The sequence below is a fragment of the Protopterus annectens genome, chromosome 1.part1 (genome assembly GCF_019279795.1).
Source record: "Protopterus annectens isolate FY-2018-M chromosome 1.part1, PAN1.0, whole genome shotgun sequence".
NCBI lineage: Eukaryota > Metazoa > Chordata > Ceratodontiformes > Protopteridae > Protopterus > Protopterus annectens.
In genome coordinates this window covers 984,523,013-984,667,191 of record NC_056726.1, presented here as the reverse complement: position 1 = coordinate 984,667,191, position 144,179 = coordinate 984,523,013, and positions in this window count along the sequence as shown.

Here is a 144,179-nt window from a genome sequence, read left to right as displayed (position 1 = left end):
GATATCAGATAGAGCCATAGGTAGAGTGAAGGTGGCAAATGATATCAGATAGAGCCATAGGTAGAGTGAAGGTGGCAATCACCCCAGTTGCAAGATGTTAAGATGCTTAATCAGTAGATGCTAACCAGTTGGTAGGATGGTGCCAGTACTTCGAAATAAAATGAATGGTGGCACTGCATTTGTTGTCAGGGCCGTAGTGCTTCATGTATGGTATTAAGCTATAGCAAACTGCTTGTTTCATTTTTAACATCCAATTTGCTACAATCTTCAAAAAACTAAGACTTTTTTTGGGACCTCAGGTATGAGAGGGCCTTTTTATTAGCTAGCAGTAGCTCCAGTATCAATGATGGATGAGCAATTCTGAAGTGTATTACAGAGATGTACTGAGGGCAGCCACGGTGGTGCAGCGGTTAGCGTTCCCACCTCACACCAAGAGGTTCTCTGGTTTGATCCTCGGCTGAGGTGGAGTCTGTGGTCATGTGGGTTTCCTCCCAAAGACATGCTGTAGGTGGATTGGACACTCTAAATTGGCCCTAGGTGTGAGTGCATGCATGTGTGAGCCTCCTGTGGAAGGTTGGGTGCTGGGCTGGCAACTCAGCACTGTGAAACTGCACTGCCAATCATGAGCAGACAGGTGATCCACTGTGGTGACCCCTAACCAGGAAAAGCTGAAAGAAGAAGATTATAGAGATGTATTGGGATGTGATGGGAACTTATTTTGAGCACTGATGTTTTTTTTTTTTGGTATAGAAAAACATTTATTTATTTATTATTTATTTATTTCAGTTTGATTACCGGGGAGGTCCACTGGGCTTGGGGGCCCATTTTCAGTGGCAGCCCAGGGAGAAAAGCTCCACAAAAACAACAGTATTAATTACAAAAAGAGTTCAGACAAAAAAATACATAAGAACTAACAGGTAGCTACAAATAGTCCACAATACCAATATCAGATGTCTAAAAGTAGCAAAAGTACTAACAGTTTCAGTTAAATTCAGCAGGAAAAAAAAAAAAAATATAGGATATTGTTAGGAAAGAAGACTTTACTGTTTAGTATCTCATGCAATTAGTATTTTAGAAAAGGTGAGGAGGAAAAGAGGTCAGCCTAGGGTGGCTTAGTAGCTTCTGCATATAGTGCAAAAAGTATTAGTATCTTATACAGCTAGTATTTTTGGAGAGGCTAGAAAAAGGTTAGTTAAGTATAGAGATTGGCCAGGAGAGAAGGAGGAGGAGGACAGTTTGAAAGGTGTAGGTTGAAGAGTGCAGTTACATATTTTGTTTAGATAAAGGTGGGAATGAAGTTGGGTTTTGAAGTATTCTAGGTTGTTGCAGGTTTTTAGAGAGGAGGGTAGGGCATTCCATTTTGTAGCTAGGGTAAAGGATAAGAGCAGTTGGCCAGCTGGGCACTTGGGTTTTTGTACTGTGATCAGGTTTTGGTGAGAAGATCTAAGGGATCTAAGGGGGGTATAGGGTAGAAGAATATTGGAAAGAGATGGACAGTTAGTTGGATGGAGCACTAATTTATGGGCTGTGGTAAGTTGGAGAAAGGTAAGATGATTGGGGAGTTCAAGCCAGTTTAGAGAGTGAAGGGAGGAGCAGTGATGAGTGGAGGATTTGGCATTAGTTGCAAATTTGGATATTTTGTTGTAGCATTGTTCCAATTTAGTGGTAATAACATGACTACACTAGGAGTAGCAGCAGCTAATGCAGAACCACGTGTGTTAATCACAGCTATCCAAAGTCTGCTATATTGCATGTTAAACCCATCAGCATCACTACAGAAGGTGATGTTAATACCAGACATATGAAATTCCACAGACCTACAGACACTGGGTCATTTCTGTGTGGTCAGGAAATCTGTAACTGACCTAAACAAATTGTGTCACCATTAAGCAGAATCAAGGGGAAGGGTATGTGTATTAGTCATCTTATTGGACACAAAGGTATGTATAACACTGTCCATCTTAACTGCAGGGAATGTCTAGTGAAATTTAGCGATATGTTATGGATATTGTGAGTTTCATCCTCATTATCCCATATCAGTTCCACAACATTATGTTGCAGCATGTCTAGCTCTCCAGGACCGTAGTGGCAAGGGCTATCATTTCTCAGCCATTTTACATTGAAGTTAATTTTCTTGATATCCTGGGTGCCACAGCTTGTCCATACATCTCCATGAAGTCCACATTTGGTACACAGAGATGGAGACATATCAACAAGAAGGAATTCTATTCCCTCTATTTCTAAGTGGTGTGTAATGCCTACACTGTAATATATAATGCAACCATGCATCATCCATAGAGTTCCCACATATGGCACACATCAGGAATATACCAACAGCCCATGTAGGAGGACATCTCAGACCCTCCACAGGGTCATATAGTTGGTGCTGCATATATCCTTTATGTTATACAAGATAGTATACACATGTACTAAGCAAACAAGGAGTAGGCCACATACAATGATGTAACTGTTGTGTGGTAGAGGTGATGTTGGATATACCGTGGAACTGTGCATGATAACCCCTATCTGCAACCCTTAGGCCATGGTGGAGATGGTGTACATCAGAGCTCATGCAGAAGAAGTAGTGTCTTGGAGCACATGTCTCAACAACTGAAGGAATGCTTCCATTTCTTGATATATTAGGAGAGGACTGCAATATGCACCAGACTCCTGCAGCAAAATAACCATAATGTGTGGATGTTGCAAAGTATGGCACTGCAGAAGTAGCTAGTGCTGCAAGGAAACATCCTAGCAGGGTTCCACATATGATTGGGACTAGCAGTGGAAGAACAGGGTGTAGAGTCTGGGTGCAAAAAGTCAACAGCAGACTCACATGCAAGGTGTAGTTGGGGAGCAATACATCATTGCATTGGCAAATAACCAGCAACTGGTCCATAACTGCGGGCCATGACAAAGGCAAAACAGACTAAAATAATGTGTGTATTATCAGACCCAGGCTATGCAAGGCAGTGCATGGACCGGCAATGATGTGCATCAGTCATAACCATGCCCACATTGCTTAGAGGATGGGAAGTGCTGGGAGTGACACAGTGATAGCTGACACCAACACAATAATACAGGGAGCTGAATTTTCTAACCATTTTTCCTGCTATCAGCATGGTGGAAGTCAAGGATGACACCAGCAAGGAGGAGGGGTTAAGCTGCCATGTCATAACTGCTTGTGATATCTACCATAGAGTCTTGCAGTCTTTAGCCTTCATTCAGACAATGGAAGAGAAGACAAAGAACTATCCACTGGGTATATGCATATTAATGGGCATCCCATGTCTGGTGCCTTGACAGCCTTCTTATCCATGAATAGGACACCTATCATGGCCATTAGTTGGTGACATTAGTAGGCAATGTAAGTCATATATATATCAATGGCTACTGGCTCCCTTCTACACTTCAGCAGCTGTTTGAAAGTCACCGTATAACCTCCCCAACAAACTGTAGCAGTGGGCATGGTTCGACTATATCTCTTCCTGATGCAGACTATTGGCCTGATGTACTGCTGTGTACACCCTGTTATACCATTCTTACCATGTCTACCTCTATATGGACGGAGGGTCATCATGACCCTTCCATCATGTCTTTCCCTAGGTCATCAATGTCTACAGTGCCGTCAGCCACCACAGTCATCACAGCTGACAATGGCAGTGCCATACAATATGCTGTTTTTCACCTCAAGCATAACCCATGATAGATCAGTCACTGTTATTTCTATCCACCACACAACTTTAATACAATGCTGAAGTCTGTGCTGAGAGTGAAACTGGTCAAAATTAATCAAAGTTCTAGCTGAGTAAATAAATTCAAACACATTACCAGCTATGTTTTCTATTTTCTGTATTTTTATAGCCAATTCCACATAGTAATTCTATGACTTCTTGTATGCCACAAACTTTGTTTCTCATTGCTCTCAAATGAAATGGTGTGCATGATTTGTACAGAGTCAATAATGGTCCCATATGAATTTGGTTGCTCTAATAAAGAAATTTAGAAAAACTATCTCTGACCTGCAGCCAGTGCACAAATACATTACCCACCCTAGCAAATGCTAGCCATGTTTAGCATTTTCCTTGGGAACCACATGGTTCAGACAGTTATGCACATGTCCTGTGAATGCTCCAAAGCACAGCTAAATGATTGTGTGTCAGACGTCCTGCAACACTCAGATGTGGCTGTTGAAGAAAGTAGGTCAATGACATTGAATAGATGAGATGGTGTGAAAGAAATCCTGCAACACTCAGGCATGACTGTCAAAGAAGGTAGACTCACAGGATCATAGCATCATAGAAGGTTACTAGGGTAATAGCCATGGGTCCTTACAGGCCTAGCCAAGAGTTTATCCCAAAAAAGAAACTTCAATCAGCACCTGTCACCCCTGTCAATGAGGGACACAGGTGGAACTCCTGAACAAATTTGTGGTTTCCCATCCACTCATCAAGGTTGCTCTTGAAGAGGGTCAGCGAGGTAATCTGTTTGACATGTATGCAAAGTCTATTCCAGAGTCGGGGAAGCCTCTGGGAGACAAACGTGTCTCTCCAGCAGGTTTTGTTGATGTTGCATATTAGATTTAGGCCTATCAAGCGGGTAATGTGCAAGGAGTTAGACCTACAGATGCCTTAGGACTTAGGACTTGAGAGAGTGACATTGAATTGATAGCGATGGGACAGTTGGCACAACACCCCAAAGCCATGTAGAATAATAGGAAAAAGGGGGTTGGTGATGATGATGATGATGATGAAAGTATGCATTCGTAGCTGGTACATAAAAGAATACATCTAAAACAATTACAGATAGTTCTATTTTAAATTCATTCAGACGTTAGCTCTGGAGTACTTGCAGGAAGAAATGCATTTTAACAGGAGTTTTATATTTCTTATATTTCTAGACATCCCATTCCATAGCATATGAAAAAAAAACTAAGGTATTAAACTGTCATGTACTGTTCTTCAGTGTATCCTTAGAATATCTATTAGTTGACATTAAGATAAGACTGTTAAATATTTTTCTGCAACTGTAATCCTTTTCACGTCAGACTTTACAGGTTAGAAAGTTAATGATTTTGAAAATATAGATTCTGAGTGCACATTTCAGTTTGAACATAAGCTCTCATTTTGTGAAAAATGATCTAGATAATTTACAGCAAGCGCTTTGTACACCACAATGCAGAAGTATAGACCAAATTGTGAAAGTCATTGGGGAAAGCACGTGTTTGTTTACAAAATAGTTGTTTTCAGTTATTGAAAAAATACTTAGTGGAATTGTATGCTTTTTATGCAGCCTTTCATTGTTTTCAGATTATGTTCAAGTTACAAATTTAGATCGCTACAATCAACCATTTTTTGTGCCACCTTGCTATCTCAAAAATCTGTGGAGCTGGGGAACACTTATCAAACAGCCATAATAAATGGTTGTGCTGTTACCACCTTTGAAGTCATCTATGTAAAAAAAAAAAAAAAAAAAAAGACCTTTCAACTGTGACACTTTTAGCCTAGTCTTCTTTTTAAAATGTATTTTTTTATCAAGGAAATTCATGGATATCCAAGAAGATATAAAAGTTTAAGAATCAAAATTTGCAACTTTGGGGGCTGCAACTCTGAAACTTAGTTTCCAGACCATTCCAATAAAGTTGTGCAAGGCACTTTGAAACATTTTAAACCATTGGTGTCATTTGCACAGTTTATTTCTGCAAAGGAATCTAGTACTAGTTTCTCCCCTCACAGGATGGCAGTAACCCCACATCTCCCTACAATAACATTGGAACTCTGGGCTCACTATTACCTCTGAGGCAGCAAGAAAGCAACTATGAGAATTTCATAACCATCGTATCAGTATAATGTCATTTGTGCTTCAACAGTTTAAACATGAACTGAGAGTACAAGATTCATAAAGTGACTTATTTAAATTTGCTCAGTATTCTAGAGGGTTCTAAAGGATTCAAAGAAAGACATGACACCTGTAATAAACGTATAACTTTAAGTTTTACATTGCTAAAAGTACAATTGTGTAAGTAAGCTTATCATAACAGTAGATGTTTGAATGATCACTGCTGCAGTAGCTGTAGCTGTATGGGTAATATCCTGCCAAGGATATAATTGTCAGCTAGTTTCCAATGCTTCAGGGCACCTTCCATGTGCCCAAACTGTCAGGTAGCTCGAGCTAAGATGAGAAAAAGTTAAGATTATCTGCCAGGCCCTTCACAGCTTTCCTATCAAAAAAGAGGGGGAGGCTGATCCCTGAAAGGATAATGTTTGGAAGAACAAAAAATAAATAACCGCGATTGGCATAAACAAAATACCAAGAAAAAAAGGGGGTGGAGGGAGCGGCTATTCCAGCAATGATCATTAAAACATCTACCGTTATGGTACGTTTACTTAAACAATTGTACTGTGTTCATCATATTGATCACTGCTGCAGTAGCCTTAGCTGTTGAGTAGCTTACCCTAGCTTACCACATTTGGGAGGTGGAAGGAGAAGAATCCAGGAGGGTCAGGAGGGTGTTCTAATGGTTAAGGTGTTTGCCTTACAAACACAAGGTGCAGGGTTTGAGTCTTGCAAGGGATAATTGGCTAGGCTTAAAATGGCTTGCAAGGGCAGTTAGCTTAGTACTAACCTATTACCCTGGAGCATGATCCTTTTCAAGCCTGAGCTAGACCTAGATAAGGAATCAAGCTACAGTGCTTTGTACAAGTATGTACAAAGGATGAAGTAGCAACTTCTAGAATCCAACCCTTTCCAAAAAGCCATAGATGAGGCCAAGGCTCTGGTAGAGTGAGCCTTGACCCTGCTGGGAATAGATTTGTCATGATGACTACAATAAAAGATAATAGTCTTAAATAACCATTTGGGAATTGTCTGTTTTCACACAGGTTTTCCCTTCTTACCTTCACAAGAAATGAACAACTGATCTAAAGATCTGAAAGATTTAATTCTGTCAAGACAAAACCTGAGTTGTCTGTGGACATTTGAGCTATGGAGTATCCTGTTTCTCTTATTTTAGGTTCAGAAAAGAAAATGGGAAGATGCATAGTCCGGTTTAAAGTACACTTGGATATGACTTTATGCACAAAAGAGGGACTGGTCCCAAAGAAACCATGTCCCTATTGAAATGTTGTGTAGTTGACTTAGCAACTCTGAAACCTTTCTTGAAATGGTCAGAGCAATCAGTAAAACTGCTTTTCTTATTAAGAACCTCAAATCATCTAGATTAGCTGGTTCAAGTGGACCAAGCGTTAGCTTCTTTCAACACAAAATTTTGATCCCAAGGAAGGGTCACGAGTTTACTTGGTGGTGTCTTATACAAAACCCCTTTTGCGAACATTTTAACATAAGTCTGCTTTGAAAGAGGAGGATACATGGGTAGACATGATGAAATGGCCAATGAATGAACCTTGATCGAGGAATAAGAAGGGCCATAGCTAGTCCTGAATGGATACTGGTTATGTTGTTGACACAAACTAGATAACCTTTTGCATTTGCTAATGTATGATTTTCTGGTAACAGACTTTCTTGCCACCATTAGTAGCTTCTGCATCTTGTCAGAAAACAGGTGCCTTAAAGGAATCAAGATCCTATCATCTAGGCACCCAAATGAAAATGATTGATGCCAGGATGCATCAAAAACCTATTTTCTTGTTTGACTAGATCCATTCTGTGAGAAAGCATGTGTTAATTGACCCTGGCCTTTTCCAAAAGAAGGAAGATCTTCTGTTGGCTGGGCCAGAAAATGATTTTGGGGAATTCAATTTGAATCATCAGAAGTATTCTGGATAGTAGTGTAAAGTGTAGAAAGTCAAGCAGGAACATTCCTGCCAAAGAAAAGAAGAGGCATCTGTCTTACAGGCCTTCTTGCATGGAAACCTGTAAAATAACTTTGCCAGTTGATTATTCAGAGGGGAGGCAAAGATGTCCATTTGAGAAACTTCCCACAGATGGATTAAATCTTGGAAGAACCCTTAATCTAGTTTCCATTTATGAGGGTCTGGCCTGGTCCTGCTCAACTTGTCTGCCACACAATTGTGCACTTATGGAATGTAGGATGCCTATAGATTGAGAACGTGCTTTGAAGCTATATCCCAAAAATAACACGGCTAGCCTGTAAAGAGGTACAACCCCATTGCCTGTTGATATATCACATGACTATGGCACTGTAAACACTTGAAGAGATCCTAGAGAATAAAAATTGTTCAAAAAGTTGAATGCCTTATCAGGACAAACATCTTGTTGATGTGTATGTGTTTGTATCTGTCCTTGGTGTCCCACAGCCCCTGCACTTTTATTTATCCTGAAACTGCTCACCAAAGCAAAACCAGAAAAGTTCAAAAACAAATGTATGGTTCTAGCACTTCAGGAAGGAGAGGAAATTCGTTGAGTCAAAGAATGGTGGTATGTCAATATGGTGTGTAGGAAGAAGATAGAACAGATCTGCAGTCTGAAACCAGGTGGTAAAATAAAGTGCATTATGAAAGTAGGCTGTGCAATACAGAAGTCCAGGACATTATCAAAATGCAGAAGTACTGCAGGAAGGTGAGAAAGACAGAAAAGCTAGACCAGGCTAAAAAGAAATAGCAGATGGCTAACAAACATCCTAAGAGAGTGGTTACAATGGCAAAGACCAAGACATTGGAGAACCTCTACCACCTGCTAGAAATGTCCACAAAGAAGCTTTATCAGGCTGAGAGTCAAAAAAAGAGAGAGAGATGATAGTCTGCTAATGCTATTCATAACAGATAACAGTAATAAACTGATCTTCAGTTTACAGGAAATCAAGAGAAAATGGAAGCAGTACTTCAAAAAGCTTTTAAATGAAAAGAGAACCTACAGAAACCATTCTGCCAGATGATCAGTCTATAATGAAAAAGGAAGGAGAATCCACCTGAGAAAAAGAACAAAGTGCACTAATGAAGATGAAGTCAGTGAAAATGTGAAGTTCAGATGAAATCACAACAGACATGATGAATATATTAAGTACATTAGGCAGGAAACAGCTCCAGTGAGCTCTTATTGCTGTAAGATGAGAGAGAGAGAGAGAGAGAGAGACAGAGACAGAGACAAACACAGAGACAGAAGTATCCCAATAACTAGAAAATAACAAAGTGTCAGTGTACAATAACAAAAAGTATTCGTTACTGTGAGTAATACAGAGATAACAAACTGCTGTCAAACCACATGAAAATGCTTGAGAGGGAAACCGATAAACAAATTTATCAAAAGGTGCTTCAACAAAGTATTAGTTTAAGGGTGTGCACACTTATGCAACCAGCTTATTGTGCATTTTTTATATTTTTTCCACTAACAGATTTATTTTTCAATTTAATTGTACAGGTTACACATTAAAGGTGGGAAAAGTTTTGAAATGATTTATTGTGGTCTGATTTTTTTATATCACAAAAACCTGGCATTTTAACAGGGGTATGTAAACTTTATATATATATATATATATATATATATATATATATATATATATATATATATATATACACACACACACACACACACACATATATAGATACACACACACACACATTTTATATATATATATATATATATATATATATATATATATATATATATCTATATATACCCTGTCCTATGGATGATATGTTAAACAGAGGACCCATCTGCTTGAGTTGGTGGTAGCTCCCATGGCACTTATCAAAAAGTGTATGGGGGTCCTTTATTTATATTTAAAAATAACTCTTTTTTACAAAATATTTGCCTGTTTACAAATATTTACATTTGTACAAATATATTAATATACAAATCTGCTTACACATATTCATAATTTCCTATGCAATCTTCCTGAATTTTCATCCTTATCTGACTCCCTTTCCTTTTTCCATAACCATCACCTGATTTTATTTAATATTAATGCTAAAATCCATTTACCATTAAACATAATTTAATTTATTCTTTCATTCCGTATAACCTATATAACATAAAATAACTTTTTATCTATTATTTAAACATATTCCTTACTACTATACTTATCCATCTTAAATCATATCCATGTTTATTTTATCGACTCCTTATATATCTTCAAAAAAAAAATCTCCTTTACTATTTTCCCCATAACATTTTTACTCTTTCACATTTGAAAAACACGTTTCATAGTTTCCTCTTCTTGACAATGTAAACATATTCTATCACTATTCTTTTTATATGGCATATTTCGTTTTACTGGCAATTTATCTATTACCAGTTTCCACAAAAATCTTGAGATTCTACTTTCTGCTTATGTCATTTACTAATTATTTTTATAGCTTTAATTTTTTTCCCATCTGTTAGCTTTTCCCTTGGTTCTGTATAGTGATATTTTATCATTACATTCTTATACCATACTTTTCTACCTTTTTCTATATCATCAATTTTTATTTTCCATAAAACTATTTTTCTTTGTAATATTTTATTTATTCTTTTTCTCTTTTACTTTTTTTGGGTCAATATCTGGCCACAGAATTGTAAAAAATGGGAATTGAAAAATAACAAACTGAAAACAGTAAACAGGATAATCTTTGAAATACGACAACTTCGTAAAAAAATACATTGAATGGCCATACTTGGCCAACATCCAGGAAGTAATGTGATACATAAGGTAAGTGAAGGGAAACCTTTTACATTTTCCCTTTCCCCACTGTAGTCTGATATAGGAGTCGGTATACATAGTTAAGGGGGTGGGGGGTGTTGTGGTGCAGCCCGCCACCTCAGTTGGTTGTGTGTGAGATGTTCACTGACTATGGCCATTCAATGTAGTTTTTTCAATGCTGTTGTTGTTCTATGATTGTCCCATTCACTGTTACTTTTGCTGTCTCAGTTCGCATTTTTTACAATTTAATAGCTGAACATAGACCCTACTTTTTACCATACCCCAAAATTTATCATATTTATGTTTATACAGTTTTACTACTAATCTTTCATCGGTTTCATTTATCCATTTTGAGAATTTATACAAATTTAATGAAACAGCATATATCACTAGGTTAATTAACCCTAAAACTCCTGCTTCACTATTTACATAAAAAACTCCTGTTTTAATGGGTTTAATCTAGAACCCCATATAAATTAAAAATTATCTGAGATAATTCCTTTTCAAATACTGTTGGCCACATAAATACACTTGCTATGTATGCTATTTTTTCATTATTACTGAGTTTATCAAATGTCTTTTTTCTGAATGATAATGTATATGTTTTCCAGAAAAGACTTGTTTGATTTATTTCTTCTATTGTTTTTCACTTTGAATTCTACTTACACCTTTATTCCCAAATGTTATACCTAACACAGTAAGTTCACTCACTGTAAGATATATACCACCAGTCTTTACTACATAACCTAAACCTTTACTTTTCTTTATAGTTAAAGGCATCCCTATCATCTCTAAACATTCATTTGTACAAAATATTACTTATTTTATTCAAAATTTTTTGTGTGTTATTTTGCAGTTATTATAATATCATTGCATATGTTAACAGGACTGGGATTCTTAACCCCTCAGGTGTTATATACCCTGCCTCCTTCATTTTGTAATTTATTTCACATACTATCACATTCATACCAAATGAATAGAGTATAGAGCTCATTGGACATCCATGTCTTACACCACTCTTCATATGTATCTCAGTCATTTATAAGTATTTTACTTTATTATTACTATATGCTGGCATATATTATTTCTTAACTTTCTCACTTATATTATATTCTTTCATTATTACCCATAAGATTTCCTATTAAGATTTCCTATCATGGTTTCATTTTTTCTTTTCTGTTCATATTATTATCCACAGTTTGTCTATCATTAATACTTACTGACAACTCTTTCCCTTTATACTGTATATGCTAATATCCATAATATTTCCCATTTTTGTTTTAAACTCTTTTGTATTGTTTTCATAAAGATCTTATAATCATTATTATTCAATATTGCTGGTCTCCAGTTTTTAATGTTCTTTTGTCTTCCTTCTTCCATATGAATTTGAATATTTCACTGCATAATTCTTTACACATAAAACCTTCATTTAATCATTCATTCAAAATCTTTAAAAAATATATTTTTTTGTATTTCACATGCTATTCCATTTGGACCTGCAGCTGAATCTATCTTTACTCGTCCTAATACTTTATCTGTCTCATTTAAAAAAAATCTACTTTTCTAACTCTTTATTCTCTTTTTCTGTAAGCTTTTTTTTTTACTTTCCACTTTTTCACTACCTTCTTTTTTCTTTAAACATTTCTTCTACATATTGTTCTTCATTAGTCATCATCTTTTCCAAATTTTATTTTGTTTTTCTCATTTTATTTATTTATTTATTTATTTATTGTTTCTCTCAATACACTACCATCTTCCTTTACTAATCTGTTTAAGTAAATCAATACATCTTATTTTTTCCTGGTAAAAATAGCTTTGTTTATATAAAAATTATTGTATTTCTTGATTAATTGCATATAATTATTTTTCTTTGTCAAAGTACTTTCTATCCTTAAGTTCTAAATCTTCCAATATATCGTTATATGTTCTTTTTTCTTTCTCTGCTTTTCTCACATCATATTGCCACTGTAAAAAGATTATTTTACATTTTTCCTTATATATCACCCAACATTCAGACCATTTTTTTATAAAATGTTCTGATAGTAATATGATATTTCTATAATTATTGCTAATCTCTTTCCTTCTTCATTCCATGTTTTTCATTTCTCCATTTTATCCCATTGTCTTTTTATATATTGTTATATTCTTTTATCTCTAGCATTATTGCAAGATGATCAGAAAATCTTGTTTTTACTACCCCATTCCTATAAACTAAACATTCTGATATTATAAAATAATCAATTTCAGTTCTAAACATACCCCTTTGGTCAGTCCATGAATTTCTGTTCCAAAGTTTTAACTTATACCATCTTATAACTTCTACATCTTTCTTATATCATTTACTTTTTTTTTACATTTTCATCTTAAATCACAATTAGTCTCCTTTATTAGAATATTCATATGTATCACTACATAGTCTAAAATCTAATGAAATAACCTTCCCCTTTCTTTTACAGTTAGTGCACGCATACAATGTTATAATTCTATAGACTTGTTCTTTCTATTTTACATCTACAATGGCTAATCTTCCCATTTTTGATAACATTACATCTATCTTTACTGTATTTCTACAGAATACAGCTATTCCAGAACATTTCGCATTTTCCAAATTCCAGATTATTTTTCCTCCCCATAGTTTATCTGTTTGTAATCTTTCTTCATTTGTTAAAAATCTTGTGTCTTCTAATATAATTACATCTATATCACATGCATTACATTTTGCCAAAGTTCCTATTCTTCTTACTATATTCTTAACTCTATTCACATTTAGAGAAATCTCTCTAAAACTTTCATTCTTCCTTTTACTTAGATACATGGTTTCATAAAGTCATAGATAATTACTGGACTAGCTTTCTTAATAGGCCATTCTAAGCCTAACCAATTTCCTTCCCAAAGGAGAGAATCCAACAATGCACCTCATGTTTCTGATTCAAACACCTTAGCCATTAAAACAAGTCCCAGTCTTTATCCATTTTCATTCTTGTCTTCTTTTATACTTATCCCTTTAAAGCAGTGGCTTGAAATCAAGCAACAACTCCTTCTTCCTCAGCTCCACCTCACTTACTCTATCCTATATAAACCCTCCTTCTGTCCTGCCTGATCTACCCTCATCTCTCCCTGCTTTCCAAAATGTTCTCTCTGAAGTGCAGATCAACACCTTTTAGAAATTCACAAACCTAATAAAAGCATAGGAAAACTTCTCTACAGTCACTCAGTTGCTAATGCGTGGAGTAAACTTCTCCTATGCTTAAAAACTATCTCTAACACTTACAGCTTCAAAAAACTTCTAAAAGACTACCTGCTTAAATCTTGGTCTTGCTGTTGTCCCATTCCAACTTAAACAACTTTCTCTGTTCCCCTACCTTCATCCTGAGATCACTCATAACTAAGAGTTACTACTACATACATCTGCTCTTTGTATATTATGTTCTTTCTCAACACTGAATGTAATCAGTGTTCATTTCTAGTATGCTATCCGATCATAATTAATTTTTAATCTTTGACTGTTTGTTATTCTAAAGTTTATCATATTTTATCTTGTATTTTGAATATGCAGGAACTTTTCTCATCGGGCCTCCATTGAAAAATGGCTACTTGCCCAGTCAGAATAACCCAGTTACCAAACATCAAATAAATAAAAAATAAAAATAAATGGTCTTTTTCTGTCTTTTACCATTTTATCAACAGGATTCTTCTTTTTTCCCTTGTACTACCTCCTGGTTTATGTCTTCTTCATCACTTATTTCAGAATCTTTTTCTAAGTCCTCTTTATTATTTTTTTCTCATCCATTTTTTTCTTCTTATTCTAGTTCTAAAAGTTCTTGTCGTTGTTCGTTTCCTGTTCTTTTGCTTTTTCCTTACTGCTATTTTCATTTTTGCAACCTATCCATAAATGTTCCATTTTGCTACATTTATTATATTTTAGTTCTCACTTTTGGCATCATGTCCCATTTCCCCACAAATATAACATTTTCTTTTGTCATTGTTCCTTAACAAATGCCCTTCTCTTCCACAAAATGATGTTTTGAGTTGTCCCCAGTATTTTAAAACAGCCCTAGTCCCCTCCACTTTTATCATGTTTTGTAAATGTATAATTTTTTTCTTTCTGTTTTTAGCACAATATTGCAATCCCAGCCACCAGTCCATAAACCCCCTTTGACATAAACTTTTGCAATGTCCAGTAATTCTTTACATAATGCTTTCAAATACCCTTTCAAAGTCTCTCTTTCTACATCTATTCAAAATTGTACAGGAATCTCTGTTTTTGGTTCCCTATTAAATGCTTTTATCACATAAAGATTCTGTTTGTAACATTCTTTCTTTCTTGCATATTCTCCAAGAAAAATTTTCATTTAAAAAATGGTTTTAAATATAACTTCACAAAACATCTCTTTGTTAATAAGAATAAATGCTCTAACCTCATTGACACTAAGCCTATTAAATTATCCCACACTTCATACTTGTCCATTTCTTTGTCTTCTTTACTTTGAGTCCTTACCACGTACTTCTGTTTTTCATTTACTTCTGCCTTATTTTCTGCTACTCCACTTGTGTCTTTATTACTTTCTCTGCATATGTTTTATTTTCCATCTCACCACTATTATTCAGGGTTGTCTCTGTATCCTCATTTTGTATTTTCTGCACAATGTCCCCCCAGGAAGCATTGCCTTCATTTTCTGGCTCACTCTGCACCACCATTTCTTTAAGTAAATTATTCCAAAAACCTCCCAGCTGGAGGCTTATAATTATACATCCATCATTTGCTGAGTCATCCCCAGGTTTCTTTGAGACATTTCCTAAGAATCCTGCACACATTCACCAGTCTCGGTATCTGTTTTCTCATTCATTTCATTCACTACTCCATCGTTTCATTCTCTCTCCATCTGCCTCCCCATTTCTACGGGCTACCTCTGGACCTGGAAAAGAAACAAGAAGTGCTCCTCCAAAATGCAGTGATGAATAGGGGAAGTTCCCTGATGTCCTGGTCAAATTTCACCTAGTACTATAAATACCACCTCAGGTCTCACCTGAAAATATGCTATTAGCACAGTGGGACTAACCTTGTCACTAAAGGATAAATAAATAACAATGTAAAAACAATCTATATCTAGCTATTTATATATTTATATTTGTGCACATGTACAAGTGTGTGTGTGTGTGTGTGTGTGTGTGTGTGTGTGTGTGTGTGTGTATCTATATTTTTCTCAGAAACTTAAAGATCTTCTTTAACTAATCTGGAGGCACTTAAATTGCTCAGCACTCATCACACATGTACCTGTATACATGTGCACTTTTAAATAAAATTACACATTACACTGGCAGTGACTGATATTACAGTTCCAAAAACCTAACCAGCATTACCATTGCTTTATAAAATATATCAATATTAGGTATTAGAATTCAAGTAATACTTCACATAACAGTAGGATGAATATATAAGGTAAGTCATGTGTTAATTTGGATTCACTAGACAATCTTGACGTACTGAAATGTCGAATTTCAGTACATCGAGACCGAATAGTGGAAAGTGCAGTTAGCTGAAACTGCACTATGCCGAATGCAGAAGTGTCAAATCCGCAAATGTCGAATCTGCCGCTATCATGGTGTCACGTTCGTGAAGCGTGGTGCGGTTTGTGGATTTATCTGGAGTTTCAGGTAAGTGCTGTGAGGGAATTGCTTAGGGATTTTAGTGTGTGTGAGTGTGTGCTGTGGTGTTTTTTGTGTGTTTGTGTGTTTAGTGCGACCTCAGAGTTAGAATATATAAGTAGGGGGGTGCAGGGGGGCTCCCCTGCTTATAGGTAGGTTAAGTGTGTTTGTGTGTGTTGCTATGGTTGTTTTAGTGTAGTTAGGTAGGTGTATGTGTGTGTGATTATGTGCTAGTTTGTGTGTCCGTGTGTGTGTGTGTGTGTGTGTGTGTGTGTGTGTGTGTGTGTGTGTGTGTGTGTGTGTGTGTGCAAGGTTGCGGTTGTGGTATTCGTGATTTTGGGTTTTTGTGTATGTGGGTTTTTCACTATTCAGTCCTGAAATACTGAAATTCTACATTTCAGTATTTTGAGAAGGTATAGTGAATCCATTAATTTATATAGTTCACCCCTTGCATCTCTTTTAGACTTGAAAACATTTATCTAATTTTAGAAGCATAGGATCAATAAATCAGTTCCCACCACAGACAGTATAATGATTAAGTGTTAGTGACTTACCTTTTTTAATTAAATAAAAAGTTGTTAAGACCAAGGCAATGATAAGTAATACAGCAGCACATGCTCCTACTGCAATGTAAGTATTGCTTTTGTCATTTCCTGTAAAACAAGTAAATAAATACATTATTTTGTCAGGTACATTTTTAGATTAAAAGAAAACTTTCGCTTCTTATTTGACAGCATAAAATCTGAAGTAGTAATTTCAGCAATAAGCAACAATTTATCGTGTTTTGTTAGTATACTGGTCATAACCCAAATGCAAGAATAAGGGTTGTCATGGTCTAAAACAGCTGAAAACCATAGAAAATATGTTTTGTTCCATGTCTAATATGCTGGATAAACCTTGTATATATACATTAAACTGCAAAGGGAAAACTAACTGAGGAATGGAAGGACTTTTATGAAGCAGGCATGGACACTGAGTATTCAAACATACTGACTTGATATTTCAGCTTTATATTCATGAAAATAGTTGAGGAATCACATATTTTGATTGAGTAGAGTGGGTAGTTTATCTCAGTGTCTCTCTCATATATATATATATATATATATATATATATATATACACACACATGTATGTGTGTGTGTGTGTGTGTGTGTGTATGTGTGGAGATATATATATATATATATATATATATATATATATATATATATATATATATATATATATATATATTTGTTTTTGCTTAAGATAAGTGGATTTGTCCTTATGATCTATTTTCAGCAAAAGTCTGTTAAAGAAACAACAGATTATACTCACAAAAAAGTCTAGTGATCAGGTCATTAGTAGCTTTTCTGAAACTGTTTAGTACATCTGTATCTGTTACACTGAACTTCCTAAAAAAGTACCATATCCTTGTGGTTGAACTCATCCAAAACTATTTTCTGGGTCTGTATTAGAACATCGAAATATCATTATTTCAAATGTTCTAACATCGACCACTGTTCAGCGAATGCTGACAACATCGAACATTCAGAACAGCAAATTTTTTCCTAGGGAAAAAATTTGCTGTTCCAAAACACATACACACAACACAAGCACACCAAACAAACAGCAATCCACACACAAATACACCCAAAATCTTGCAGCTAACCCTACATTAAACTGTACAAACACCATTAACTATCCACTTACCTTAACCCAAACCCTAACCCTAAAGTCTGTCACTATCGCACACTCACCTCATCCGTGCCCTAACCCTAACTCACCTAACCCGCCCTAACCCTCATGTCCACACAATCGCACACATACCTCCCTCACGTCCTAACCCTAACTCACCTAACCCATTCCCAGTCACACACTTACCTGAACCCGAACCATAACTTTCCACCACAGCACTGAAAATAGCGAAACGACAGAAACAGACATCCAAATTCATTCTCTAGGAAAAAATTCAGTTATCTGTCATTTTGCTATTTTCAGCATTCGCTGAATAGGGGTCGATGTTAGAATGTTTCAAATAATGAAATTTCAGCTTTCTAATAGAGACCCCTATTTTCTATATGAAATCAGTCACACTATTGTTTTGGTTTGGCCCCTTGGAGTAAATCCACTTTTCTTTGAGAGATTTTCCCTTTTTTGTGTTTTTGTGATCATGAAGTAAGTATGTGCAAGTCTTGGGGTGTGAAAGGGGTCATATGCTTGAGTTTTTTCAAATGGTTGGATTCTGAACAGTTTAAGTCAGTGAGCTGAACCCTCCGCAAATTACACCTCATGGATTAGTAGGTGAAGCCTAACAACATCCCTTAAGTGGAAACTTGGATTACTGACAGTTGGACTAATCTACCATATAAAAGCAATAAAAGCTAACCAAGGAAACAGAAACAGATTGTTATAAAACAATAGTCCAATAAAAACTGAAAAAAAATGCCTCAAAATCTCATACTTTATTAAATAATTTGAAGAATGATTTACAGTAAGCACTTTGGTTGTTTTTAAAACAGAACTTCATCAGACTGTGATTTTCATTCTATTCATTCACTTAAATACATATGACTACATATGCAACCATATAGCCAAACTGGAGGCTAAGCTCTCTCAACTCAGTACTGGCGTAACCAGTCAGGAGGAGAAGGAAACCATACTCACTACAATTCCAGTCTCACATAGACCTACCACGACAACAAACCAAACACATAAACACACAAAAACATACTCGGAGGCTCTAAATAAAAATCTGCCTAAGCAGCAGAGACCTCCAAAGCAGACACCCAAGCAACCGCTTCCCCAAAACAAAACACGTGCAACACATAGCTCACAAAACCAGTGTGCCGAACAGTCACAGCCCTTAAGGCTAAACAACACACCTGATACACTTGTAATAGGTGACTCTATCGTCAGGCACACTGACATCCCGCTCACCAGGCTGAACAAGGAGAATGTCACGGTGAGCTACCTGTCGGGTGCTAGGATCCGCCACATAACACAAGCACTCAGGTCACTCCAAGGCAAGTACAAATATGACTCAGTCATTGTCCATGCTGGTGTGAATGACCTGAGATGTACCTCCCTGGACTACATGAAAAGAGACATAGAGGAGCTCTCTGAGCATGTAGCCCAGGCCGGTATGACCCTGACCTTGAGTAGCATCTTACCCTCACCAAGAATGATGCCACAATATGAAGACAAGATGATCAATTTCAACAATTGGCTTAAGTGTTGGTGTCATTCAAAGGGGATCCAATGCCTGTCAGCCTGGGATGACATGCTCGACAAGCCACGATGCTTCGCTAGGGACGGCTTGCACCTGTCACCCTGGGCTTTCTGATATTGGCAAAGGCTCTTGCTACCCTCATAGTGCCTTTTTAGGCAAGGCTCAAAAGACAAACCCACCTCCATAGGTATCACAAGGGATAAGAAACTAAGAGTAATGCTACTCAACGCCAGAAGGCTAAACCTCAAGATGCACGCACTCGAAACTCTCCTTAGCATGGAGAACATCGATATCTGTGCAGTAACAGAAACCTGGTTCAAGGCTCCCGAGAGCACCCAAGCACTACCAGGTTATACCTCATACCATGCTTTTCGGCCCCAAAACTTGGACCGAACCACAAAAGGAGGGGGAGTATCAATATTTGTCAAAGATACCCACACCTCCAGGTTGGTGGCACAGCACAAAGCATCAGAGACTATCCATGTGCAACTAACTGTGGGTAAAACTGCCTTCCAGTTTATAGCCTGCTACAGACCACCCTCCCAAACACAGGAACCCCACTTGGACTTCCTGAGAATACTGGAAAATATGAAGGTCTCTCCAAACACCATTATATTGGGCGACTTCAACTACCCAAACATAGACTGAGAGCATTACTCTAGCTCCAACACCCTAGCCCAAAGGTTCCTTGAATTTATAAACTCAAATGCTATGGAACAACTTGTTACCACTCCCACAAGAGGGGAAAACATACTGGACCTGATCATCACCAACATGGGGACACTATGCTCCAGACCAGAAGTGTATCCCTCACTGGTAAGATCAGACCATAAACTAATCTCACTGGATATTCACATCCCGTCCCCACCCCCTGCCCAGAAAACCACAGTGAAAAACTTCTCTAAAGCAAATTTCACACGCCTCAAAACCGAGGCGGAATACATCAAAGCCCCCAGGCCTGTGGAAAATACGGCCCAGACCGCAGAATCCTTTATAAACGCATTCTATGAACACCTTCAGGAATGCATGGATCATGCAATCCCAAATAAAACCAAGACCCAATCCTCCAAAGGCAGACGTCCTGTCTGGTGGACCCCAGCCATAAACAAACTATACAATAGAAGGAGGAAGCTACTACATGATAGAGCAAAATCCCAAAAAGGGAAGGCATCTCTGATCAGTATTAGCAAAAAACTACGGGCACTCATAAAATCGTCTAAGGCCAGCTTCGAGAGAAAAATTGCACAGGACACTAAGGATAATCACAAGGCTTTCTTTAGTTATGTTAGGAACCTGGGTGGGAATTCCCAGATATGCTCAGAATTAGTCCAAAATGACAAAAATACACCGAGCCCACAGACATTGCCAACATCCTAGCTGACAGGTTCAGTGCAAACTTCTCCCCTCTCCCCACCAAAAGGGCAAAATATCTATCCCAACAGAGTGCTGCCCCTGACATCTCAGATGCTCAGGTAAGAGCCGCCCTCTCCAAAGCAAAAACACAGCATCAATGGGACCAGATGGTGTCCCGGCTGCGCCCTACATGAACTCCAAGAAGAGCTAAACCCAAACATAAAACTACTGTTCAATCTTAGCCTTACTACAGGATATGTACCCAAAGAGTGGCATACAGCAACAGTGGTCCCTCTCCACAAAGGTGGTGCTCAACGGATCCTGGAAACTATCGCCCCATAAGCCTGACTAGCTTGGTCTGCAAAGCTATGGAAAGGATCATAATGGACCTCATAAATAAAGATATTGGAGACCTACAGACACTGGATCCTACCCAGCTTGGCTTTGTTAAGGGCAGATCCTGCCTCTTAAACCTGGTCGATTTCTTTGAAACAGTCACCAAGGCCATTGACGAGGGGAAGGTGGTCCACACAGCCTACCTGGACCTCGCAAAAGCCTTCGATACAATACCCCACTCGGGCATTATAGATAAGCTCACCAGCTTAAATATAAACCCCTATGTCACTAGATGGGTTGCAAACTGGCTGAAGGACAGAACCCACATGGTTAGAATTGCTGGAGCCATGTCAGACTCCAAACCAGTTACAAGAGGCATCCCACAAGGCTCAGTCCTGGGACCTCTCTTGTTCGGTATATATTTCTCGGCGGTACAGGCCAACACGGAAGGACTGTGGCTGACCAAGTTTGCAGATGACTGCAAACTGGGCGCCATAATCAACTCTCCAGCCGACACAAGCATCCTCCAAAAGGGCCTCATAGAAACAGACAACTGTTGCCAGAGCCATGGCCTCAAGCTAAACACCAAAAAGTGTATAGTCATCCCCCTTGGAAAAAACAAAGTGCCCACAAATTACCACATAGGTGGTAATCCATTAAGTACAGAAGAAGTCATTAGGGACCTGGGGACCCAAATTGATAGCAATCTCTCATTTGACAACCACGTGGCCAAAGTGGTTAGAAAAACATTTTATATAGCCCACCTAATCATGAAGGGATTCACATCTAGATCAGGGGAGGTCATCATACCTCTTTACTCATCCCTCATCAGGCCCATAATTGAGTACAATGCCCCTTTTGGGATGTACCTTACCAGACACCTGCAGCAACTGGAAAGACCCCAAAAGTACCTCACCAAGAGGATCAAAGGGCTCAAACAGATGCCATATGCTACCCGGTTAAAGAAACTCCAGCTCTACTCAGTGGCATACCGCCTGCTGAGAGGCGATCTGTGCCTGACGTATAAAGCCATGTCCAACCCAGAATTAATGGACATGCTGCACCTCAGAAAATCCAAATCCCATCGAGCTACATGCTCAAGAGACTTGAACCTCAGCACTGAAATAAATAGGACATGCTGGAGGGACAGATTCATAACCCAGAGGCTCCCTTCACTCTGGAATAAAATCCCAGTCCAAGTTAGGCAGAGTCCCACATTGACTCTCTTCAAGAGGAATCTTGATGAGTGGATGGGAGATCGTAGGTTTACCCCGGCTATCACTTCTGTGTCACTGTTAGACAGAGGCAAAGTATACTAACCTCAAAAAAAGGCATAGCAAAATTAATTTAAAATGTGTGGCGAAAGCCAAACACACTCTGGCTAGGCTTATAAATGCCCTAGGGCAGATAGCCTAGTATGAACCTATGAACCTATGAACCTATGAACATTCATGACATGACTAAAAATAAAAATAATTAATGCTTTAAAGGGTAAGCCTTAAAATACACTTTAGAATTCCCCTTCCTATTGATTCCAAACCACTACATGAATTTAAATCTAACATGCCACCAGCATTCTCTTTTATCTAACAATGCCTCTGTGGTATCCTTTCAAAAACAGGAAGTAACTTGCTATGTCACGAGAAACCTACGCAGCATGGGCAGCCCTCTAACACAAGCTTTCCCGAGGAATGTTTATTATTGCTGTATTCTGCAACATACATGTGTTCATAAATTCTTTCTTTGTTTGTAATTTTCTTGGTATTCTGTTTATATAAAATAAAGAATACTCCACAGCATAGCTTCACAGTTTGGATTGGGAACATTACAATAGCAGCAAGAAAGAAGCTACAGAGAATGGTACGAGTTGCCTAAAAAATCATGGGCACAAACTTACCATCAATCTGTGATCTCTTTACAGCAAGAAACATTAAATGTGCATCCAAAATAATTTGTGACTCCTCTCACCCTGCATGTGGCTGATTTATACAACTGTCTTTGGGCAACAGATAGCAGGGTATCTGCTGCAGGACCACCAGACACTTAAACAGCTTCTACCCAACAGCGTTGAGATGTATAGGTTCATAGATTAGTACTAATCTAGGCTAACTACTCTTGTAGGCCATTTCAAGCCTAGCCAATTACCCCATGTGAGAATCAAACCCTGCACCTTGTGTCTGTAAGGTAAAGACCTTAACCATTATGCCATCCCCCCCCTATAAACTCTGATACCAGCCACTGATTACTTAGTCAGTAATCATTCATAATACGTTGCTCAGCTGAAAAATGTGCAATATTTTTTTTATTCTTTGATCTTTGATGTAGCAATATATTTTCTTATTCATGTGAAATTGCCTGCTGTTCATCTGATGCAGATGAACAAAGAAGGACAATCTTAACATGTGCAGTCCTACACTGTCATGCTGCAATGTACAGTATTCTTCTTATGACTGTCTGGGGGTGTTGTAATGTTTTGCTATTGTTGTTGTTGTTGTTATAGGATCATAGGTTCATAGGTGTGTACTAGACTAATAGCCCTGGAGCCTTTGCAAGCCTACCCCATAGGATTGCACTGGCATAGTGCCACCCAACCTTATTTCCCAGTGCCTCTGTCGAGTAGAGTCACTGTAGTGATCCCCGGGGTGAATTTTCTATTTCCCATCCACTCATCAAGATTTCTCTTGAAGAGGACCAGTGAGGTGCTCTGCTTGACATGTATGGGAAGTCTATTCCATAGCATGGGCAGTCTCTGGGTTATGAACCTGTCCCTCCAGTATGTTCTGTTGATTGTGGTAATGAGGTTGAGGTCTCTGGAGCATGTGGTACAGAGGGATTGGGATTTCCTTAGCTGTAGCATTTCTAACAGATATGGGTCAGACATAGCTTTGTAAGTCAAGCAGATCTCACCTCTAAGTAGGTGATATAACATAGAGAATAGTTGTAGTTTTTTGAGTCTGTCCATATAGGACAATTGTCTAAAGCCTAAGATCATCTTTGTGAGATACTTTTGTGGCCTCTCCAGTTGTTTCAGATGTCTAGTGAGGTACATGCCAATGACATTGTACTCGATGATTGGCCTAATGAGGGAAGAATAGAGGGAGACAATGATCTCTTTCTTTCTGGATGCAAAACCCTTAGTAATGAGATGTGCCACATAGAAGGACTCTCTGACCACAGTGGCAATATGGTGGTCAAAGCAGAGGTTGCTGTCAACCTGTGTCCCAGATCTCTTATAATGACTTCTGTATTCAATGGACTACTGTTGATGTGGTAATTCATGGGAACTGGGGTTTTCCCAAAGGGGATGATGACACATTTTTTGGCATTGATCTTAAGGCCATGGTTCTGACGCCAGTCATTGGTGTCAGCGAGGCCTTTCTGTAGGATGTCAACATCACTTGGGGAGTTAATAATAGCTTCCAACATGTAATTATCTGTAAACTTTGTCAGCCAGAGTCCCATTGTGTTGGCCTGGACTTCAGAGAAGTAGATGCCAAACCGGAGAGGACTGAGGACCGAACTCTGTGGGACTCCACTTGTGACTTATCAGCAGACTGACTTGGAGTCAACTACTTTCACACTGTGGATTCTATCTGTGAGCCAGTTTGCAACTCACCTAGTGATATAGGGGTTGATGCCTACTTAGTGAGTTTTTCTATGATTCCTAAGTGGGGAATGGTATCAAAAGCCTTGGCCAGATCAAGGTAGGCTGTATGAACCACCTTGCCTTCATCAACAGCTCTGGTGACTGACTCAAAGAAGTCAACCAAGTTGAGCAGGCAGATCTACCCTTCACAAAACCAAACTGTGTGGGATCCAGAGTTTGGAGATTCCCTATATCCTTGTTTATTAGGTCCATGATGATGTGTTCCATAGCTTTGCAGACTCGTCAGACTAATGGGGCAATAGTTTCCATGGTCTGTAGTCGCTCCTCCTATGTGGAGAGGTAAGACTGTACCAGTGCACCATTCAGTAGGGTCAAAGCCTGAGGTGAGGCTGTGACTGAACAGGGCACATAGGTGAGGTGACAGTTCACACTGTAGTTCATGTAGAACACAGCCAGGGATATTGTCAGGTTCCATAGAAGCTGTATTCTTGGCCTTGGACAGTGCTGTTTTAACATGTGCAGCAGTAATACTGGGTGTCTGGCAATGTACTGGTATTGTGCTTTGTCCTTTTGGAGGGGTAAAGTTGGCACTGAATCTGTCGACCAGTATATTGGTAATATCTGTTGGCTCGGTGTAGGAGATACCACTGTGCAGTAGCTCGAAACAAATCTGGGTATTGCCATGGAGATTCTTTACATAACTATAGAAATCCTTGTGGTTGTCTTTATCTGCTGCAATTCTGTTTTCATAGCTAGCTTTAAAGAATTTGATAAGGGATCTCAACTTTTTGTTGAGGTTGATAAGGGAGTTTTTCTAGTCCTGGGACTTCACCTTATTCCACATCAGTTTCCTCCTTCTTTTGTAGAGTTTGTTTATGGCAGGGGACCACCAGATTGGCTTCCTTTTTTTGGAGGAGGGCGTCTTTATCCTATTGGATATGGTGAGATCCATGCATTTGTGTACGTGTTTGTACAGTGCATCAGTGTATGAATCAGAGGTCATGTAACTATTCTCCATTTGCATGGGTGCCGTGAAGTTAGCCACCTCTGTTTTTAGGAGCCCAAAGTTAGCTTTGGATAAGTTTTTCATGGTGGTTACCTTTGCGGGGGGAGGGGGTTGGAGCTGTGGATTTCCAAGGTGATTAGTTTGTGGTCAGATCTAACCAGGAAGGAGTTGACTATTGGTGTAGAGCAATGGTTGCCCATGTTAGTAATGACCAGGTCAAGTATGTCAGATGAGTTATGTTGGGCTACCAGTCTGGAGGTGTGCACATCCTTTATGAATATGGAAACACCACCACCTTTGGAACTTCGGTCCAAGTTCTGGGGCTGAAAGGTATGGAATGAGTTATAGCCTGGAGGTGCAGGGGTATTTTCTGCTGCCTTGACCCAGGTCTCTGTTACAGCACAAATGTCAATGTTCTCCATTTTAAGGAATGCTTTGAGTGAGTGTATTTTGAGATTTAGACATCTAGCATTGAGCAGCATGACTCTCAGATCGCATTTGTTTGTAGCTGTTACAGTGGTAATTTGGCCTTTGGAACACCACCTAGAAAAGGCACTATAGGGGTGGCAAGAGCCTCGGCCAGTATCCGGAAGCCCAGGGGTGACAGATGCAGGCCATCTCTGGCATAGCATCAAGGTCTGTCAGTCATGTCATCCCAGGCAGACAGATACTGGATACCATTAGAATGACAACAGGAACTTAGCCAGTTGTTGAAATCAATCATTTTATGCTTGTACTGTAGTATCATTCTGGGTGATGGTAGGATGCTGCTCAGGGCTATGGTCATACCCGCCTGGGCTACATTATCTGAAAGTTCCTCCATGTCTCTTTTCATATAGTCCAGGGAGGTATATCTCAGGTCATACACACCCACATGTACAGTGACAGAGTCATATTTGTACCTGTTGTTGAGTGACCTGAGTGCGTGTGTTATGTGGTGGATCCTGGCACCTGACAGGCATCTGACTGTTACTTTCTCCTTATTCAACCATTGAATGGGACATCAGTGTGCCTCACTATCGCGCCACCTATAACTAGTGTGTTGGGAATGCTGTTTTGCCTTAGGGGCTTTGGTTGAGTGGCACATTGTTTAGGAGAGTTATTTGTCTCGTGATTAGTGCTGTGTTGTGATGCTCGAGTGTGTTTCTGCCTTTGAGGTCTCTGCTGTTTGGGTAGATTTTTATTGAGAGCCACCGCGAAGGTGGGTGTGTGGTTTGTGTTTTTATGTGAAGGCAGTGCGTGTGCTCTGGAGGTCTATGTGTTCCAATTGGTGTTGTGCAAGTGTTGACCTTCTCCTCTTGACCATCTATTCAGGTCTTGACTGGAGAGTATGTGGCTTCCAATTTGGATATATAAGTGCATCTCTCACAAGTCGGAGTGTTGGGAGGTAAGAAGAGGGGGTTGTCAGTGTACATGAGGCAGTTACTACATTACCTCAGGATGCCCAAGTTCACCAGGTTAGTAGGAGAAAGCATGGGGAGCTGACCTTTAGACACACCTGGAGGGGTGGGCATTAATAATTAGTACTGGAGCTGTTTCCTTGTACAACGTTTAGTGCTGGTAGCCATTTTTTGTGCTACAATAATTTCTTCAAGAATTCTGGTAAGGTGCTAGACTAATAAGCTAGTAAAAGTGCAGGAGAGGAGAGAACTAGCAGATCTAAGGGAAACATTGAAGTGCAGACTTTGGCACCACTCAGAACCTTATAAACAGTCCTGAATACAGCAAATCCCTTTGGTGGGTCTTGTGCCAAATTCTCTTTTTTAAATTAAAATTCTGTACTTTTGTTCTTGTTATCCTTGTTTCCTGTGTATGCTCTGATGCGTTGCTTTTCAGAATTTCATTTATGGTGCACTTGTGTAATCCTAAAAGACAATTAAGTTTTCTTTGACTTTGACCTTTAATAGCTTTTAGATGCACAGCACAAAAATATGTTTTTGTCTTAAACATTTAATTTGTTTTATTTTACTGCAGTGGTGGTGCTGCGGTAGCATTGTCACCTCACAATAACACGCTGTTCGGTTCAGTTCTCAGCTAGAATGTCTTCTGTGTGTAGACATGCGTGAATGGGCGTACCTTTGTTGAAGGTTGTGCATCAGAGCTGGCAACACAGTACATAAAAATCTACTGCCAATCATTAGCAGACCTGAGTTCCGCTGTAGCAACCCCTAACCGGGAAAAGCCGAAAGCCACAATTTAATTTGTTTTATTTTATTTTGAGATTATAAGTTTTCTAGTCAAATTTTTCCATGTGAAAAGTCTCTAAAGTATGTTAGAAAAAATAAAGCCTACTGTTCTCAAAATTAAATCTTTGCATTCATCATTACTTATGTTGTCAAGATTACATTTAGAAAGAAAATCCCAGTATGTCTTAATGATTCTAAATTCATGTTACAATATTAGTTTGTTTACATTAGAAATAAGTGGTTTAATGTTCTGATTTCCATTGATGATTGAAGCAAATATTCTGAAGGTGGTATGGGCAGAAAGAGGTAACTGGGAACATATTTTCTGGGAGTGTAATGAGTTGGTAGACTTTAAAGATTGCCTGCAGACTCCTTTTTTGGAGATGGCGGGTTAGCAAATTGGGCTGACTAGGGAATTTTTTTTATTGCTATGATATAAACTCGGAATTGCCTAGACATAGTAAGGCCTTGCTCAGTCTAATTATGATGTCTTGTCAAAAAACCAATAACTAGGAAATGGAAATCAAAGTTTAAACCAACTTTACTAGAAGTGGTGAAGATAGTAACACAATTAAAACAACTGGAATTCAGACCATAGTTAAGGGTAGGAACAAATTACATAGGAAAAAAAATGGAACTGTGGGATCAATACATGCAGAGCAGGAATGAGGTTTAAAAGACAGCAGGATTTGAATTAGTTATGTAATGGCTGACTAACAATGACTGGATATGTTTAAAGTGATTTATAATGTTTGCAGCTATAGTTGTGTCACATGGTTTGGAATGTATAATGTTTGCAACTGAGATTGTATCGTTATGGTTTATTGTAATTAGTATAAATGTAACATGGCCTATGTCATTCATGATAATTTAATAAAGATACTTCTTGTTTAAAAATATAATGAGTATAACTATAAAAAAATAAAAAAAAAACAAATATTCTAAGACTGAAGGATAATTATCTTTCATTACCTCATTTATCATATATTTCTTCTTTTCATTTCTAGTTCTAACCTTGCATATTTTTGTCCTGTAAGAATAATTTAGTTTACAATTCTTTATAATTTATGATACTATGTTGTTTTCTAAAATTCAGATCAATGAACAAAGATATATTTAGAAATTAACACATCTTGTTGTAATTTACTTTTTATAAACCCTTATTAAAAGCCATTGGAAAAGTAGTGAAAAAATTCTTTCTCAAACTGACATGTTTATTAATAGATTTCCCAGTCAGTTTTAGCACTAAATGAACACAGATAGTTAATTTAGTAAGAGAACAATCAAAGTAATTTTAGCCATGAATAACATTTTTATTTACTATGTCTAAAGAGGGCTCAGTTCAGAATTTTCACTTATAGCAATATGTATTGATTTCTATTATGTTCGTTATGTATTGTCTAGTCAAAGCAGAAGATTTAAGAAAACTCTGGTCTGAGCATAATTTATAATATTTAGGTAGACAATATGACCTCTATTACATGATTTAATGTGATTCATGAAAGTTGTTCTTTCCTTATTGGATGCCATGTAATTTTTAATAAAAGTAAGTTTATGTATAATGTCTCCACCTAGAATTAATACTTTGAATTGAATCATGTAAAGAATTTCTGGTAGTAAAATATTTTTAGCAAATGAATCTGTATTCAAAAAAAGTACTTGCACCATTTATTTATTAAAAGTCTGTATTTGTTTTATAATGATTTATCATTTTCATTATTTATATAATCGAAGTTATCATTAATGAATATTCCTATAGATTTAATACATTTCTAAGTCTATTTCAGCTGAAAATATTTAGTTGGGTATTAGTTATACCCTGATTTTTAAGTGTGACAGATGTTTTATTTTGATTAAATTTCATTTTAGATCTTTTTCCAAATCATAAGTTAGCTTTAGATATTTCATTTATATCACCGGTGGCAAGTAAGATGTCATCCAGAAAACAATAGATTTTAGATGTAAAGAACTCTTTGCTTTCAAAACCTTCAGTTTCATTATTTATAATACATTCAGCAAATGATTTAATAGTAAGTTAAAATAGCAAAGGAGAATGGAGAGAGAGAGGACATCTCTGTTTAGTTCCCTTTTTAATGTCTAATCCAGTTAAAAAACGTGAACTATTTTTATATAGGCATTTGAACCTCTTTAAATATTTCTTAACATTGCAATGAATTCCATTGGGAACCCTATAGCTCTAAATATTTAAAAATATATTTACAATTGACCATATCAAAGGCTTTTTCCAAATCCAAACTAATAATATGTAATTAGGTTGCGTTTATATTAGCAGAGTCAATCACTGATATATTTTTTAATTATCTTAAGTTTTTCTATGCAACTTAAATCCTGTTTCATCAGTATTTATTGAATATTTAACTGAATCCTTTAACCTGTTAATTATTATAGATTTTTATTTGTAATGAGTGTTTAATAGTGAAATATGCCTATACAAAGAACATGTTTCTCAATTTTTATCTTGCTTTAATATGGGAGATATTAAACAGCATTCCCATCATGAGGGTGTGTCATTTTTATTTTAATTTAACAGACATACCCTTCTAAATAAATTTAGTAAGTATTGTGATAAAAGTTTCTATAGTTCTGAAATTATACCATTTTTACCATGTGCTTTATTAGTTTCTCATTTGCCCACCTATTTCAGAAATAGTGATATTTTTCATTACTTTTGTGTTATATTCTTCTGATAGGCTAATCATAATGTTATTATTTTCAAAGTTTTTTCTTCTAAATTTACATTTTCCATGTTTAGTTTATTAAAATAAGAATCAATTGTTTATAATAGTTCTTCAGTATCTGATTATTTTTATTCATTTATCCTGCATTTTTATTTGGTTTACTGTACTAATTAATTTTGATCTATTAGCTAGTCTTTGTAATCCTTTTGGAAAGGAAGCATAAGAATTCAGCTTTATTTTTCCCAAGTCAATTTTTATTATCTAATTTTTTATATATTCATTTGATATATAATTATTTTCATTATATCCTTTTCTCTTCTTGTATCTGTTTGTTTTTGCCTATAATATTCATTCTTTTGTAATTTCTTTATGTCCTTATCTGACTTCTTAATTTTAGTATTACATGAAGTTTTATTATTTGATAAACACCGATTCATTGCTCTGTTGAGGTAAGTTTTTATTTATTTTCATATAGTTGGTTGCCCCATCTAATGAGTTAAACAGTTTGGTACCTTCTTGCAAGAATGGTTTGAGTCTGGCTGGGGAGAGAAGATAAACTTTAAGGTTGTTCTTTTTCAATTCTTTTATGAAAAGAACACATTGTTTTTCTCTTCTCCATGAATTTAAAGGAACAGTCATTATCAAATCTAATGACTTACCATCCCATTTTTACTAGTGTCTTAGCCCATGCTGTTGTTAGTACTAGATCTTTGTTGATATTTAAGACAAAATTTACGATAGTTTTTTTTTTTTTGGGGGGGTGCATAGGTTCATAGGTTCATACTAGGCTATCTGCCCTAGGGAATTTATAAGCCTAGCCCAAAGTTTTGTGGCTTTCACCACCCCTTAAGTTTGAAGGATACTATGCCCATTATTTTGCCGTGCCTCTGTCCAGCAGTGACACTGAGGTGATCCCCGGGGTAAACCTGTGATCTCCCATCCATTGGTCAAGATTTCTCTTGAACAAAGCCAGCAAGGTGCTCTGCCTCACATGTACCGGGATTTTGTTCCACAGCATAGGGAGTCTCTGGGTGATGAATCTGTCCCTCCAGCACGTCCTATTTATAAAAGTGTTAAGGTTTAAGTCTCTTGCTCTTGTAGTTCTGATGGATTTAGATTTTTTGAGGTGGAGCATGTTCATTAATTCCGGGTTGGACATGGCCTTGTATGTCAGGCACAGGTCACCTCTGAGAAGACGGTATGCGACTGAATAGAGCTGGAGTTCCTTCAGTCGGGCAGCATAAGACATATTTTTGAGACCCTTTATCCTTTTGGTGAGGAACTTTTGGGGCCTTTCCAATTGCTGCAGGTGTCGGGTAAGATACATTCTGAATGGGGCATTGTACTCAATCATTGGTCTGATGATTGATGAGTATAGGGGAACAATGACCTCCCTTGATCAAGATGTGAATCCCTTCATGATCAGGTGGGCAATGTAGAAGATCTTCCTAACTACTTTGGCAACGTGAGTGTCAAACGAAAGGTTACTGTCAACCTGGGTCCCCAGATCTCTGATAACCTCTTCTGTGCTTAGTGGATTTCCACCTATATGGTAGCTAGGGGTAAACTTGTTTTTCCCGAAGGGTATGACTATGCATTTTTTGGCGTTTAACTTTAGGCCATGGCTCTGGCACCAGTTATCCATTTCTATGAGACCCTTCTGAAGGATATCTGTGTCTGATGTGTTTTCAACTATGGCGCCCAGTTTGCAGTCATCTGCAAACTTTGTCAGCCATAATCCTCCTGTGTTTGCCTGTACTTCTGAAAAGTAGATGCCGAACAAGAGGGGACCCAGGACTGAGCCCTGTGGGACACCACTTGTGACTGGCTTGGAGTCTGACATGGCGCCAGCAACTCTGACCCTGTGGGTACTGTCACTTAGCCAGTTTGCAACCCATCTTGTGACGTATGGGTTTACATTTAAGCTGGTGAGTTTTTCAATGATACCCGAGTGGGGTATTGTGTCGAAAGCTTTTGCAAGGTCAAGGTAGGCTGTGTAGACTGCCTTGCCCTCATCAATGGCCTTGGTGACTGTTTCGAAAAAGTCAACCAAGTTTAAAAGGCATGATCTGCCCTTTACAAAGCCAAACTGGGTTGGATCCAATGTCTGTAAGTCCCCTATGTCTTTATTTATGAGTTCCATTATGATCCTCTCCATAGTTTTGCAGACCAGGCTTGTTAAGCTGATGGGGCGGTAATTTCCAGGGTCAGTGGAGAACACCGCCTTTGTGAAGTGGGACCGCAGTTGCCGTACGCCACTCCTTGGGTACGTATCCTGAGGTGAGGCTAAGATTAAACAGCTGCCCTAACTGCGGGTTTAATTCCTCATTGAGTTCGTGGAGCACACAACCGGGGACACCATCTGGTCCCATAGATGCTGTGTTTTTTGCCTTGGAGAGAGCAGTTTTCACCTGAGCATTTGAGATGTTTGGGGGGGCTACAATCTGCTGATATAGATATCTCTCCTTTTGGGGGGGAGGGAGAGGGAGAAATTTGCACTAAACCTGTCAGCCAGTATGTTGGCAATGTCTGTTGGTTCAGTGATTTTTACATCATTTTGAACTAATTCTGAGCATATCTGGGAGTTTCCTCCCAGGTTTCTAACATAGCTAAAAAAGGCCTTATGATTGTCTTTTGAGTCCTTAGTGACTTTTCTCTCAAAATTTGCCTTGGATGATTTTATGAGTGATCGTAGTTTTTTACTTATAATGATCAAGGGTGTCTTCCCTTTTAAGGATTTTGCTCTATCTTGTAGTAGCTTTCTCCTTTTATTGTAGAGCTTGTTTATGGCTGGGGTCCACCAGACTGGGTGCTTGCCTTTGCTGCAAAGAGTCTTTGTTTTGTTTGGGATTGCCTGATCCATGCAGTCCTGGAGGTGCTGGTAGAAGGCATTTGTAAGTGATTCAGCGGCTTGGGTAATGGTTTCCGCTGGCTCGGGGGCCTTGAAGGAAACCACACCAGTCTTAAGAAGTGTGAAGTCGGCTTTCGAGAAGTTCTTCACTGTGGTCTTTTTTATCTGGGGTGGGGGCGGGATGTGGACTTCCAGTGAGATTAGTTTATGATCTGATCTCACCAATGAGGGGTATACTTTTGGTGTTGAACATTGTGTCCCCATGTTCATGATGATGAGATCTAGTATGTTTTCTCCTCTTGTGGGGATGGTGACTAGTTGTTCCATGGCATTAGAGTTTATGAACTCTAGGAACCTTTGGGCTAGAGTGTTGGGGCTTGAGTAATGATCCCAGTCTATATTCGGATAGTTGAAATCACCTAGTATGATGGTGTTTGGAGATACATTTATCCCCTCCAGTGTTTTCAGGAAAGCTGTGTGAGGTTCTTGAGTTTGAGAGGGTGGCCTGTAACATGCTACAAATTGCAGAGCAGTCTTGCCTACGGTTAATTGCACCTGGATGGTCTCCGATGCCTGCGGCGTCGTTGCCACCAACCTGGAGGTGTGGGTATCCTTGATGAATATGGATACCTCCCCTCCTTTCTTGGTGTGGTCCAGATTTTGGGGCCGGAATGCATGATATGAGGTAAAACCTGATAGTGCCGGGGTGCTCTCAGGAGCCTTGAACCAGGTTTCAGTCACAGCACAGACATCGATGTTCTCCATACTGAGAAGGGCTTCGAGTGCGTGCATCTTGAGGTTGAGACTTCTGGCATTGAGCAGCATTACCCTTAGTTTTTTTTCTTTTTTGTGTTCTAGGGTGGTAGGTTTAGAATTTGAGCCTTGCCTAAAAAAGGCACTATGGGGGTGGCAAGAGCCTTTGCCAATATCCGGAAGCCTAGGGGTGACAGGTGCAAGCAGTCCATTGCGAAGCAGCGTGGCTTGTCCAGCATGTCATCCCAGGCAGACAGACATTGGATCCTCTTTGAATGACACCAGAGATTAAGCCAATTATTAAAGCTGATCATCTTGTCTCTGTATTGTGGCATCATTCTTGGTGAAGGTAGGATACTGCTCAAGGTCAGGGTCATACCTGCCTGGGCTACATAATCAGAGAGCTCCTCTATGTCTTTTTTCATGTAGTCCAGGGAGGTACGTCTCAGGTCATTCACACCAGCATGGACAATGACTGAGTCATACTTGTACTTGCTGTTGAGTGACCTGAGTGCTTGCGTTATGTGGCGGATTCTAGCGCCCGACAGGCAGCTTACTGTGACCTTCTCCTTACTCAATCTGGTGAGTTGACAACGTAACCAATGCGAGCTGTAGATAACTAGAAAAGTATACAAGTGGCAGCTGATACACCTCGCTAACTGCCTCCACTCTCAGACAACAGCTTAAACCAAGCAATACTCAAAAGATTTGTGAAAATAAACGTAACTTCATTTAATAACAAAAGTTTAGCGCTTTCACTTGCAAGAGGCAAGCTTCATCAGAATCTGGTGAGTGGGATGTCAGTGTGTCTGACTATGGAGTCACCTATGATGAGTGTGTCTGGCATTGTGTTTGGCCTTAAGGGCTGTGACTGTTTGGCACACTGACTTTGTGATCTATGTGTTACATGTGTTGTGTCCTGAGGTGGCAGTTGGTTGGGTGTCCGTTTTGGTGGCCTCTGCTGTTTTGGTAGATTTTTGATCAGAGCCTCCGAGTATGTCTTTGTGTGTTTATGTGTATGATTTGAAGTTGTGATAGTACTATGTGAGACTGGGTTTGTGGTGTGTGTGGTTACCTTCTCCTGTCTGGTCTTGCCAGTCCTATGTTGAGAGAGCTCAGCCTCCAGTTTGGCTATATAGTTGCATCTCTCGCATGTATTTCTGTTTTGTGAGAGAAGGAGAGGGTTGTCTGTGTACATGAGGCAACTGCAATTTCATATCTTTTTATTTAGAGTAGATAATTATCTGTGTTTTGTTTCAATGCCATGAAAGAAGACGTTAGGCAAATTCAGGATCTTTGCCAACAATGTAGTCAAATTAACCATGTTACTACCCTCTATAGTTTCAGGAACTCCAAAAAAGTATAGATTATTTCTCTTTTCCCTATTTCCCAAGTTATCCATTTTCTCTAATAACCACCTGTTCTGCTTCAAAAGAAATTCACTCTTAGATTTGTCTTCATTAAGTCTTTCTTCAAAGTAATTTTAAGCTTCCTCAATGCCTGACAGTTTTGCACTCTGCTGTTTGATCATACCCCTTAAATATGTATTGGCTTATTGCAGTCTTCCTTGATACAATCCATTTTATTTTCTAATGTGTCCATCTTTGATGAGATTTCTTGTATGCTTGAAGTTATAGTTTAAAGTTCATTCTTCATATTGTTTACTTGAGGCTGAGTTTTGGAAAAACTCATGTTTAAATATTTTATTGAGTTAGTTTAATGACAGGAATTTTGAAGAAAGAAAGTTGAAGAAAGTCCTATGAACAGCATTATGGAGATTATTAATCAGTCTTATTGGATTGAGGATTGCTATTATGGTTAAAATATTTCTCTCAGTAAAGCAAGGTGCAGGGCTTAGTTCACAAGTTGAATGGAACTGGTTAGGCTTAAAATGCCCCACAACAGCAGTCAGCCTAGTACGTACCTATAAAACTCAGGACTCATACGGAATCTTTGAACTAGATCTTCTGTTTTACCTTTTTCAAACCTGAGGCGCTCCATACTAGTGCTCTTCACAATCATGCTACCATATTGTCTTGGAATACCATTACTATCTTTATATGAATCTATGCCTTATTCAAACAATGTGGATCAACATTTGAAGTTCATGCCTATATTTGGCAGAATTTAAATTATTTTTAGAAATTTAGATTACTTCAAACATATCCCAAGCTTGTTTTTATAAAAGAAAATCAGTGGTCAGTAACAGTTATGTATATTTTAACAGTGTGCACAATACGAAATTAAAAGAAAATAAATGACAGCTCATTAGCTCAAGCAATATGACAGAGATGGATGATGATTTACATCGGTGTTACCCATGACCTATTTATTTATTACTGCACCTCTCTGTCTGGATTGTCTGACTAGGGCATGCAGGGCTCCTTTTCAGAGAAAAGCTCCACAACAATCAAAAGAGATTTACAAGCAGATCATAAGTGGACTAGCATGGTAATTATGCAAAGGATGTGCCAGGTAAAATATTTCATAGTTACATACAGACATACATGCACAAATAAACACATGCAAGCATAATGAACACAGCCTACAATGGTTTAGAAATATCAATGCAAATCAGTTAGCACATGTTAAAAGCAGTTCTCTGTATATGAGACCTACAAAATAGTAGCAATGTAATATATTCCGAAGTAGTACCGCTTTGATAATTAGGGAGGTAGACGTGGTAGAGATATGTGTGAAGGCAGTGAACTTGAAAGTTAGATAAAGACATGAAGATATAATTGAAATAGATAAAAACCAGAAAAACCACTGCAGTCCACCAAGCGCAAATAAATCCAATCCTTGGAGTACGTAGTAAAGACACTTTAATCAACGATGCACAGCAAACAATATAACGCACACAGGACGTTTTCGTCTTCAACTTGTCAATACAAAAGGATTGGATTTATTTGTGCTTGGTCTCCAAGGATTGGATTTATTTGCGCTTGGTCTCCAAGGATTGGATTTATTTGCGCTTGATGGACTGTGGTGGTTTTTCTGGTTTTAAGTGTTTTGGGCGCCACTTGCTTTTGTTTTTTAATAATTGAAATAGACTAGTTATGAGTGATGGTAAGAAGAAGAGAGGAATCTGTAAACAGAAGATATACACTGGATAGTAATCAATCAGCTAATCAGGACTGATCATTAACATAATCTAACATTTATTAGAAGATCATAGCAGTTTTTCCTTAAAGGTAAGCTTTCTGTCTATTTCCCAAAGGGTTATGGTATGGTATTCCATATCTTGGAGATATAACTGGAATAGACAGCATCCCCTGATGAGGTCTGTAATTTAGGTTGTTGCACCAGGAATTTATCTTTAGAGTGGAGAGCTCTGCTAGAGTTATACGAATACAGGGGGTATGGACAGAAGGGCATTTATGTAGGTGGTGAAGTAGAGAATGAGCATTTTTAGTTGAATAAAATGGTTTGGGAATTCTGTCCCGTTTAATTTTGATAGTGCAAACCAGTGATGGGATCTGTTTGGCATATTAGTAGTGAATGTGGCTATTTTATTGTAGCATTATAAAAGCTTTCCTAGGAGGTTATTGTATAAGTTAATGCGGATACCAGCATAATACAGGACATTAGGTAGGAGATAAACATGTACAATAGACTTATGACACAGACTAGTTAGAAATAGCTTGGTTCTGTGGCAAGCTACAATTAATTCTATGATGAGATTTCTTGATGAAACTGTGTATATGAATATCAGACTTCAGCTTATGATCAATTGTTCCACCAAGTAATTTGGTGTTGGAATCTTGCACAAGTTTAGGATTTGGGAATTCGCTTTTGAGATGAAGTGCATCATGTTAGTTTTTGTAGTAATAAGTGTAAGGTGAGCATTATTTATCCACTATTCTACTTAAGGGTCTGATTCTTAATTACTGGTCTACGTTGTCCCATGGAGGGGGGTGGAGCATAATCTGCTTATTGAATGATAGGGGAATGGAAATGTGACAGTGTAAAGCTTATTTATGTGTATGTCACATAACAGGGATCCAAGGTAGTTCTACAACCATGAAAACGTGTGAGATAAGTGAATGTCTGCTTGTGTTTGAATCAGTTTTGAGTATGAAACAGTACAGAATGTCCTTGAGAGAGACAAAAAAATGGCTGAGTCTCATTTGTCAGCATTATGATTTTGGTTAACGTTGTCTAGAAATGATAGCAGAGCAGTAGTGGTGCTGTAGTGTGGAGAGAAGTCATATTAGGTAGGTGACAAGATTATTGTTGAGTTGAGATCATATTCTGATTTCAGGCACTCCTACTGTGTACAAAGAAAGCATTTGGAAAGGACAACCCCTGTAGCCTCTTAATCCTGCTCTGTTCCCTCACTCAAAAAAATAAATAAATAAATAATATATATATATATTTTATTAAGCTGCTCTTACTGTAACTGTCTAAGTTGCTCTTCTGAGTGCTGTTATCTGTTCAGTCACTCTTACTCTGCACTTATTACTGATTGTTAGTAGCCTTCTAATATACTGCCTTAGTCATTTGTTAATTTAATTGTATTTATTTGATCTGTATTTGCCATAGTGTTGCTATACATTCAGGTGTGCTGGCCTGCACTGCAATTTGAATTTTATTTACTGCTGTTTTAGCTGCTTTTCTGTAACAAAAAAAAAAATCTAAGCTTGTTTCCTGCCTTTCCTGTAACTAGTCAAGTCCAGATACAGACTTGTATCCAGGACTGTTGGTAAGCTTCTGAGCCCCCCAAGCCTTTCTGTGTTGGAGGGAAGCCTTTTAGCTTATCAGTGGGAGTGGTAAGCACTAGGTAGCCTATCTACCATGGGAAGAGTGTGTTTTGGCCCTGAAATTGTAGTTCATAGGCCATTTGGGCAGTTTTTCCATCTCTTTCTACTTTCTGGTTAAAAGCCCGTTTTGCTTTTGGTCCCCACCTTTTGTATAACTAGTGTAGTCCAGGTAGAGATGTGCTGTATCCAGGACTGTTGGTAAGCTTCTGAGCCCCCCAAGCCCTTCTGTGTTGGAGAGAAGCCTTCTAGCTTATCAGTGGGAGTGGTAAGCATCAGGTAGCCTATCTACCACAGGAGGAGTGGTTTCTGGGCCAGAAATTATAGTTTATTGGCTGTTTGGGAATCTTTTCCATCTCTTTCAACTTTCTGATTTAAAAGTCTGTGTTTGCTCTACTTGCCTTTCCTGTTACTAGTCTAGTCCAGGTACATATTTGCTGTATCCAGGACTCTTTGTAAGCTTCTGAGCCCTCCAAGCCTTTCCATGTTGGAGAGAAGCCTTCTAGCTTATCAGTGGGAGTGGTAAGCATCAGGTAGCCTATCTTCCAGAAGAGGAGTGGTCCCTGGCCCAGAAATTGTAGCTACTGGCTGTTTGAGCAGTTTTTTTCCATCTCTTTCAACTTTCTGGTTTGAAAGCCACACTTGTGCCTGTTTTCCACCTTTCCTATAACTAGCCTAGTCCAGTTACAGAGTTGCTGTATCCAGGATTGTTAGTAAGCTTCTGAGCCCCCCAAGCCTTTCTGTGTTGGAAGGAAGCCTTCTAGCTTATCAGTGGGAGTGGTAAGCACTAGGTAGCCTATCCTCCATGGGAAGAGTGAGTTTTGGCCCAGACATTGTAGTTTATTTAGCTGTTTGGGCAGTTTTCCATCCCTTTCAACTTGCTGGCTTAAAAGCCTGTGTTTGTACTTGTTCCCTGCCTTTCCCGTAACTAGTCTAGTCCAGGTACAGATTTTCTGTATCCAGGACTCTTTGTAAGCTTCTGAACCCCCCAAGCCTTTCTGTGTTGGAGGGAAGCATTCTAGTGTATCATTGGGAGTGGTAAGCATTAGGTAGCCTATCTACTACAAGAGGAGTGGTTCCCGGTCCAGAAATTGTAACTACTGGCCGTTTGAGCAGTTGTTTTCCATCTCTTTCAATGTTCTGGTTTAAAAGCCACACTTGCGCTTGTTCCCACCTTTCCTGTAACTAGCCTAGTCCAGATACAGAGTTGCTGTATCCAGCACTGTTGGTAAGCTTCTGAACCCTGCAAGTCTTTCTGTGTTGGAGGAAAGCCTTCTAGCTTATCAGTGGGAGTGGTAAGCACTAGGTAGCCTGTCTACCATGAGAGGAGAGGTTCTTGGCCCAGAAATAGTAGTTTATTGACCATTTGGACAGTTTGTCCATCTCTTTCAACTTTCTGGTTTAAAAGACCACATCTGCACTTGTTTTCCATCTTTCCTGTAACTAACCTACTGGGTAGCACTAGAAAGCCTTAAACTGATACAAGCCTTCTAGCTTAGAAGAGAGACTTTGGAGTGATTAAGTATCAGTTTTCTCTACTTTCCTGCTGTACTTAACTGTTTTCCACCTAAACACAGATTTTCCAGAATTTATTGTGATTTAAAAGCTTTTTTTCACATATTGTACTTACTTGACTGCCTGCACTTTTAAAAAGTTGTTTTTTGTTTAAATAATTTAACTGTTGTAGGCTACACACTAAAATCCGATAGCGTTTACTGATCGTTTGTAGTCGTTTAAAGCTGTTTTAAGTGTATTCTTTACTGTTTTTGCCTTATCTTTTCAAAAAAACAAACAAAAAAAAATCCTTGTTGCCTGCCTTTCTAAGCTAGTATAGTCCAGTTTTCAGGCTAGTGCTGAATTCAGGGCTGTGATACTAGTTTCTGAGTTGCCCATACCTTATTTGAATAGAAGGAAGTTTCTCTGTTCACCTGTGAGAGAGGGGAGCTTTGAGCAACCTATCTATCCCTGGAGGAGTGGTTCCAGCCCAGAAGTTAGTAGTTTATTGGCCATTTTGGGCTAATTTCTATCTCTTTCATTTCCCTACTATAAAAACCGTGTTTGCACAGTTTTGAGCACCAGGCAGCGCCAGTTAGCTAGGGTTAAATTATTCCCAGCTCCACTAAGTCTCCTCTTCAGTTTTTCCCTTGAATTTAGTCTAACTCTCAGCCTAAGCACTCAAAAAGCATCTTACAGCCCAGCACTTGCTCAGACCTAATAGCAAGCACTAATATACCCTGACACTGATTTCCCAGCAGGGCAAGGCTCTTTATTCACCCCTCACCAACCAAACAACTAAGCAGCTCACCCTACTATTCAGGCATGACCAAAGGGCAATTTTCAGGTGTACTCTCCAGTCCAGCTGGTGAATCTGGGTATCATGAGGCAATGTTACAACTGCCTCATGTACACAGACAACCCTCTCCTCCTACCACAAACCACTAACATATGCAAGAGATGCAATTATACAGCCAAACTGGAAGCTAAGCTGTCTCCACCCAAGACTGGAACAGACAGTCAAGAGGAGAAGGTTAACACTTGCACCACACCTCCAGCCACACATAGACCTACTAAAACAGCACTGGCAAAAAATACACATAAATACACGAAAATCATACTCGGAGGCTCTAAATAAAAACCTGCAAAAGCATCAGAGACCTCCAAAGCAGACACCCAAACAACCTGCACCTCCTGTTACAAACCAGAAAACACATAAAACACAAAATCAGTGTGCCGCACAATCATAGCCCTTAAGGCGAAATAACATACCTAACACACTAGCAATAGGTGACTCTATAGTCAGGCACACTGACGTCCCACTCACTAGGCTGGACAAGCAGAAGGTTACTATTAGCTGCCTGTCGGGATCCAGAATATGGTGTCATTCAAAGGGGATCCAGTGTCTGTCAGCCTGGGACAACATGCTCGACAAGTCGCATTGCTTCGTAAGAGATGGCTTGCACCTGTCACCACTAGGCTTTTGAATACTGGCCAAGGCTCTTGCTGCCCCCATAGTACCTTTTTTAGGCAAGGCTCAAAAGTCAAACCCACCTCCATAAAAAGCGCAATTAACAAAAAACTGAGGGTTATGCTACTCAATGCCAGGACTTTAAATCTCAAAATGCACGCGCTCGAAGCACTCCTCAGTATGGAAAATGATGACCTCTGTGCAGTAACTGAAACCTGGTTCAAGACTCCAGAGAGCACCCCAGCACTACCGGGCTATATCTCATACCACACATTTTGCCCACAGAACACGGACCGAAACACAAAAGGAGGGGGTGTATCCATATTCATCAAGGATACCTACACCTCCAGGTTAGTGGCACAGCATGATACCTCTGAGATCATCCATGTGCAACTAACATCAGGCAAATCTGCAATGCAAATTGTGGCCTGCTACAGATCATCCTCCATGACACAGGGCCACCACTCCACCTTTCTGGAGACACTGGAAAACATGAAGGTCCTACCGAACACCCTGCTATTGGGCGATTTCAATTACCCTACCATTCAATGGGAAAACTACTTGAGTACAAACTCCAAAGCCCAGCGCTTCCTGGAATTCATCAACTCAAATGCCCTGGATCAGCTGATAAACTCCCCTACCAGAGATGAAAACATATTGGACCTGGTCATCACCAACATGGGCGACAGGTGTTCCACACCAGAGGTCAACCTGTCACTGGTTAGATGAGACCATAAACTAATCACTTTGGATGTCTACACCACACCACCAACCCCAACTAAGGAAAACAAAATAAAAAAAATTTTCTAAAGCAAACTTCACCTTACTTTTGACAGAGGTGGTAAGTTTCACAGCCCCCATGCAATAGGATAACGCTGCCCAAGATGCAGAAACCTTTACAAATGCACTGTATGAGCACCTACAAGGATGCATGGATCATGCCATCCCTAGCAGAACCAAGACTCACTCCTCTAAGAGAAGGAAAACAGTTTGGTGGACCCCTGCCATAAACAGGCTATACAATAGGAGGAGGAAACTAGTTCAGAAAAAAGGCAAATCCCAAGAAGGAAAGACATCCCTGATCAGTATCAGTAAGAAACTAAGGTCCCTCATGAAATCATCCAAGGCTAACTTCAAAAGAAAAATAGCCAAGGATTCAAAAGATAATGACAAAGCCTACTTTAGCTATGTTAAGAATCTAAGTGGCAACTCATAGATATGCACTTAACTCGTGTAAAATAGCACAAAATATACTGAACCTACTGATATTGCCAACATCCTGGCAGATAGATTCAATGCAAACTTCACCCCCCTCTCACCTCCAAAAGGGCCCACAACAATACCGGAAAAGTGTAGTGTCCCAAAAATCACAGACGCACAGGTGAAAACAGCCCTTTCAAAAGCCAAAAACACATTGTCAATGGGGCCAAATGGTGTCCCAGGTTGTGTCTTGCACGAACTACAGAACAAACTAACCCCCCCTCCTAAACACACTGTTCATCCTCAACCTCTCCATAGGCTATGTGCTCATAGAATGGCACACAGCAACGGTTTTTCCTCTCCACAAAGGAGGGGCCACAACTGACCCTGGTAACTATCGCCCCATAAGCCTGACTAGCCTGGTCTGCAAGGCTATGGAGCGCATATTAACAAAGACTTTGGGAACCTCCAAACATTTGACCCGTCCCAGTTTGGCTTTGTTATGGGCAGATCATGCCTACTAAACCTGGTTGATTTCTTCGAGACAGTCACCAAGGCCATAGACGAGGGAAAGGTGGTTTTCGACACCATTCCCCACTCGGGTATTACAGAAAAACTCACCAGCCTGAACATAAACCCCTACGTCATGAGATGGGTTGCCAACTGGCTTACAGACAGGACTCACATGGTAAGAATAGCAGGCTCCAGGTCTAACTCTAAACCAATCACAAGTGGTGTCCCAAACTCCAAGAGTGGATGCGCTCCGAAACCAGCTAAACACTTGTGAATAACCAAAGTTCACCTCGCAATAATCCAGTAAAAATACTTTAATTTAAGCTCCCAAATGCCAAATACAAGCTTGTCGTCAGTATAAACAACTGACTTCTTCAGAACGGAAACAGCGTCATGCATTTAAAATTGCTATTAAATACTCTGTTAAAATCACATGTTCACAGGTTCATAGGTTCATAGGTTCATACTAGGCTATCTGCCCTGGGGCAATTATAAGCCTAGCCCGATTCTGTATGGCTTACGCCACCCCTTGATTTGAGTATACTGTTCCCTTTTTAAGGCTTAGTTTACTGTGCCTCTGTCTAATAGTGACACGGGAGTAATGCCTGGGACAAACCTACGATCCCCCATCCACCTATCGAGATTCTTCTTGAAGAGATTCAGTGAGGTGCTCTGCCTCACATGAACTGGAACTCTATTCCAGAGCAAAGGGAGCCTCTGGGTTATGAACCTGTCTCTCCAGCAAGTTCTATTTATTTCTGTGCTGAGGTTCAAGTCCCTTGAGCATGTGGCTCTAAGGGATTTAGATTTACTGAGGTGGAGCATGTCCATTAATTCTGGATTTGACATAGCTTTGTATGTCAGGCATAGATCGCCTCGAAGTAGGCAGTATGCAACTGAGTACAGCTGGAGATTTTTTTACTGGGCAGCATATGGCATCTGTTTGAGACCCTTGATCCTCTTGGTGAGATACTTTTGGGGTCTTTCTAATTGCTGCAGGTGTCGGGTAAGGTACATCCCAAAAGGGGCATTGTATTATATGATGGGCCTGATGAGGGATGAATAAAGGGGCACAATTACCTCTCCTGATCAAGATGTGAAACCCTTCGTGATGAGGTGGGCTATGTAGAATGTCTTTCTAACCACTTTGCCAATGTGGTTGTCAAAGGAGAGATTGCTATCAACTTGGGTCCCCAGGTCCATAATAACTTTCTCTGTACTTAATGGGTTTCTGCCTATGTGGTAATTTGTGGGCACATTGTTTTTGCCAAAGGGTATGACTATACACTTTTTGGCATTTAGCTTTAAACCATGACACTGGCACCAGTTATCTGTCTCTGTAAGACCTTTTTGAAGGATGTTTGTGTCATCTGGAGAGTCTATTATGGCGCCCAGTTTGCAGTCATCTGCGAACTTGGTGAGCCATAGTCCTCCCACGTTTGCCTGTACCTCAGAAAAGTATATACCGAACAAGAGTGGTCTCAGGCAGAACCCTGTGGGATGCCACTTGTGACCGGTTTCAAGTCTGACATGGCTCTAGCAACTCTCACTCTGTGGGTTCTGTCTCTGAGCCAGTTTGTGACCCATCTTGTGACATAGGGGTTTATATTTAAGCTGGATAGCTTATCTATGATGCCTGAGTGGGGTATTGTGTCAAATGCCTTTGCAAGGTCCAGATAGGCTGTGTGGACTACCTTCCCTTCATCTATGGCTTTGGTGACTGTTTCAAAGAAGTCAACCAGGTTCAAAAGGCAGGATCTGCCCTTGACAAAGCCGAACTGGGTAGGATCTAGTGTCTGTAGGTCCCCAATGTCTTTGTTTATGAGCTCCATGATGATCCTCTCCATAGCCTTGCAGACTAAGCTAGTCAGGCTTATGGGGCATAGTTTCCAGGGTCCAGAGGCTCCACCTTTGTGGAGTGGAACCACTGTTGCTGTACGCCATTCTGTGGGCACATATCCTGTAGTGAGGCTGAGATTGTATAGCTGTTTTATTTGAGGGATTAGTTCCTCTTGGAGTTCATGTAGGACGCAACCCGGGATGCCATCTGGTCCCATGGAAGCAGTGTTTTTGCTTTGGAGAGGGCAGCCTTCACCTGAGCATCAGAGATGTTTGGGAGGCAGCCCTCTGCCGGGATAGATACTTGCTCTTTTGGGGGGGAGGGGGTGGAGAAGTTTGCACTGAACCTGTCTGCCAGGATATTGGCGATGTCTGTGGGTTCAGTGTATTTTTTGTCGTTTAGAATCAACTCAGAACAAGTCTGGGAGTTGCATCCCAGGTTCCTAACATAACTGAAAAAAGCCTTATGATTGTCTTTGGTGTCCTGTGCAATTTTTCTCTCGAAGCTGGCCTTGGAGTATTTTATGAAGGATCGTAATTTTTTGCTAGTACTGATCAGAGCTGCCTTCCCTATTAGGGATTTTGCTGTATCATGTAGTAGCTTCCTCCTTCTGTTGTACAGTTTATTTATGGCAGGGGTCCACCAGACCGGACGCCTGCCTTTGGATGATTGGGTCTTGGTTTTGTTTGGGATAGCATGATCCATGCATTCCTGGAGATGTCCGTAGAATGCGTTTATTATATAGGATTCTGCAGTTTGGGCCGTAGTTCATTATGATCTTCTAAAACATCTTATGTGAAAAACTCTAAAATGTTGCATTATTGTTAAATAAACTACTGCTGACATTAATAAAACTCATAATTTTATAACACAACCACTCTACGTATAAAATACAAAAACGATGCATAAACATTTCCTCATCTGGCATGCGAGGCTCAGGAATGAAATAAAAATAAAAATAAAAAATATATATTACTTAAACATAAAAAACATAAAAAACTGTTTGGGCTTAAACAACTGCCTGTCAAAAATAAATCAAATATAAATAGACGCTGATGTAGTAGTTACTTCTAACCTATCTGAATTATCACCTAAATATAACTCAGAAAACCCAAAAAAGATAAAAAATGTCAATAGAATAACTATTCAGTACTAAATGCAACCTAGCCAGTGTTGACATATTACACCCACTTAACATGCTATGAATTTTGATGACAACGATAAATAATAAATAAACTTTCTGTTATTCAAAAACGTCTCATGTTACATTGTGAAAGAATTTAATTACAGCTAAAACCTGTTTAAATTGTAATATAATAATAAAGCATAATGAATCCACTAAGGCATCCATTACTAGCTTGTTCCCACTAAACTTCAGGACAAATCCTGATGGAACTTATCTATTCAACCTTTTGAGTTTTATTAAACATGATAAGGATGACATGCCATTAATGCCAGGATAATGACCGGCATCTAATCTAAGTTGCCATGACAACTCTCTACTTTCAAGATAAGAGACAAGGGTCCTCCCGTCCTCCCCTTCCATCTGTTTGAACCCGATCGATAGCTGAAAACAAAAATGTATGATTGGGATTCTCCCCTACATGTTTGGCCAAAGCATATTCCATCTTGCCCTTCCTTATGGCATACTGATGCTCATAAATACATTCTTGTAACCTTCTGTTGGTTTTACCGACATAGAAAGCTGGGCAACAGGAACACTTGGCTAGGTAGACCACTTGGGTACTGGCACAATTGTATCTACCCACTATACTGAATTTATTGTTTCTTATTTCAAATTTAGAACCTGTTTTTATATAACTACAATAGCGACACATATTGCATTTGTACATACCGTCCCTGCTGTTAGTGACTTGTGTTTTTTTCTCCAATAAACTCTTAAGATTGGAGCCCCTCTTGAACACTATCTTTGGTACATCTGACAATTTCTTACCTATAGAATCATCTTGTGTAACCAAATTCCAATTATTCAAAATAATTGAAAAAATCTCTTTGGCATCCATACTATAAGTTAATATAAAACTGTTAGACATCGGATAGACTGTATTGGGTTTCACTGTTGGGTTACCCTGAGATATACTTCTTTGATTTAATATCGGTATATAAACTCCCGTATCCCTCTTATTCTATACTTCCCTTGAGAGTTCCTGTGTGAGATCCATAGGGTAACCCCTATTCGAAAACAGGTTGCCCATAAATTTACATTCCTCCAAGAAATCACAATCTCTGGACACCATTCTAGCAGCTCTCACTAGTTGACCTTTGATGATCGATCTCCTTTGAGAAAAAGGATGACCGCTGCTAAAATAGATGTAGCTATTTGAAAAATATTCTTTCCTATAAATCTTTGCTAGGTAACAATCATTTTCTTTGTCTTTCATAAGGTCTACATCCAGATATGTTACCCTATCTGTGGCAAAGTTATAAGTAAACTGAAGAAATTCTGTAGAGGAATTGAACAACTCTAATAGGTCATGTGCTGATATTTTGCCTCCTTGTATGACGATAAAAATGTCATCCAAAAACCATGTATACAGCTTCACTTTATCTTGAAATTGGGGGTTTGATAAAATATATTTCCTCTCCCAATAGGCCATGACCAAACTGGCCACACAGGCCCCACATGAGGAACCCATGGGAACTCCCACCAATTGGAGAAAGAATCTCTTATTGAATGACACAAAATTGTTAGTTAAATTATATCTAACAATTCACTCACTAGTTGAATTTCTTCAGTTGGGGACTTCTTTATAATCATCATAGCTGGGAACCAGTCTAAAGCTACCGAATGTGGAATGGAAGAATATAAATCTTTCACATCGATAGTTAAAACATGATAGTCCCCATTGTAAAGTAGTTGATTCAACCTAGCCAAGAAAGACCAAGAATCCTTAGAAATTTGTGGCTCGCTGGCCACATATTTCTTCAATATAGTGTCTACTACTTTGGCACTTGGATAAGTAAGGCTTCCCCTTGCACTAACCACCGGGTGCATAGGTGGATTAGCTGGATTCTTATGGATCTTTGGAGATCCGAATATTATAGGAATTCTATGGGTTGGTAGAGATATAAAATTCAGTAGATCCAAATCAATAGACCTATTGATAAACATGTCATTGAAGTAGGAAGACATCTTTGACATACCTACATTTAATTCATTCTTAGACACCTCCTTGTATGTCCGGGTAGAAAGGACTTCTTCCATTCTCCTGACATAATCCAACTCATTCATCACCACCATACCCCCACGTTTATCGGGTTGCATTACTCTAACTGCAGAATTGGTTAAAGAGTTCTACAAAGACTTCTCTCTCTTGCTAATATTGAATCTACCTACTTGCTTAGAGAGCGGTTGGCCCAGAGTATGACGTATATCCAATTCACATATTTGTTCAAATGAGTTTAAAGAGGTATGTAGGTGGATTGAATGTACTAGACATAAAGAAATCTCCTTTATCACTGACCAGAATACCCATTAGTATCTGGAGATTCAATTTCCTGACAAACAATTTCAGGTCAATAATAGATGATGCCAAATCAGCTCTTTTAGATGGTACAAAGGAAAAACCTTTAGCCAAAAAGTCTACCAGTTCTTTCTCAAAGTTAAAAATCGGAGAAATTTTAAATTCTAAAGTCCAACCCCGTATTAGAAATGATATCACATACACCAGCCTTTGTATGGTCAATGCTCAGACTTGGCTGGATCAATTTCTCCTGTTCTTGGATCATGTATTGAATTTCTGACCTTGATTCATGGGGAAAGACGAGGCAGGATCCTGAAAATTTGGACCCTCGGTTTCTTCGCTAGAGTTGTTAGACTTTTGTTGGATGGCCAGTCAGTTACTACATCCAACTGGATCTATTATTTCCTCAGTATCATCATAAATATTCTCCAGTCTACTAGGTATCATCCCCCTACCTGATTGTCCATCAGTCTTTGCCACTTCCTTCTGCCATGTTCTTGTAGACAAATAGTTACCTTGGGATACGGGTGGTTTTGGATAAGCAGTCTCCTCTCTATATGCTTTGATGTCCCTTTGTAATTTTTTAGTTTTTGTTACTGTAAGCTTTGAAATATGTTGATCTATACTATCATTGGTGCGGACATATTCAAACCTATACCTATGAAAGTCTAGATCGTTCTTAATTTCTCCATCCAATTTATTTAAATCTAAAATTATATTTTCTACTGTCAACTGGTATTGTTTACTAATTAAGTCCAAAAGTTCAAACCCATGTCTGTCAAACAATCAAATAAGTTCTAAATTGAAGGTAGACCCGACCTCCAGCCCAGTGGGATACTGCCAGGACCTGAGATCTTTAGGCACAAACTCGGGCTTTTTACATTCCCCAAAATAAGCCACTTCCAGTTGGATTTTCCTAAGTTTCATGAGGATTTGATCGAATGCATTTAATTTGAGAGGTAAATTTGTTTTACCGCCCATATTCTGATCCATATTCATAACCCCCATTACTTTGGAAGGAAAAAGGGTGGCCATTGGTTTGGTATTAGTCATTTCTCGAGTGTTATTTACACTTTCATTGTACCTCCCAGGTTGTATAAAACCTTTACCCTGCCTCTGCATGCCTTCCGACAATACTCGAGTACCTGTGGGTTCAGAAACAATTCTCTGGGTAAGTGTCTCTCCACCACGTATAGAATCCCCCAATTGGGATCCAGATTAAATAGTAGGGCCGCAACCAACATGCCCCTCACCACTGATTCCGTTTGAACGGTTAGAAACTCTGGATCACAACTCCTGTTGAGATTCCAAAATTACATCAAACCTATTTGAAAGAGAATTCACTTTCTGGCTTAACAATTCGATTAATTGTGTTAAATTCCTAAATTCTCCTTCCGAGCTAGTGTCCGCTGATATCACCGGCGCACTATCCATCTCTGTAAATGAAACACTCTTGACAAACCAGGTAAATTGAACACAAACAAACCCAAACTCCAAGAGTGGATGCGCTCCGAAACCAGCTAAACACTCATGAATAACCAAAGTTCACCTCTCAATAATCCAGTAAAAAAAGTATTCAAGTAATATACACTTTCAAGTAGAATGAACAGAGACACGGAATCACTAATTTTGGAACACAAAATTAATTAAGACAAAGGATCCTCCTTTTAGTTCTAAATAGTTATCCATCTAATCTACTGTATTTTAATATAAGTATATAGGGCAGTAATTTCTACTAAGGTCGTGAAAAAATAAGAGGTTGTTTTGGTTTTGTGTTTTCACTCCTACCATCAGCATTTGGTTTGAATCCAGTAAAAATACTTTAATTTAAGTTCCCAAATGCCGAATACTAGCTTTTCGTCAGTATAAACAACTGACTTCTTCAGAACGGAAACAGCGTCATGCATTTAAAATTGCTATTAAATACTCTGTTAAAACCACGTGTTCATTATGATCTTCTAAAACATCTTATTCGAAAAACTCTACAAATGTTGCATTATTGTTAAATAAACTACTGCTGACATTAATAAAACTCATAACTTTTATAACACAACCACTCTACGTATAAAATACAAAAACAATGCATAAACATTTCCTCATCTGGCATGTGAGAATCAAGAATGAAATAAAAATAAAAATAAAAAATATATATTACTTAAATATAAAAAAACATAAAAAAAATGTTTGGTCTTAAACAACTGCTTGTCAAAAATAAATCAAATATAAATATAAACGCTGATGTAGTAGTTAATTCTAACCTATATGAATTATCACCTAAATATAACTCAGAAAACCCAAAAAAGATAAAAAAATGTCATATTTTTCAATTATTTTGAAGAATTGGAATTTGGTTGCACAAGATGATTCTATAGGTAAGAAATTGTCAGATGTTCCAAAGATAGTGTTCAAGAGGGGCCCCAGTCTTAAGAGTTTATTGGAGAAAAAAACAAAAGTCACTAACAGCAGGGACGGAATGTACAAATGCAATATGTGCCGTTATTGTAGTTATATAAAAACAGGTTCTAAATTTGAAATAAGAAACAAATTCAGTATAGTGGGTAGATACAATTGTGCCAGTACCCAAGTGGTCTACCTAGCCAAGTGTTCCTGTTGCCCAGCTTTCTATGTCGGTAAAACTGACAGAAGGTTACAAGAACGTATTTATGAGCATCAGTTTGCCATAAGGAAGGGCAAGATGGAAAATGCTTTGGCCAAACATGTAGGGGAGAATCCCAATCATGCATTTTTGTTTTTAGCTATTGATCGGGTTCAAACAGATGGAAGTTGAGGACCCTTGTCTCTTATCTTGGAAAGTAGAGAGTTGTCATGGCAACTTAGATTAGATGCCTGTCATTATCCCGTCATTAATGGCATGTCATCCTTATCATGTTTATTAAAATTCAAAAGGTTGAATAGATAAGTTCCATCAGGATTTGTCCTGAAGTTTAGTGGGAGCAAGTTAGTAATGGATGCCTTAGTGGATTTATTATGCTTTATTATTAGATTACAATTTAAACAGGTTTTAGATGTAATTAAATTCTTTCACAATGTAACATGAGACGTTTTTGAATAACAGAAAGTTTATTTATTATTTATTGTTGTCATCAAAATTCATAGCATGTTAAGTGGGTGTAATATGTCAACACTGGCTAGGTTGCATTTAGTACTGAATAGTTATTCTATTGACATTTTTTTATCTTTTTGGGGTTTTCTGAGTTATATTTAGGTGATAATTCATATAGGTTAGAATTAACTACTACATCAGCGTCTATTTATATTTGATTTATTTTTGACAGGCAGTTGTTTAAGCCCAAACAGTTTTTTATGTTTAAGTAATATATATTTTTTATTTTTATTTTTATTTCATTCCTGAGCCTCGCATGCCAGATGAGGAAATGTTTATGCATCGTTTTTGTATTTTATACGTAGAGTGGTTGTGTCATAAAAGTTATGAGTTTTATTAATGTCAGCAGTAGTTTATTTAACAATAATGCAACATTTTAGAGTTTTTCACATAAGATGTTTTAGAAGATCATAATGAACACATGATTTTAACAGAGCATTTAATAGCGATTTTAAATGCATGATGCTGTTTCCGTGAAGTCACTTGTTTATACTGACGAAAAGCTTGTATTCGGCATTTGGGAGCTTAAATTAAAGTATTTTTACTGGATTATTGCGAGGTGAACTTTGGTTATTCACGAGTGTTTAGCTGGTTTCGGAGCGCATCCACTCTTGGAGTTTGGGATTATTTGTGTTCAATTTACCTGGTTTGTCATAAGCGGTGTCCCGCAAGGCTTGGTCCTGGGACCCCTACTGTTCAGCATATACTTCTCAGAAGTACAGGCAGACACAGGAGGACTATGGCTAACCAAGTTCTCTGATGACTGCAAACTGAGAGCCATAACTGACTCTCCGGCTGACACAGACATCCTCCAAAAGGGTCTTACTGAGACGGACACCTGGTGTCAAAGTCATGGCCTCAAGCTAAATGCCAAAAAATGCATAGTCATCCCATTTGGGAAAAACAAAACACCCACGAATTACCACATAGGTGGCAGCTCCCTTAATACAGAAGAGGTAATAAGAGATCTGGGGACCCAGGTAGATAGTAATTTCTCACCCTCAAGCAAGCAAAGTACACATACCAATACACCCGCATCCAAATTCAGTGATGAATAGAAATAGAAAAAAAGCTAGTTCAGTGGGTTTAGCGTTAGAACTTTTATTTTTGAATTGAGCACTTCAGAAGATTATCCCTCCACCTCCCCAGATCTAAAATAAAACACTCATTTATTACAACTTCCCTATTAAATAGGGCATCAATAATTCCATTAACAGTTTGCCAATTTAAGTTAATAACATACTAATCTACTAAAAAATGTTATTTTTAAGAATCAGCTTGTTCTAGTACACAATCATCAGTCATTTAAAAACGTGATTCTTATACTATAAATACACAGTGCCTACAACCCTCTCATAGAATTATTAACAATAAATATATTTAGATTAAACAAACTATAAAAAATAATAACTATTAAAATGCCATTTTTCAAAGGCAGTACATTTGTCTAAGTTGTCCCCGGTCATCATTTCAAGTCCTAAATACAATTAAACTTGATCGTTTCAAAATACCCATCAGGCCAACTATACATTCAGTGGGACAGGGTTAATATTGTTGGTTAAATAAACCCAATTTATAAGCCTATGTAAAATGAAAAATAAAGAATAAAATTGTCAAGTAATAATTTAAGCTGCCCAGGAATATTTAATATATAACTAAATATTTTTTGTATATTTGGTATATCTATATACCTGTAAGTAATGTTTTTATTTAAACAATCAAATCAAGATAGAATTAATTATCTATTATTGACTGTCACTAAAATCCAAATGCAAAATGCGCTTATTGTACCTTTCTTAGTTAACGTATCAGCAACTGATTCGAATGTATAGAACTAACACATACAGTTTTTTAACTTTAAGGAGTTTTTAATAGTTATTATTTTTTATAGTTTGTTTAATCTAAATATATTTATTGTTAATAATTTAAGAGAGAGGTGTGTAGGCACTGTATTTATATATAAGAATGTTAAATTTCATGACTGATGATTGTGTACTAGAACAAGCTGATTCTTAAAAATAACATTTTTTAGTAGATTAGTATGTTATTAACTAATATTAAAACTGTGTTAATGAATTATTGATGCCCTATTTAAATAGGAAGTTGTAATAAATGAGTGTTTTATTTTCGTCTGAGGAAGGAGGGATACGAAGCCTTCCGAAAGTGCTTGTTCAAAATAAAAGTTCTAACGTTAAACTACAGAACTATCGTTGTTCTATTTCTATTCATCACTGAATTTGGACAGTGGGTGTATTGCATCTGTACTGCATATTTGCTGGAGGCGTCGTCCCTTGGCTTTTTGTTTTTACTAGTTCGTTTGGTTTTTTGGTTTCGTAGATAGTAATTTCTCCTTTGACAAACATATTACCAAAGTAGTTAGGAAATCCTTCTATGTGGCCCATCTAATTACTAAAGGGTTCACATCTAGAAACAAAAAGGTTATAGTGCCCCTCTACTCATCACTCATTAGACCCATCATAGAGTACAATGCCCCATTTGGGATGTACCTCACAAGACACTGCCAACAGCTGGAAAGACCACAAAAGGACCTCGCAAAGAGGATTACTGGCCTCAAACATATGCCCTATGCAGCCCGACTGAAAAAACTTTGGCTGTACTCAGTGGCATATAGCTTATTCAGAGGTGATCTCTGCCTGACTTACAAAGCCATGTCCAACTCAGAATTGATGGACATGCTCCACCTAAAGAAATCCAAGTCACTGCGAGCCATGCAGTCTGGCGAGCTAAACCTTGCCACAACAATAAATAGAACATGCTGGAGAGATAGATTCCTGCCACAGAGACTCCTCATGCTTTGGAACAAAATTCCAAATTACATCAGGCAGAGCCCCTCACTAATACTCTTCAAGAGAAACCTTGATGAGTGGATGGGTAACAGAAAATACACCCCTGGGATCACTTCATTGGCTCTGCTTGACAGAGGCTCAGTTAATTAATCAATGGGGGGCAAAGGCCAACACACTCTGGCTAGGTTTGTAAAAGCCCTTGGGCAGATAGCCTAGTACCTACCTATGAACCTATGATAATGGTGGATTTGAGTGTGCACACAACTCTCCAGGATTTTAGAGCATGGAGGAAGTACAGCTTTGGGTCAGTAGTTACACAGGTCAGTGGAGTTTCCTCCCTTATATACTCATATAATGTATGATAGTTTCCATATTTCAGAAACATACAGCTCAATAATGGATCCATTTATGAGGATAGGGATGTGAAATGCGAATACCTCAGCTCCTATTTGATGTACTAATCTGGTACTTTATCAACTGACTTTAGTTTAAGTAGGAGTTTTTCAATTTCGATGGATGCAGTAGGGATTTTTTTCTTAGTGTAAGACTGTTTCCTTGACGTGAATTTTCAGATTGATTATAGCATGGATAAGAACATGTGGACCTATTTAGTGTGGTTGTTGTGCTCATGAAGTTGGATATAAAGGAGTTTTCTATATTATCTGTATCATTTACATAGTAGTAGATTGTTCTTTTTTTTTCCTGCCACGATGAAGGAGGTTGTTGATGGAGGACTGGAAATATTTTTGGATTACTCTGGAAGTGTTTTGAATGTTTGCTATGTAACTTCTTTTGTCCTTTTATACAAGGGCTTTTACTTAGTTCTACAGAGAATGCTAGATGCTAGATGTAGCAGGTTGGAAGAATAGTGTCAATCTTAGAGTTTTCACACTTTGAACCCAAGTCTTATGACTTGTCTAGGGGCATGATTTAGCCAGGGTGCATATTTAGATTTTATGATGTTTCCCAAGTTATGCTTTCTCATTTAGTAAGGTTAAGAATATCTGACTGAAGGTGGCTTTGGTTTCATCTAGGAGTAGCTGTTTAAACAGCACCAGTTAGCCATATGCAGGGGATTAGAAAAGCAGTTAGAACTGTATTTACTAACGGTTCTAACTAGTTTATAGTGATTAGAATGTGTTAATCTGTTATACTTTCTAATAATAAAGATGGGGTGGTGGTCACTTAGAGGTAGTTTGCTAGAGTTATTTTATTGGAGATGTAGTAGGTATCCAGTCTAATATCCAGCTGTAGTAGTTGCCCTTTGCAATGCTTGGTTGATGATGTAATGAGCTGAGTGAAATTTGTTTTAGTGGGTCTTTGTAGGTTTTGCATGTATGTAGATGTAAGTTTTGCTGAGAAAGAAATCCTAACTTTTGAGCCTGGGTTTGGGTGGACATCCCCACACTGTGCTTGGGTATTATGTGAGGCATGAGTAAAATAATATAATAAGCTGAGATTGTTCGAGCATTTTGCATATATTCTACCTCTTTTAGTTTTTTTTAGTAGTAGATATTTTGGTTTTAAGAAGTGGGGACACAGATTGTGAAAGAGGCAAGAGTGACAATGAGATTATCAGTTGAGGGGGCATATGTAGAGGAATGATGCCTGATGGGGTGTGAAGAAAATATTGGAGGGTTGATTATTAAGCGGTAAAGTGAGAAAGTAAAGCTAAGAGTGACAGCAAAGGCAAAGTGAAAAGCATAGTTATGTGGGAGCATGCAAAGGTGAATTGTATGCCGTAAATGTTAAAACTACACCAAGGTAATACTGTGGGGAGATATTTAAAGACATTTATCTTTATGGAACGGTATAGTAGGGAAGCTGAGATGTTTGAGTATGACAGGTAATGCCAGGGGAAGGTGGGGATAAAAATTAATTGTACAATGAGTTTCCAAAAATCCAAAAAAGGACCAAAAGTAAACGTGTTGCAGGTAAATCCAGTAAACACGAAATTAATCCCAAAGGAAAAGGCAATAAAAACTCAAAGGCAAAGGCACTAAACAAGCTCTCCTTAAAACAAAAGGTCTTTATTACGTGTAAGTGCTTTTGTAATGCAAATCATTACTTCTTCAGCCACATAATCCATTTACACAAAGTACCTCTCATTTATATGCAAACTCATTATCACTTCCAATCAAATCATATAAACTTCCCTCCAAAATATAAAAAAACAAATTCATCAGAATAAGTTAAAAAGGCAATACCATATAAGGCATTGTCAAGTACCTAAACAAATGCTAAAGACTTCATACTTACAATCTACACACAAAAGCCTTATAGAATCCCTAAACATGTCATTACAATACATTACAAATGCTAAAAACTTTATATAAATAATGCATCAGCACTTCAATTTCCTAGCTTTTAAAATTGGCTTCAGGGGGACCATGTCATTCAGTACTGATCCCCGATGAGCCCCTAAAAGTACAATCCATTTTAACTCTGTGGATTCAGTGTTATTAACTAAATCACCCATTCTAGGGCTTTCATAAATCACCTGAAGAATCTAAAACAAAAAAGTGTGGGTTTCGCCTTCTGTCAATATATGTTTAGCTATGGCACTATACTCCTGCCCTCTCCTTACACAGTATGCATGGTCACTGATCCTCTCTCTGAGCCTACGGTTTGTTTTTCCTGCAATAAATCTAAAACAAACTGTGCAGTGAGCAATGTACACAACATTCTTGGTGCTACAATCAGCACTACACTAAATCTGCCAAAGATGCCTGGTATCAGGATGTCTAAAATACCTGGACTCATCAATGTATGAACAAAAAGTATATGTTCCAAACTTCTGTGTGCCTGTATTCATACCAGAGGGGGACTTCAGACGTCTAGGATAACATAACTGTCGCTTTAAACTTAACCTATTCTTATATGTATACCTCAGTTTCATACCCACTATTTTACCAATAGTGGGTATGAATACAGGCACACAGAAGTGTGGAACATGTACCTTTTGTTCATATATTGATGAGTTCAGGTAACATTGGGCCGGATTCATGAAACCTCCATGTAAGACTTAATATGTCTTACTCGGAGGCTGCAGTTGAATGGTATGACATCAGCGTGCCATGAATATTCATGCGGGCACGCTGACTCATCCGTAACTCTTACATGGACTGAGTAGGCAAGCAGGGGGCGTTTCCGACTGCCGAGCAGTCTAAAAGTCCATACCCCTGCAAGGTTTTAAAAAGCATAATGTCAACAGACAAGAGCGAGTCCGCTCAAATGTACTTGCACCCAACACCACACTCCCTGACACTGTAAATCCCCAACAGAGTTATAAAATGGAAAATAGTATTTTTTTTTTTTTAAATCCACGATATAGCTGCCCGTATTTGCGTTTGTTTGCGCGGGTGTGCCCATTGCTTAACCACAGTTAGCAATTGTGACACTGAAGAGCATATAAGAACTACGTATGCAAATTAATCCAAATACCAATAGTGTAATGGTAGAGCGCATGCACAAAGAGAAGGCATTCACGGTTCGAGTCCCACCACTCCCCTTCTTCTTTATGTTTTAAATCAGTATTTGAAATAATACCAGACAAATTTGATTAAAATTTTATTAAAAGCAGTGACATGGCCAACGTATCAGTGAACAAAATCTATATTTTGAAAAGACCCAGATATATAAAAGCCTGCCGTTAAGCAACATTTTACACAGCTAAACACAGGTGCCCATAGTTTAATAGCACTATACCCATCTAAACAGAGGTGCCCATAGTTTAATAGCGCTTTATCCAGCTAAACAGTTTCCCATAGTTTAATAGTGCTTCACTCAGCTAAACAGAGTTGTCCATAGTGTAATAGCGCTTTACCCAGTGCAATAGAGTTGCCCAATGTTTAAAAATGCTTTACCCAGCACAATGTGTTTGTGTGGACGTGCGCGCTGCACCAACCAGGGCACCGTAGAGCACAGGGGAGCAATGTAGAGCTAAGTTGCTTAAACGCAGCCACACCCCCTAGCCTGTCTAGACAGTATTAAAATAAAAGAATGACAAGGTTTGAACCTAGGACTCTTTTCATCATAATCAAAGTACAGAACCACTAAGCCATGACAACATAGGAGAAACAGCCACCATTAACATTCATAAACTTAGGAATGGTAGTTTAACCATTACTAAGCAGGTCTGCAGTCAGACGAGAATTTTACAAAATGGCCAATCACAAAAAAGTGCGGGAAATGCGGCATATTTAAGCCCCACAGGCGGGAATACATACCATAACTGATTGTAGCTCACATTTGCAGTCAGAATGTCTGGTGTTGGAGAGGGAGTGCACTTCCGAGCGCAAAGATGGGGTACCGAGGAGTCCAAATACATGGTTTGGCTCCTAGTCCACCGTCACAAGGCAAGACTCCTGCAGGGCCAGTTCCAAGGGATGGAATACAAGGCAGAGGCTTGGAACAGGTTAGCTCGTGACCTCACCAGTGCCACAGGCATTCTCTGGACTGGTGAGCAGGTCCGTCACCACCATGCGGACCTGAAGAGATGAAAGGAGGACCGCCTGAACCAGTGGATACAGGAGGCCCATGGGATGGAGGATGCCCCACAACTGAGTATGTAGCCATGGAATACAGTATGTAAGGATTTAAAATGGAGTATGTATAATGGATAGGAATGTCTCAATATCCCTTCATTTACTTTACAGCTGCAGGTGACCGTGTTACAAATCAGCAAGCCTATGCGGATAGGCTGCTAAGGCTGCGCCGCCAGGCAGGTTAGTGACTATTCTGCATGTATTGTTGTATAAAATATGGGAGAGAGCATGAAAGAAAGTGTTGTAGTCCAATAATACAGCCATAAAATAGACTGAATAAGTCCTCTGCATGTACTGTCAGATAAAAACTTTAGAGAGGCAGAAAAAGAGTGTAGTAACCCATTAAGAAAGGTAACAAATGAATGGAATAATATCTCTGCAGGCACTGTCATATAAAATAATATGTGAGTGAGCCTGAAAAAAGAGTGTGCTAACCTATTAATAAAGGTATAATATGTTGTGAACATGTCTGCCATATATACTGTTAAAACAAATAAAGGAGTGAGCCTGTGGAAAAGTGTGTAATGTCATTAATAAAGGTCTAAAACCCAGAGTGTCTCTGTTTCGCTTAGTATGAAATGTTGTTGTACCCTTGCATTATACAAATAGTAATGTGTTAGAAAGTGCTGGCAACCCAGAGTTCTGCAGTCCCATCTAAAGTGGGTGATGGAAGTGCTAGTAGCTGTGAAGCAAATATACAGTCCTCAGCAGTCAGTTACTGGCTGGCATGCATAAGTAAATCTGGCACATGAGTACCATGCTAATATGTTCCCCAGAAATGTAAGTGTGCTTCAATAAATGCAGGGTTCTGTATAATTAGAAGTGAAAATGTCATGTGAAAACATCCAGATATGTAGATAAAGAAATATAAATGCAACCATGAAATATGTAGCAGTGACATCTGCATCCTGGACAGTTAGTATGTGAGATATAGGTCAAGTATAGATTGAACTAGCCAAACCGAGTACACAACCTAATGCATGGTGGCAAGTGCAAAACGACATGTAGGGAATATACACCTGCAGTCTCTAGGAATGTAGTGTAGAGTAAAAGTGTTTATAAGATGTTAATGTAGGTTTTTTTCTACACCCTACTGTTTGTGCATAAACCATGCAATTCCGCACCTCAGTGGGTATGTGTAATCTTAAATATTTGTCGGGATATATGTCCTATTGTTCCATAAATATTTGCACTCATGTTGATGCATGTGCCCTTTTCAAACACCACGTTCATGGTGGCCTGTTGCTACCAATCATCCCTGCATGCTGTTGGAATAACTACTGTTGTTCAATATATGCATGTGTTATGTTTGCTCTTCAACTGTTGGAACTGTGGTGTGTTGGTTTAATGGGAATATTACTGCATGCTGTTACAACTAATCTGGAATGCTGTTGTTTACGTTGTAATGAAACACACCGAATCATAGAACGTATGGGAAGGCCGGTCCCAGCAGACCCACCTGTCCCTGCTCAGTTGGCGAGTGCACCTGGCACCAGTGGCTCTGGTGCCCAGCCCGGACTCCCCTCCCCCATTGGTCCTGTGCCACCTTTGGGTGGAAGCACTGCAGGGGATGGGGCTCGTCCCCCCCCCGTGCAAGCGTAGGCGGAGAAGGGCCACCCATCACCCTTCGAAGGGTCCGGGCTGTGGTGCGAAGGGAGATCCAGCGTTCAGTCGCTGATCCCCTACACCAGCTTGAGGCGAGAGTGGCGAGTCTCACGGGTGAGCCTGCCCGTCCTACTCAGCCCCCAGCACAGCCACCCCCGGGGCTGTGAAGGTGCAGTGGTGACTGCCCATTGGTGGGGATCTCAGTTCCACTGTTACCATCTATGGGCTCATGGGCTTGCGATTTCAAAACAACCTTCCCCGTCAATTGTGTTCACCCACCCCATGTGTCAAATTCTGCCCCTGTATGCATCTTGCTTGTCTTGTCTGTTTACTTCCCCAACCTACCTCCCCAAATATACCTATTTCCCATACCTCACTTACCACTCTCACCTGAAAAAAAAAAAAAAAAAAAAAAAAAAAAAAAAGGGCAATCTGTACCTGAAAAAAAATTACTCCCCATACATAGCTTCCCATTTTGCACACATGTCCATAGGACATGTACACCGATAATTCTAATTAGCAGTGCAACAAACTGTGTTGTCCTCACCCCTCTCTCAGGGGTGGAAGGTCTCAAAACCCACTCCAGATTTTCAACATATGCACAGCTGTTGCTGTTAAAGAAATGGGCAGCTATAGGCCTTCCTTACACCCTTCCTGCACATCCCGAGCTTGTTTTCCTACTGTCTGTCCCTCTCTGTGGCCCCTTTTTCACCACTTTCCTATCTCCCCATTTTCTTTTCTTTAAAATAAATTAGCGCAGGGGTTAGCAGGAGTAGGCACTTTTAAGCAGTAGTTAGCTGGGGTGCGCGAGTGTGAGCTTGTGTGCGCTTAGCTAAGCATTGCTAAGCATCATGCAAACCCACGCCAACCCGCTTACAACTGCTTAAAAGTGCCTTAGTCACTCTGTATGACAAGGCCCTTGTATTGCTCAGCAGCAAAATAAAAACAACCTTGTCAGTCTCGAACCCAGGACCTTGGACTCATCAGTCTGCATGCAGTACCACTAAACTACAGCAGATATACAATAACTAAGTGCTGAAAGCAATTTATCATGCATTACCATGAGTGAATGTAAAGGGAAAATAGGAATGGCATAACACAAATCTTGTTCTGTGGGCCTTAACCAGCAGGTGTTGTTGAATTGCATGACATGACTGTGAAAAGAGAATCAGCCATGCTAGTAGGGAATACGGTTACAGTAGCAGCTTACAAACCCCACACATTATCAGAGCAGGATACACACTGGCATATTTGCATAGGTCACAGGCCAGACCTCCCAACAGTGACTGCTCTACAGTGATGACCCTGATTTGTAAACAAATGTTAGCTGTGTCCCTCTGACTCCCTGTGAAATGTACTAACAGCAGGCAGAAAGTACAGTTTTGTACCTACCATAAATGTAGATGTCCGATAGATATGCAACTGCAGTCCTGACATATGGGTTGTCCTGCCTCAGGCAGCCCTTCGGTCGGCCGGATTCCAAAGTCTGGGTCCGGCGTCGGCTGATGTCGCCTCCTCCCCAACGTCAGAGTGGCTGGGGTATAAAGGCATCCGCCGACGCCATCTTCTTCAGTGTTTCTTGCCCCAGATGCCAGGTGCCCTCCAAGGAAGGCTAAATTTGGTGAATGGATAAAAAAATTCCAGACAAGCACAACAGTAATAAACAGATACACCATAACAGAAATCCCCAGCTAATAGAGGAAAGTGGGAATGGACCCAAAAGGAAAATTGCAGAGGGGTAGGAGGGAGGGTAAACCTGACTGCAGTTGCATATCTATCGGACATCTACATTTATGGTAGGTACAAAACTGTACTATGTCCTTCAAGAATGCAACTGCAGTCCTGACATATGGGTTGAATACCATAGCCAAGCTGGGGGTGGTAGGATCTAAGAAAGGGATGGTGTAGCTAAAATGCCCTGCAGGACTGCCGAAGCAAAGCCTGCTCGGGGTCTGGAGTATAAAGGCAAGTTGTAGTGTTTGGTAAATGTATGCACGGAGCTCCATGTAGCAGCCTCTAGAATGTCCTTTGTAGCCACTCTTCTTACAAAGGCTGTGGATGTGGCTATAGCTCTGGTGGAGTGTGGCCTAATATTGGCTGGCACACCTTTTCCATGGAAAGAGTAACAGAATATGATGCAGTGTCCAATCCATTTTGAAATTGTTTGTTTGGAGATTGCCTTTCCTTGCACTCCAGCAACATAGGCTACAAATAGTTGGTCAGACTTCCTGGTGGTCTTTGTTCTGTCCAAGTAGTAGCGTAATTGTCTGTGAATGTCCAAAGTGTGCAGCAGCTTTTCCCCCTTATTTTGAGGATTGGGAAAGAAAGTAGGCAGGTGAATTGCTTGATTTAGAGACACCCTGGATATCATTTTTGGCATGAATGAAGGATTGGTTCTTAGAGAAACTCTGTCCTGATGAAAAATGAGAAAGGGAGGTACTGCCATGAGGGCCTGTATCTCCGAGACTCTTCTTGCTGAGGTAACTGCCAACAGGAAAGACGTTTTCCAGGAGAGAAAATGCATGTCTGAAGATGCTGCTGGTTCAAAAGGAGGAAGAGTTAATTTTTCCAAGACGTAATTGAGGTCCCATGCAGGTACTGGTGGTTTTCTGGGAGGTTTGATATTCTTTATCCCTCTTAGAAACTGTCTTAGCAAGGGATGCGAAAACACAGGTGGGTCACAATTGTATTTTGCAGAGATTGCTGAAGCGTGAATTTTAATGTAAGAATATGAGAGGCCACTATGAAACATTTCTGCCAAGTATTCTAATATCTGTGGTATGCTCATTACTGATGCATCCTGACCCTTGTTGGCATTCCAGCTGATGAATCTCTTCCATTTGGCCGAGTAGGTTTTTCTGGTGGAAGGTCTGCATGCTTCCAGCAAGATTTCTTGAACTTTTTCGGAGAGAGAGATATGGGTCAAAGTCATGGAACCCTCCAAGCTGTCAGCTGCAGTGTTTGCAGGTTTTGATGAACAGTCCTGTAATTGTGCTGAGTTAGGAGCAGAGGACATTGAGGCAAGGGCCACGGTTTGGTGTGAGTTATGCTCAGTAGCAATGGCTACCAGTGCTGCCTTGGCCAGTCTGGAGCTATCAAAATTCCCTTCGGTTGTTCTGCTTTGATCTTCAGTAGCACCTTGGTCAGTAATGGTAGAGGAGGGAATGCATAAATTGTTAGGGAATTCCAGCTGAAGGAGAGAGCATCCGTTCTCCAGGCTAGAGGATGGTGCATCCTTGAGCAGAACTTCTCCAGGTGATGATTGAGGTGAGAAGCAAAGAGATCTATGTCCGGTCTTCCCCATGCACTTGTTATTTGTGAGAAAATGTGTGGATGCAGCATCCATTCGTGTGGATCCAAGAAATTTCTGCTCAGCCTGTCCGCCAGAACATTGTCCTTGCCCGGAACAAACTGGGATTGCAAGTGGATGTTCAGTTTCAGGGACTTTTCCCAAAGAGTCATTGTTAGTCTGCAGAGGGGATACGAATGAGTGCCTCCCTGCTTGTTTATATACCACATGACAGTGGTGTTGTCTGTCCTTATTAGCAGATGGCCTTGTTGAAGGGATTTTCCGAAGGCCTCTATTGCATGTATCACTGCCAACATCTCTTTTTGATTTATGTGCAGATGCATTTCCCTGGGAGTCCATTGCCCTTGAATGCATCTGCCCTCCATGTGTGTCCCCCATCCATGATCTGAGGCGTCTATTGTAATGGTTTGACTTGCTAGAGCTTTGTTGAAAGACATGCCTTTGTTTAAATGACTTGCTTGAGCCCCCCACAAAAATTCCTTTTGCAGGCATGGAATGAGTGGTATTACGTCTTCTAGATTGTGGCTGTGTTGAGACCATAAGCTTTTTAGGTACCATTGTAGCTTTCTCATGTGTAGTCTTGCCAGAGGGATCAGAAGAATGCAAGATGCCATGAATCCCAGGGCCTGCAGGATCTTCCTTGTGGTCAGCTGGGTGAGCTTTGCTAGGCTTTTGAAGTAATCTGGTAAATGCTCTTGTTTCTCCTCTGTGAGGAAAGCCATTTGTGATTGTGTGTCCAGTTTTGCTCCTAGAAAAATAATCTGTTGGGATGGCAATAGTCTTGATTTTTGAATGTTGACTGTGTATCCCAAAGCCTGTAGTAATTGAATGACATAGTCCAAGTTTCTTATCAAGGTTTGTTTGCTGTCTGCTTGTATAAGGCAGTCTTCCAGGTAAGGGTATATTTGAATCCCCTGGAGCCTGCAATGTGCAACTACTGATGCCAGGCATTTCGTGAATACTCTGGGCGCAGTAGATAAGCCAAAGGGCAATGCTGAGAATTGATAATGCTCTGACCCTGCAAGAAATCTGAGGTATCTTCTGCAACTGTGTCTGATTGGGACATGCAGGTATGCCTCCTTGAGGTCCAGAGTAACCAGCCAAGACCCTTTGCCCAGCATGGGAAGGAGTTGCTGTAACGTCAGCATTTTGAATTTTGGCACAATGAGAAAAGTGTTTAGAGCGGACAAGTCCAGTATAGGCCTCCATTGCTTTTCTTTTCTTGGAACAAGGAACAGTCTTGAATAGAATCCCTGGCCTTGTTCCTGAGGAGGAACCTTTTCTATTGCTTTTATTTGTAACAGCTTTGAAACTTGTTTGAGTGCCTCTGCCCTTTGATTTTGTGGCAGGTTTGGCATGCCTTGTCTCGTTGGTAAGGTATGGAAGTGGAACCTGTAACCTTTGTCTACTATGTCCAGAATCCATTTGCCCTTGGTTAAAATGTGCCAGTTCTTTGAGAATAAGGATAATTTTCTTCCTAGAGGTGCTTCTCTTTGAGTCTTGGTCGGCGGTGTGAAAGTCAAGTCATTGTGATTATCCCTGTGGTGCAGCTGAACTCCCTGCGCCACTTCTCTGATTTGGTGGTTGCCATTGGCGGCCTCTGTAGGAGCCTCGGTATTGCCCTCTACCTCAAGCATGCCTGTTTTTTCCCCTTTGAAACTTGTCAGTGTCGGGAAAGGACCAATTCTTTGAAGGCCAATTCCTGCTGAATCTGGGTGGCTGAACCTGGAGGAAATCCTTGACTATCTGTACTGATTTTGCCTTTTCCTCAATAGACTTCAACACATCCTGTGCATTAGCACCAACAAGCTTCTGTTTTTCCAGAGGTGCATCCAGGAGCTTTACTTTAACATGGTCTGGCAGTGGCTGTTCTTTCAACCAAGCATGTCTACGTATAACAGCCCCTGTCATAGCTGACCTACATGAAGCTTCCAATGCATCATAACCACACTGAAGAAAATGATTGCTAACCTGCTGAGTGTTATGAACCAAATCCTGCAATGCCTTTCTATCTATAGGCTCAGGAGAGGCTAACTTTTTCTGCAAATCATCCATTAAGTAATCCTGGTACTGAAACATATGAAAAAGACAGTTAAGTGCCCTCATGGCAAGGGTGGAAGAGGTATAAACTTTTTTGCCCCATCTCTCCAGGGACCTGGCTTCCCTGTCTGTGGGCAAAGGGTTTTTGGCCGAGGAAGTAGCCACTCCTTTGGGCCCCTGAGAAATAGTTTCTAGATCCACAGAGTGGGCCTTAAAGAGATGCTTATGAGTTTCAGGAACCCTGTAATATCTGTCTGGCTTGACAGGAGCAGGAGGGAGAGAATCAGGGGAAGCACTGGAGTCTGAGTATACATCATCCAAGACATCCAACACTGGAGGAATAGCTAATGGTCTGTGCTGGGGTAACTTAAGGAAGGTACGTAGCCTTTTCCTGGAGTCAGAGAATTCCTGATCCTGCCACTGAAAATGTTCTCTCATGGAGTGGAGAACTTCTCCGAAAGAAATGTCCTCTGGAGGAGAGGCAGAAGGAATTGATTCCTCAGCATCAGAGTCCTCGTAGGCCTGGAAGGATTCTTCCTGGGTATCTGAGTGCTCTGAATCCCTAGAGGCTTCATCTGAAGAGAGGGTATCTGTCTGCTCAGTTCTAGGCCTTTTATCTGCAGGCGGCTGAGAACCTCTGTCTGGATGCGACTGAGAACCTCAGATAAGAGAGATTAGATCTGCAGCTAGAGTCATGATCTGTTTATCAGAGGAGTGGCCCTGGGAAAAAGATTTAGGATGGGCCTTAGCCTGGCTGGCAGCCTTAGCACGTGTGAAGGCCTTGATGGACATGGAGACCGGAGGCCTAGCTGCACCACGTGCAGGGGTAACTTTATCCACTTGTATGGTGTCAGGTAAATCTAGAGCTTCGGTTTCGGGAGGGAAATCAACAACCGGCACCGGGGAAACCTCCGGGACCGAAGTACACGTTAAAGCAGTGTCGTCGGCCTGGAGCAGTTGAATTACTGCCTCCGAAGAGACCGATGCACTCGCGGAGGGCTTAGGCGTGGTATCGGTGGATGACGCGGGCAGAGGATGTCGGTCCCGGTCCTTACGTTTTTTGGAAATATGTGCTGTCGGTTGTTCCGACGGCATGATGTAAGCGTAAGTTTTGCCAAAAAAGTATTCGGCAAATTCTGCCCGGCGCCTGAGTGTGCGCTTATTAAAGCAAGCACAGGCAGCACAGGCCGAGACGTCGTGGTCTGGGCCCAGGCAGGGAAGGCAGTAAGAATGAAAGTCCTTATGAGGTATTTGTTTACCACAAGACAAACAATTATTAACTTTTTCAATTTTTTCTGACATCGGCTGAGGCAAGAAAAATGTTCCCCAACGGGGTACTTAGCTTTTTGATGACTTCGGTAACTGAAAACACAGGAGCTGACCGACCGGCACTTGTGAACTGCTTCTGCTTCAGGCACCGCGCGGCAAGAAAGACTGAAGAAGATGGCGTCGGCAGATGCCTTTATACCCCAGCCGCTCTGACGTCGGGGAGGAGGCGACATCAGCCGACGCCGGACCCAGACTTTGGAATCCGGCCGACCGAAGGGCTGCCTGAGGCAGGACAACCCATATGTCAGGACTGCAGTTGCATTCTTGAAGGACATCGGTGTTGAATCTCACGTAATAACAAATGTCAGTAAGTGAGTGTAGACACCGCTTGCACGTCAGAAAAGGTGTAGTAATAGAAATGCTCTGAATCACCCAAAGTCTGAACTGCAAAATGTCTGAACTATATGACAGGTGTATCCCAGTTATATGTACCTTTCCCTGAGGCTGTTCAAATATATACATGAGAGTATCTGAGGCCTGGAAGAGTCAGAAACACACAAGCATATCAGCTTGTCTGCTGTTACACACTCTGCAAATAGTTGTAGAATGAATCCCACAAGCATGCCCTTATGTAGCAGTACAACACAGAAATAGCAAAGGATGTAGCCATGAACTGCTAGCAACCACCTGTGACAATGCCATTGTTCAGGTGCTGAAAAGACTGCTGTGGTCCACAGTCAAAGAATACTAGGCTGACCTCTGTCTACCATCTGGATATGTCCACAGGTGGCAGCTACTCAGACAGACTACAAGCCTTCATAGACTTACAGGTACACAGCAACTCTGCATGTTCAGTAAGATAAACATCATACGATAATAAATAATGCACACTGCAGTTCTGCACCCCTACCCAAAGGTACTATATACCTGTGTTGTCAAGCACAACCAAGGGTGTAGGTAGGCATACACAGTACAGAAATATGTCCAGTCGTCCTGAGCAGACTGTGCTAATGTCAACACATACCACAAACTATTCAGATGTGAGTAACATACTAATGACAGTATAGCAGTTCACAAACAGTGCATGTGCCTGATATTCATAATTGGTAGTACAACATACTTAGATGTCCTCACCCCTCTCTCAGGGGTGGAAGGTTTCAAATATCCCCACCTAATGTATTGCATATGCACAGCTGTTGCTGGTAAAGAAATGGGCAGCTATGGACCTTCTCCACACCCATCGTGTACATCCCAAGCTAGTTTCCCTACTGTCTTCCCCTCTTTGAGCACCCTTTATCACCACATTCCTATCTCCCCATTTACTTTTCTGTCAAAGACATGAGCGTGGGGGTTAGCGGGAGTGAGCACTTGTAAACAGTAGTAAGCGGGTTTGCACCAGTGTGCGCATGTGTGCGCCTAGCTTAGCATTGCTAAGATATGATCAGCTACGCCATGCTTAGCTTACTATTGCTAACATAAAATGAGCTAAGCTCAGCTTAGCATAGTATTGCTAAAATACAAAAAGCTCAGCTAAGCGTAGCTAAGCATCTCTAAGCGTCACACAAACCTGTGCAAACCCACTTACAACTGCTTAAAAGTGCCTTAGTCACTCTGTATGACAAGGCCCTTGTATTGCTCAACAGCAAAATAAAATACCCTTCTTAGTCTTAAACCCCACACCTTGGACTCACCAGTCTGCATGATGTACCACTAAGCCACAGCAAATATACAATAACTTCGTGCTGAAAGAAATATAAAATGCATTACAAGGAGTGAATGTAAAGGGAAAATAGGAAAGCCATAGGAATACATTGCAATCAAGAAATATAACATGCATTACAAGGAGTGAATGTAAAGGGAAAATAGGAAAGCCATAGGAATGTTGTATGCCAGTTAATTCCCTAATTCGAAATGAAAGTACATACTCCCATGTATCCAGTGTTAGCATTAGGAGGTGTGAGTAAACTTACACACTGAGAAGAGTGCACTGGAAGAAGCAACAGTCAGGTTTCAGTACAACATACATTTCACTGGCCACAACCCAGCTTCAGATATGAGACATATACCAACCATCTGACTGACACAACAGTGTCCACAGCAAACAAGCATGATCCCCACCTTGCAAAACTGAAAGGCGTATGCCTACCTAACCTATTATTTTATAGCAGTGTCCTGAAATCACAGTGAGAACTGCAATTACCACACCAATTGGTGCAGAGGCCATCACATGCACATGTGCAGATACCTACAAAAGCAGCCTGTACTTAATGTCCACACATGCAATAATATCATTGCAGCAACTGGAGAGAGAGAGAGCGAGTGAGAGAGACAGACATACAGACAAACAAACAAACAAACAGAGGCAGTTGGAGACACCAAACACCCCCCCAAAAAAAAAAAAAACAAACAGAGGCGGTTGGAGACACCAACCAAAACAAAAGAAAAACAACAAACAGAGGCAGTTGAAGACACCAACCTAATAAAAAAAAAAAAAAAAAAGAAAGCATCAACAGGTACAACAGACTGAGGTGAGAAATACAAAGGTAAGGCATGTAACACTGATGTATTTGCTGGCATCCGAATGATGTGACTGAAGGGTACTCTACATACTGTGAACACTCCTTATGTGGTAGCAGTCCGTATCTATATGTATATGCAGATGTGCATAGGGCAAGGGACATACTGCAACTGTTAGTGAAGGCTGGACATATATATGTATTTGAAGGTTGCTATGTGCACATATCTATGTAGGTTGTAGTGTGTGGCATTGAAAACAGCAAGCAGTGCAGGTATATGTCATGTGGTGGTTAAATGCTGTGGGACTGAGTTACAGCCAGTGAGGTCTGCTATGGCTACGGAGGACAGCAAATGCATTCTGCACAACACTGTGCAATATTATTACATAATTGTATGTCTCACAACTGTTCCATAATTGATATTCCCACCATGAAAGGTGGCCAGTATATCTGCATATATGTGCATGTATATGTACAGCAGTGGCTGTTTACAAGTATGTATGTATATATATATATCTATATATATATATATATATATATATATATATATATATCTATATATATATATATGTGTGTGTGTATATATATCTATGTATATATATATATATATATATATATATATATATATATATATATATGTATATATATATGTATATATATATATATATATATATATATATATATATATATATATATATATATATATATATATATATATATATATATATATATATATATATATATATATATATATATATATATATATATATATATATATATATATATATATATATAGATATATAGATATATACATATATAGATATATATATATATATATATATATATATATATATATATATATATATATATATATATATATATACATATATAGAGATATATAGATATATACAGATATATATGGATATATATGGATATATATACATATATATATATATATATATATATATATATATATATATATATATATATATATATATATATATATATATATATATATATATATATATATATATATATATATATATATATATATATATGGAGTGATCTATAAATATATATGTATATAAATATTCATATATATATCTATATATATATATCTATATACATATATATATATATATATATATATACATAGTGAGAGAGGGAGACACAGGGTCAGATGTATTGCAACGGGTGCCTGGTGACCAAGGCATGGACTGAACACCAGTGTTGATACTGCAGAGCCATACCCCATTCCAAAACACTTTACCCACTAACTACCAGATAGGTGGTTGCCTGACTGACACTGAAGGTGTCAGAAGGGAACATGGGACACAGGTGGACAGTAGCCTCCCCTTTGATATTCACAGTGCCACACTAGTCTTGTAATCTGTCTACGAGGTACGTGTCATCACAAATGATGTGTCATGTACGGAAATATAGATCAGTGTTCCCCTGTACTCATCACAATGCCCCATGTGGTATGTACCTCACATGACAACTACAGCAAGTGGAAAGGCCACAGACATACCTCACAAAGGGTAATACTGCCCTGAAACACATACCCTATGCAGACTGACTCACATAAGCACAGCTAAAGTGCGTTGCATACTGACCACCCAGAGGTTACCTCTGCCAAACATACAGAGGTATGCCACACCCATAGCAGTCAGACAACCACCATGGCAACACCTCACAATCCCACCGGGCTACATGGCCTAGGTCCCTAATCCCTGCAACCTCACTAAACAGCACATGCTGGAGGGATAGGCTCCTATTGGCAAATAAGCCATACTCTGGAGTAAAACTCCCAGCATGAACAAACAAGGCTCCTCAGTAGCAGATGTCATACATACCCCTGATGATTGTCTGGGGGATAGATAACACACCCTGGGAATCACCTCTGTGTATCCGGTTGACAGGAGGAAGTGAAATTTAATTACATGTGTGTCAAAGACCAGGGTAGCATATGGCTAGCCTGCTGTAGGCCCCAGGGCCAATAGCGTATTATCTACTTATTACACAATGCACACAGACATGTACACAGTCCAATACCTGCTATGTGAGGTGGAATGAGTGTGACAGTGAATGTGTGCAAGGTCTGTAACAGTGTGATAGCTTAGTGTGAGGTTGTTTCTGTCATGGTCGTTTGTGTCCTAGGAGTGAGGCCAGAGTAAGATGTGTCAGTTATTGGGATGCAGACATAGTAGGATGGTATATGTTGTGATGTAGTTCCTTGTGTACGACTGTGGTGTCCCATCATAGGCTGAAACAATACATGTATGCTTAGTAAGTGGTACTACTGGTGAATCCAGCCGACATTTGAACCGTTGTACCACCTGAAGATGTAGGCCTAAACAGTACAGTATGGTGTATGTTCACATTCCCTGGTAACACTGTCTTGTGTGTTTCCTGTAGTCTGCACAGATTACATACCTCAGGCATAGGTATCTGTAAGTAGGGGCACACAGTACTGTAAGGTACACAGGAAATGCTCATCTGTGTCAGCATACATTTGTGTGTTGTATGAATGTCTGATGTGTGTGTAATCATTATCTGTGCTGCCTCAACTATCCCTAGTCTCATAAAGCTAACTCAAGATGCCTTTTCAACCATTGAACAATGGATGAGAACAAATCACCTAGCACTCAACACCTCTAAAACCAAATTAATGATATTCACCCCTACTAAACTCAACTCTCTCAATATAAACAACTTCTCTATTACTAGTGAGAATAACATTCCACTAGAACTAGTGACAGAGACCAAACTATTTGGAGTCCAAATTGATAAACAACTAAAATTCAACTCCCATCTACAACTAAACATAAAAAAACCCCATCACAAACTAGGGATGCTCTATCGACAAAAGTTCTACCTTACAACTGCCACTAAAATCACTCTCTCTACTTCCTTTCTTATTCCCTCCCTTCTCTATGGAGCTCCACTACTAACTAACCTACAATTCTCCCTGAAAACACAAATGTCCTCCTTCTACAATAAAATCGCCAAGTTTGCTACCAACCAAAAGTCTTCCTCCCACCACTGCTCCTCTCTCCAACAACTAAAGTGGCTAGAACTACCCAATAATCTTACCTACACACAACTATCCCTTGCACATAAACTAATTTTCAAATCCTCCCTCTGTCCCTCCCTCTCCTCTGTCTTCAAAATGCACATACCTCATAGAAATTTAAGGTCCAACAACCAAAATCTACTAGAAGTGTACAAACCAACCCGTCCCCCAGGCAAACATCTTCTCTCACATGGCTTAGCATGTCTCTGGAACTCTCTACCTCCATCTATCCATACCATCTCTAACCAATTCATGTTCAAAAAATCTCTTCATTCACATCTCCTTTCCCGGTGGGAATGCTCTTGCTCCCACCCTACTTAACTACACTGAACATCCCCATTTCCTCCTAGTCCTGCTTACACCCTTGATTTCTCCCCCTCATTATACATACCTCTCACATTCCTATTATTACCATAGAATGTGTAAGAATACTCTACACTCTACCTCTCACATTCCTATTATTACCATAGAATGTGTAAGAATACTCTACACTCTACCTCTCACATTCCTATTATTACCATAGAATGTGTAAGAATACTCTACACTCTACCTCTCACATTCCTATTATTACCATAGAATGTGTAAGAATACTCTACACTCTACATCTCACATTCCTATTATTACCATAGAATGTGTAAGAATACTCTACCTCTCACATGGAGAACTCTCTTTATGAAATAACTTTAGTAGAATTTTAAATTTAGAATTTTGATTTTATGTATAATCCTTTTTAGTTTTACACTGTTAAATTAATTGTAATTGTTGTGCATTGTATTTGAATTTGTCTACTTTAAAGTTTTATAATGTTTAGTATGTATAATACCTACTGTAATCTATATTGTTCTGGAGCTTTTCTCCCCGGGACTCCATTGAAAACGGGTTCATTTTGGCCCAATGGACTATCCTGGTAAACCAACTGCAAATAAATAAATAAATAAATAATGATGCCTGTACTATGTCCTCAATCATGTGTGATGCAGGATTTGCGTGTGTACCTAGCAACATGTATACTCTGTTACAGCAGTATGCCAGCTATATTAACAACTGTGCACATATGTTAGGTAGGGGTAGGGCATCAACGACTAGGGTGGGTTCCTGGTTATACTGTAACTGTACTGCACATTCATTGCAATGGATGACATATTTCTACATGCATTAGCTTGATATGTACCCCCCTGGCAAGGCTGTGCATTGGATCCCAAACAGTGTGCCGAGTACTGGTGTATACTGATGTGTTATATGGAGTGTGGCAGGCACTGTCAGCCAGTTGTGGGCTGAACACTGATATGTGGTATTGAATGTGTGTATCCTCAGACAGATGAACAGATGCTATATATGGCAGTTAACTGATATCTGTACTGTATAATGTTACGTGTGCCACATGACTTGCTCACACATATCGTTTACTTGTCTTCCAGGCTTATGGCTCATCACAGGAATCCCTCATACACAGCCACAGAGGACCAGGAAATCCACCACAGCCTGGTTCAGCACTATACCCTGCTGTTTTCCAGGGCCAGCCAGCACCAGCAGGAGCGTACTGCACTGTGGCAAGAACTTGTTTGTCGGGTAAATGACATAGGCTTGCATAACTGGACATGTGAGCAGGTATGCCATCACTGCAGTGATTTAATTAGACATGTCTGGCAGCGTGCATCTGATATCCACAGACAACAGCTTTCCACAGGTGGTGGGGTGGCCATACATCCCCCCCCCTCACCAGAGTGGAGGAACTGCTGCTAAGTGTGGTGGCTCCTGGCCTACAGCAGCAACAACATCACACATGTGTCATCATGGAGGCCGGAGCCATCCAGCATGTTGCATGGAGCGTGCAGGTAACATGCCCTAGCTGTAGACTACTATTACCTGTATTGTTAGATTTGGCATATGTGAGATGTGTACTCTGTTTAGCAGTTATGCTGCCTATTGTGTGCAATACTGATAATTTGAATAGTATCTGTACACCTATGCCTGTTGTTCTACTGTAGTTTAGCATACTCACAGTAGCAATGCCACAGTTGTGGCCACTGACAAACTGTGTCATATTCTTGCAGGTCCCTCTGGTGTGACAGCAGGGCAGACGATACCTGCCGGTGAGTGTGTTAACACTTCAAACTTGGTATTGAACTGTGCATGTCATAAGTGAGGTGTAGTCCATGTACACATAACAAACCTATGCATAATGCATGCTGTGCATGTTTGCTGTGAGACGTGAAACATCTCAGTAAAGTCAGTAGCTGCCTCAATCACATGCAATGCACAGAGCATCAGACACAAATGTGGCAACACTGTACTGCACATTGGATAGGCATAGTTGACACACATGTACACAACATAACACGTTTGTCATACACAGTACACCTCAACATGCTACACGTAGTGTAACCGGACACCTGCTGCCAGGTCACACTTCAGTATCCTACATGTCATCCACACACCATACATAATATACCTGAGGGGTAGGGGCCTAGCATGGGGCTGTGCAACACTCCTCAACACATAACACAGTCATGTTAGGCAATGCTCCTTATTGGGCACCTCACACACCCTTGTGCAACGTCGCTGTGTAATTGTGAACTTACATCAAAAAACGTCCTCCTGCGCGAAGGTCAATGCACGGCCCCCTACATCAACCAAAGGAACAAAAGACCATGGAGCCAGCAATAGGAGACTTGAAAATTGATGTATTAAATATATAACATAACAGCAGATACAAACAGACCGGTTTCGGCTGGTAAATTACACAGCCTTCTTCAGTGTATACAAAAAATTCACATCACATGCTGTTTAAATACTCAGTACATAGATCCCATTGGTTGAATACTTATATTCATTAAGTCCAGGGGAAAAAAGACCACCGAGTTTAATTATCCACTTTTTTTCTTTACAATTCAAAATATTATGCCAACCAATTTTGTTTTTACGATCACCTTGTATGACATCAGTTATAGTAAACATAAATCTGGCTGATGAATGGACTAACTGATGTTTATATAGAGCATTAGTTAACTTTTTTTGTTTAATATTACTATAATGTTCGGAAATACGTAATCTAATGCACCTGGAGGTCTGCCCAATGTAGAATGCTCCACAGCTACATGTGGCCAAATAAATGGCCCAGTCACTGCTACAGTTCACAAAAATGTTTAAATCAAAAACTTTGGGGCAATTTCTACTTGAGAACTCCTTAGTTGTGGAAATGTATTTACAATTTATGCAGTGACCACAAGGAAAACAACCTCATAAAATGTCACCTGAGATAGTTTTTTGTACCATGCCAGCATATTTATAATCACTAAATTTGTAGTGATTGAAATAAGATTTGAGTTTTTTTACCATTCCTATAAGAGAAGATACACCTATCCGGGATGGTGTTTGCAACATCTGGGTCACACTGTAAGATGTTCCAATGTCTCCGGACACTCTCCAGTAGACAATTAGTGTTACGACCATAAATTGTGATAAGTCTAAGTGGTTGAGATGATATATCCGACCGGTCCCTATATTGGAGTAAGTCAGTGCATTGCATATTGTTAACCTGACGTTTGGCAACTGTAATAGTGCCAGCATTATAACCCCTATCTTTAAATCTTTGTGTAAGGTCATATTGGTTCCAACAAAATGTAGATTGTTGTGAACAAATCCGTTTGGCTCTTATGAATTGAGACTTCGGTATGTTCCTAACTATATGTGGAGCATGGTAGCTGGAGGCATGTAATAAGGGGTTATATTGTGGGAACTTTCTGTACATCTCCGATTCTAATGTACCATCAGGGAGCTTCCGCAATCGCACATCCAAAAAAGTTATATTATTAATATCATGTTGTTCCGTGAAACATAGACCCCATTCATTGTTATTCAGATAACAAACAAACTCATTGAGTCTAGACTCAGTACCCCTCCAGACAAGCCATACATCATCCAGGTAACGTCTCCATATGTCCATATCTGAAAGGAAAATGTTTCTGGCAGAATCATAAATCATCTCCATTTCTACATAAGCCATAAAAAGGTCGGCATATATGGGGGCAAAGGATGCCCCCATAGCAGTACCTTTAGTTTGCCAGAAACATGCATCTTTGTAGTAGAAGACGTTACAAGTGAGAACATACCTAGCCATGTCCACCAGAAAAGAATTGAATGTGGAACTGTACAAATTTGTATTATTGAGCCAATATGCCAAAGCCTTAAGACCTGCCTGATGTGGAATGTTGGTATATAATGCGCTCACATCAAGCGTACACAAGAACCAATCGGCTTCCAATTGTGTGTCAGATATGATTTGTAAGAAGTTCATGGTATCTTGTAGCCTGGAGCGAATAAATGGCAACAAAGGTTTAAGATATTTGGTCAAAAACAATGATAGGGGCTCGGTCAGATAATTCCTGCCAGAAACTATTGGTCTTCCCGGAGGGTGCTTAGCATCTTTATGAATCTTAGGCAGAAAATAGATGTATTGAATGCTGGGATCATTAATAGTTAATTGTTGTAGTGTGTCATTGGAAATGACACCCCTATCATTAGCATCCTTTAGGAACCGTTCAATACATTTAGTAAATCTACCTGTGGGATCAACCACCATGTGTGTATAGTATCTAGCATCAAACAATTGCCTACGGGCTTCCTTATCATAATCTATCCAGTTTTGGACCACTACAGCTCCACCTTTATCAGCTGATGTTATTACAATTTGTTTGTTTTTCTGAAGTTCCAAAATGGCCCGTCTCTCAGTAAAAGTGATGTTGTTATGTTTGAAGGCAATATCAGAACTGAGGAAATGTATGTCTTTAAGTACACTGTTTTGGAACTGATGAACAACCGCATGCATTGGCGGAGAAAAGTTAGATTTGTGATATATAAATTTACCACCATCAGGATTAGAACCAGAGTCACCAAAAAACATTCTAAGATTAATAGATCTACAAAATTGAATCAAATCATGCGCAAATACATCTTCAGATATAATGAGACCAGGTATAAAATTTAAACCTTTATTCAACACCTGGATGTGTACATCCGACAGATCATAGTTAGACAAATTCAAAATGTTATTCTGAGTAGAACAATTCAATTCCCTAATGCCATCTCCAGTAGACCCTGTAAATTGTGAACTTTTCCTGTGTTTACGCCCCCCACGTCTGCGTGTGTTCCTAAAGGGACACTTCCAGAACTTCTTTTGGGGGATGGGGACCCTGTTGCTGCAAGGGATTCGTTATCAGTACCTGAGGACATGTCATCAAAAGATGAAATACCATCATGATTGTTTTTACGCAAAATAGACCTAGGTCTTTTTCTCTTCCTTACAGATGTAGGGAGATTGTTGAATCTAACATGTTTTATCTGAAATGAAAATGGGTTCCCATGGGAATAGTCCTCCTGGTCCCTGGTGAATTTTTTCATTTTCCTAGAGCATAATTCAGCATCGAGCTTTTTAAGATCTGAAGCTACCTTATTAAGTTTGGCCTCAAAAGAGGGACCTTGTTCATAGCATTTCAATTTGTCTGCCAGGACAGTGATCTCTGCTAGCCCACTATCAATCGCCCGATTGTGGAATTTATATAATTCAACCACAAAAGACATCGTTGCTTCATGCTGTATTTTGGACCATTGTGCGGTCAACTCATCATCCGCATTATTTACATGCGGAGTGGTCCATATCCTCAACCCCCTAGGGGTAATATTTGCGGCCTGATAAGCCTTAAAGAGTTTACTGTGCCACACATTGGCCCTTAATGCTCTAAGTTGCCTGTTGAGGTCCTCAATTAGTTTCTGGCTTGATACGTCAGGGCTAATGTCGTCAACACAATCAGCATTCCCACTATTGGGACAGCCTAATCCAAAGGCCTCAAGATCTTCCCTATCAGCCACCAATCCTAATATGAGATTTGATAGATCCATAGTGATATTCAAGATGAAACTTAATACTTATTCAAAAAGCTGTCAATAATGGTCAAAATGAAAATACCACGACAGCCAAATAGGGAATATTATGAAGGACAATAGCAGCAAAAGAACAATTCACAATAGTGAAAAGGCTGCGTCCCTACCTATAATTCAAAGGCCAAACCACATAAGTCAGTAATTAGACCCAAAGACTATGGTGGGAACAAAACAAAAAGTCACCACCAAAGTAGACAATGAAATGTATATATAGTTCGATGCTGAACCACAATCCAAGCAATGAATACAAAAAAACCTAGAAAAGTTATATAAAAAATATTATGACCAGAGATCAGAAGAACATGTCCACTGGCAACATGAGAATATAAAACATGATGGTAATCCAAAAATGGTATCATAACCATATGGAAATATGATGCAATATAACTGGTATCACCATTTAGAAAAATAGACCTAGATAATGATTATGCAAATTAGCATGAAATACCAAATATATAAAAAAGAGGGAACAGTTTGTTGGAAATGTGGAGCCTATAATAACCTTGCCTATACCTAGGAATGTTATAATCTCCTACAAAAATTATTTATATGCAAAAGACCTCCTAAATTGACCAGGAGATGTTATCCAGCCGTAATGTAGAATACATACACAGAAAATCAAAATTCCGGATGCATAAATAATATATGATTGAAATATATACTAAAAAAACTAAAAAAATTAAATAGCAGGCCTAGATTGTGTTCATATCACCACAAGGTATCATAGTCCACAAGACAAATATGGTTAATTAGACAGACAACTGTTGCATACCTTATTATGAAAAAAAGTCTTTAACATAACTGATAGGACACAAACATGTAACTCCGTCATAGATATCATAAACTGCTTGCAATATGCTGAACCAAATAAATGATTCTTAATATGAATAACAGTCTAAAACATTGAACCCAAATATCGATACCTAATATGGAATAGAATAACAATGAGCGTAGTAAAAAACCACCCTCATGAACCTGCTAAATATATATATTAATACTGATCTGGTTGACCCTCCTAGAAAATGACAAAATAATCCCTCAAACATGAGAGAAAAAAAATAATAAAAAATCCAATATTCCCTAAAAAAGGGCTAAATGTAGATATTGTTATAGTCCAAACCTAGCTTGGCAATAAGAAAAATGGATCAGTAATTACACTAGAGAGTATTCCTAGTCCACAACGATGAAAATAAGTCCAAATATGGATAATCTCCATCAACAACGACCCATGATAAACACAAAAACTGTTGCTAAATGTCATCTGGAGGTAGTTATAAGCAGATTCGTGCTCCCACTTTGACAAGAAAGTCAGTCAATAGATGGCGAACAGCCAAAATCCCCAAAAAATGGCCGCGTTAGGTAATGGCGTTGTATCAGCGACACATACAAAAAACCAAAATGCGTGTACATGTGGGTTCCAAACTAAAGTACATAGTCAAAAAAGGGCTATAAACCATACATACAATTAGACCAATTGAAGCATAGCAGCCCAAGTCATACAAGATGGCGTGGCGGCAAGGCAATGGTAAATCCGTATAGGATGTATCCAATGTGAAATAAAAAGTGTATACACCAATATATACACCAAAGCCAAAGTAGAAAACACTGTGGTCAAACAATATCGGAAGCAATAACGAAAAGTCACCAAAGGGATCCAAATAATACCATGAGCTCAAATAAAGCGTGCTGCAATGAATCCCTGATGCAGCAACCAAGTCACCAACCCCAGCAGGAAGTGCAGGAAAGTAACAGCAAAAAACGTCCTCCTGCGCGAAGGTCAATGCACGGCCCCCTACATCAACCAAGAGAACAAAAGACCATGGAGCCAGCAATAGGAGACTTGAAAATAGATTGGATAGATTATGATAAGGAAGCCCGTAGGCAATTGTTTGATGCTAGATACTATACACACATGGTGGTTGATCCCACAGGTAGATTTACTAAATGTATTGAACGGTTCCTAAAGGATGCTAATGATAGGGGTGTCATTTCCAATGACACACTACAACAATTAACTATTAATGATCCCAGCATTCAATACATCTATTTTCTGCCTAAGATTCATAAAGATGCTAAGCACCCTCCGGGAAGACCAATAGTTTCTGGCAGGAATTATCTGACCGAGCCCCTATCATTGTTTTTGACCAAATATCTTAAACCTTTGTTGCCATTTATTCGCTCTAGGCTACAAGATACCACGAACTTCTTACAAATCATATCTGACACACAATTGGAAGCCGATTGGTTCTTGTGTACGCTTGATGTGAGCGCATTATATACCAACATTCCACATCAGGCAGGTCTTAAGGCTTTGGCATATTGGCTCAATAATACAAATTTGTACAGTTCCACATTCAATTCTTTTCTGGTGGACATGGCTAGGTATGTTCTCACTTGTAACGTCTTCTACTACAAAGATGCATGTTTCTGGCAAACTAAAGGTACTGCTATGGGGGCATCTTTTGCCCCCATATATGCCAACCTTTTTATGGCTTATGTAGAAATGGAGATGATTTATGATTCTGCCAGAAACATTTTCCTTTCAGATATGGACATATGGAGACGTTACCTGGATGATGTATGGCTTGTCTGGAGGGGTACTGAGTCTAGACTCAATGAGTTTGTTTGTTATCTGAATAACAATGAATGGGGTTTATGTTTCACGGAACAACATGATATTAATAATATAACTTTTTTGGATGTGCGATTGCGGAAGCTCCCTGATGGTACATTAGAATCGGAGATGTACAGAAAGTTCCCACAATATAACCCCTTATTACATGCCTCCAGCTACCATGCTCCACATATAGTTAGGAACATACCGAAGTCTCAATTCATCAGAGCCAAACGGATTTGTTCACAACAATCTACATTTTGTTGGAACCAAAATGACCTTACACAAAGATTCAAAGATAGGGGTTATAATGTTGGCACTATTACAGTGGCCAAACGTCAGGTTAACAATATGCAACGCACTGACTTACTCCAATATAGGGACCGGTCGGATATATCATCTCAACCACTTAGACTTATTACAACTTATGGTCGTAACACTAATTGTCTACTGGAGAGTGTCCGGAGACATTGGAACATCTTACAGTGTGACCCAGATGTTGCAAACACCATCCCGGATAGGTGTATCTTTTCTTATAGGAATGGTAAAAAACTCAAATCTTATTTCAATCACTACAAATTTAGTGATCATAAATATGCTGGCATGGTACAAAAAACTATCTCAGCTGACATTTTAAGAGGTTGTTTTCCTTGTGGTCACTGCATAAATTGTAAATACATTTCCACAACTAAGGAGTTCTCAAGTAGAAATTGCCCCAAAGTTTTTGATTTAAACATTTTTGTGAACTGTAGCAGTGATTGGGCCATTTATTTGGCCACATGTAGCTGTGGAGCATTCTACATTGGGCAGACCTCCAGGTGCATTAGATTACGTATTTCCGAACATTATAGTAATATTAAACAAAAAAAGTTAACTAATGCTCTATATAAACATCATTTAGCCCATTCATCAGCCAGATTTATGTTTACCATAATTGATGTCATACAAGGTGATCGTAAAAACAAAATTGGTTGGCACAATATTTTGAATTGTAAAGAAAAAAAGTGGATAATTAAACTCGGTGGTCTTTTTTCCCCCGGACTTAATGAATATTTATAAGTATTCAACCAATGGGATCTATGTACTGAGTATTTAAACAGCATGTGATGTGAATTTTTTGTATACACTGAAGAAGGCTGTGTAATTTACCAGCCGAAACCGGTCTGTTTGTATTTGTTGTTATGTTATATATTTAATACATTAATTTTCAAGTCTCCTATTGCTGGCTCCATGGTCTTTTGTTCTAATTGTGAACTTAGCCACGGCACTTCGGTTCAGGTACAGCATGCTAGGCGGTGGTCTAGCACACTTTAGTGGCCTTGAGTGACCACATGATGCATGATGATGATGACTAATGGTACTACACCCCATACTGTTACAATGGCCATGTCCAGGATTGGTATCCCATCATGTATACATGCACCACTCATCCCGTGTGTGTACATAGCATGCATGTGCTACACCTGTGTCCACAATTATCTGCTACAGACACAGACACTGCAATCAGACATGGAAATCCATGTGATACACAGATAACACATGCAGCCATGGTATGTATACCTGTGAGTGATGGTGCACAGGACATTGCAGAGCTTATAATACTTGCACAGAAATGTCATATCCTTGTACACATTGTGTTCCAGGGTGTAGGCAATCACTGAACATGTGCACATATGCACCACAGCCATGTACACTGTCATTAACTATGGCTGTCTACACTCACACTGCATGGACCTGATCAACACTTAGTCACATCACACGTGTCAGCATGCAGAATGTTTGCCTTGTGATACTGTCACCCAGCTTCAACCAGTATTGAGTATGATTTGGATTTCTGTTGTGTGTGTGTATCTGCTGTAGTGAGGAGTGTGCATGTGTTCCTGTGTTCCTGTGTGCATGTGTTCCTGTGTGCATGTGTTCATGTGTTCATGTGTGCATGTGTGCATGTGTTCATGTGTGCATGTATGCATGTGCAGACCATAATGTGTGTTTCCTGTCTTCCTCTCACAGGTGCTGAGGTAGGGGTTGACGAAAGCATCAGGCAACCTGAAGCCACTGCCATGGATAGTGGTGATGATAACACATGTATATTGGGACAGGGAGATTTGACAGGGTCTGTCATTGGTCTGCCAATTGACAATACACAGCGTTCAACCCCATCTATGCACACACTCATACTGCCATTACATTCCTCGCCACCAATGGCCATAGGGGAGGGACAGCATACAGTTGGCATTGACCAGGAGAGTGTGGTACCCATGGCACTTGCATCCCCTCACAGCAGCCATAGCCATAGACCAGGAATGGTACCACATAGGTGGAGGTCCAGGGGTTCTTGGGGGAGCACCACTGGATGTATTGCCCCTGGCAAGCATGCCCTCACAGGTCTTACGATGACCACTATGTTCCAGGCTGTAATGCAGGCTCAGGCATGTATGGAACGGTACACCAGGCAGGGACTTAGGGCACAGAGGGCACATTACACCGCTATCAATGACAGCATCCGTGACCTTGCCGGTGCCATCCGGATGTACATCGAGGTCATTGATAGATTTTGGGGGGAGACAATAGATGCCCTCCACAACGTCTTCCTTGAGCCAGGACCGTGCGGGATGGTTGCAATGTCAATGCGGACGCATGCCAGCAACAGCAACAGCTGGCAGTGGTCGAGGACGGCCCACAGTTCATAGCCGCTCCCGTAGTGGCAGTACCAGCCCTAGCAATGCTGGGACTGGCCTCTCCATTGTTCGTCCCAGTAGACCACGTGCACGTGGCTCTGGCCAGTCCCAGCAGGGACATGGGTCCAGTCATCATACCTCTGTCTCTGATGACAGTACCCAGTCAGGGTTGGTACCCGATACTGTCTGTAGCACCCCTGCCAGGCACAAGTACTGTGCCCGTGGCCGGAGACAGTGATCTGTACAGCCAAGCAGGTACAGTCTGTGGCTGTCCCACAAACCACCGTATATGGCAGCCACATGGTGGAGCTGTGTGCATGCAGACACACACACATTAAGCAAACAACTAGGGCTCACACATACACACACACATTACACCAACATTGGCCCATGCTGTACTGTTGTCCCTCAGACACACACACACACACACACACACACACACACACACACACACACACACACACACACAGACATGTCGATTGGATGGGTCAATGTCAGGCTCTGGCAAACAACAAAATGCCCTGTGCATCTGATGATACCTGTGCCACCTCCTGTCATCTGCATTATTGACGGAGGGATAGGCTAACATGGTGCTGATGCACAGGGTGACACTATAGCAGTGTAGCAATAATAGCAAGTTGTCAACAAGGAAGTGTAACTACATCCTTGTAGGTATATCTGAGCAAACATTATGCATCAAAGCTCTGATTGTCAATGTAGCATTGTTTACACCACTGTTAGGTCTGGGTATGTATTATCCACCCATGTGCCACTTGGCTGATGTGTGATGTGTTGCCAGTATATGTTAGTGAGTGGACAGTACGTGTGTGATGTGTGCAGTACAGATTAGCAAGTGTACATCTGTGAACATGGTGGGTACACACTGTCTGGATGTACGTGCATAGTGGACACATGGGACGTGTGGCATACCCTGTCGTACACATTGTTAACATCTCATAGTATCTTTCAATGGCCAGTATGCATTCTACTACAGTTATGTACTAACATGGGTAGATGTGTGTATGACATGGGTTGACACTATGCTGCAGGTGATACCGTTAATATCAGTCAATGATTTGCGGTCTGGTAGCATACACAACCTCAACAGCATGACTATAAGCAATCATTGGATGATGTCCTGACAACTGACACACAGTAATAGGGAACCTAGTATCAATTGGATCCTTCCAGTGCTAACACTAACCAGTGGTGATGACCGCCACCCATTACTGTGACCACACCACAAGAAGATCATACACTTGCTACTCGGGTACATAGGAAGTTCCTGCAATATAATACACTATTACATGCATCCAGTTTTCATCCCCGCCACATCATCCGAAACATTCCTAAATCCCAATTTTTATGCATTAAACGCATATGTTCATCTGACGAGGATCATAAAGTATGTGCACAAGAACTGTCCAATAGGCTTGTGAGTCGGGGATATTCCAAATATCATATTTCTAAAACCTTTGACCAGACCAAGGAGATGACACGCTCCACCTTATTACAATATAAACACCATAGGAGTGATGACAAACTTAATACTGTTCAGCCGATCAGGCTTGTTACCACTTTTGGTAATAATACATTCAGATTCAGGGAGATTATTAATAAACATTGGGACATTTTGAAGGCTCATGAATATCTAAATGAGATTTTACCAGAAAAATGTGCATTCTCATATTGCAGGGGTCGCACTATTCATTCTCAACTGACTCATTATAAAAGATACAAACCAGCCACAACAGTTCAAACTACACTTTTTGGTGACCCCTTGGTTGGATGCTTCCCATGTGGACACTGCAGTGCCTGTGAAGATATCTTGAAAAGCAAGAAATTTTCTAATAATAATACCTCTAAGGTATATCAGATTAATATTTTCGGCAACTGCAGTCCAGATTGGGTCATCTATTTAGCAACATGCACCTGATCTTCATTTTATGTTTGCCAGACATCTAGACCTTTAAAACTGAGAATTAGTCAACATCTTAGTGCTATCAGGAACCGCAGGTTGTCCAATGCTTTATAGAAACATGCTATCAGTCATCCCACTTCACAATTTAAATTTATTATTATTGACAAGATTTCTATGCATAGAAATCTTAAAGCAGGTTGGCATGATAGACTTAACAATATGGAATCCACTTGGATTGCCAGGTTAGGGGCTCTTTTCAAACCTGGATTAAATGAATTGGAATAATTGTCAGCCTACTTTTTTATACACTATAATATGTATATTTTTTATATATTATAAGATGCATTTGTTATGTATTATAATATGCATATTAATCACATATCCAATATTGCACATATCATTCTATATGAATATAATAATGTTTTCAGCACAATTTGTGAATTAGAATATAACATTAACATAACTCTTGCTTCTGATATATGCATATTGAATGTGTTTCAATTTAGGAGATATGCCTTTAAGACATTTTACTATATCAATACATCTTCCTATACAAAGGCTATACCAAGATGGAGCTGTTTTTCATCATTTAAATTATTTACACTGAAGAAGGCTCAATATAGCTGAAACCAGTATGTTTTGGATCAATAAATGATATTACAGCCGTATTCTACCTTGTGCTGGTTCGTTTTTTGGATGGTGTTTTGTGTATTTGGTTGAATCTTGCACTCAGTCTCTTGTTCGTACTTTTGGTTTTGCTTTGACTGTATTTTTTACATGCTGGGGACGCCTGGTATGATGGCAAAAATTTTTGTGGCTCTACACCTATCTTGGATTTTTCGCCTCCTGTGAGCTTTGCCATTTAATTCGTAATGATGGTCTGTTTTTGGTTGTCCATGAACAATATCTAGTATCGTTCTCTTTTCAGTTTCAACAATTTACGTGTAGCATTGGATTTGAGACAACTGGGCCTAACCTGCGGATGCCGCCTTTCACTTTACAATCAGTGCAACAGGAGGATTTATTTATGGATTTATGGACACTAAGTTTCATCTAAAGTGCTCATTTGGATTTCTTTATGGTTATACTGATTATTACTAAGTGGCTGTGTAGCTTTAAGCCACGGAATCATATAATACACAACAGGTACTGTCGATTCACTCTAGGCGTCGCTAGGAAGTCCATTTTTGGGTCTACGCACATATTTGATTCATGACTTTGTTTACTTATTTTATTTCTCTATGATTGGATCACTTATTAGTGGTCTGTTGGACTTGTGTTTTGGTTTTACATATAACTTTATAGCTGCTGTTGTGACAACAGTCAACATGGATATTCTATTTATGTTTCTTATAAGTCTATACAATTAGTAGGTGGAATGAGGTAGCTTTCAAATGGTGCTACTATATACTGATTTTTGAATTATGGACTTTGGTTACTATTGACAGGGCAATTAACAGATTATATACAAGTTTTCTATCATTTTTTGATCATATTTGTTACATGAAGGGCTGTTTAGCCTCGCTGGCCATTATTTAGGTTTATGATTTGTCTGTTACTTCTTGAAGCTGCTTGCTATATGTACATTTTCTAAGGAGTTTAATTCAGACAATATGTGATTTACACTCAAACTATTTTTACAATTTAATCAAACTCTAATGGTTGATGTTTTTGTAGGCATGTTAAAACAACAATTTTGGATATAAGCTTTATTATTATGTAATTTCAATCCCTATTCATTTGGCCTCTCTTAATGTACTATCTTGCTGAATATTTCAGAGAAAATATTTTTTGTCATAATATTCAATAAGGTTCATAATGTTGGTTCTACACTTTTGATAGCCATATGTAATATGTTTATTTTTGATCTGACAAGATAGTATATGGTTTCTAGTTTTATACTCTGGTTTCAATACTGGTATAAGTCTCTTCTGAAAGCTGATTTAATATGCATGCTAACAGCTAATTATCACAATTTTCAACCATAAACACGGGCACAATAATAATATAATTTGGCTCATATTGATCCATTACTTGTGGAGTTTAACTTTCAATAGTTTCTTATGACCACTTTTTTTCACCTTATAACTATTCTTGACATTTAATGAGGTGAATCTTATGTTTTAGGATAGTTAATGATATCTGGGGATTTGAGAGGTTAATATATTGGTTGGGATGTATGTCCACCAACATTATATACTAAATTTTGGATCAACAAGTTGGGGCTGATTTTTAGCAGAGACGAATAATCGGCTACAATATATATATATATATATATATATATATATATATATATATATGAATATTGATTGACCTATATCTGATATAATTATCAGCTGGGTAGGCCTTAGTCCATCAACCATATATATATAACTATGCTCCAGCTTAAATGGTTTGGCGTATTAATCAATATATAGAAGTGGAGACGAAGGGTCAACTACTTGATATTATATTACTTGATATTTTCAGTCAGCAAAATTGGTTATATAATTGCTTTAATTGGTCTACTTAGAATTTAAATTTTGATGGTTTTACTGCACACTATCGGATCAATATAATAGATATTAAAATATCAGTGAAAAATAAACTGTTGAATCCACCACGAAAGAAGTCAATGTCCTTGTTATATAATCCAACTTTTAATCGATAAAACAAGAGATGAGCGCTTTCACGTGCCACATGCACGCTTCATCAGATCTAAATTGTAACAATTCTTACTCTCTCTTTTATAGTTAAAATTAAACCTTAATTAGTTCAATTAAAATAATTATACAATTATACAATTATATCAAACCAATAAATCAATTAGAAAAATACTAGTATTTAAAGGGGTAGTATACTTTTAGACTCAGATCTCCCTGTAACATACCAACAAATGGTATTTTCATATTCTCAAGCCATATTTGATGATTCCTATCAAATATAATGAAATTACTTAGGCTGAGTATCTGCTCACATATCTCTAATTAAAATGCAATATAACTAAATATAAAACAAAACAAAACTGTGTCAATTGTTTATATATAACATCACTAACTACTTAAAACAAATAAAATAAAGATGTATATAATAGCAATACATCCATAGTTTTTAATATGTGGAATAAACCATGTAAACATCATCATCAATAATAATAAGACGAGAAGTTCCATAAATAGTTAATTACCATTTAATAAAGTACAGAATGAAGTCAAATTAGGTACATGCTGTACTATACAAACTCATTTAAAAGCATATATTGTTTTGTATTATACTTCTATTTATTTGTAGTGGTTTCCAATAACTTTTCAAAATAAATAAATAAATATGACATAATGACTATATGAATAAAAATACAACTGCAATGCATCAATAAAGTCTATAATAAATGCAGATACATTGTATTTGTAGTTAGATTAATGTGGAGTAAAATAAATATCATATAACTGTACAACAAACATATTGGACAAAAGACCTCATCATAGAATCATGAAATCAATAATACCTCATAATCAAACTCTAGCATCATCACTGTCAATAGTTCAATTTAGAAATCACCTACGGGTATCATTTTCTAAGACCGGTTTCATTGAAACGTAATTATTAAGGCCTGGGTGTAAATGTGCCCCCGTTCTAAATATCCATTCAAGCTCCAATCGAGCTAAATAATTTAAATTATCTCTCATTCTTGGACTTTGTTTGGCAACTTGCAGAACCCTAAATCTGAACCCATGAGTAGGGTATATATTAATGTGTCTCGCTAGGGCATTCAATTCATTCTTTTTTCTAATGTCATAAATATGGTTGTAAATCCGTTCTTTAAATTTTCTTTTGGTAAGCCCTATGTAAAAAGCGTTGCATTGTATACATGTTGCCATATATATCAGATTCATAGTATCACAATTGGCAAAAGATTTGGGTTCAAATTTAAAGAAACCAAGGGGATGTTTATAAACTTGTATTTCAGTAATATACTGACACATATTACACTTTTTGCAGGGAAAGCTACCCTTCAAGGAACCATCATGAATAGGGTTAAATTTCTCTTTGTTTGAATCTAAGTTAAATATAGCCTTCAAGTTGTCACAGTTACGGAACATAAAAGAGGGTTTATTCCCAACTATGTTCCTAATGGAATCTTCCATGGTCAGCACATTCCAATGCTTGTTCACAATCTTTTTAAGTTCTGTAACATCATTGGTATATTTCGTCATGAACCTCACCCTATTATCACAACACACCCCTTGTTTTTTAAAGAATGAGGTGTGTGTCTTTTGTTTAACATTGGCCATACATAACTCATCCAGTTCTGTGTTAGTTATCACTGAGCTTATGATTTCCTTCTTAATTTCTCTAACTAAACACGGGGTATACCCTCTTTCAAGAAATAAATGTTCCATGTCTTCAGCCTCTTTTAACAGCACCTCAGAGTCTTTACATAATTTGGTTAGTCTAACAAACTGACTTCTTATGATGCCTGCAAACATGTGTCTCGGGTGCATACTGTTGAAACATAACAATGTATTTTTCCAACATGGTTTTCTGTATAATCTAGATACTATTCCAAAATCACTATTGAATTGCAAATTTACATCTAAGAAATCAATATTATCCACTGAATATTCGGCCGTAAACCTCAAATATTCAGTGGTAGATTCTAAATAGCACAAGAAATCCTGAAATTCTGGCTTGGTACCTGACCACACGATAACCACATCATCCACAAATCTCCTATATAATTGGATTCTATCGCTCCAAATACTATTGAGTAGCTGCTGTTTTTCCTAGAAGTGCAAGACTATATTAGCATAAGTATTGGCACATGGGGTGCCCATGGCGACACCCCATGTCTGTAAATAGTATTTCTGGTTGAACATAAAAACGTTGTTATACAAAACCAATTCCAGCAGTTTATTTATTTTATTTTATTTATTTATTTTACATTTGTTAACTGGGCTAGTCCAACTGGATACATGTCCATTTTCAGTGGAGGCCCGAGGAGAAAAGCTCCGAGTTTTCAAAACATTTAATGTTACAAGTAATTTAAAAATAATAATACAAAAATGTATAGCAAAATGTTACAAGAACAGGATTTGTTCATAGTAAAAAAAAATGATTTAACAACTGTTACCACAAGAAAGCAATAAGTAAGTAAATAAAGAAAAGATGGGGATATAAGGTTACTAAGGACATCTACAGGATAAGACAGGAATTGGAAAACAGGATTGGTGTTTAGATGGGATGAGTAGAGCTGGACAGAGTAGAATGGTCAGAGAGAAATTATGATATAAGGATAAACTTTAAGAGGGAAAAAAATTGAGGGGGACGTGGTAGAGCAGAGGAGAAGGAAATGAAAAAGCAGATTAATCAGGGTTATTGCAAGAGCATAACCAGTGGTTGGAGAGGAAATGTTTAAGGTTAGTTTTGAATAATGGGAGAGATGAAAGAGCTGTTAGGTCATTTGGTAGGAGGTTCCATATTTTACCAACAAAGTTAGAAAAAAGAGAGTCACCTGCAGAATTTTTAGATAAAGAAGTTTGCATCTGCATTTTATTAGTTGAGCGTAACTTTTTCAGGTTATGGTATGGTGTTATGAGGGTAGAGAGAGTTGGGGTATTGTTAGGTTGATAAAGGACTTTATGGGCAATAATAAGTTAGTTAAATTGTAGTAGGTGAGGTAATTCAAGCCAGCCTAGTTGTTTTAGGTTTTGACAGTGATGAGTCCTATAAGGTGAGTTAGTGGCAAATCTGGCAATGCTATTATAAGATTTAGCTAGTTTGTTATGATTATATTGGGACAGGTTAGTATAGATGGGGGAGGCATATAAAAGGGTAGAGAGTAAGTGAGTTCTGGCTATTGTAGATCTGGCTAGTGGTGATAGAAATTGTTTAATTCTATATAGAGATCCGAGTTTTTTGTTGGTAGATTTTATTATAGTGTTAATGTGAGTGTTAAATTTAAGTTGATTATCTATTGTGATTCCTAGGAGTTTGGTGGTGGTGTCAGGAGAAATTATAGTACCATTGTTGGATTGAAGTGTAAAATGAAGAGGGGGAGATGTGTGTGAGGGGGTAAACAGCAATAATTTGTTTTTTGGGTTGAGGAGAAGACAATGGTTAGAGAACCATTTTTCTATAGTGGTGAAGGATTTTTGTGTGAGAGAATGTAGGTCAGTTTGGGATTTTGCTGAGCAAATAATTGTGGAGTCGTCGTATTGAATGCAGGTAGAGAAGGGGATAGAGAGATGAAGGTCATTGATGAAAATGGAGAATAACAGTGGGCCTAAGATAGAGCCCTGTGGGACACCTAGGGAAGTGGGTAGAAGTTCAGAAAGATGATTCTGCCAGAGAACTGCTTGTTTACGATTATCCAGGTAGGATGTGAACCAGTACAAGGCGGGTTTATCAAGTGATAGGGACTTTAGAAGGTGAAGTAGGAGTTTATGGTTGACCATATCAAAGGCTTTAGAAAGATCTACAAAGAGTGCTGTTGACAAGAAATTATTGTTTAGATTTGTGTTGATACAGTTGGTAAAAGAAAGTAGGGCTGTGGTAGTACTGTGGTAAGGACGAAAGCCATGTTGACAGTCTGCTAAGAGATTGTGGTGGAGTAGGTGGGTAATTAGTTGTTTGTGGATACATTTCTCCATTATTTTAGCAAGAGGAGACAGAAGAGCTATGGGACGGTAGTTTGAGTATTGAGTAGAGTCGCCACCTTTGTGAAGAGGAATGATATGTGAGATTTTCCGGATTGATGGAATAGTGCATTCCTTAATAGTTCTGTTAATCAATATAGAGATTGGGTAGGCAATGGCTGAGGCTCCTAGTTGTAGGAATTCCCCTGGTAATTTGTCAGCTGAGGGGGTAGAAGGCTTAAGTTTTTGAAGTAAGGAGGAGATGAAGGAGGTGGGTATTGGTTCTAGGTGGAAAGGAGGGGGGGTGGGGCTTGTAGCGGACAGGTTGGCAGTGTCAGGATATTGTTGATTTGCTAAGTTTTGTACAGCTGTGGTAAAGAAGGTATTAAACGCATTTGCTGTTTTTGTAGGGTCATCAGAGTTGCTGCCAAGTGGAGTTGGTGTTACTACTTTACCTGGGGTTATTAGTCTGTTAATAGAGGTCCAGAACTTCTGTGGTTTTTGGAGGGAAGATTGTTGAAGTTGGATGTAAAAGTTTTTTTTGTCCTGTATTATTGCTTTTTTAGTCATATTTCGTTGTTGTCTAAAATTTTGCTGATCAGTAATAAGTTTAGTGGTACGCCATTTGGTCCAGGATTTGTTCCTGGAGAGGATTAGCTTTTTGGTCTCACTTGTGAGCCATACTGCTGGTTTATTTTTCACTCTTATGGTACGAATTGGGGCATGATGATCTAGGATTGTTAGGAAAGTCTTATTGAAGTAGGATACAGCTTCATTTATTGGAAGGGACTTAAGGGGTTCCCATTTGCAGTGTTTAAGTTCGGTTAGGAACATTTTCTGGTCAAAGTGTTTTTTACTACGTATAGTTATAACAGGGGGAGAAATGTGAACGTTTGTTTTGTGTCTTATTATATATATTAGAGAGTGATCACTAAGGTCATCTGGTAGGGTTCCTGTTGTATAGTTTTGTTTTGGACCATTTGTTAATATCCAGTCCAGAATGCTTTCTTTGTTATTGGATTTATTTATTCTAGTTGTGGAATTAATGAGTTGTGAGAAACCATTCAAATTGATCAGAGAGGATGGGTTGTTATTGTTACATAAATTCCAGTCGGTGTTAACGTCTCCTAGTAGTATTGTTTCTTGTGGATAATTTAGAGAAAGGCAACTTAATAGGTCTTCCAGTTTATCTTGATTGTTACCTGGTGGGAAATATGTACAGATGATGTTAACTGATTTTGGTTGTTTAGTTGTAGTTTTGAAATAATTATTTCTGTAGTGTCATCAGAATGTGGTTTGTGGTTTATTTTACTGATTTGTAATCCTGCCTTGTAGAGAATAGCAACCCCTCCACCTTTTTTTTTTGATGCGTCTTTGAATAATATTGTAACCTGGGGAATAATTTCTGTATCTTTTATTGTTGGTTTAAGCCACGTTTCAGTTAAACAAAGGATGTCAAAGTGGTGGACATCTAGGAGAGCATGTACTTGAGTAATTTTGTTGCAGATGCTACGATATTAAGATGGGCAATTTTGAGTGTTTTTGAGGATTGAGCTGATAGTAAAGGGATAGAATTAGATTCAATACTATTAGAGAAGGATGAGTGAAACATTGGGCCTGGGTTTGATGAATGTCTCCATCCTTAAGGGAGTGGATCAAAGTGAAGTTATGATGCTGGCTTAGTTTAGGATTAAGGTCATATAATTTTCGAGTGTTAGGAAATGAGTGTTTTATATGAAAAAAGTCGGTGATATTTGGCTTGGATGTAGCTATGGTTATATGTGGAATTATTAAAGTTTGTGCATGAAACAGGAAGTGATGTAGTAGTGTGTTTGGATGGTATGAGAAGAGTTTTGAGAAGGGGTTGTTCATAGGAGGTAAGGAAATAGATAGTGGTGAGAGAAGTGAACAATGACATTAGTAGTAGACAGGGGTGTAGGTTAGGCATGTTGAGAGAGGAGGGAAAACAAAAGTTATAGGTAGAGAGATGAGGAAAGGACTGCTTTAGGTTAAAAAGGCTATAGATGATAGGGGAAGGTTTGTACCTAGTAGATTAAGGATAATTAGTAAAGGGTGAGGTTAGTGAATGATGGAGTAGTAAGTATATGTAGTATGAGGAGAAAAAGGATTAGCTATTGTGAGAAAAGGTTAGAGATAAATAAGGGGAGATGTAAAGCTAGTAGGTGTAGATGTATAAATGTAGGGTGTGGCTAGAAAGAGGTGAGTGGTTGGTTGGGAAAGAATGGAGGAGTGGAGGGGGAGTGGTTAAGAGAGTATATAGGTAGACACCCTGGGGGCGGGTGGGAATTGGGGGCAGGGTAGGGGAGCGGAGTGAGCCCGTAGGGCGAACGGAGCGGGAAGACACAAGAGAGTGGAGTTCAGCAGGAAACAATCAGAGCAAGGGAAGAACTAACAGGTAAGTCAGTAGGTTGGAGAAGGTGTATTAGATAGTCAGCTAGTGTATAGAAAAAAAAAGTGAGTAGAAAAGCTAGAGTCAGCAGAATCGAGGTAAGGTAAGAGAGGCTAGGCTAAAATGCAGTTCTTGAAAAAAGTTTCAGTTAAAGGACAGATAGGAAAGGTTTAGGGGGCAGAAGATAAGCATAAGAGTGGAAAGAGAAAAGTAGCAGCAGGAAAAAGAATAAGGGTGCCACCTAGTGGCCAGTTGTATGTTTGCAGGGACAGACAGCAGAGCAGGGGGCTAAGCACAAAAAGGGAAAAAGAGGATACAGTGTGATGTGCTAGCAAACAGAGATAGTTGAGGTAGATTGGGATAGGAATTTAAATTGAGGTATATATGGTGGGTGGGAAAAATATGTAGGCTGCTGGTAATTCAGGAGGGATGCTTAACCTGAGATACAAAAGTAGAGTAAGTCTGGTCAAACAAGGTAACTTAGCATACTTAGAATCTCTTAGTAAGTTAGTCTCTCCTGGTAGTGTAGGGTATGGGTTCAGTTGTTGAGGTTCCTTGAATTTTAGGAGGATGGTGGGCAGGAAAAAAGTCTGCTTGAGTTTAATAGTTGACCACTCTGTTATAAGGTAAGAAGGGAGAGATTTAGTGAGTGAGTTAGAGCTAAGTTTATGTAGCAAAATAAGTTATAGTGCATCAGCATTCATCAATATCATCTGCGCTGAAATTCTAGGTAAAAAACACATTAATACAACAAAGAAAAAAGGAAAAAAACAGCCTATCTAGACTATGCAATATCTAGAAAATACAGGTTTTTCATTTTGCTTGGTTAAAACAATATGTAACAGTAATTTTACAGTCCAGTTTAGAGTTCACATAAAAATGCACTATGTGATTATGAGAAACAGTAATAGATGGCCGTTAGGTAAATCAAGCATCTCCCATCGACAAGTAGTGTCTTGGTAAAACAATTTCTTAGATAAGATGACTCTATTTTATAGTTATGGGCTCAGTGGTTAAACAGCCCGATTGACTTATCCAATGCTAGATAAAGGAATTGCAAGCCCTCGCGCTTACGCTGCACGGGCCAAAAACCAGATTAGGGATTCCATAAAACCTAGCCACTATATTATAGTAAAACGACACTAATTGTCCTTTGAGGCTTGGCGATTAAGCAACCCCACACACTTAATTCAATGATGCAAGTAGTATTTTAAGCCCCCGCAGTCACGCAACAAGAACCAAGAAACAGACTTTAAAGTAATTGTCTGTACAGCGGTTAAACAGCCCAACTGACTTATCCAATGCTAGATAAAGAAATTGCAAGCCCTTCGCGCTTACGCTGCACGGGCCAAAAACCAGATTAGGGATTCCATAAATCCTAGCCACTATATTATAGTAAAACGACACTAATTGTCCTTTGAGGCTTGGCGGTTAAGCAACCCCACACACTTAATTCAATGATGCAAGTAGAATTTTAAGCCCCCGCAGTCACGCAACATGAACCAATAAACAGACTTTAAAGTAATTGTCTGTAAAGTAAAAACTGCGGTATTACATTAAGGCTACAGTTGGTGGAATGCCTTGCCGAGGTAATTAACAAATAGAGAGAGCTAGGAATCCAGGTGGGATTCTAGAAAGACGTGCAGGGCAATATGTTGCAGGTACCTAACAGAAGTATCTGGTAGATATACCAAGCAAATTCAGGGATATAGATAATAATCTGGACTCAGTAGAGTAAAATAATCATAATTGGCAGCTGCTAATAAACATAGTAGGGACCCACTATCGTCGCTAAATAAGTACAGCAGTAATGTAGGCTGGGGTGAGTAATTGAGTAGCCCGACACTTTTTCGGAGGTATGGTGACGCAGAGGGTTTGCAAACCCACGTGCACGCTACACTGTTAACACAAAACTAAAGGACTGGTGTACCAAGATAAAAATATAGAGGTTTCAGATAGAACTAAACGTTTACACAGTAGATACAGAGTTCTAACAAAGAACACAAGGAAACCTATTTTATAAATTATAAAAGGTACTTTGCGACGCTACAAATAACCCCTATCAAAGAAAGTAGTTAACGCTTATTCATCTAAGCCCCAGTATAGACTCTAAACAGTTTCAGTAAGTGTACAGCGTTCTTAGCACGCACCTATTCTAAAGACAAAAACTGTCGTATGACAAGTGGAAGAAAAAGCTAGACCTAGCATACACAGGAGTCAATTAAACATCAGCCAATTGAGAGGAGAGACATTTAGAAATACATTCAGTACACATTGATATCAAGACAGTCAGTTGTGATACAACTTTAAAACCAGCACAAAGCAGAGCAAATGAACATATAATTCCAATTACAAACAAACACTCACAGTCTCAGGATAAGCCCCTAGCTCCGATCACCCAACAGCCAACGATACCCAGGGAAAGAAAGATGGCGTCAATAGGCAGGGGGTTATATTTATAGGTTAAAAGTAGGCATGGAGGAGGGAAAAGGGGAGTAGCCCCGGAGGTAAGCCCTAGGGAGGAGCTTGCGTGTAAGTTGCTCTTTACAGTGTAGTGGTAAAGAGTATGTAATAAAGGAGGGGATAAGAGGTAGACGTGTGGGTCAGATATATGAGTATGATATAGGGTGAAAGTTCTGAGGTAGACAAGAGTAAAGAGCTTTGTAGATAATAGTGAGAAAAGTAACAATAGGAGAAGGTATAATGACAGTATGAAGCAGCGTAGTATAAGCAAGCTGAGAGGGGGAAATGAAAAAGCCCTGGAGTAAGACACAAGAGAGTGGAGTTCAGCAGGAAACAATCAGAGCAAGGGAAGAACTAACAGGTAAGTCAGTAGGTTAGAGAAGGTGTATTAGATAGTCAGCTAGTGTATAGAAAAAAAGTGAGTAGAAAAGCTAGAGTAAGCAGAATCGAGGTAAGGTAAGAGAGGCTAGGCTAAAATGCAGTTCTTGAAAAAAGTTTCAGTTAAAGGACAGATAGGAAAGGTTTAGGGGGCAGAAGATAAGCATAAGAGTGGAAAGAGAAAAGTAGCAGCAGGAAAAGAATAAGCGTGCCACCTAGTGGCCAGTTGTATGTTTGCAGGGACAGACAGCAGAGCAGGGGGCTAAGCACAAAAAGGGAAAAAGAGGATACAGTGTGATGTGCTAGCAAACAGAGATAGTTGAGGTAGATTGGGATAGGAATTTAAATTGAGGTATATATGGTGGGTGGGAAAAATATGTAGGCTGCTGGTAATTCAGGAGGGATGCTTAACCTGAGATACAAAAGTAGAGTAAGTCTGGTCAAACAAGGTAACTTAGCATACTTAGAATCTCTTAGTAAGTTAGTCTCTCCTGGTAGTGTAGGGTATGGGTTCAGTTGTTGAGGTTCCTTGAATTTTAGGAGGATGGTGGGCAGGAAAAAAGTCTGCTTGAGTTTAATAGTTGACCACTTTAGAATCTCTTAGTAAGTTAGTCTCTCCTGGTAGTGTAGGGTATGGGTTCAGTTGTTGAGGTTCCTTGAATTTTAGGAGGATGGTGGGCAGGAAAAAGTCTGCTTGAGTTTAATAGTTGACCACTTTAGAATCTCTTAGTAAGTTAGTCTCTCCTGGTAGTGTAGGGTATGGGTTCAGTTGTTGAGGTTCCTTGAATTTTAGGAGGATGGTGGGCAGGAAAAAAGTCTGCTTGAGTTTAATAGTTGACCACTTTAGAATCTCTTAGTAAGTTAGTCTCTCCTGGTAGTGTAGGGTATGGGTTCAGTTGTTGAGGTTCCTTGAATTTTAGGAGGATGGTGGGCAGGAAAAAGTCTGCTTGAGTTTAATAGTTGACCACTTTAGAATCTCTTAGTAAGTTAGTCTCTCCTGGTAGTGTAGGGTATGGGTTCAGTTGTTGAGGTTCCTTGAATTTTAGGAGGATGGTGGGCAGGAAAAGTCTGCTTGAGTTTAATAGTTGACCACTTTAGAATCTCTTAGTAAGTTAGTCTCTCCTGGTAGTGTAGGGTATGGGTTCAGTTGTTGAGGTTCCTTGAATTTTAGGAGGATGGTGGGCAGGAAAAAAGTCTGCTTGAGTTTAATAGTTGACCACTTTAGAATCTCTTAGTAAGTTAGTCTCTCCTGGTAGTGTAGGGTATGGGTTCAGTTGTTGAGGTTCCTTGAATTTTAGGAGGATGGTGGGCAGGAAAAAAGTCTGCTTGAGTTTAATAGTTGACCACTTTAGAATCTCTTAGCAATTTAGTCTCTCCTGGTAGTGTAGGGTATGGGTTCAGTTGTTGAGGTTCCTTGAATTTTAGGAGGATGGTGGGCAGGAAAAAGTCTGCTTGAGTTTAATAGTTGACCACTTTAGAATCTCTTAGTAAGTTAGTCTCTCCTGGTAGTGTAGGGTATGGGTTCAGTTGTTGAGGTTCCTTGAATTTTAGGAGGATGGTGGGCAGGAAAAAAGTCTGCTTGAGTTTAATAGTTGACCACTTTAGAATCTCTTAGTAAGTTAGTCTCTCCTGGTAGTGTAGGGTATGGGTTCAGTTGTTGAGGTTCCTTGAATTTTAGGAGGATGGTGGGCAGGAAAAAAGTCTGCTTGAGTTTAATAGTTGACCACTAGTCTCTGGATAAGCCCCTAGCTCCGATCACCCAACAGCCAACGATACCCAGGGAAAGAAAGATGACAGTTGACATAACAGAATTTGTCTATTTGCACTAAACGTGCTTTCACTAACCATTAACTCTCTAATGGCTTGTAGGCCATATTCATTTGGTATACAGGTAAACAAATTTCGTACATCAAGTGTCACTAGAAGTACATTCTCCATTTTAATAAAATTGCCTTGCAGTAATTCTATCTCATTCAACAACTGGTAAGTGTCATTCAAAATGGTGGGTATAGTGCCAACCAGTGGTCTTAACAACTTCTCTAAAAAGACCGAAATGTTATAAGTAGCCCAACCTCTCCCAGAAACGATAGGACGCATGGGAATAGGAGACAATTTTTTGTGGATTTTTGGCGAACCCTTTAGGCATAGAATGAGGGGATTCATAATGTGTAAAAATTCATACGTTTCACTACTCATTTGTCTGCACATCAACATGTCATATAAGTTGTCATATATGTTGTTAACTATAACTTTCACATCATCAACCTGTAAATTCTTATAAGTATCAACATCTTCTAACAATAATTCCATATTACATATATATACTCATTGGAATCTAACAGCACAACACCCCCACCTTTGTCAGCTGAGGTAATAATAATTTTCTCATTTGAACAGAGATTTCGTAAAGAACTAAGCTCTGTACTGCTTAAATTATAAAACTTGTTACTGTTAGTTCTTTTTGAGTAATATGAATAAAGATCCCTTTCACATAATTTAACAAAGCAGTCCACAGCTGAAGGTAATACAGGTGAAAAAGTGCTTTTTGGCTTCATAAAATCAAGACTAGGCACATTAATACATTTGTCACTTTTATCCTTAAAGTAAACTTTCAACGCCACTTTCCTTGCAAACAGTCTAAGATCATTAAACGTTTCACTCAAATGACTCGGTTGAGAGGGGATAAAATTCAACCCCTTATTAAGTAACGATAAATCTGAATCAGACAACACATACTTTGAATAATTAAAAACCAAAGAAGTCAATTCAAAACTTTCTTCTGTTGCCCGTACCTGTCGTGAGAATATTTGCGTTTCTTTGGACCTCTGCTGTGTGATCTCCCTCTGGTGAATCTGTTCTGCTTGATAGGAAAAGGAGAATCCAGTTGTTCTTCCATGGAGCGGATATTCACAGTTCGTTTAATAGCTCCCAATCTAAGTTGATCATTAGAGGCATGTAGCGCTTGTTGGTTAGGGGGTGGCGTTCCCACTCCAGTCGCATCGTTGACGTCAATGGCACTTGAATTAGTCGAATCAATAGCAGCGGCTGAGGCTGAGGAAATAGACGCACAGTTTTGACTTGCCTCAGCTATAGAAGATGTAAGTGCATGACTACTATCATGCATTTGTTCAGTGCGTTCTGTATGGGACTGATTTTGTTCGGAACTCCTGGGCCAAACAAAGATGTTGCCCATTACAAAATCATCGTGATCTCTAATGAGTTTCCACTGTTTGATAAGCCAGAGCTTGTCACTATAGATGTTAATCTGTGTCAATATGTTACTAAGTCTCCTTGTACAAAATTCAGACTTAAAATGTTCACAAATGTTCTTATACAATTTATCAGTATTTTTCTGCAGCTCAAGTTCCAATGGCCCAAAGTAGTCTAACAACAACTTTATATATTTGAAGCCAAGATCTATGTCCAAATCCTGCCACTTTTTTAATAGGTCAGGATATTGTTGTCCATACGTGGGCATGCATAGAACATGCATACCCCTAGGTATTACTTTAAAGTGGACACAGGCTTCTAAGTGTTTCCTCTGCCAAGAGAACCTCTGAATTTTGTAAAGATTATTTTCCAGTTCTCTTGTCAAATGATTAAACTCAGTCATATTTTCATCACTCTTATTATTAATTGTTCTTGTGCTTACCGGTTCAAATAGGTTCAGAGTCAATAAAGGATTGTTCTTCTGTGGAAGAAAGCTGTCAATATTCAAAGTATTAACCCTCAACTCTGGGTTATAGTCCAATTCCAGATTCACCGGTTCCATCATGTGGGGGTTGCGATATAAAGAAGGCAAAAATGTAGAAGAGGTAATATCGCAAAACTCCTGAAGCATTCAACAGCAAAACAGCAAGAAAATCAGTGAAAAATAAACTGTTGAATCCATCACGAAAGAAGTCAATGTCCTTGTTATTAGTCTACTAATCTTGTCTACTAGATATTAAAATATATATATATTTACATATATATATTTTCTATCTTGCTATACAATTTTGGTGCATGTTTATATATATTAGCCTGTCTTTTTGGTCCATATTGTATTTTGACATACTGCTAGTGACCAACATTATGGATTTAAAGGGTATCCTATCAAGATTATCAGCTGATAAAGACAATTTAGAGGCCTTTGGTCTCAATGCAGCAGGGACCATGAGTTCTAATAATGTGGAAAGTGATTCCAAGCATCAATGTGGGATAATTTTTCAAAAATTGACAAGGCACATGAAAACCCTTAGGTCTAACATTTGGCACTTAAAATTATTTAAGGCCTACAAAGTTAAAGACATCACACCGAGAGGGTTAAGGATTTGCCTTCAACCTTTAGTAGGACTAATTGACTCTCAGTTGTCACAAGACTGGACACATGCCCAGCATCAGGCATCGATGTTATTTGTTAATACCTTGATTAGTTAGTATGAACGAATTATTGAATTGCAAGTGGTAGATATTCACAAGGTTTGCCTTGAGGCCCAAAGTTTTGAAACAAAAGAATTTTATAGGGATTGCATAACCAATTTGGCTAAGGAATTAGCTAATCTTGAACAACAGCTGGTCACATAAATTTCAGAGGGATCTGTCGGATTACGACAAGGGTAAACCATTTGTTACACAAAAGTATGTTAGATTTACTGACCCTAATAACAAAAATAATTATGGTAGAAAATGACCAAGGTCAATACTGAGAAGGAAGGAGTCTATTGTCAGTGCTACTTCAGAAGATGACACATCCTCCACCACAGAGTGTGATGTTCCTTCCTACCAGGTGTCCCTAGCTGCCAAAAGAAAGCAATCAGACCCTTTAGGTGTCAGAGACAGAGGGGTGGTAAAAAGCATAGAAACAGGCACACAAAGCTTACAACTTCTCCTACAGAATATTGTAAAACAGTGAACAATGTACATAATATATCTTCTTTTGAACTATCTCCTGTACACAATAAAGTATTGAACAAAGGACTCAATTTTTGTCCCTACTTCATCTGTTCCTGAACACAGTTTGGTCAAGGATATTCATGACTTTTGTAGATTGGTTAATCTCAAAATATTTTTTTCAGATAATGATTTCTCTCAAAGACCTCCTGGTTTTAAATTCGGTAAGTCAGAATTTCAACCACCAATGGACAAACATGTTGCTATTTTTAAGGAATGTGTTATCAAAGATTTATATTTTTCGACCAGATACCAACCTACTACACATAACCTTACTCAGGCAGAAAAACTAGTGTTACAAGAACTTCAACAGAATCATGATATTGTTATCACTCCAGCTGACAAGGGAGGTGGTACTGTTGTTATGGACCATCATATGTATCAAGCGGAAGCTTTGAAGCAACTATCTGATGCTAGATTTTACATCAAGATGGTTGTTGATCCAACACATAACTTTAAAATATACATAGATTCTTTTTTGGATCTAGCCATGAATGAAGGTATTATTAGCGAACAAGTTGTAAACAACTTAAAGTGGCTAAGCCTATTGCTCAGTATTTATATCTTCTTCCAAAAATTCACAAGCATCCTACTAACCCCCGTGGGAGACCTATTGTTTCTGGGAGAGGCTCTTTAACCGAACCATTATCTGCTTTCCTTACTTATTATCTTAAACCTTTATTACCTAATGTAAGATCTAGGCTACAGGATACAACCGAATTTTTAAACATCATCCAGGATTCACAGCTGGAAGCAGATTGGTGGTTATGCACACTAGATGTTTCATCTCTTTATACGAGCATCCCCCATGACGCTGGTATTTCTGCAATCTCTTATTGGTTGGACAAGTCACATCTATGTACTACTGGTTTCAATAATTTCCTTTTGACACTTACTGAATATGTATTAAGAAAAAACATTTTCTACTTTGATGGACAAGCCTACTGGCAGATCAGAGGCACGGCTATGGGGGCATCATTTGCCCCCATATATGCGGATTTATTTATGGGATTTTTTGAACAATCATTCATATATGATTCTGATCACAACTTGTATATTAGCAACTTGGATATCTGGAGAAGATATTTAGATGATTGTTGGATGGTGTGTCGGGGTGATAAGACACAAGTAGTTGATTTTGTCAACTACCTAAACAATAATCCATGGGAGATTCAATTCACTTTAAACATACAATATCAAGAAATTGTATTTCTGGATGTAGTAGTTTGTAGACAAGAAGATCATACACTTGCTACTCGGGTACATAGGAAGTTCCTGCAATATAATACACTATTACATGCATCCAGTTTTCATCCCCGTCACATCATCCAAAACATTCCTAAATCCCAATTTTTATGCATTAAACGCATATGTTCATCTGACGAGGCTCATAAAGTATGTGCACAAACACTGTCCAATAGGCTTGTGAGTCGGGGATATTCCAAATATCATATTTCTAAAACCTTTGACTAGACCAAGGAGACAACACGCTCCACCTTATTACAATATAAACACCATAGGAATGATGACAAACTTAATACTGTTCAGCCGATCAGGCTTGTTACCACTTTTGGAAATAATACATTCAGATTCAGGGAGATTATTAATAAACATTGGGACATTTTGAAGGCTCATGAATATCTAAATGAGATTTTACCAGAAAAATGTGCGTTCTCATATCGCAGGGGTCGCACTATTCACTCTGAATTGACTCATTATAAAAGATACAAACCAGCCACAACAGTTCAAACTACACTTTTTGGTGACCCCTTTGTTGGATGCTTCCCATGTGGACACTGCAGTGCCTGTGAACATATCTTGAAAAGCAAGGAATTTTCTAGTAAGAATACCTCTAAGGTATATCAGATTAATATTTTCGGCAACTGTTGTTCAGATTGGGTCATCTATTTAGCGACATGCACCTGTTCTTCATTTTATGTTGGCCAGACATCTAGACCTTTAAAATTGAGAATTAGTGAACATCTTAGTGCTATCAGGAACCGCAGGTTGTCCAACGCTTTATACAAACATACTATCAGTCATCCCACTTCACAATTTAAATTTATTATTATTGACAAGATTTCTATGCATAGAAATTTTAAAGCAGGTTGGCATGATAGACTTAACAATATGGAATCCACTTGGATTACCAGGTATGGGGCTCTTTTCAAACCTGGATTAAATGAATTGGAATAATTGTCAGCCTACTTTTTTATACACTATAATATGTATATTTTTTATATATTATAAGATGCATTTTTTTATGTATTATAATATGCATATTAATCACATATCCAATATTGCACATATCATTCTATATGAATATAATAATGTTTTCAGCACAATTTGTGAATTAGAATATAACATTCACATAACTCTTGCTTCTGATATATGCATATTGAATGTGTTTCAATTTAGGTGATATGCCTTTAAGACATTTTACTATATCAATACATCTTCCTATATAAAGGCTATACCAAGATGGAGCTGTTGTTCATCATTTAAATTATTTACACTGAAGAAGGCTCAATATAGCTGAAACCGGTAAGTTTTGGATCAATAAATTATATTACAGCCGTATTCTACCTTGTGCTGGTTCGTTTTTTGGATGGTGTTTTGTGTATTTGGTTGAACCTTGCTCTCAGTCTCGTGTATGCTTTTGGTTTTGCTTAGGCTTGTACATGCCCTAGGGCAGATAGCCTAGTATCGACCTCTGAACCTATGCTTATGTTCATGATGCACAATGTTTATTGCTGATACTGTTTGCAGGTCTTTATCATCTTTGCTTTACCAGTTTCCATGAACAACTTCAGTATCTGCAGAACATATTTGATTATGACAGGGTTCCACTATATTATAGATGTGTCTGTTGTCATATAACTGTGTGCACAGGGCGGATTGCTGTATAGTGACAGGTTCCTGGGTTAACACATGCAACTGCCAGATATGCGTGGCCCACTGCTGTACTCAGACATGGCCTGTGTGAGCATGCCCAATTGTACCATTCCATGTTTTGTTGCCTGACATTTGTCTCATTTATTCAAGTGTGTGAGCATGCCCAGTGACCCTTCAGTATGTTGCTATCTGAGGTCCACTACATTTGCTGATGTGTGCGAACATGACCAATATTAACATTTATACTGTGTGTGTTGGAAGTCAGGTTCTGTTCTCACTGCAGGACTCACCTTTGTGTCATAACTCAACAAGGATTATGCTGTGCCTGCAGGGTTTCCATGGAATGCTTTGCATAGACTTATCAACATTCCATCATACAGGTGGATCACTGCAATGCTGTCATGGTTTCGTGGTTCAGTAATTTGGCTATAGTGCGCAGTATCCTGGGTTCGAGGCCCATCACTGCTTTATATTTTCATACTGAGCAGACCAGACTGATTAAGGGCCTGTTAAACATATATGAGCATGTTGACATTTGTTCAGCTATGCCCTACTTAGACCAGGCTTGTCCGACATTACTCAATATTCACCAGCATTGCTGGACATTACCCAATATTACTCAACATTGACCACAGTTGTGCTAGTTGGTGTGTGCAATTTTATTTGCATATGCTACATGGTGATAATTGCTGTTTAGCACTGCTTTATATTGCTTAACACATGGCATTCATGCCTTAGGTGGTGCTGCAAGGCTGCCTATGTCAGATGCACATACTACACTCCCTGCACATGTTTGGAAGCAGGTAGTGTCAACTTAGGCATCCCTTTTACTGTATGTGCGAGTCGGAGAGGGGTATCATTTCCAGAGTTCCTACTGAGCCAGTGTATGTGCTATGCGTTGCCTCTTTGCCAAGGCCAAAGCATACTGGGCATGCCTCCTTCTGCCTACTGGGGCAGGCTCAGGTTGTTCCTCCTCCGAGTCACTCTCTGCCTGTGATGGCCTTGGCAATGGTGGGGGGCTGTTTGGCCCAAGCCTATGCTGGTCCTGCTGCAGCTGTTTTTGCAGGATCATATTATGTAGCATAGCACATACCATGACAATTTGGGTACATGTAGTTGGTGAGTACTGCAAGGCTCCACCAGATGTGTCCAGGCACCGGAACCGTGACTTGAGCAGCCCAAACACACGCTCTATTACATTACGTGTTTGTGCGTGTGCCTCATTTTGGCATTCCTGTTCAGGTGTGTGTGCATTTCTGATGGGTGTCATCAGCCATGACTCCAGTGCATAGCCAGCATCCCCCACTAGATGACCATGTAGGATGTCCCCATTGGTAAATGTCTGGTACAGCTGCGTCAGATGCCAGATATGGGAATCATGGTAGCTTCCAAGGCAGCCTGCAAACACATTCAGTATTATGCCCTGGGCATCACACACGACCTGGCAGTTGATGGAGGGGAAGACCTTGCGGTTGAAGTAGACCCTACCCCACTCACTGGCTGGTGCTTTGATGCATATGTGTGTGCAGTCTATTGCACCCACTACCTCAGGGTATTCCGCTATTTACTGGAAGAGATGCATATTGCTGGCCAATACCTCATGGGAATTGGGGAAATATACATGATCACCGACATGTGCTGACATGGCATCCAGGAAATGGTGTAGTATCATGGATGCTGATGCCTGTGATATCCCCATCATATCACCAGTTGGTCTCTGGAAGGTACCTGTTGCTAATATTCTTAGGCCAACACATACCTTGGTTTCCACTGGGATGGGTTCCCCTCTGTTGGTTCTGTGTGCGAGGAATGGCCTGCACAGCTCAACAATTTGCTGCAGGAGGTCTCTGTCCACTCTATAGCGCTCCACTATCTCCAGCTCATGTAGCCCCTAGTAGGTTACCCTGGGCCTCTACACTCTTCTCTGTCTCCTTACTGTGGGTTGTCCAGCAGCATTTCCATTGCCACCACCCTCAGCATGTTGCATATGTCACCTTATAACAGTAATGGCAGCCCCTAACATTTCTTTGTCTCAGTAAAGCTTTTCAGTTTTCACTTCTATTAGTTTACTGCAGTGTCTGTTGTGAGAAACATAATGGACTGTTGTTGGCAGAGTTTTAAGTGCTAAGCTGGGCTGGGCTAGTGTACTGCCTGTGTAATTGCCTGATTCTGATTGTTTTCACCTGCTAGCTCTGCTAGCACTCCCTGGTAGCTTCCTACTATTTGTTGTGCTTCCTTTTTCTTTTCTGTTTCCTCAGGGGGGAGCGCCGTGCACACAAGCGCAAACACGCGCACAGCAGCTAACACGCGCGCACACATGCTTACATGGACTAAAACTTGCTTATTCAGGTTAAAAAGTGCGCACACCAGCGCAAATGCGCTTACAACTCTTTAAACAGCCTTATACCTGCTTACTCCAGCTTAAACGTGCGCACTCACGCTTACACGAGCACACTCTGTCTTACTCGGGTTTACAGGCATGCACATGTGCGCATACCCGCTCAGCAAGAAACTTTGGTGTTATCCATGGCATACACCTTCCATTTCTTGGCTTTCCCTAGCCTACCTGTTGACACACCTCTTTCCATGATGTCTAAATGACAGCGGACACATGCCACTCTGCTCCAATGAGCTTCACTTCTTTCATACATACCCCCTTCATGATGTCACCTATCTTCTACTCTGTTACTCCCCATATCCTACTCCTACACTCCACCGACTGTGCTCATTTGCTATGTAAACTAGCGATTCACTATCCTAACACTCATTTACATAGAATTGCCTACTAATGCTTGGTTACATGTCTTAGACTGAGCTTCCCCCCTTAGCAACCTCTACTCTGTGGCCATCTTGTCTTCAGCCTGCCATTCCCTTCAGTTGTATATTACCACTTTCCATAAAAATCCACATTTGTGGGTTTTAAGTTTTAGTATTCTGTGTTTTAGAGCATAGCCCATTTGCGTGGCACTGCGCTGCTCTACGCTTAAACATCGGAAATCGGCGAAAAAAATAAAATTATTTTTATTTTAATTTTGCATCAGGGATCATTTCCAATGGCCATATATTTGGCCATTGGCATGCTTCCTGCACTGGATGCAACCTTTATTTGGAGCTGTCATGGCTCCGTTTTGCTATTTGCAGAACGGTACTCAGTTGTCAACTGAGTACATTTCTGCAAATAACACTGCTCTTACTCGGACAGGTTCAGGTTTCCTGAATCACAAATCTACCTCATTTGCATGCCTTTTGCCTGCAATTGAGGTGATTTGCATATCCCAGCCCTGTCCGTGTAAGAGCCATTTTAGGAGCTCTCTTACACGCCCCTACAAGCTGTTCCTGGATCACCTGTCAGACATGATGGCTACATGGAGTCTTACTCTACTCTTAGACTCTGTGCAAGCCATCGTGAATCCAGCCCATTGTTTTATTTAGTTTTTTATTACTATATTATCTATCTACCTATATCCATATCTACATATCTATCTATATATAACTATATCTATAATCTACATATCTATGCAAAATGGCTCTTCTGCCTAATGTTTCAAACTTGCTCTGGAATATATAAATGGTGTTTGAGGAAGTAGTTCACATTCAAAATATAAAATTAAAAAAAATATCCAGATACTTATTTAATTTTTTTGTCCTTTACTCTAAAATATGTGGTTTGCTGCCAAAGACTGGGGACTGAAGTCACTAAATAATGACATAAATATGGCTTTCAGAGTTTATTTCCTTCAGAAAATGCATGTTAACACAAATCCTGTTATTCAAGCAACTTTCTACTTTTACGAGGGCAATATTTAAAATCTCTTCCTATTTTTGAGTCTTTGTTCCCCTTTAGTTTAGGCTTTACCTAGTTATCTTCAGCTAAGTGTATGAGAATTATGGAGACTTCTTAACTGCTGCTGTCATTTCTCGATCAGCCTCTCTGTCTCATGCACACACAAACATACTTATGTTTTCATGCACACAAGCATGCATACACTCACACACACAGAAAGAAACACACACACACACACATGCACACACACACATGCACGCAGACACACACACACACACACACACACACACACACACACACACACACACACACACACACACACACATAAAATTTTTATGCTATGGCCCAGAAAAAAGAAACTGTACCAATTAAGTTTCACACTTTATTACATAAACATAAAAAGATCAGATTAGTGCTTTCTTCAGATAATCTTATAAACAAGAGAAAATATTTAAGAACTTCCCAAGGTCATTCACTGGCTATTAATGACACACACCCAAAAATTTCATTAAAGTATTACAGCCACAGCATCATCCTTTTACTCCTTAACCTTATTACTTATTATACAATGACCCCCCCCATTAATATTCCAAAACGTGCACACTGATTAGCCAGTGTGCCCATTGTAAATCCCAAAATATACCAACAGAAAAATGGTCCGGTCACCTGGACTTTTTTCCGTTGGTATAAAGTCCTCAAAATATCTTTTTTAAACAAATAAAAAAAAAAAAAGAAATAAAAAACGGAGCAACAGAGACTTTCTTTTCTCCGTTGCTTCAGTTTGTAGCATTGATGTACTGGGTATGCGTGAGAAGTAAGTCCCATATGCATGCTCAGTACATCAAAGCAGGGAAGCAGTGTACCACAGCCAGTGGAAGAACAGTAATGCACCGTTATACAAAGACATTATTTAAGAAAAGTAAGTATTTTTTTTCTTAAATAATGTCATTGTATAACAGCAGTAACCGACTCAGTGGTTGTGGTTTATTGAAATTTCCCCATGGTTGGCTTTATTTAATCACTCGGGCTTCACCCTCGTGATTAAACCACACCAACCGTGTATAAATCTTCAATATACCACACCATGTCGTTGGTTATTGCTTTATTAAACAAGGACAATATATTATGACACACAGGCACACACACACACACACACACACACACACACACACACACACACACACACACACACACACACACACACACACACACACACACCACTTTTCTTGCTTTTTTATGTTTCTTTTAATTTTACACTCAGTATATAGCAAAAGTGTTGCTTAGCGAATCTAAAATAATGGTTCGATCACTCTCACTTTCATACAAACAGACATAAACACACAGACACAGACACACACACACTTTTCTATTTTTTTTTTTTATTTTCTCTTTTTCTTTAAATTTTACACTCACTAAACAGTAAAAGCACTGGCATCCATTAGCCTTCATTCAGTCCGAGTTCCACCACAGTTTAATATGCTGCCGTGAAGAAGCAGACTCATTTTTCAGTGAGCATTACTTGTACATTAACAGCCTGCTGGAGAATGTTCATTTTCCAGAGTAGAAATGTAGAGATAGCCCATTCTCCAATCTAGAATCAAGCAATTAGGCCTCAGTGTGAGTCGTCTAGGCTACTCACCCCCAAAAAAGAAATAAAACAATAAGAAAAAAATATTAAATAGAGATCTTGAGAATATAATTTGCATTCATAGTCCTATACTTCACATAAACACAAGGGCTATCAGCACAGAGCACACTACAGCTATATGCAAATCAGCTAAGCGCAAACAAGCAGTACTCAGTACAGGAAAGTATAGCCCTGTGCAGAAAACACCCACAACAGATCCACGTATACCTGCCACTGTAAAATAGTTGAAATAAAATAAAATAAAATGAAAAGCAGTTTAGTCATATGTGGAGAAAGCCAGAAGAATGTTGAGTCGAATGCTTTTGGGCCTCTAAGATGGGATACACATTTGTGCTATGTCGTGATTCATAATGCATAGTGTGGCAGATCTCCATTTGCATAATAACTTCAGTAATAGCTCAGATTTATGCCAACTGGTTTCGTCTCATTCCACCATTTTAGCCTGCACTGAACCATGCACTGTGTCAGCAGTTTATAAACAGCAGTACCAAATGAAAATCATTTGTGGGTTGAGAAAATCAGGAATTACTGTAATTCATTACAACACGTTGGACACTTTCCTTTCCTTACTTTAATAGAAAGCTATACCGTTTAATACTGTTTTCACTAGTTATGTATGACATGACTGGAGATGTGTAAATTGCCACTGTTACTGTTGTGTACATGTGTCAGGCCACCTACTGCTAACAATTGTCACTCTCAATGGATAAAAGGCAGGCGAACATTAAACATCAGATTGTAAGCTTTCTACTTTCCCTCACAGCAGAATACCTGATTTCCCCCTGAATGCGTTATGATGGGGCCACAAGTTTTTCACATTCTTTTCTTCCTCCCTGATATACCAGGGAAATAAATTCTGATGCTCTCGATGGTACCATTGCAAACAAGCAAACTTTGGCAAAAACTGCATTCCCTCTTGAGTACAAGGAAGGACTAATTTATGCCTTTACTCATATTCCAATACAGTGCAAAGATCTTTCTGGTGGAAACACATAAGAACAAGGTAGTTATATTTCTGATAGTCCCCTTCAGGCTGGGGCAGTCCTGGGTCTTCATTCTTCTAAGGATAGGACGAATAGAATCCCCTTATTCTGATAATGTGTTGCACTCTGTTAACACAAAACAAGGACGCCCTAATACAGATGAATCTCAGTCCTTAAACTGATTATCATGGAAGCCAAGGATAACAGGTGTCACATTGTCAGAATATTTAAAGCAAGTTACAACATGATGCAGCACCAAGCAACAGGACACAGGAGAGTCAACTAAAGTCCCAAGGAGAATCTCTTTCTTATGGATGTTCTGAGGACATATGGGAGACATCTGTTTGGAAAAGGGCAAGGGGGCAAGTGGGCAGAGAGAGCTAAGGTTTCAACATCAGTGATAGGAGACCTGTACTCATAAGGCAACCACAGCAGGCTACTGTGGCAATTACCTCATCAATGTGAAAGAAATCATAGCAAAGAACAACAAAGAAACTAAGGAAAAAATTCGTTGTCATAACACAAATACTTCATGACACCCAACAGTCTGATTATGCTAGTGTTGACAATGCATGTAAAAATAACAGTGCAGCCATGACAATGTGTTACCCCACCTGCTTCTGCACACTCAATCCCTGCTGGAATGCCTAGCACTTGTGTTACTTGCCCTCAGCATTGGATATGTGATGGTACTCTTATGAAAAGCAGCATTTGTATTGTAGAAGTATAACTAACATGCAGATGTGAACACCGTTGCCTGTATCCTATCCACTGTGTGTGCTTAGCTTGGGAAATTACTAATCTGGCAGCACATGCCATGTATCTGCACTGATTGCAAAGTAATTGAAAAAGCACAAGTGTGCTTTTTTTATAATTCTTCTGTGCATGGCACTGAAGTACATAAAAAGTGACTATTAATTGCAGTTAGTGAACATGAAATGAATGGAGTGAGAATCGCAATCTAATGAAGTTATGTTTTCAAAGCAATGAAGGTGCTTATTGACGATTATTTTGAAAGTGTGAGGTTTTGCTACACTTTTTTTATTTTATTATTGGATTATCATATGAAAGCAGCGTGAATTTGTGAATTACATTCCTGGCACAAATAAGTATGTTATTAATGCATTTTTTATTTGTTTTATTTACAAGGGTAACCTTAAGATTAAAGCAACATTTTTTCACAGCATACTTTGCTAGATATATATGTGTGTGTGTCTGTGTGTGTGTGTGTGTGTGTGTGTGTGTGTGTGTGTATGTGTGTTTATCTATATCTATCTATATCCATCTATATATATATATATATATATATATATATATATATATATATATATATACATCTATACATATATATATATATATCTATACATATATATATGTATATTTATATATATAGGTAAGTGCGTATGTATATTTATGTATATATATATATATATATATAGAGAGAGAGAGAGAGAGGGAGAGATAGACAGATATACTTTATCACTATATTTACTTTGAAATAATTCAAATGCTTACTTTCACATAGGATCATAGAATCATAGGAGATTACTAGGCTAAAGGCCCTGTGGCCCTTACAAGCCTAGTCAAGAGTTTATCCCCAAAAAAAGAAACCTCAATCAGCACCTGTCACCTGTGTCAGCGAGGAACACAGGTGAAACTCCTAGGACAAATCTGTGGTTTCCCATCCATTCATCAAGGTTGTGCTTGAAGAAGGTCAGCAACGTACTTTGTTTGACATGTATGGGGAGTCTATTCCAGAGACATGGCAGCCTCTGGGAGACAAATCTTTCTCTCCAGCAGGTTTTGTTAATGCCACATATTAGATTTAGACCTTTCAACTAGGTAATAAGCAAAGAGTTAGGCTTACAGATATGGAGCATCTCTAGTAGTGCAGGGTCTGAGGTTGCCGTTTAGGCAAGACACATATCACCTCTAAATAGTCTGTATGATACCAAGTACAGTGATAGTGATTTGAGCCTGTCCACATAGGACAGGTGTTGGAGACCACAGATTCTCTTTGTGAGATATCTCTGTGGCCTTTCCAGTTGGTTCAGGTGTTTGGAGAGTTACATACCAAACGAGGTGTTGTACTCAATTACTGGCTTAATGAGGGAGGGTACATAGAGGTAATAACCTCCTTTTTTCTGGATGCAATCCCTTAACTTATGAGATGAACAAAGTAAAAGGCTTTTCTGGCCACTGCCACTACATGATGGTCGATTGTGAGATTGTTGTTAACCTGTGTACCCAGATCTCTCATCACAAGTTGTGTGCTTAGGGGATTGCTGTTGATGTGGTAATCAGTAAGGGCCATGTTTTTGCTAAATGGTATGATAATAAAATTGTCAAAAATTCCAAAGACAACCACAAGGCATTCTATAGCTATGTCAAGAATATAAATGGCAATGCTCAGATCTGTTCTGAGCTACAACAGAATGTCATAAAATATACTGATCCCAAGGATATTGCCAATATCCTGGCAGATTGATTCAGTGCCAATTTCACCCCCCTCTCAACCCCTAAATGGCCTATCTTAATACTGGAAGATTGCCAAATTCTGGTAATAATGGCCACACATGTAAAAGATGCACTCCCCAAAGCTAAGAATACAGCATCCATGGGACCAGATGACATCCTGGGCTGTGTACTACATGAACTAAAAAATGAACTGGTACCTCACCTAAGTGTCATGTTTAATTATACCCTCACCTCAGGCTTCATGCCCACTGAGTGGTGCACAGCTACAGTTATCCCACTCCACAAGGGGGGATCCACCTTAGATCCTGGGAACTACTGCCCCATCAGTCTGACGAGCCTGATCTGCAAGGCCATGGAACGTATCATCATGGAACTTATAAACAAAGACATTGGCAACCTTAAAACACTGGACCCCACCCAGTTTGGGTTTGTGAAGGGCAGATCTTGTCTCCTGAACCTGACTGACTTCTTCAAATCAGTCTCCAGAGCCATGGACGAGGGTAAGGCAGTCCACACAGCCTATCTGGAACTCTCCAAGGCCTTTGACACCATCCCCCACTCTGGAATCATAGATAAACTTACTAAGCTGGGCATTAAATCCTACATCACTCAATGGGTTGCCAACTGGCTTACTGACAGAACTCACATTGTAAAAGTAGCTGACTCCAAATCCAGCTCCAGACAAGTGACAAGTGGAGAACCTCAGGGTTCAGTCCTGGGACCTCTCTTGTTTGGCATCTACTTCCCTGAAGTACAGGCCAACACTAAGGGAATGTGGCTAACAAAGTTCGCAGATGACTGCAAACTGGGAGCCATTATTGAATCCCCAAATTATGTGGATACTCTACAAAAGGGCCTTACAGAAACAGATGATTGGTGCCAGAGCCATGGGCTCAAGCTCAATGCCAAGAAATGTATAGTTATCCCCTTTGGAAAAAAACATGTACCCATGAATTATCACATAGGTGGCAGTACACTAAACACTGAAAGTGTGATAAGAGACTTATGGACACAGGTGGACAGTGGTCTCACCTTCAATAACCACATCGCCAGAACAGTCAGGAAAAAAGGAGGTCATTGTCCCACTGTACTCATCCCTCATTAGACCCATTATAGAATACAATGCCCCATTGGTATGTACCTCTCAAGACATCTTCAACAAAGGAAAGGCCACAGAAATGCCTCACTAAAAGAATAACAGGCCTAAATGAGATGCCCTATGCTGACCACCTTAAAAAACTCCAGCTATACTCTGTTGCATATTGTCTACTCCGAGGAGATCTCTGCTTAACATACAAGGCCATGTCAAACCCAGAGCTGTTAGACATGCTACACTTAAAGAAATCCCAATCCATCAGAGCCACATGCTCCAGGATCTAAATCTTGTCATCACAATAAACAAAACATGCTGGAGGGATATGTTCCTGACCCAGAGACTCCCCAGACTCTGGAATAGACTGCGCATACATGTCAAGCAGACCGCCTCTTTAGCCCTCTTCAAAAGGAACCTTGATGATTGGAAGGGAGAAAGGAAATTCACCCCAAGGATCACGTCAGTCGGCCTGCTAGACAGGGGTCCAGGGAAGTAAATAGTGTGGGTAGAAATAGCCAGGGAATTATTATGGCTAGGCTTGTATAGGCCCTAGGGCTGATAGCCTAGTACCAACCTATGAACCTATAATACATTTGTTGCATTTAACTTAAGGCCATGACTTTGGCACCAGTCATTTGTTGCTGTGAGACCCTCTTGTAGTATGTTAATATCATTTGGGGAGTCAATGACAGCACCCAGCTTACAGCCATCTGCAAATGTGGTCAACCACAGGCCGTTTGTCTTTGCCTGGACCTCTGAGAAGTAGATGCCAAACAGTAGGGGTCTCAGGACAGATCCCTGGGGAACAGTACTAGCGACTGGTCTGCTGTTGGAGGTGGAGGCACCTATTTTGACCTTGTGGGTTCTATTGGTGAGCCAGGTGGCCACCCACCTGATGAGATAGGGATTTACTCCAAGATGTGTTAGATTTTTATGATGCCTGAGTGGGGAATTGTGTCAAAGGCTTTGGCAAAGTCAAGGTAAGCTCTATGTACTGATTTTCCCTCATCTAGAGACTTGGTGACAGTCTCTAAAAAGTCAACCAGGTTCAAGAGGCAAGATCTGCCCTTGACAAATCTGAACTGGTAGGGGACAAGTGATTAGAGATTTCTTATGTCCTTGTTTATGAAGTCAAAAATAATATGCTCCATGGCCTTACAGATCAGGCTTGTCAAGCTAATGGGGAAATATTTTCCAGGGTCAGTAGTGTCACCACCTTTGTGCAAAGGGATGAAAGTGGCAGTTCTCCACTCTGCTAGACTGAAGCCTGTACTTAGGCTATGGTTGAACAGGGTTCTCAATGGTAAAGCTAGTTCTTGCTGGATATGGTGCAGAATACAGCCTGGGATACTATCAGGTCCCATGGAAGCTGTGTTCTTTGCCTTGGATAGGGTCTTTAACAATTGAGCTACAGAGATTGGAGGTGTGGGACAAGTATTGGGGGTGTTGAATAGGCCTTTGGGGAGGACAGGGGATGTGGAGTTTGCCCTGAACCTTTCTGCTAGCAGGTTGGCTAAGTCAACAGGTTCAGAGTAAGTGGTATCGTTAAGAACTAATTAGCAACAAACCTGGGCTTTGCCATGGAGGTTCCTGACATAATTGGAAAGGCTTTGCGATTAGTCTTTGTTTAGGAGGCTAGTTTTGATTCATAATTGGCTTTGGAGGTTTTCACTAGTGATCTAGTTTACTTAAAAAGGCTAAGGAGGGAGTTTTTCCAATTGGAAATTTGTGCCTTTTTACCCTTGGACAACAGGTTCTTCTTCATTTTGTTGTAAAGCCTGTTGATGGAGGATGTCTACCAAATTTGTTTGTGTTTCCTTGAGGAGCAGGTTTTAGTTCTGTTGGGTATGGCTGAGTCCATACAGTTGTACAGGTGCTTGTATACTGCACTGGCATACTGAACAGCATATTTGTCTGCATCCTCTGACTGAGGTTGTGGTGAGAAGCTACTGATGCCCTCCCTTAGAAGGCTGTAATCAACTTTTGAGAAGTTTTTTAGCCTGTTTACAGCTGGGGAGTGTTGGACTAGATTGAATGTAACAGAGCAATGGTCTGATCTCATCAGGGAAGAACTTACTAAGGGGGTGGTACAGTGGTCACCCATGTTGGTGATAACCAAGTCTAGAATGTTATCTCCTCTTGTGGAGTATGAGACAATTTGGTGCGTTAGAATTAATGAAATCAAGGATTCGTTGAATGAGTGCATTAGAGCAGGAATAGTTCAACCAGTGAATACAAGAAAAATAAAAATAATCTGGTTCCACACAGCAGTGAAAAGCAATATGTCCTTTATTGTAGTAAGGTAAGCGCTTTCTCGGAATAACATCCACTTCATCAGACCAACAAAGTTAGAGTAACAGTTAACTTTTTAAACACTAAAACATCCAATCAAAAATCAGATAAAATGTGCATCATAGCTAAAAGCCATGTGATAAAATACATCTGTTGAATATATAGATCTTTAAAAAATTGAATAAGAACAGACTAAATGAACAATATGTACTTAAAAATGGTAATGAATACAATAGTAAAACATAATAAAAGATGGGCTTTGAAATAAATATGATAAAATATTAAAAGAGAAATCAATGCTTTAATGGCTGTGCTTTAAGGAAGGGTTTCAGGGAAACTCTGTTGTTTAAACCAGGAGGTTTATCAGCTTGAAAGTGCAAAATCCATTTCTGTTCACTAGATTCTGTTCTATTATTTATGTCACCACCTCTCTTGGTACTATGCAGAATCTCTAGTACCATAAAGCTAAATTTATGTTCTTTACCCTCTTTAGCTACATGTAGTGATAGTGCGCTGGTTTCTTTAACATTCCTGATATCCCTAAGGTGTTCAAGTATTCTATCCTTAAACACCCTGTTTGCTTTCCCTATGTAAAATGAGAGGCAGATAGTACAATAGCAAAAATAGACAACATTTTTATTCAACAATCTGCATAAAAAGCAGTATCTATCTTAAAACCCAAAGTGGGATGTATGAAATGATTACCAATATGTATGTGTACAGACCATACAATTCCTACACATATATGTACCATGTCTATCAGATATTATAGTTGATTTAGTATTAAAGGATCGATAACAGAGCTGACTCTTAAGTGATATATTATTTCTAAAAGCAAAATCTGGCTGTGTGCCAATAACCCCATTCAACTCATGTACAGTAGACAGTTCTTTTTAATAATATCACATGCCACATGCACATTATGGGCAAAGGTCAATGGCATCCTTAGTTTATTCCTAGAGGTATCAGTGGGAGTGTCACTTGAGAAAGTATTGTCAGTATTATCCCTGTTGTTAATACTAGTGGGGAGGGGGGAAAAGTATGGCTGGCACTTACCTGATCTATGCCACCATCCTTCTGCTATTTGAGAATCAATAAGTTTACTACTATAGCCTCTTTGTAAACATTCTTGTTTAAGTGTTTGTAATGCAACAATGAGACTATCATCATCATTAAAAAGTCTCATAGTTTGAAATATCTGTCCTTTTAACACATTAAATTTCGTATGATTCGGATGCATACTACCATAATGTAGAACATTATTCTTTCTAACAGTTTTCTTAAAGAAAGTAGTAGACACAGTGGATAAATTATTTTTAGTAACTTTAACATCCAAAAACTCTACTTCTTTATCAGAATATTCATAGGTAAATCTCAAGAAAGTATTTAACTGATTTAAGTATAAAAGAAACTCTTGTAGCCACTGCTCTGAGCCATGCCACAACAAAAAAATATCCACAAAACGTTTATACCATTTGATGTTAACCTGGTATTCATTATTCGAAAGTACATGTTTAGCTTCCCAATTAGTTAGGGATAGGTTGGCGTAGCTATTAGCACAAGCTGTGCCCATAGCTACGCCAACTTTTTGTGCATAATAAACATCATTAAAAATAAACACATTGTTTTCTAGGATGATTTCCAAAAGTGTGCAAATAAGTTTCACCTTAGTATCAGGGGTGTTTCTCTCACACAGTAATTCTCTGATATTGTCAGTTCCCCATTCATTGGGTATAACAGTGAACAATGATTCAATATCCAGAGTTACAAATAAGCATTGTCCTAAGATAATTTAATTTTGTTTAGATAGCTCATTTAAAAAACTCTTGGTATCCTTTAAAACAGTGCTACAATTAGCCAAGGCAGCATGCAAAGTCTTTTCTACAAAGATAGAAAGTGTCTCAGTTACCCAACCTCAGCCTGAAACTATAGGGCGCACAGGTGGAGTTAAAGGGATTCTTATGTATTTTGGGTAGACCATATATCAAAGGGACTGTTGGATGATCTACCTTGAAATACTCAAACAGTTTCTCAGATATCATGCCTGTTATTAATAAATCAAAGATCAAAAACTGTACTTTTTCTATGACACTACTAAGTATATGCGTAGGTAAGATGGCATATGTATCAACGTCACTGAGATGACTTAACATAGATTCTATGCCTTTGTCTTTGTCAATAACAACATTACCACCTCCTTTATCAGCTGGACATATTTCTATACTATTTAGTTCTTTCAATTCAACTAGAGCTTGTATTTCTGCAGCTGATAAATTACTAAAATTATTAGTTTGCTTATCTAGAGACTTCTCTCTCAGTTGTTTTTCACAAAGATCAATAAACAGATCTATAGAGAATTACTAGGTGGTATGTAAGTGCTGGACTTTCTAAATATACAATCAGCATTATTAGAATTACCAAACATAGCTTTAAGTGTAAGAGTTCTACCAAAAAGGTGTAGGTCTTTAATTACCTCTGTTATGTCCATTCTTTGAGCCGGATCAAAGGTTAAACCTCTGTTTAACACAGATAATTGTGAGTCAGTTAAAGTTAAAGTAGAGATATTGTGAACTAAGCTTGTTTGTATCTCTTTCCTGACCTTATTTTGTCCTCCTGGCTGTGTAGTCATCGTGTACGTTGCAGGCGATTCCTTGATCTGCCTCTTATAGGCAGGGGTTCTTTCAATAAAAAATGTCCATGGGTGGAGCCTGATAGTACAGAAGCCTGATCTGTGGAATTCAAACTCACACTGGAAGCCATGCTTGTTTTAGGTCTAACAGGGGTTAGGGGGTCTATAACTGGCTATAAATTGGATGGGTGTTTTGCCAGTTGTCTGTTTCACCTGGAGTAGTTCTAGTGCATCATGCTGGCAAACCACTCTGGAGGTGTGCTTGTCTTTAATAAAAATAGAAACTCCACCACCCTTAGACTTCACAACCTCATTTTGGGGTTGCAGTGTGCGAAATGTGGTACAGCCTGGTAAGGCAGAAGTGACTGCACAGATGGCATCTTCCAGTCTGAGGAGAGCCTCCAATGAGTGCATTTTCAGGTTAAGGCGCCTAGCATGAAGAAGCATGACCTTCAATTTGCTTTTTGACAGATCTTTTATGTTGGAAGATTTGTCTTTGGGACATTGCCTAAAAAAAGGCACAATGGGGGAGGCAAGAGTCTTGCCCAGAATCCTGAATCCCAGGGGTGACAAGTGGATGCCATCTCTGACAAAGCATCGAGGCCTTTCACCCATGTCATTGCAGACAAATACTGGATCCCTTTGGAATGACACCAGAAACTAAGCCAATTGTTGTAGTCAATTATTGTTTGTTGGTATTGTGGTATCATTCTTGGTGAAGGTAGGAAGCTGCTTAGAGCAAGGGTCATTACCTGCCTGGGACACATACACTGAGATCTCAATCATGTCTCTCTTCATATAGTCCAGGAAGGTAAATCTCAAGTCATTCACACCAACATGAACAATGTCATACTTGTACCTTTTGTGGAGAGACTTAAGTGCGTGTGTGATGTGGCAAATTCTGGCACATGACAGACAACTGATTGTGATCTTCTCCTTGTCGAGCCTGGTGAGGGCGACATTGGTGTGTCTCACAATTGAATTGCCAATGACTAGTATGCTTAGTTTATTGTTGTACCTTACGGGCTTTGTGAGTTTATTGTTATGCATTATGTGCTGTGTTTGTGAGACACTGGTGTGTTGTCTGCTGTGTGTGATGTGTTTGGTGCTGTGTGTGGAATGTTTGTGAATGTGTTTTGGAGGTCTCTGCTGTTTAGATAAGTTTTTATTGACTACCTTTGCATAGGTGGGTGTGTGTTGTGCTTGGTTATCTGATGTGGCTGGTGTGGTGTTTGCGCTGGCAATCTCCTCTTTGTCAGGAGTATTGACTGTGGTGCGAGAGACCATGGATTCCAGGTTACTGATATACGTACATTTCATGCAAGTAGAAGATATGTGCTAGGAGAAGAGGGCTGTCAGTAAACAGGAAGCAGTTGCTATACTGTCTCAGTATGCTCCTGTCGACCAGGCTGGCAGTAGAAAGTGATGGGAATTGTCCAGAAATAGTGCTCTGAAACTTGGATGGGCTTAGGGAGAGAGAGTTTTGATAAGGGTTTGTCCACACAGGAGTGTAGACCACAAAAATCTTCTTAAGTGTAAAATAACTGGCCTGAACCCCAAGTGCTAAAACCAAAACTAAGAGGGTTAGAATGACAGACAAATGTAACCAGGATACTAACAAACAGTAATAAATACAGCAGAATAAAAACACTTCAACATTTAAGAGCAAGCAGTAAGACAAAATAAGGTAGAAGAACATAATTACAGTAAACGCAGCTGAATAAAGTGTTTTTTTTTTTTTAGTGGTAAGTGAAGAAACAGAAGATAATTCAAGATTAATAAACTAAGGGGGGTGGCTTTCCCAAATGGTCTCTCTGTAGAATGAGCTGAGCTGATGAGATGGGACTGGGAGGAGTGTCTAAAACCAAAGAAGCATGGGGGTAGTCCTTCCCAAAGGATCACAGTGTACTCAGTGCAGTAAACAAATGAACTGGGACTGGGAGGAGTGAACAAAATCATATTTACAGTGGAGGCAGGCAATTCCAAAGCCACCAAGTTTAAGAATACAACACCACTTGGTCTGGAAGGTAGGGGGAAAAACTAAATTCAGACACAGAGAAAATCAATCTCAAACAAATACTGCAAGTCAGATTGTTGTGTAACACCTGGCTATAACTGTTGATGCATTACTGAGCTTAACTGGTAAAGAAGTGTATTACCTTCACCTCCTGAGTCTCCTGTGTTATCTTTTGAAGTTTCTGTAAACAAAAGAAAAACACTCATGAGAATGTATATACTATATTCTACTATATTTGTTTTTTAATATAGATTAATGTTTACATTATATACAGAATGGCACCAGTGAGTACTGAAAATGCAAAAGTACCATCCATCCATCCATCCATCCATCCATCCATCCATCCATCCATCCATCCATCCATCCATCCATCACAGGGTTTCTTAAACTTCCATACTGCCAAGAACTTTCTCCAGCTAATCATGTGTAATCTGATTGTATTCTTCAGGACGTTGCGATATATATACCCCCCATCATGCCCTACTTCTTTCCTAGGGTTTCTTCCTTCCCAGTGGACAGTTCCATGTATACCTTTTCTAAGAAGAACCCTGAATGCATCTGCATTAGATGCACACACTACCTCAAATGACCACCATGGTTACTCCAAGATCTTCCCACACTGCTAAGGCCCTCAGTCTGAATAAACAAGAGAAGGTGAGTAGCATTGCTGGAAAATAATTCATTTTCAATTCTTATTGAGTACCTTCATGTGATAAACCCTGTTTTTTTTTTTTTTTTTGTTTACAAAATCTCAACAAGATGACATTGATGCATAGCCCATATTCTATGTATCATGAAGAATGGTAGGCCAATATATTAAGCAAAAAAGCAAAGAAAGTACTGATGCTAGTAATAGAAAAAAAGACAAAGCAGAATATTCAGACCATGCAAACTTTCCTGCCACATGGTTAGGCCACACTGGTGGAGCCCCCCCCCCCCCCCACACACACACACAACAATAGAAGGAAGAAGGAATCCAAAAAAAAAGCATAGATCAAGCAACAGACATAGAGTCTATAAAGTGGGCTGTTGAGGAAAAAATATATATTACATGTTGTTAATATTTATACAACAAACCCAGAATTTCCAAGTAAAGACTATAGAGCAAAAGCAATAACTCGATATGAACTGCAGAAGGAGGCATTTGTTGGTATATTGCAGGTGCTGAGAAGAGCAGTGTTGTCAATCATTAATGACTGAAGCAATACTAATTTCATGAAGTCTAATGACACCCTGACTCTGGAATAGGATCCATTCCTGTCACAGTTTTAGAAACCCAAAACATTTGGAGAAATTAAAAAAAAAAGGCAGAGGAAACCTCATGTCAGTTGCTTGCAGCTATGAGCTTATACTTTTCTTAACTAGGAAAGCTTGTTAGGTGAGGGTATGGAAATAGACTGGGCAGCAGAATTGGAGTTTAACTCCATCAATCTGGTATAACTCCACAGTTCTGTCACTGTTGCACCCACCCATTGCCCAGTCATCTGATCCCATCTACTTTCTCTTATGTAGAAAGCTCTAAGATATGTAAATTTCTCCATTTAAAGAGGAAGCTCTCTACTCACCACATTGAGCAATCTCCTCTTTTCTTTCAGTTTGCCATGAAAACTGATTCAGAGTAAATTATTTTTACCCATCTATTTCACGATCATCAGTGAAACAACTTCATGCTAACAACCCCAAACATTTGAGCCTAAAAGGGTATCATTTTCAAGCAAAAAAGAAAAACAATCTGTCACAGCACCAGGGTGGATACTGCTAAGACTTCAGCTTTATCTTGCTATCCTGGCAGTAAAAATCATGAATAGGAGGGGAAACTAGATGTACCACTAATTTTGTTCTATACCCACCTTAAATAAATTCAATTTATTACAAAAAAAGACAGACAGAACTCACACACATCAAGTGTATGTACTGCATGGACTGCAGAAGTGTTCACATGACACCATACTTTTGTAAGACTTCCCACAAGACATTTCAATGTCATGTACCTTCTCCAGAAAAACAAAACACATGTAGACAGTACTGTCAAATACCTATGACCTCCTCTAGTACCTATATTGGGACAAAGAGCTGATTGACTTATTAGCCATGACGAAATCTACATTCCTCCATTCCTCCACTTGACACAGAGGCTTTACTATTATATAAATTCTTATTTTCAGTACTCTGGCAAATGCTATCCACATTCTGGTGAGGGACCATGACCTTCATTAATTAGAAGAATAATGTTTTAAACATTTTTGAACACAGGAAGCAAAACCCTTGTATACTACTATAAGGTAGTTTTCTCTGTCTTATCTGCAGCATTAAAAACACATTAACAGCAAAATCCAATGTCTAGCGCCTTCAGCATTTCTGTACTGATTTTGCCAGAATCTCCTTGTGGCCTTTCAAAATTCATTCTCCATGGGATGACAAACTTCCCACGTTTACATTTTATATTTTGTAGCTGTCACAGCTGTTGCCTTACTATCCTTTCAGTGTCTGTCTATCAGATCCAGATACTGTCCCTGTTACCCTGTATATAAAGCCTCTCTATTTATTTTTTAACACTTCTCAACAGTGTGAGCACAGCCCCTTGTAGCTTTTCCAACTGGTGAGGTTTTGAACACGTTTTCAGCCATTTAAACATTCTTCTGGATGTGGGAATTGAACTTCCTTAACACTTGTACATCAGTTGTGGAGACCCAGAGCATCCTCACCACACAATTAGGATTTCTGAACCTGTCCAAATGCTGCTCCTCCATCTGACCCAGATCACCAGCAGTCAGTGACCATTTCATACTTAGCATTCCTCTTCATTCTACTGTCCAAATCACACAGCAACAGATTTCATAATACAGCCATAAAGTTGAACATTATCCATGGATCATGATGATTTGCTGCCAAGCATGCTTGCACTCATCAAACATGGAGACTGTTATGTACAATCTATAACTAGTACTGAAGGCCAAAAACAATTTACATCTTGGTTCATATCAGATAATCCATTCCTTTCAATCATACCCTAAAGATACCTTCATCTTTACCTCAAGAATATTGATACCACCATTGAAATGTCAAGCACCACAACCACGGGCCAAACTACAGAACCAGCATTGTGCCAAAAGGCAGCACTATAAATTCAGTAGGCAGTACCCTGCGAAACACCAAGCCTATGGGCAGGAGTGCAGAAGTGGTAGGTGATAACTTGTCAAATCCTACACCTGTGTTCAGTAGGTGATAACCTATCAAATCCTACACCTGAGATTCTAAGAAGGATCATTGCTTGATAAGCTGTTAACATTTCTGTCTATTTTCCAGCTACACTGCTTATTCAAAATGACAGATTTTCCTTTCTGCATCTTACAGTCATATTGCTGAGGTCTTTTTTTCTACTGTTACAAACTTCAGCTTCCAAAATACATATCCATAGGAATGTGAATACCACCATTCCTACCTGAGGCCTTTGTGGGGGGTGGAATTGAATATACATTACCCTACTTGAGAAATCTAGTTCAAAGAACAAATCCTTCTGCAGAGTTAAGATGAGAAAAAAAATATCTGCCACTTTTCAATTTTTGGTATAAGATCCTGCCTACAGTTTGACCTTGCCAGAAGGTGCTTACCTGTAAACACCTCTTCCATTCCTTGTACCGGCATGTAATCCCAGTAACACTGTTCAAGGAGAGAGTCTCTTATTCCTTAAATTAATTATTATGGGGTAAAGAGAAGAGAAGAGAAAGACCGACCAACATGGCTGAAGTAAAATATTGAACTTTAATAAAACAATGAACAAATGTGAAAGCACATACGGTTTGTTCACAGTTTTATTAAAGTTTTATCAATTAACCTCAACTGTATTGGTCTGTCTTTCTCTTCTCTTTGCTATCGTATCAGTTTGTAAGACCACCCTTTATCCATTGTGTTCACCTTTATCTGGTTTAAATTATTCTGCTGTCACATTTTGGACAACTATTTGTCTAAGCACACCTCTCATATGAGTTTGCAAAGGCTGACTGTAACTGGGGCACAGAGAATCAGCCAATATTTCTCGAAAAAATTTAGAACTGCTCAGATCCCTTCACCATGGTTAATCACAGTCCTTTTGTTCCTTTTTATCCGATATCTGTGCTGGTATTTATGCCACTTAGACCAATGGTCATGTAAAGAGAAGGAAAAAAATGCAAATATCACATACCTGTACTTAATATTTTGCAACAGTGTTCCACATAAATTTCAAAAACCAAAAAGCTTTGAATTCTTGGTGGGCATACTGGCTCAGGGGGTCAGTGGCAGACCATCCACCTGCAATGTTAATGAACATGGAATGACTAGTGACCTGGGAAGTTGAAGGGTCAGCTGGAAAGGTTTTAGAGACAATGGTTGACCCACTCACCTTAAAGTGACCTACTCACCTTAGTGGGACGCACCTACCTCAGTGGGAGCACATGGATTTTTGTGTCAAAAACGGACAGTGTAACATTAATGTCTCAAAGAAAGACATGCACATAGATGCAGAGGTGATAACATGTCATGGATGAGAGCATCCTCAGGTGCATCCAAGTGTCATTGCATGCTCCCCTTCTTAAAGAACTCTAGGAATAAATACAATTCCTGGGATCAGGAGTGGAAAACATGGGGTTAGGATATCCTACTCTCCTCTTCATGAAGATGACTGAATGCTCTGTCATCTGCGACCCTGGACTGGCAGCCTGATTCCAGTGGGGTACCTTGGTCAAATGAACCAAAAACAATAAATAGTTCCATTTCAGTGAACATAGCCTAAGCTATTTGTAATATTTATTTATCAATATTAAATTATATAATAGGAAATTAACTTAAATTTGAGAACAGGAAGGCATCAGCATCTTAAAACAGTAACAAAAAACAAATAAGCAACTGTAAGATCAAACTTTAAATATGTTTCATAAAAATACAGGCACATGCTCAGTACTTAGAAATTCAAAGGTCATCTTAATACACAGTTTTTTTTACATTTTGTGCTAGAATATTATGACTTTATTATGTTTGTTAAATTGTCATTCTGAGAAATGAATGAGCTGCTTTCATGTTTGCGCTTGAATGTTATGACTTTATCATGTCTGTTGAGTTTTTCATTTTGTTAACCATATGTATTTGAAGCTTTTATCCATGGGTTCTGCTGAAAATGGGTACCTCATGACCCAGTTGGACTTTCCTGGTAAACAAATGCCAAATAAATAATAATTCTTTTAGGTTCATAGGTTCATAGGTTCATACTAGGCTATCTGCCCTAGGGCATTTATAAGCCTAGCCAGAGTGTGTTTGGCTTTCGCCACCCATTTTAAATTAATTTTGCTATGCCCTTTTTCGAGGTTAGTATACTGTGCCTCTGTCTAACAGTGACACAGAAGTGATACCTGGGGTAAACTTATGATCCCCCATCCACTCATCAAGATTCCTCTTGAAGAGAGTCAATGAGGGACTCTGCCTAACCTGGACTGGGATTTTATTCCAGAGTGAAGGGAGACTCTGGGTTATGAATCTGTCCCTCCAGCATGTCCTATTTATTTCAGTGCTGAGGTTCAAGTCTCTCGAGCGCGTAGCTCAATGGGATTTGGATTTTCTGAGGTACAGCATGTCCATTAATTCCGGATTGGACATGGCCTTATACGTCAGGCACAGATCGCCTCTGAGCAGGCGGTATACCACTGAGTAGAGCAGGAGTTTCTTTAACTGGGCAGCATATGGCATCTGTTTGAGCCTTTTGATCCTCTTGGTGAGGTACTTTTGGGGTCTTCCCAGTTGCTGCAGGTGTCTGGTAAGGTACATCCCAAAAGGGACATTGTACTCAATTATGGGCCTGATGAGGGATGAGTAAAGAGGCACGATGACCTCCCCTGATCTTCATGGTTAGGTGGGCTATATAAAATGTTTTTCTAACCACTTTGGCCACGTGGTTGTCGAATGAGAGCTTGCTATCAACTTGGGTCCCCAGGTCCCTAATTACTTCTTCTGTACTTAATGGATTACCACCTATGTGGTAATTTGTGGGCACTTTGTTTTTGCCAAAGGGGATGACTATACACTTTTTGGCATTTGGCTTGAGGCCATGGCTCTGGCACCAGTTGTCTGTTTCTATGAGGCCCTTTTGGAGGATGCTTGTGTTGGCTGGAGAGTCGATTATGGCGCCCAGTTTGCAGTCATCTGCAAACTTGGTCAGCCACAGTCCTTCCGTGTTGGCCTGTACCTCCGAGAAATATATACCAAACAAGAGAGGTCCCAGGACTGAGCCTTGTGGGATGCCACTTATAACTGGTTTGGAGTCTGACATGGCTTCAGCAATTCTAATTATGTGGGTTCTGTCCTTGAGCCAGTTTGCAACCCATCTAGTGACATAGGGGTTTATATTTAAGCTAGTGAGCTTATCTATAATGCCCGAGTGGGGTATTGTATCAAAGGTTTTTGCGAGGTCCAGGTAGGCTGTGTGGACCACCTTTCCCTCGTCAATGGCCTTGGTGACTGTTTCAAAGAAATAAACCAGGTTTAAGAGGCAGGATCTGCCCTTAACAAAGCCAAACTGGGTAGGATCCAGTGTCTGTAGGTCCCCAATATCTTTATTTATGAGGTCCATGATGATCCTTTCCATAGCTTTGCAGACCAAGCTAGTCAGGCTTATGGGGCAATAGTTTCCAGGATCTGTTGAGACACCACCTTTGTGGAGAGGGACCACTGTTGCTGTATGCCACTCTTTGGGTACATATCCTGTGGTAAGGCTGAGATTGAACAGTAGTTTTATGTTTGGGTTTAGCTCTTCTTGGAGTTCATGTAGGATGCAGCCCGGGACACCGTCTGGTCCCATTGATGCTGTGTTTTTTGCTTTGGAGAGAGTGGCTCTTACCTGAGCATCTGAGATGTCAGGGGGTCAGCACTCTGCTGGGATAGATATTTGCCCTTTGGTGGGGGGAAGTCTGCACTGAACCTGTCAGCTAGGATGTTGGCAATGTCTGTGGGTTCAGTGTATTTTTTGTCATTTTGGACTAATTCTGAGCATATCTGGGAATTCCCACCTAGGTTCCTAACATAACTAAAGAAAGCCTTGTGATTATCCTTAGTGTCCTGTGCAATTTTTCTCTCGAAGCTGGCCTTAGGCGATTTTATGAGTGCCCGTAGTTTTTTGCTAACACTGATCAGAGATGCCTTCCCTTTTTGGGATTTTGCTGTATCATGTAGTAGCTTCCTCCTTCTATTGTATAGCTTGTTTATGGCTGTGGTCCACCAGACAGGATGTCTGCCTTTGGAGGATTGGGTCTTGGTTTTATTTGGGATTGCATGATCCATGCATTCCTGAAGGTGTTCATAGAATGTGTTTATAAAGGATTCTGCGGTCTGGGCCATATTTTCCACAGGCCCGGGGGCTTTGAAGGATTCCACCTTGGTTTTGAGGAGTGCGAAATTTGCTTTAGAGAAGTTTTTCACTGTGGTTTTCTGGGCAGGGGCTGGGGTTGGGATGTGAATATCCAGTGAGATTAGTTTATGGTCTGATCTTACCAATGAGGGATACACTTCTGGTCTAGAGCATATAGTCCCCATGTTGGTGATGATCAGGTCCAGTATGTTTTCCCCTTTTGTGGGAGTGGTAACAAGTTGTTCCATAGCATTTGAGTTTATAAATTCTAGGAACCTTTGAGCTAGGGTGTTGGAGCTAGAGTAATGCTCCCAGTCTATGTTTGGGTAGTTGAAGTCACCCAATATAATGGTGTTTGGAGAGACCTTCATATTTTCCAGTGTTCTCAGGAAGGCCGAGTGGGGTTCCTGGGTTTGGGAGGGTGGTCTGTAGCAGACTATAAACTGGAAGGCAGTTTTACCCACTGTTAGTTGCACATGGATAGTCTCTGATGCTTCGTGCTTTGCCATCAACCTGGAGGTGTGGATATCTTTGACGAATATTGATACTCCCCCTCCTTTTCTGGTTCGGTCCAAGTTTTGGGGCCAAAAAGTTTTTTGTATTTATTCCATAGCAGTTTGTCATGCTCATATTGTTTGCAATTCAGCATTCTTATATGTATGCACAGAATTCATCTTTCATACCTCTAAGTTCTGGCATGTATATATTGTTTAGAAACATAAACATAGGTTAGGAACCTTCCAACATACTTATTAACACGTCATTGTAGTATATGCCCAAGTGTCCCACACACACGTCATCCAACTATATGAATTTAACAACATAAGTACAAGTACATGCTTGCCACATATTCAGGCCATTATCAGCTCCCATATATTATCGCTGGATACATTATTTTGCAAAAGTTTAACTTTCTATTCCCTATCAAAATCAAGTTCAAGGGATCACATAGATCTTTCCATTCTCCCCAATAATCTTGTTCCTGTAGTAGCAGGTGAATTAGATCTCCCCTCCAATTATTTTTCTATTTTGCATGCAATTACAACTTCTCTTAAATCAGCAGTCCTATTTTCATGTGTTGCGTTGTGACAGAACTGCTTTCATGGGTAACGCTCTTGTTTTCCAATATCTTTATTCAGAATACCAAAGATCAGAACTTTACCATTCCAAAATACTTTTGAAGTGGTCAGGGATGATAGCCTGAATTTCAGTATCCCCCATTTATATTCTAATATCACATCTAAAAATACATAACACATCTGAATTCCAAGTCAGAATAATTATCTTCAACAAATGTAAACTTCTGCCACAGATATCTTGCACTCAATGATATTTTCTCTTTTTCACAGGAAAGTTGACCATGATATCAAAATAGTTCTTGGTTTCCACACTTAGCTTTAGACTGTGGTAATTTAAACTTGACCGGTGATATTCCAACAGAATATTTGAAAAAACAGGCATCTTGTCTGTTATACATTCCATCAAGTTCATTCTTCCTCATAACACTTTCCAGAACACTGTGGAATTCTAAATTATTTCTTGCTTTGTATTCTGTTCTGTTTAAGTGCTACCCAATCTGCTGCTGTTGATTTATCATCTCAACTCCCCATCACAAATCATGTTTCTTCATTTTTTAGTTGGTTCATGTGCTTTCAACTGGTCATACAAGCACTGTTTCATCAGTCACTTTTACCATAAGCCACTGTGTGCGTATACAGAAGAAACAGTCACATTTACTAGTTCAACTCACATGGCCTCCAGACTACTTGTTATTTCAGTACTCATTTACTAGCACAACTCACATGGCCTCCAGACTACTTGTCACTGAAGTACTCATTTACTAGCTCAACTCACATGGCCTCCAGACTACTTGTTACTGAAGTACTCATTTACTAGCACAACTCACATGGCCTCCAGACTACTTGTTACTTCAGTACTCATTTACTAGCTCAACTCACATGGCCTCCAGACTACTTGTTACTGAAGTACTCATTTACTACCCCAACTCACATGGCCTCCAGACTACTTGTTACTTCAGTACTCATTTACTAGCTCAACTCATATGGTCTCCAGATGACTTGTTACTTCAGTACTCATTTACTAGCTCAACACACATGGCCTCCAGACTACTTGTTACTGAAGTACTCATTTACTAGCACAACTCACATGGCCTCCAGACTACTTGTTACTGAAGTACTCATTTACTAGCACAACTCACATGGCCTCCAGACTACTTGTTAGTGCAGTACTCATTTACTAGCTCAACTCACATGACCTCCAGACTACTTGTTACTTAAGTACTCATTTACTAGCTCAACTCACATGGCCTCCAGACTACTTGTTACTGAAGTACTCATTTACTAGCTCAACTCACATGGCCTCCAGAATACTTGTTACTGAAGAATTCATTTACTACCCCAACTCAGATGGTCTCCAGACTACTTGTTACTTCAGTACTCATTTACTAGCTCAACTCACATGGCCTCCAGACTACTTGTTACTTCAGTACTCATTTACTAGCCCAACTCACATGGCCTCCAGACTACTTGTTACTGAAGTACTTATTTACTAGCCCAATTCACATGGCCTCCAGACTACTTGTTACTTCAGTACTCATTTACTAGCTCAACTCATATGGCCTCCAGACTACTTGTTACTTCAGTACTCATTTACTAGCCCAACTCACATGGCCTCCAGACTACTTGTTACTGAAGTACTCATTTACTAGCACAACTCACATGGCCTCCAGACTACTTGTTACTGAAGTACTCATTTACTAGCACAACTCACATGGCCTCCAGACTACTTGTTAGTGCAGTACTCATTTACTAGCTCAACTCACATGGCCTCCACAGCAGAATTATAGGTGCAGGTACCCCACAACAATCGAAGCCAACCAGTCATAATAGTTATAAAATGAACACTTTTATTCAATGAAAATAGTAAGCACTTTCACGTCTACAAAGGATGCTTCTTCAGACTTGAATGAAACATAATAGCTTCAAGATACTTAAATACTCAATCCAATAGCTTCATCAGCCAATAGAATCACATACTAAATCATAATTAATTCAAAAATCATTCGGATAAAATACAACTCAATAACATGAATAAAAAAATGAAATATTAAAACATACTACTAATTTCTCAAATCTAGAAATTAAAAAATTAAAACAAGAACAAAAAAGAAGGGTTAATGCTTTAGAGCTCGGTCTAATAGAAAGGGTCTGAGACTAACCCTGTCATTTAGACCATGACCTGTATCTGCTCGCAATCTAATGATCCATTTACTTTCTTCCTTCTCCGTGAAATTACCAGTATTCCCTAACCTCATTGTAGTATGTATGAGTTCCAGAGCTGAAAATTCAAAGGTATGTGTAGTACCATGTAACAATACATGTTTAGCTAAAGCGTTAGTGTCATTCTCCCTATTTATAGCATATAGGTGTTCTCTTATTCTTTCCCTTAAAGTCCTGTTGGTCTTACCTACATAAAATCCATTACACTTTCGACAAACAGCAAGGAATACCAAATTACGTGTTCTGCAATCTGCAAAGTGATCGAACATAAAGACCATATCTGTGTCAGGATGTTTACACTGTTCTTACTTGAAATAAAAGGGCATTGATTGCAGTTACGACAAGGAAACGTACCTCTCCTATTAGATAGAGGTTCTTCTTCTAACCGTCTCTCATAACAAAGCAAGCTCTTCAATGATTTGGTGTTTCTGTAGCTGAACCTGGGGCAAGGGCCCACTAATGCCTTAAGTCTGTCGTCTATCTGCAAAATGCCCCAATTCTTCCTAATAACATCTGTGACGGTTCTTTTTCTGTTAGTGTAGGTAATAACCATCCTCTTATGGTTATTGACAAGCCTCTCTTGTTTAGAACGCCCCTCTCTGTTTCTCTTGATATATGGTAGAGTGGTATCATTACGTTCTACTTGTTGCAGAACTGAGAGATCTATCCCCCTATAACCTCTGGAACTCAAATCCTTGTATAAGTCTGCTATTGTCATTTCAAAAGCCAAATCATCGCTCACTAAACGAGAGCAACGTGTGGCTTGATTCTTTACTATGTTATTATGCACATGAGGTGGGTGCATGCTATCACAGTGTAGGAAGGCATTATTCAAAATACATTTAACATTTAAGGTCTCATTCAGACCAGGAATGTGGTCTGCCCTAAGGAAGGCCTGCCATCTAAGCTCCTTATTTTAAAGGGCATTATTAAGTTTTGTAACAAATGGAGTCAAATCGATTCCACCCAACACACAAAATTAATTTTTTTTTAAATTAGAACACTCCAAAGCATGTTTGGCAAACGCCTTGTTAGTGTATTTATTTTTAATGGCCAAACTGTGTTCATAAATCTTTTTGTAAAGTGCTCTAGTTGTTTTCCCCACATAAAAATTGTGGCAAGTGGTGCACGTTGCCAAATGTACTATCCCCATACTTTTGCAGTTGTATCTGCCTTTACTGACCACCATTTTATTAATATGTGGAAAAAATATATTCTTTGATGAATCAATAAACCTGCATTGTTTACAGTTGTAACATGGGTAGGTGCCAGTGGCTCCTCTGACAGTTTTATGTTCTCCTATTTCTAAAATAGATTTTAAACTTGCAACCTTTTTATAAATGAAATGTGGATGATCACCTCATACTCTAGCTAAGTCAAAAATTCATTCAAAGTCCTTAGCCAAACCAACTCTCCTATAGAAGTGGTCCATTTTGCCAAACTTCTTGGCATTACTATTGCCGAACACCTCAAGTTTGATATCCGTATCAACAAAATATAAAGAAAACCCACCAAAGGTTAGGTATGTTTTACAGGAACAATCTCTTTCTCTCCAACTCTACTAGACATACTCTAGCTACTTCTTTCTTTCTCCCATCCCTATTATATGGAGCCCCTCTTCTAACTAATCTGGCCTCTACTATCACCTCTAAACTAGAAAACTGCTATAATAAAATCTCTAAATTCGCCACCAGACTTAAAAATTCCACCCATCGCTGCCTTACCCATCAATCTCTGAACTGGCTAGAACTCACTAATTACCTAGACTACCTCCAACTTACCACAGCTCACAGACCTGTATCTCACCAAATCCATAAACTAATCACTCTGGATGTCCACCCCCCACCACCCCCAACTAAGGAAACCACAGTAAAAAAAAATTTCTAAATAAAACTTCACCTTACTTAAGACAGAGGTGGTAAGATTCACAGCCCCCACACTAAAGGATAATGCTGCCCGAGATGCAGAAACCTTTACAACTGCACTCTATGAGCACCTACAAAGATGCATCCCTAGCAGAACCAAGACTCACTCCTCTAAGAGAAGGAAACTAGTCTGGTGGACCCCTGCCATAAACAGGCTATACAATAGAAGGAGGAAACTAGTTCATAAAAAAAGCAAATCCCAAGAAGGAAAGACATCCATGATCAGTATCAGTAAGAAACTGAGGTCCATCATGACATCATCCAAGGCTGACTTCGAAAGAAAAATAGCCAAGGATTTGAAAGATAACCACAAAGCCTTCTTTAGCTATGTTAAGAATCTAACTGGAAACTCGCAGATATGCATTGAACTAGTGCAAAATAGCACAAAATATACTGAACCTACTGATATTGCCAACATCCTGGCAGACAGATTCAGTGCAAACTTCACCCCCCCTCACCTCCAAAAGGGCCCACAACAATACCAGAAAAATGTAGTGTCCCAAAAATCACAGACACACAGGAGAAAACAGACCTTTCAAAAGCCAAAAACACAACATCAGTGGGACTAGATGGTGTCCCAGGCTGCGTCTTGCACGAACTACAGAACAAACTAACCCCCCACCTAAACACGCTGCTCAACCTCAGCCTCTCCACAAGCTACATGCCCATAGAATGGTGCACAGCAATGGTTATTCCTCTCCACAAAGGAGGGGCCACAACTGACCCTGGTAACTATCGGCCCATAAGCCTGACTAGCCTGGTCTGCAAGGCTATGGAGTGCATCATCATGAAACTCATTAACAAAGACATTGGGAACCTCCAAACACTTGACAAAACCCAGTTTGGCTTTGTTAAGGGCCGATCATGCCTACTAGACCTGGTTGACTTCTTCGAGATAGTCACCAAGGCCATAGATGAGGGAAAGGTGGTTCACACAGCCTACTTTGACCTTGCCAAGGCTTTCAACATCATTCCCCACTCGGGTATTACAGAAAAACTCACCAGCCTGAGCATAAACCCCTACATCACGTGATGGGTTGCCAACTGGCTTACAGATAGAGCTCACATGATAAGAATAGTGGGCTCCAGGTCTGACTCTAAATCAGTCACAAGTGGTGTCCCACAAGGCTCAGTCCTGAGACCCCTACTGTTCCGCATATACTTCTCAGATGGACTATGGCTAACCAAGTTCACCGATGACTGCAAACTAGGAGCCATAACTGACTCTCCGGCTTACACGGACATCCTCCAAAAGGGCCTTACTGAGATGGACAACTGGTGTCAACGTCATGGCCTCGAGCTAAATGCCAGAAAATGCAGTCACCCCGTTTGGGATAAACAAAACACCCACGAATTACCACATAGGTGGCAACCCACTTAATACAGAAGAGGTAATAAGAGATCTGGGGACCCAGGTATATAGTAATCTATCCTTTGACAATCATATTGCCAAAGTAGTTAGGAAATCCTTCTATGTGGCCCATATAATTACTAAAGGGTTTGCATCTAGAAATAAAGAGGTTATAGTGCCCCTCTACTCATCACTCATTAGACCCATCATATAGTACAATGCCCCATTTGGGATGTACCTCACAAGACACTGCCAACAGCTGGAAAGACAACAAAAGTACCTCACCAAGAGGATTGCTGGTCTCAAATATATGGCCTATGCAGCCCAACTGAAAAAACTCTGGCTGTACTCAGTGGCATATCGCTTACTTAGAGGTGATCTCTGTCTGACTTAGAAAGCCATGACCAGCTCAGAATTGATGGACATGCTCCACCTAAAAAAATCCAAGTCACTGTGAGCCACGCACTCTAGTGAGCTAAACCTCGCTACAACAATAAATAGAACAAGCTGGAGGGATAGATTCCTGTCACAGAGGCTCCCCATGCTTTGGAACAAAATTCCAAATTACATGAGGCACAGCCCCTCACTAATACTCTTCAAGAGAAACCTTGACGAGTGGATGGGTAACAGAAAATACACCCCTGGGATAACTTAATTGGTTCTGCTTGACAGAGGATCAGTTAATTAATCAATGGGGCGGCAAAAGCCGACACACCCTGGCTAGGCTTATAAATGCTCTCGGGCAGATAGCCTAGTACCTACCTATGAACCTATAAATAAATGTCCAGCTCCAACAAATATCCTTCCCCCCTACACCCCTAATAGAGCTCTCAGATCTGAACATCAAAACCTAATTACTATCGTTAGACCTAAATGACTGGCTGGCCAATTTCTCCTCTCTGTCTCACTAGGCAAGAAATGGAATTCTCTCCCTTCTACACTAAGGACAATATCAAACTCAGAATACTTCAAAACCCAGCTTTTCACATACCTGTCCTCCAAATGGAAATACACCTGCTTTCACCCTACCTAATTCTTCTTAAATAAATGCCCCAAGGATGTTTTTTCTCCTGGATTCCTAACCCCCTCTATAACTCCCATAACTATTTCCTAGAGCTGACTCAAGCTCTCTGCAACTCCTATAACTACTCTATACACAATTTCAACTTTGTAAATACTGTAAATAGCATCTTACTTTAAAGGAGTGCATGTAAAGTGTTTACATACTTACTTTAAATGAGTGTATTTATGTTCCCACACTTCAAATGTAAGAATGTATGTTTCACATGAATCTGTACAGTACAGCCATCAGATATATTAAAATTAACTTTGTTGATCATGCTTGATACTGAATGTACATATTTTTAAACTACTATATTCTGTACCTTTTATACTTCTATATCCTTACTGTTTTATGTATTATGGCGCTTTTCGTCCCAGGCTTCTACTGAAAATGGGCACACTTGGGCCCATTGGACTTCCCCAGTAATCAAACGTAAATAAATAATAAATAAATAAATAAATGTCTCGATTCCCCAAAATAACTTTCCAGTTATTAGAAATTACCTATTTAATACTATAACAGTCAATACTAACAGGAATGGGAAAGGCACAATCCATTTCTTTTACTTTCTCATTGCTGCTGTTCTAGTCATTACAGATTATAAACCCAGTAGTTGGTGGGAACTTTTCCATCCTAACCAATAATATTTGTTCCAAAATTTCTTTTAGTTAGTTTTTCATATGGATACCCTCTCTGGAAAAACATAGAAATAAGTTTTTTTTGCCTCAAAAATGAAACTTTCGTTATCTGAAATTACAGTTTACCTTCATACTGTTCTGATTCTACCACACAATCCATTTCTCTAATCACTAACCAAGAGAAAAAAAACTTACTCATTGACTCAGAAATGTTTTGAATAAACTAATTTAAGAATTTAGCAGTTTTAGATTATTGATAAAGGGAGAAACTTGAGGATGTGACCAATGGACTACTTATGCTTGAGTGTATGTGTGTGTGTGTGTGTGTGTGTGTGTGTGTGTGTGTGTGTGTGTCTGTGTGTGTGTGTGTGTGTGTGTGTGTGTGTGCGTGTGTGTGTGTGTGTGTGTGTGTGTGTGTGTGTGTGTGTGTGTGTGTGTGTGTGTGTGTGTGTGTGTGTGTGTGAGACAGTGTGTGGGTCTGTATGTGTTTGTGGAGCAGGTTTCTATCAGTAGGTCAAGTAGTCTTTTCTTTTAAATTATATTCTAAGGTGGAAATATATCAGAAGCATTATTTGTTGAGTGCTTTGTCAAAAGCAGAGAAATCAAATATTTGTGATAACAGAAGTAGGCTTTTGTCATAATGTCAAATCATTTAGATATAGTTAATCCTCAGTCTGAATGCCCCGATATGAGCACTCAAGTCTTTCATTGCAAACGCCACTTTATTTTTCCCCCCTTTATCTTTGAGGTCCTGCAACTACAGCCCAAATGGCCTCTTTTTCTTGTCATCACAGCCCTGCTGTGGGGCACAGGCCAGATTAAGAAGAGTGCTCTCTCTTTACATTTTAATCTACTTGCTATGGGTCTGTCACTGATTCTGATTACATCCTCTGCTGTTATCAGAAGACTCTTTGTTAAAACAATTCTCACACCATTTCTGGTCTGTCTTCCTCTAAATAGTAGAGTCTGGACCCAAGCCAAGTGGCTTTGCTGAACGTTCCTTCCACCTTGAGAATATCCAGCATTCTCCATCATGTCATCCACCTGCAAGCTGCACCCTGTCAATGCATGTCAGTGTAACAATCCTTTGTTAAGGTTTTGAAGGTTGATTGCTTTTATGCACAGCTTTTGCTCAACAGAGATGCCCCAGGTAACCCAGCCAAGCAACTGGTCACCAGCTAAACAATATATTATCGATCAAGGGGAATCTGGGCTTTATAGCAATCACACATGGGCCAATAGGGACAATTAGATCCCTCCTACTGTAAGCATAGATGACTGACATGGATAGAAGTTGAGAGGATCTTCAAATCACTTTGAACTGGGAAATACCCAAGCCCCCTTTTTGGCAACATTTTTCAAAGTGACCAAAGTAGTTGGTGTCAATATTTCCACTGCTGAGTATTTAGTCCTTACACAGCATGCAGTCTATGGTCCATGTTCTCCTGCCTAGCAGATATTAGGCTCAACAGTTGATGACAAAACGCACTTGGTCTACATGATTCTTTTCCCTGTTGGCACCACTTTGACTGTGCTGCTGTCCATGTCTCCATTCATTTTTAGCCATAATCTAATGCAATTCCTCTCAAATTTCATAGTATTTTCCATCTTTGAGGTGAAAACATCCAGCATGTATGTGCAGCAAATCCTATACATATGTAGAGACCGTGCAATCTCCATACAGACAATGAATGGAGATCAGGATCGGATCCTGCACCTTGTGTCTCTGAGACAATGACCATGACTTACTAATCAGTATATTACAAAATTAATGTAAAATGACTTAATCCATTTATGGCTTATAACTATTCCAAAGAATTGGACAATCACAGAAGCTGTATCCCATAAATTAGCACTACGGTGCTTTTGATTACAGTGCAAAACGCCTATTCATTTAATGCTTTCCTTAAATACACAGTCAAATGCAACAATAAACAATTCCATTTGTTTCAGTGTTAAAAAACACCTTCTTCAGTGCAAATAGTACAAATAATCCTCCAGTCATAGAACCTCCCATTCAAAAATTAGTAACATATTCCCACTTCAAGTATGTCAGTATCTAGTGCAAAGAAATATTTTGTTCACTTGCACAATAACACAGCTAAAAATGACTTGGCTATTCTAACAGGTCTGGAAAATCTTCTGTTTTCTATCATCATAGTGCAGAACTGCTGTTGGCAAAGGGATGGGCTTTCCCTGATAGCATCTGTGATGTCCGCTTAATATCCCATTGAACTGCCACCAATATGTGACATCCAGATAATATCCCTCCAAACTGCCACCAATTTGTGATGTCCCCTACTATCCTGGATCAGTAACTAAGGAACTTCAGTACTCACTACTGACTCCAGTGTAAGACTCTCACGTAAACCTGAGTAATATTTCAAAATTTCCCCTAACAGCACAACAGGAACATACTCTATAACCTGGAACTGGACTGCATACTTCTGTACACCCCTAATGTAACTCCTTATTACACACTCCAGAGCAATGTGTTCCAGTTTAAGATGTCTGATACACTCACATTTAAATAAATTAAATCTCATGCATCCAAACACTTCTGGGAAATCCTGACAGATTTCCAACTGTGTCCCTTCCCCAAAATAATAATATGATAACAGGCTGGCACCAACCAGATTGTCTTCATGCCCTTTTAAACGGGTGTACAATTATTAAAATTTGAAATAAAAACAAATGGTAGCACATTACCTAAATCGGCCAGGCTTTCGGAGTGGAATTATCAAAGCAGTTATAAGAACTCTCAAATCACTAACGAATACACTAACTGACCAGCCACAATGTAATATAATAAAAATATTTAATAATGAGCAAAACTATTAAAATATAAAACAGTCATTTCAATTAACAAACAGAATTCAATCACCAGCAAAATGAAATTAATACTGAAGGATAGAAATCCAACATTTAGAAAAAACTCTAGTTATCATTGCCTTACTGAAAAACACTGTCCCTGATTTAAACTAAATATTACAACCGAGCAAAGAAAGGCTTACAGTTCTTGGTGAGTCCTTTGGGTATCCACTGCTCAGCACAACTGTGAAGTGTGAACTCAGTGAGTCCTTTGGGTATCCACTGCTCAGTACAACTGTGAACTTTGAACTCAAAACTACAAACTCAACCGAACACAACTGAACTGTGAACTGAATTGAACTGAACACAAGTTCAGCTGTTTAAACTGTCTTCAGCTGTCTCATTTATATGCTAGGTTAACTGTTTTAACTATTCTGGTTCTTATTTTTCATTTCACTCTTTGAACGTCAACAGACAGCTGTTCTTTTAAAGTTCCTTCCCGTCTTTCAGTCTCTGAAAGTAAACACAGAGCATCTGAACACATTTCAATGACATCATCTATAGATCAGCTGAATCTGAGACAGTCTGCATTTATAATCTCCTGTACGAGCATGTGCAGTTAGACATATAACAGAACACTAATCAACTCTTTAAACATCCTGTACAAACAGAGTATTAATCAACATGTAAGTACTTATTTACAATATCACGGCTAGTCATGCTGGCATATAATACACAGCTTAATTTGAAATTAGGTACAAAACTTCAGCCAGACATGCTAACAGACATGACAGTGTCTAATTTCTTCAAACCCCCCCACCCCTTGACTCAAGCATGATTTTCAAGTGACCCTTGAAAAATGACACTCGAGAAAAATGGGACTGTCTATGAATATATCAAGCCACTCCTGCCCTGGACAATCCATCTGCACTAGGATTATTAACCCCAGTGCAGTGTTGTATTGTCATGTCATATGCTTGTAACCCTAGACTCCACCTCAGTAACTTGTCATTCTGCTTGCTGCCTCTATTTAGCCATGATAAAGGGTTATGATCTGTGACTACAGTGAATTTTCTTCCATAAATATACACCTGCAGCTTCTGTAATGTCCATATTATGGCTAGACATTTTCTTCACAGCTGCATAACATTCTTCCATAGGTTGACTCTACAGCTAAGATTTACCATTGGGTGCTCTTCTTCTTCTGAGGAAACTTGGCTGAGTACAACCACCACCCCATAATTTGAAGCATCTACTTGTACAAAAATTATTTGCTATAATCTGGGCTGGCTAACACAGGGAGTCCTCCCAAAATGACTTTTAAGATTTTGGAATGCCTGCTCACAATCTGTGGTCCACATTATCTTATCCAGTTTATTTTTCCTAGTTAGGTCAGTAAGGGGTGCAGCTATTTTACTATAATCAGGCACACATTTTCTGTAGTACTCCACTGTCCCTAGAAATACTCTCATAATCCAGTACCACCAGGATATATTTCTTTCCTGTAGAACTTGGAGTACTCAGGGGTCCCACAAAATCCCTGGCCAACCCCTGAAATGGTTATTCAATAACAGGCAAAGGCATTAGCAGAGCCTTAACATTGTCACCTGCCCTGCCAACTGTATGGCAGTCTTCACAAGTACTACAATATCCTACCACATCTTTTGCAATCCCAGGCCAATACAAATTCTACATAATATGTCTCTTAGTACGTTTTATACCCATATGACTGAAAAATGGATGTCATATGCTATGGCTAAAAGTGGCAGAAAGTAAGCACTAGGCACTACCAACTGCTGTATTACCTCATCTGCTAGCCCACCTTTAGGAGTCCACTCTCTATACAACAGACCTTTGTTCCAGTATACAGACTTCCCTCTTCCTTGAGCCTCAGGAGCCATCTTAGCCACCTCCCTCAAACCTTGTAATATAGGGTCCATAAGTTGAGCCTGCCTCAACTCTACTTTTGGTGATCCTCCCCAGCTCCCCTTGCACAGGATGCCTAATAAGTTGTGATAGCTGTGCCTCACTGCCAATCTGGGTACTACCACTTACCTCTGTCCTTGCAGTCACCGTATCCAAGGGAACATCAGTACCGACCAGCAGCTGTGTCTCACTTTCAGACTTACTGCTGCAGGGTAGTTCCTTCTCTGAAACAGCCACCACACCAGTCCCAGCTTCAGGTATGAGATCTGTCTGGGTCTCTCACAGGGTACCTGACCTACATGCATGTCTCCAAGCCTGACTGACACCAGTCCCAGCTTCAGGTATGAGATCTGCCTGGGTCTCTCACAGGGTACCTGACCTACATGCATGTCTCCAAGCCTGACTGACACCAGTCCCAGCTTCAGGTATGAGATCTGCCTGGGTCTCTCACAGGTTACCTGACCTACATGCATGTCTCCAAGCCTGACTGCGTGTCACTGCATGTACACAAGGCACTGCATCATCAAAGTCATCCCCTATCAGGACATCTGCAGGGATATCCTCAAACACACCTACCTGCCACCACACCAGTCCCAGCTTCAGGTATGAGATCTGTCTGGGTCTCTCACAGGTTACCTGACCTACATGCATGTCTCCAAGCCTGACTGCGTGTCACTGCATGTACACAAGGTACTGCATCATCAAAGTCATCCCCTATCAGGACATCTG